The sequence below is a fragment of the Peromyscus leucopus genome, chromosome 9, assembly GCF_004664715.2.
Source record: "Peromyscus leucopus breed LL Stock chromosome 9, UCI_PerLeu_2.1, whole genome shotgun sequence".
NCBI classification, from domain to species: domain Eukaryota; kingdom Metazoa; phylum Chordata; class Mammalia; order Rodentia; family Cricetidae; genus Peromyscus; species Peromyscus leucopus.
In genome coordinates, this window is record NC_051070.1 from 65,504,725 (window position 1) to 65,647,476 (window position 142,752).

Sequence of the window (142,752 nt, forward strand, 5' to 3'; positions counted from 1 at the left end):
TTTCATCACGATGACAATGGACTAACCCGCTGAAACTGTAAGCGAGCCCCCGATTAAATGCTTTCTTTTATGAGAGTTGCCTTGACCATGGTGTCTCTTCACAGCAACAGAACAGTGACTAAGACAGTCACCTTAGTCATTTTGATCTGCACTGCAGTTTTCCGCAGGCCCTAATGTACAAAGATCACACACGGAGGCAGACTTGGTGGCACATGCCTGTACCATCAACACTGCAGAGAAAACCCCGGAGGATGGAGAGTTCAAGGTCAGACTGGGTTACATGTGGAGCCTGGTCTCAAAAACAAACAGAAACAAAACAAACAATAATAATAATAATAAAAAAAAGCAACTTCAGAGCAAACTTTGTGCCTCCTGTTTTTTGTTTTTGTTTTGTTATTGTTGTTGTTATTTTTGTTTTTGGTTGGTTGGTTTTGGGGAACTAAGGATGGAACTATTATGGTTTTATTGTCAACTTGCTACAAACTAGAATCACTGGAGCGTGGCTCCTCAACTGAACAATTGTCCTGATTGCCATGATTGACATGGGAAGAAGGAAAACCATCTTGCCCTTAGCTCACTTGGCCTTCCTTCCTGCTGCCGATTTGCCCTGCCGCCGCCGCCGCCGCCGCCGTTCCCTTCACTGACATCACAACTAGCTTTCCCAAGCTTTCAACTTGGGCTAGGGGCCAGCCAATCCTCAGGAACCTTCCAGGCTCTCTGGCACCAGCCTGGGACTGCTGAGGCACCCTGCCTTGTGGACTGGGCAACTAAAGGTCATCAGGAGGGAGCCTAGTGAGAGACAGCTCCTGTGGGACTTCTCTGGCCACTGAGACACAAAGCCTCAAGACTAAGTAACAACCAGGTTCTCAGCTCTCAAATCTGACTCTGCTGTTTTATTGTTTTAAAGCTGATTAATTTGAATCTGAATATATTATATAAATTCCCATTGGCTCTGTTCCTCTAGGGAACCCTGAGTAACACAGGAGGAACCTGTTATGGTATATTGAACCTGCCTGGCTCCATTTTGAAGGCAGGAGCCATTATGCTGTATTGTTAAAAAATAAGTGTCTATTTACTGTAAGAGCTGACTTGCTTTCTCTTTCCTGGGACCTGACCTTCCCCAACCCATGGCCTTGACCTGTTTTTAAGAATACCCTTACCCTCCCTTACCCTCTTGTTAGGGTCCTTGAGAAGTCTCATAAAAAACCACCAGTCATGTGTGCAATCAACAAGAGCGTTTAATAAAAAATTCCAGCATGCTGGGGTCAAACCATCAGATAAAGTGGCAAAATCAAAATGTCAACCCCAGGAGAAGCTTGCAGGTGCCTTTTAAGCATGGCTAGGAAAATTCCAGCTGTAGTTAAGTGTACTTTGAAGTGATTGGGTATAGACTCTGACTGGTACAGGAGTCATTTTATGATTGGCTCATGACATCTGGTCAGCACCTGTGGTTGCAGTTTCCGGGGTCTGTCTGCTGTGTCTGGGGTCTGTCTGCTGTGTCCAGGGTCTGTTTGACTGAAAAATAGCTAGAATGGTTCCTGCTTGTGGTCAGGTAGGATCCTGATTGGCTACCAGACTAGTCTGTACATGCTTCCTGAGGGTCTGATTGAAGCCAGACATGAGTCAACATAGGATGTTGGGGTAATATGGGGCAGAGGTCTTAGCAAACTGGCCCCTGGGAAAGAAAAAAATCAACTGTCCCTGTTAGGTTTAGTCCTGTTATAAGAGGGGATGGCCATTTTACCTCCCTGATCGCTCCCTAACCACATGGTGACATGGTTTTTTGTTTTTGTTTATTTTGTTTTGTTTTGTTGGATTTCTTTATTGTCTCACTGTCTTTCTTCTGTAAAACCTCTCATGATTTTATTTCTTAAAAGGGCCCAAGAGGTGGATTCGGGGCTGCTCTTTTTAACCTGACTTAGGAGGGAGTTGCTAGCCAGCTCTTGGGAGCACCCTAATTAAAAAAAAAAAAATCAAGCTTACTTCAGACTTGCCTCAAATTGTGGAAGTGGTCTTATTCTCGCCATTGAGATTAACAGTAAGTACCCACCAGAGAAGACTGCTCAGACATGGGTTAAGCCAATAGAAAGTCTTTACGAGTCAGCTGGTGACTACATGGGGTGTTCGGATCCCAGTGTAGCCCTGAGCCTTTCTCAGGATGAGCTTTTAAGTACAAAAACCATGTCCTGGGTTGACATACTTTATTTAACAAGAACAGTTAGCCAGAATCAGAACTACAGAAGCCAAAAAGCAAAGTTAGTTCATTTAGAGAGACTTCCCCAGGACTATGGACTTGGATGGATTAGGCTTTTTAGTTTTGGCAGGTGGTGCTGTCTACGTGATGAGTTTCACAACCTGAATGGCACTTCCATCATGGAGTCAGTTATGTCAAGGTCTTGGTCCTTTTTACAGAACCTGGGACCTGGAAGGTAGGAAATGTGTGCCTTGGGGGCATCACACACACCCAGTACTCATCACACAATTACATGTGAGCACTGCTAATCACCATCCAGCACTGTCCTTGTCGAACACTCTAATCAGTGACCAACGGTGTTATGACACCCTCCATCTTTTTATTCTTTATCTATAATAGCCCATCCATATGAGGTGACTAAGGTGACACCATCTTGCTCTGATTCATTTTGTAATTGCTTAGATAGTTCTCAGCCCTCTCTCTGCTCCCGCAACAGTCATGTCTGCCTTGGCAACACATTTGAGATTTCCATGTCCCTGACCATGGTCCAGATGCTTTAACCAAAATAATTAATATTTATACAAACTTAAACTAAAATAACTGAAGACAGTATAAGCCAAAATTAATTGCCACGTTGTGTCTGAAATAACTACTATGTTCTGTCAAAACAAATGTTACTCTGGCCCTCACTGAACATTGATGTAATTGTGGTTTTTGCCTTTAAAAATGCTGTCCCTCTGAGCTTTGACACCAAAAAACTTTGAGGCATAAGCCCACTCTTAGTTACTCGCCAAAAATGAAAGGACTCATATTTTTAATTGGCTTAATCAGTGGGGTTATCTGTGTCTTTCTCTTGGGGAGTTATTGCACATGGGCTGAGGGTGAAGTGGGACAGGACTAGAGTACATGCCTTACTTGAGGCCCTACATAAAATCCCTAGCACACATACAAAATCTTGAAAAGCCCCAGACCCCTGTACACCATCAGGGGGATTCGAGTTTGGAATGTCTAGAACCTGGTCCCTCAGCGACCATCATGAATTGCCTCTGATTCTGCATCCTCATACTCCATGTGCCTCAACTTGCCTTTTTTTGGTTGGCAGAATCTTCTGAGTCATTTGTTCCCAAAGCAAGACACAGCCCTCCTGCAGTTCTCAAAAAGATTTTTGTGTGGGTAGTGTGTCGTGAAACGATTCCTCATCCATTGTGAATTTCATCATTGAGACACCTATAATAAAAGGTTAGCAACAGAGAAGCGTCCAGATGTATTTATCATTATGTTTTATGTGACACGGAGTCTTTAAAAATGAAGATCCAGACAGGGAACCTACCCATTCTTATGGATGGTGGAGTGGAAATGTGATTGGAGGAGAAAGGTGTGATTTAATGGTAATAAAACAGGAGCTCGGCAAGGCCTGTTTGCTCAAATGTTTCTTGGTGTTTACATGCCTTCTGGGCCAATGGCTTCTTTTCCAGGGGTTCAAAGAGGGGTGCTCCCCTATGAGGCTTCTATGTTCCACCACCGAGCCACACCCCCAGCCCCTGCATCATTTCTCCTGCTGATTTCTTTCTTTTTAAAAATTTTATTTTATGTGCATTGGTATTTTGCCTGCATATATGTGTGTGTGAGAGGTGTCAGATCTTAGAGTAATAGACAGTTGTGGGCTGCCATGTGGGTGCTGAGAATTGAACCTGGGTTTTCTGGAAGAGTAGTCAGTGCTCTTAACCACTGAGCCATCTCTCCAGCCCTCTTCTGCTGATATTTATTTGCATCCTTTCTTTTTTTTAAGATTCATTTTTATTTGTTAAGTGTTCAGTGTTCTGTCTGAATGTGTCCTTGCAGGCCAGAAGAGGGCACCAGATCTCATTACAGGTGGTTGTGAGCCACCATGTGGTTGCTGGGAATTGAATTCAGGACCTTGGAAGAGTAGTCAGTGCTCTTAACCACTGAGCCATCTCTCCAGCCCCTTGCATCCCTTCTTAATACTAGATTTCTTCATGTGTTGTGGAATTGTGCTTTAGTTCAGATACATGAATTCATTTCTTTGTTTATTGAGACAAAGTCTTACTGTAGCCCAGCCAGCCTGCCTTCAGACTTTCAATCTGCGTCAGACTCCTGAGTACTGGGATCTCAGGTGTGGTACACCTGGCTCACCTTCACTCTTTCCACACCCTCATCCATGTGCCTTACATAAGTCCTAATGATCCCCCGTTACCCCTCGACCCAAAGAGAGAACTTGACCTGTATTTAGGTTCCTGCTGGTGACTGTGATGGAGAACCCAGAAATCAGTCATCAGGCTAACTGGCAGTTGGCAAAAAGGAGAGAGAAGGGGGAGGCTGGGAGGGAAGGAAGGAGGCCACTGTCTGAGAGATTGAAGGCTTGTTTTTTTTTCTATTTCTTTTTGTCAGATGTGGAGAAAATAAAGGTTGGGGGTGAAGGGTGTGGTCTTCTCAGTCTCCATTTTCTTCTATCACTGCTGTATTTCGGGGCAGTGCAACAAAGGTGATCTGAAGCTCGGAACAGCTTCTCTCTGTGATCAACCCTACCTCAGGCTACCCTCAACATGCCTGTGGAACCCAACCCTACCTCAGGCTACCCTCAACATGCCTGTGGAACCCAACCCTACCTCAGGCTACCCTCAACATGCCTGTGGAACCCAACCCTACCTCAGGCTACCCTCAACATGCCTGTGGAACCCAACCCTGCCTCAGGCTACCCTCAGCATGCCTGTGGAACCCAACCCTGCCTCAGGCTACCCTCAGCATGCCTGTGGAACCCAACCCTGCCTCAGGCTACCCTCAACATGCCTGTGGAACTGCCTCAGCCTTCCAGTTGGTCTTCTAGTCTGAAGACTTTTTTCCCCCCTCTTCACTATTCTTTCACCCGTGGTCCAGGTCATCAAATACAGTTTCTCCACTCACATCATGATGCTACCTTAACCCGAAGCAGAGATACAGTGAAGTCATGCACCCAATGAGGAACAGAAGGGGTTTGGGATGTTGGTTCCTACCACCTACAGGCAAAAGAGCATGAGTTAATGCATGCCTGTGAGCACCAAAGAGACATATTTCTAAAATGTCACCAGGGGGCTATTGTAAACCTAATCCTGCCTAAAAAAAAATCACAACCTGCCCCAAAGATGACTTTAAGACAAGGAAGTGGATCTGAAATATTCTCTACACCCCTTGTAAAAGTTAATATCTTTTGGGACACATGGATTACTCACTTAGAAATCAGAGACTATTTGATTGATTGAAACATTAGCCAGAAACCTTCAAACATTCGTTTTACAGTTGCCAAATATTTCTTACCCATATGGCACTGATTCGCAATAAATACTTCTTCCCTTCAAGAACTTCCAAAGTAATAGGCAAGATGATTCATTTCAGTAAGATTCAAAATTACGTTATATACTGAGTTGTGCCTCCCCAAAGATAAGCTGAGGTGGTCACCCCCCAGGAATTAGGAATAATAATCTTGGAAATAATCATTATGCATGTACTAGTTGGGACAAGGTCACTGGAGTAGGGTTCAGCCTTAATCCAGTCTAAAAGACAGCAAGAAAAAGGCAGGAAAATCTGGGCGGTGATGGCACACGCCTTTAATCCCAGCACTTGGGAGGCAGAGCCAGGCGGATCTCTGTGAGTTCGAGGCCAGCCTGGTCTCCAAAGCGAGTTTCCAGGGAAGGCACAAAGCTGCACAGAGAAACCCTGTCTCGAAAAACCAAAAAAAAAAAAAAAAAAAAAAGGCAGGAAAACAAAACACCAGCGTACAATAGAGGTGGATCTTGGAGTGAGACAACTTGTAAGTCAAGTAACGCCAAGGACTGATGGCCACAGCCATAAGCAGGAAGAAACAAAGAGGGATTCTTCCTACATAGTTAAGCAGGAAGAAACAAAGAGGGATTCTTCCTACATAGTTAGGTGTAGATGAATTGCTAAACGGTCTTATTAATAAAAAACTCAGAGCCAGAAATTGGAGTTAACGCCTGAGAGAGATCAGGGAACGAGGGAAAGCTACAGCTAACCTCACCTCAACAACTCCACAGCTTCCAAAGTGAGCTACTTCCTGTCTGCCCACACCTATACACCTTTCTGTTCTGTTCTCTCATTTGCTCTCTCAGCCCAGCTCCATCACTTCCTCTTCCTGCCCAGCTCTGTTACTTCCTGTCTGTACAAACCTCCAGACCTCTATGGTTACTGCTGGGATTAAAGGCATGTATCACCACGCCTCCCTCTGTTCCCAGTGTGGCCTTGAACTCACAGAGATCCAGACAGCTCTCTGCCTCCCAAGTGATAGGATTAAAGGGGTGTGTGCTACCATTGCCTGACTTCTATGTTAATATAGTGGCTGGCTTTTTCCTCTGATCCTCAGGTAAATTTTATTGGGAGACACATTATATTGGGAGGAGGGGACAATATATCACCACAGTTAGGTGTGGCAGAGGACATCTTTTTTTTTTTTTTTTTTTTTTCTGAGACAGGATTTCTCTGTGTAGCTTTGCGCCTTTCCTGGAGCGCCTTTCCTGGAACTCACTCTGTAGTCCAGGCTAGCCTCAAACTCACAGACATCCACCTGTCTCTGCCTCCCGAGTACTGGGATTAAAGGCATGCACCACCACTGCCCAGCTGGCAGAGGACATCTTTAATTCAAGCACCTGGGAGACTGAGGCTGGAGGATTGTCAGTTTGAGGACTATATACTGAGATATTGTCTCAAAATAATAATAAAATCAAATAAATACCAGCAAAAAGTTCTCACTATTCTGTTCCAAGAGAATGTGGTGTAGCAGGAATTTTAAAAGTTCTTATTAATAAAATCAAACCCGAGGCAAGTTATAGGGGTCCATGCTGGTAGATCAGAGAGACAGAAGAAGCCACAGCTATCTCACCTTGCCAGATCCTCAGCTGGTCTTGTTTCCTCAGACTGGAAGCCTCTCTGTCCTCATCCAGAATGAATCTCAGCTGAACTGTGTTGCTCCAAAGCCTGAATGCTTAACCAGCCACATGCTTAACCAGCCAAATTCCGCTAGTTTCTGGTCCTCACGCTTTATATATCTTTCTGCTATCTACCACCACTCCCTGGGATTAAAGGTTGGCTTTCTGGGATTAAAGGCTGGCTTTCTGGGATTAAAGGCTGGCTTTCTGGGATTAAAGGCGTGTCACCATATTTGGCTATTTCCAAAGTGGCCTTGAACTCACAGAGATCCAGAGGGATTTCTATCTCTGGAATGCTAGGATTAAAGGTGTGAGTGCCACCATTTTCTAGCCTTTGTATCTAGTGGCTGTCTGTTCTCTGACCCCAGATAAATTTATTAGAATACACAATACCACCACAATGTGGTCTTCTCTCTTTTTGTCTAAAATTAAAGAAAGCTTATAACTAATACAAGAAAAACTATCTTCAATAAGTATATGCAATATACAGTCAAGATTACATTAATGATGTCTAGTCCATTAACATTTGACAGATTCAGATAAAAACTCCATTATATATATATTAACAATGTCCAGTCCAGTAACATCTGATAAACTCAGACCAAAAAATTTTCATTACTTATCTTATTTAAAACAAGTAGTTCCTTTTTAAAAGTAGATTCCATAATCTCCCTTTTTATCTTATGATATCCATATTCTCTCTTTTTTCTTTTCATAATAGATTCAGTAGTCTACCTTTTGTTATTTTTATATCTTCCCCTTTTTCTTTAGTGTAGATTCAATGATCTACCTATTTATCCTATTATTTCTTTATCTTTTTTCTCAGAGTAGATTCGATGATCTATCTCATATCTATATTCTCTTTTTATCTTTTTTCTCAGAGTAGATTCGATGATCTATCTCATATCTATATTCTCTTTTTCTTTTTGCTTTCTAGGGGTGAAGATATCTTTAGGGAATCTTGAAAAGAAAATTTTTGGGTTAATCGTCAAGTTCTGTATCATTTGTCCATTCTCTGCATAAAAGGAAAGTTCAGGGCTTGTTTCAAGTCCTTGTTCGAGTAGTCTGTCAGGCTGTATCATCTCAGCTAGTCCTCTCGAAATTGTCCTGACCAGTTTGTAGTCCAAAGTCGATTTTTCCATGGTGTTAATCGGCTTAATGGCTTTATCATAGTCCATGTGGAATCATCATTGTAGGATCCTGTCATCTTTTTGAAGATTTCAAAGTCACTGTTAGGCATGGTCATGGTTTCCTGCAGACTTTTTTTTTTTTTTTTTTTTTTTTTTTTTTTTTTTTTTGCCTCCTCTGTGGTTTGGAGCAATCACAGTCTGATAAATGTCTGTCTTTCGGAACCATGAACATTCTTCCCTAGAACAGAAAATCTTCACAGCAATTTTTCCCCACCATTTTTCTTGCCAAACTTTTCCAAACTGACCTTTGCCGATGCTTTCTTGTAACACGATGGTCCTGGCAATTCTTCTCTGAACCAGCAGCAGTAAACCCTTTGTCCCAGGTAGCAGCATCACCGCAGTCACCAACACGATGAGAAGGAGCTGGCAACGTGGAGCAGTAGCCACTGCCTCCATGGTCCCACCACTGTTTGTGGTTCAGTCCAGGCCAAAGCTTCTCCCAAGCCTCCTAGGCGGATCCTACTGCCTCTGTCTCCTTCAGCAAATCCTACTGGTGTGCGCCACCACAACCGGCTGAGTGTAGCTTGGGTCTGAGCTGTGGCTCACAAGGCCACAGGCAAACAGCTTTTTCATGAATTCGTAACACGAACGTTGGGCGCCAGATGTAGCAGGAATTTTAAAAGTTCTTATTAATAAAATCAAACCCGAGGCAAGTTATAGGGGTCCATGCTGGTAGATCAGAGAGACAGAAGAAGCCACAGCTATCTCACCTTGCCAGATCCTCAGCTGGTCTTGTTTCCTCAGACTGGAAGCCTCTCTGTCCTCATCCAGAATGAATCTCAGCTGAACTGTGTTGCTCCAAAGCCTGAATGCTTAACCAGCCACATGCTTAACCAGCCAAATTCCGCTAGTTTCTGGTCCTCACGCTTTATATATCTTTCTGCTATCTACCACCACTCCCTGGGATTAAAGGTTGGCTTTCTGGGATTAAAGGCTGGCTTTCTGGGATTAAAGGCTGGCTTTCTGGGATTAAAGGCGTGTCACCATATTTGGCTATTTCCAAAGTGGCCTTGAACTCACAGAGATCCAGAGGGATTTCTATCTCTGGAATGCTAGGATTAAAGGTGTGAGTGCCACCATTTTCTAGCCTTTGTATCTAGTGGCTGTCTGTTCTCTGACCCCAGATAAATTTATTAGAATACACAATACCACCACAATGTGGTCTTCTCAATACCTTGGCTTAGACTTTTTCGCTTCCAGAACTTAGAGTATCCATTTCTATTGTTTTAGGCCTCTAGTTCAGTGATTCTCAACCTATGGGCCACAACTCCTTGGACAAATCTTAAATTTCCAAAAATATTTACATTAGGATTCATAGCACCAGGAAAATCACAGTTATGAAGCAGCAACAAAAATAAATTTATGTTTAGGGGTCACCACAACATGAGGAACTGTAATAAAAGTGTCTCGGTATTAGGAAGGTTGAGAACCACTGCTCTAGCTTATGTGGTCTATTATGTCTGCGTAGCTAGTGTTATATGTAGAGGGCCAGTAAGTCCTTAGTGAATGTATGTTGTTGACATGGGCACAGCCATGTAAGGACCTAAGCTTCAGCTCCATGAGACTGACAAAGCCCTCCCTGGGCAGGGCTCAGAAGGATGGCAAAGCTTCCTCTGGTTAGAGTAAAAATGTTGACAGTGTGAATAGAAAATGTCCACTGTAATCCGCACCCCCCCACAAGATGTCAATGGCCTGAAGACTGCTCCCCTACAGAGATTAGTTAAACCTGCCTTCTTGTTCAGCTGTATGCCATAACCTGCCTCTCTGTTCAACTGTATGTAATGGCCCTTCTTCCTGTGCTCAGCTGTATGCAATAACCTGCCTCTGATCAACACACACTGAGTTTCGAGGGTGTGGTGGTTTGTCTAGGAATGGGCCCCACTGGGTTATATATTTAAATGCTTGGTCATTAGGGAGTAGCACTACTTGAGAGGGATTAGGAGGTGTGACTTTGGAATAGGTGTGACCTTATTGGAGGCAGTGTGTCATTGTCCGAGGGTTTTGAGGTTTCAAGGGCCCAAGCCAGGCCCAGTGGCTTTTTCTCCTCCTGCTGCCTGCTGATCCAGATGTAGATCTCTCAGCTCCTTCTCCAGCACCAAGTCTGCCTTTGTGCCTCTATGCTCCCCACCATGATGATAATGGACTAAACCTCTGAATTAATTAAATTAAATGTTTTCCTTTATATGATTTGCCATGGTCATGGTATCTCTTCACACCAATAGAGCATTGACTCAGATATAGGGTGCTGAGTCTTCTCTATCAGTGAGCCAAGACCACCCAATCTCAGCTCTTTTGTATAGCTATCCTTTATTTATCCCCTTGATGCCCCATGTGGTCGTTTGAAGATAATTGACTTCCATAAGCTCATAGGCAGTGGCACTATTAGGAGACGTGGCTTTGTTGGAGTAGGTGTGGTCTTGTTGGAGGAAGTGTGTCACTGTGGAGGCGGGCTTTTCGGTCTCATCTATGCTCAAGCCACACCCAGTGTCTCAGACCACTTCCTCTTGCTTGTGAGTCAAGACGTAAGAACTCCTAACTCCTTCCCCAGCATCATATCTGCCTGCATGCTGCCTTACTTCCCTCCATGGTGATAATGGACTGAACCTCTGAACCGTAGGCTGCCACCTCAGTTAAATGTTTTCCTTTATAATAGTTGCCGTGGTCATGGTGTCTCTTCACAGCAAAGGAAACCCTAAGACACCTCAATTAGGCCAATCCCCAAAGCTGTGCAGGTCCCAGAAGTTATAAGCGAAATGACATAACGAGAGAAATTATTTCTGTTTTACAGAGAAGCTGTGAAGGGCGTAACCTTCAACACAGTTTTATATAGCGGGACGGCAGGAGGAAAAGGGCGTCATTGACTACATGCCAATCCTGGTCCTCAGACAGCACTTTTTGTTGTTTTTTGAGACAGGATTTCTCTGTTGTAGCCTTGACTATCCTGGAATTCACTCTGTAGACCAGGCTGGCCTTGACTTCACAGAGAACTGCCTGCTTCTGCCTCCCAAGTGCTGGGATTAAAGGTGTGCACCACCACTGCCTGGCTTTTTTTTTTTAATTTTTTTTATTTTATGTGCATTAGTGTGACGGTGTCAGATCCCCTGGAACTGGATTACAGACAGCTGTGAGCTGCCATGTGGGTGCTGAGAATCAAACCCAGGTCCTCTGGAAGAGCAGCCAGTGCTTTTAACCATGGAGCCAATTCTCCAGCTCCTACAGCATCCTTTTTTTTTTTTTTTTTTTTTTTTTTGAGACAGGCTTTCTCTGTGTAGCTTTGGGCCTTTCCTGGAACTCACTTGGTAGCCCAGGCTGGCCTTGAACTCACAGCGATCCGCCTGGCTCTAGAATTGACATAAAAACTAGTATTAAGAATGCTGTAAGCTGCGCCACCACCGCCCAGTTTACAGCATTTTTTTTTTTTTTTTTTTTTTGGTTTTTCGAGACAGGGTTTCTCTGTGTAGCTTTGCGCCTTTCCTGGAACTCACTTGGTAGCCCAGGCTGGCCTCGAACTCACGGAGATTCGCCTGCCTCTGCCTCCCGAGTGCTGGGATTAAAGGCGTGCGCCACCACCGCCCGGCTACAGCATTCTTAATACTAGTTTTTATGTCAATTCTAATTCTACCATAGCCACCCCACATACACACACACATCTCACTGGGGTTTGAACCTATTGCCAGACCTGTACTTGAAGTGGTCCCCCACTTGGCTACACCCCTAGCCTCCAGATTCCATGTTGACTCTTACTTTGAAGCAGTCTTTCTGGAAAACTGTCTGAATTTTAAGCACCTTAGTGTCAACTTTGCCACTAATATGTAGTCAGAACATTGAGGCCAGGCTATTTCACACATTTTATTATTTCAAACAGTAGTATGTGGCAGTTAAATATTAATACTCACTTTACTAAGTCTTTATCATACTATAAAAGCAGTTGCCTAGCTGGGCGGTGGTGGTGCACGCCTTTAATCCAGCACTCGGGAGGCAGAGGCAGGCCGATCTCTGTGAGTTCAAGGCCAGCCTGGTCTACAGAAAAACCAAAAAAAAAAAAAAAAAAAAAAAAAAAAAAAAAAAAAAAAAAAAGCAGTTGCCTTCTTCCTGGAGACTTTAGTGAATAGTAGCTAACTAAAATCTCACTCTAAAACCCAAATTGCTATGATAGCAGCAGTAACTGGCATTAAGAATGTTGTTCGAAGGCTGGAGAGAAGCTCTTTTGCTCTTGTAGAGGACTAAGGTTCAGTTCCCAGCACCTACTTAGTGGTTCTTAATTGTCTGTAACTCCAGTTCTAGGATTCTGATGCCCAGTTCTGGTCTCCTCAGTACCAGGCACCCATGTGATGTACAGACATACCTGCAGATAACACACTCAAAAACTAAAAGAAAAAAAAATGTAATAATTAAGACAGGGTTGCACACTATGTAGTTCTTAGCTGGCCTAAAACTCAGAGAGAGCCGGGCGGTGGTGGCACACGCCTTTAATCACGGCACTGGGGAGGCAGAGCCAGGCAGAGTTCAAGGCCAGCCTGGTCTACAGCGCGAGTTCCAGGATCAGCTCCAAAGCTACACACCTTGTCTCGAGAAACAAACACAAACAAACCTCACAGAGATCCACCTGCCTCTTCCTCCTGAGTGCACTGGGATTAAAGGCCTGGGTCACCATGCCCAGTGCCAAATAAATTAAATAAATAATAAATAAACCTTAAAACAAAACATGCCGTCTGGATCCAGTGAGATGCAGTGTGGGAAACCTGACAAGTTTGATCCTAGTACCCACATGGTGAAGGAGAAAAAATCACTCCAGTAAAATGTCCTCAGATCCACCCTCTCCACCCCGCCCCACCCCCGACACACACCTGAGCTGGTTCATGGGCGTCCACATACAAAGCAAATAAATGAATGCACTACTCTTTTTCTAGAATGTCTGAACGATTGCGCATTATGACGCTTCACAGCAAGGCTTCTAGATTCTACCAAGATTACACTCATTGCTTAGCAATCTCCAGCAGTAAATAAATTTGAAAATTCAGCGCCCAGAAAGGGCTGTTTATATATTCCACTTTCACAATGTAACCTTAAATGTGGGTTCCAAATCAAACTGATCGGCTGCACATATGGCTTCCACCTTGAATCACAGGCGCCTATCAGTTCAAACAAAACAAGGGGAAGAAGGGCGGGGTGAGGACCAAACTGTCTCGGGGATTCTTCATTGAAGACACATCAGACTCATAGGAGTCTTGTATTTTAATTATTTATAATGCTTTTCTCTCTCGCACGTTAGAGTGGGGCATGGCATTATATAAAAAGAACCAAACTTGTCTGGGTCCTAAAGACCCCAGGGGAAGAATTTTACACAGAAGGCCAAGGCACACAGGGCGGCTAAGGATTCATTCCCCTCCCCATGCGCATCCCCATCCCTCACATCACCCAGTCCTGGAGGCCCTCCCACACCTCTAACACTCGCCCCTCTTTTCCACCCAGACCCCACCCCAAATCCCGTGGGCGGGCCCGAGCAGAAGCCCCGCCCCAGCCTCAGGCCCCGCCTCCTTCGGCCGGGAAGCCCCACCCCCTACGGGGAGAGCCCGGCGGCGGGCTAGGGGCGGGGCGGCGGGATGCGGGGCGGGGGCGGGTCCGGGTCGGGCTCCCGGAGGGGCGGAGTTGCGGCGTCGCCCTACGCCTCCGCTCGCAGCAGCGGTGCCTCGGGGGAGGGGGAGCTGGTGGAACAGCGGCGGGGGTCTGGGCGCCGTGCAGAATCGTGGGGAGCGGGACCAGGTCACCGGAGGAACATGGCGCCCTGGACACTCTGGCGCTGCTGCCAGCGCGTGGTGGGCTGGGTTCCGGTGCTCTTCATCACCTTTGTGGTCGTCTGGTCCTACTACGCGTACGTGGTGGAGCTGTGCGTGTGTGAGTACCGGAGGCGCGGGCGGCGGGCCGGGCGGCGGGAGGCAGGCCGAGGCTGCGGCGCCGCGGGCCAGTCGTGGGGTCCGGCCTGCGTTTCCCCGCCGGTGGGCTCCCTGGCCGAGGGTTCTGGCCCCGGTGGGCGCCCTGTCTGTGGGTTCCGGCCCGCGGTTCCCCGCTGGTGAGCTCCCCGTCCGAGGGTTCCGGCCCGCGGCTCGCTGCTCGTGGGGTCCCGAATTCGGGCCTGCGCGCCGCCCACGTCCCCGAGCTTCCGGGTGGCTGCAGTCGCCCTGGGGCTCCTGCCCTTCTATGACGGAATGTTCACAAAGGCTTTTCCTTTGGAACTGGAGAAATCGCCCTTCCTAGGTGGGTTTGTAGGGTCAATTTGGCTTTAGAAACAACAACAAACGACAAAGAAATCTTGTTTCTCCCAGATTGTTTCTCTCCAAACTGCGCGAGAAGCGCGCGGCCTTCGGGCTGGAGAAGGAGGTGTGTCTCCCAGGTCTGCAGTGAGGGCTCAGCCCGGGGACAGGGAGAGCCAGCCTGTCATTTGGGCTGTATTTGACCGTTTTTAAAGTTCATTCCGAATGTCAGGGCTGACCTTATACAAAATGTTGTTTTGAGGCACGAAGAATTGAACGAGAGGTGCATAGCACCATTAGCTTTTTCTTGGCTGTTTGTTTTGAAGGTTTGTATTTCCATACCTTTAGTTTTAGGGCTTTGCTTTATTTTTACTTTTGCTGCTTCCCCTATTTAATTTTTACCATGTAGTTCTTATCTGGTTTCCTGGAATAAAGCAATCGCATCACATTATACTAAAAGGACTTAAGCTATTGGTTCAGATAGGTTGTCTTTAACGTGGAAAGAAATTCTTTGTTATCAAAACAGCCGCATTATCAAATGAAAATCCAGGAGAAAGCAGTCCGCTGGTTTCCCAAAAATGATGTGGTTTTAATTTTCAGACAGCCCTCATTTATCTGAAGGACAGCCATTCTTTTGGGGAAATAAATAAATAAATAAAAGAATGAAAAAAAAAAAAACAAAGATGGTAGACTCTGGACATCAGTTGTGGCTCTGGAGTCGGTCAGTTTTGAATCAAGACTTGTTTAAAGCTTGGGCTCTGGGAGTTGGGGAGGTGGCTCAGAGGTTAAGAGCACCAGCTGCTCTTCCAGAGGTCATGAGTTCAATTCCCAGCAACCACCTGGTGGCTCACATCCCTCTGTAATGCATTCAGGTGCCCTCTTCTGGTCTGCATTGCAGGCATAAATGCAGGCAGAACACTGTATACATAATAAGTAAATCTTAAATAAATTTTAGAAAAAGCTCGGAGTTCTGTACATAGAAAAAGGCCCTGAGGTATTTATTTTTGGTGTTTTGAGACAAGATTTCTCTGTGTAAGTGCTCTGGCTATCCTGGAACTCTCTGTAGACAGACAGGCCTGGAACTCACAGAGATCCAGCTGAAAGAATGAGATATGCTCCCCTTCCTCCACCCTCACCCTCACCCCCACCTCTTCCCCACCCAGGTTTTTAAATGACAACATCCTTAAGAAAAGGACCGCTCCTCAGAATATTTGATTTAGAAGAAACAGTGTGAACCTGCCATCTTAGCTCTTGGAAGACTGAGGTCCAGGCTAGCCTGGGCTACATAGGCCCTGTCTTAGAATAAAACAGCTGGGGCTTTAATTTCAGCACCAAGGAGGCAGGCACAGGCATATCTTTATGAGATTGAGGCCAGCCTGATGTACATAGTGAGTTCCAGGACAGACAGTGATGTAGAAATCCTGTCTCTCAACAAAACAAAAATAATTTATTTTTTTTGTATTATATATAAGGGTGCATATGGGTCAAGGTTCATTTGTGGAGGTCAGAGGTCATCTTTGTGGAGTCAGTTTTCTCCTTCCACCGTTATGTGGGGTCCTGAGATGGAGCTCAGGATATCAGTCCTGCATGTCAGTTACTTTACCTGCTGAGCCGGCTCATTGGCCCGAACAAAACAGTATTTTTTAGTTATCTCTGTAGCTATGCTCAGAATAAATTATGGAATGCCTTTCCAAATTTTACGTTTGTTGAGTGTAATGACCTAGACTCATCCTTTTGAATACCAAAATGTTTGCTAAAATTGTTGAGTCAATTAGAATTGACTAGATTTAAATATTTCTTTTGTTTTTTTGAGAAGGAGGTTTCTCCCTGTAGCTCTGGCTGCCCTGGAACTTGCTCTGTAGGCCTGGAACTCAGAGATTCGCCTGCCTCTGCTGGGATCAGAGGTGCTGCCACCACCGCCACCACCGCCACCACCGCCACCACCGCCTCCACCGCCACCCAGCACTCTTTTTTTTTTTTTTTAAGATTTATTTATTATGTATACTGTGTTCTGTCTGCATGTATGCCTACAGGCCAGAAGAAGGCACCAGATCTCATTACAGATGGCTGTGAGCCACCATGTGGTTGCTGGGAATTGAACTCAGGACCTCTGGAAGAGCAGCCAGTGCTCTTAACCTCTGAGCCATCTCTCCAGCCCTGGCACTCTTATTAGTTAAAATTCCTGAAGGAACACTAAAAATGTAAATTAGGTTCAGATTGCACAGCCTCACTTGAAAATAGTTTTGGGGTTTATTGTTGTTGTTTTTTCAAGACAGGGTTTCTTCTCTGTGTAGTTTTGGTGCCTGTCCTGGAACTCAAGCCCAGGCTGGCCTCGAACTCACAGGGATCCGCCTGCCTCTGCCTCCCGAGTGCTGGGATTAAAGGCGTGCGCTACCACCGCCCGGCCAATTCTTTTATTTTTAAAGTGTGTGTGTGAGTGTGTGTAATCTGACTTTTAGGAATTGGTTCTCAGTTTCTCCCTTGTGGCTTGGAGGTGGTTGAGCTCAGAGAATCAGGCTGGCAGCAAGCCCCTTGACCCACTTCTGCCTCTTCAAATAGAGGGAATGAACGTGAATAGAGGGGTGCCGTGTGTTAATCAGCATAGAGGGAGCGTTTCCTTTCCTCCTTTCTCCCAGTATCTCAGAACATAGTGTGTCTACAGATGGAGGAGACTGAGCCCTGTGGAAGGACATACTTAGAACAACATTGACTGTGAAGTGATTCAGCTAAGCTCCTGCCTTTCAGAGTGGAGAAGTAGAGAACCAGGAATAATACCGAGTTTTAGTTTTAGATTGGAATTCCCTTTTGATTTTCTGTCTTTTTCTTTCCCCAAGCTGATATTTGAGAATGCTGGTTTAGACACCATGGCCTGTCTGCTTGCTTGCTGTGTTGGAGTCCAAGCCCAGAGCCTTCCTTCCATGTGGAACACTATTCATCCAGTCTCAGTTGTTTTCCTAGCTGGATTGTTTTTAAGATATTGCTAGTGTGCCAGTTTTGCTGTTACGCTGCTGAGTGTCAGGATTAGATGTACTGTCTACGAGAAGGAGGCCCCACATCATCATCTCGTGCAGTGTAGATGGTTAGCACCTCATGCTCCTCCTGTAAGCTTAGAAGCAGTGCAGATTTAGGTGTTCCTAGAGTATGGAGCACATCCTCTGAAATACTGAAATAAGAGGTCATCAGTAAAAGCAACTATTTCAGGATAGGTTTCTATAAAATAGAGGTCCAGATCCTGAAAATTAGCATCTTAAAACAAAAAAGCAATTTTTAGTGGTTGGCCCTTTTAAAATTTTGTTCATTTTGATACAAAGGCCTGACTTTGTAGTTCAGGGTGGCCCCAAACTCACTGTAGCCCCCCTGCTTCCCCTGAGTGCTGGGATTATAGGCTGTGTCCCCATGCTCAGCCTGTATTTTGTTCTTTCAAGAGATAACTGGTCTATTTCCTGCAAGTATTTAAAAATCGTTGTTATGATTGTGCTGGATGGTTTCATGTCAGTTTGACACAAGCTAAAGTCATCTGAGAGGAGGGAACCTCAGTTAAGATGCCTCTATAAGATCATACCCCATGCAAGCCTGTAGGGAGTTTTCTTTCCTTTCCTTTTTTGGTTTTCTGAGACAGGGTTTCTCTGTGTGGCCCTGGCTGTGCTGGAACTCACTCTGTAGACTATGCTGGCCTTGAGTGGGGGTAGGGGGTGGGAATGGGGTGTTGGTGGGGTGTTCTTAATTAGTGATTGATGAGGGAGGGCCCAGCCTGTTGTGGGTGGTGTTAACCCTGGGCTGGTGGTCCTGGGTTCTGTAATAAAGCAGGCTGAGCAAGCCATGGGGAGCAAGCCAGTTATCAGCTCCCCTCCATGGCCTCTGTGTCAGCTTCAGCTCATGCATCCAGGCTCCTACCCTGTTTGAATTCTTGTCCTGACTCCCTTCAGCGATGAACTAGGATGTGAAAGTGTAAGACAAATAAACCCTTTCCTCCCCAAGTTGTTTTTCGCATTAGTGTTTCATCATAGCAGTAGTAATCTTAACTAAGACAATGGCCATAATTAATACCAGGTACGCATACTCAATGTACTTTTTTTTTTTGAGGTAGGCTCTCACTATCTAGCTCTGGTTAGCCTGCAACTCTTTATATAGACCAGGCTGAGATCCACCTGCCCCTGCCTCATGAGTGCTGAGATCAAAGATGTGTTGGAGCCTTTCATATCTTGCCCTAACGTTATTCCTTTGCCCCCGCCCCCAGCTCTATTGAATCTTTATTTATTTATTATGTATACAGTGTTCTGCCTGTACGACAGAAGAGGGCACCAGATCTCATTACAGTTGGTTGTGAGCCACCATGTGGTTGCTGGGAATTGAACTCAGGACCTCTGGAAGAGCAGTCGGTACTCTTAACCACTGAGCCATCTCTCCAGCGCTAGATTGAATCTTTTAAAGCCAAAGTCGGGATTATTTGGGCCCTGCTTCACAATCTCCAGCAGCTCTCCAGCTTGCTTAGTGAATTCTGCCGTCCCCATGGCCTACTGTCTTGACTTTGTTTCTTATGCTTTGGACAAATAAACTACCTGTCGGCCCAGGCGTGGTTACCGGAGGACCCTTCTGCATCCTCTTCCTGCTTGGAATGCTGCCCCTCCCTGTGGAGAGGTCTCTGTTTACAGCTCTGCTCAGTCACCTGAGGAGGGCATTTCTGACGTCCCTCTCTACTGTAGATGCCTCCTCCTTCACCACTCTTTAGCCTCAGGCCCCCTGACAGTTGTGCGGCTCACCTGAGCACTGCTTCATGCTGTATCTCTCGAGCCTAAGCGAGGAAAAATACAGCAGGACCGGGAGGGGGCCTTCCAGCCTCACCAGGCTTTTTTTTTTAGACACTGATACAGAGACAGAGGAAATTGGGGTTCCCTCTTTGGGGTTCTTAGTCTCTTCAATAAAAGAATTCAAGAATGAACTCAGGTAGAAGCACATGACAGAATTGATTGTTTCAAGAGAAATTACAGGGCAGGCAGGCTGGAAACCGCAGCGGTCTCCTGGAGGAGGCAGCCGGAGGGCACACAACATGACCCTGAGGAAGGGTCGGGAAGCCGTGATGTTGACGTGAAAGCCCAGACTTAAGGAGAGCATGCGTAGGAAAGAGGTAGAAAGAAGAAAAGTCCCGCTGCTCTGGAGACTTGAGAGAACTCAGTACTTCAGAAAGTCGCAGACTAGGACCCTACTGCGGGCCTGCCACCCTTAAGTTAGGGGCCGGATTCTGACAAAGAATAATCGAGTATCTCATTAGAGAACCACTTCCTTCTGTCTCTTTCGCATGGCTTAACGTGAGTGGGGTGGTCCTTTAGCCAGTGACTGAACCTGCCCAGCTTGAATGTTAGGTCTCCACCCAGGCCGGAAACTCCACTTCTACCTTGGAAGTTGTTTCTATTCTTAACAACATAGCCTCAAGAAAGACAAATACAGGGTCTTACTGTGTAGCCTGCTAGCGTGGAACTCGCTGTGTAGACCAAGCTGGCCTTCAGCTCACAGAGATCACCTCCTGAGCAGTGGGATTAAAGTGAAGGGCACACCCTGATCTTCCCCAAATTTGAAAGCAGTGTCTGTCATTAGTTGGTGGTTAGGGGCACGTGACAACTTTGTTTCCTTTGAGTTGTTGAGCGTCTAAACCTGCTCCAAGTGGTCTGTTTTTAAAATGACATATTCTAGTGAATGGACAGATACATTGGCAGTGGAACAGAATGCCATATTTCGTAAAAGACAATACTTCACATCTAGAAGAGAGTGAAGGCAGCGCCTCAAATCCTGGAGGAAAGGATGGGATAAGCGCTTGAGTATCTGGAAAGAAAATCAGTCCTGAGCCTCACTGTTAAGGATTGATTACACATGGATAAGATCTCACTTTGTGTGTGTGTGTGTGTGTGTGTGTGTGTGTGTGTGTGTGTGTGTGTCCGTCCGTCTGTCTGTCCGTGTGTCTGTCCCCTCAGCGATTGTCTGTCTTGTCTTCTGCAGTGCTGGGCCTGTGGCCTGCTTTGCAGGCACTGTTACTCTCCTTCATGATTCTCCTAGCATCCCTCTCCTCACACTTCTCATTATTCCCCTCTGTCCTCAGAGAGTTCATTTCTGCTGTCATGTTTGAACCTTCAATGAGAGAAAACATTTGTCTTTCTGGTTTGCTTAATTTGCATGATGTGATTATCTCCTTTTCTCCACACAGCAGAACTTCCTTCTTCCTCCTCTTCCTCCTCCACCATCCAGTCAAGGTTGCACATTAAAGATGGGCATGGCAGTCCTTGCCTGCAGTCTCAGCACTCAGGCAGAGACAGGGCTGTGAGTTCAAGGCCAGCTTGCAGGTAGTGCTGCAAGCGCAGTTTGTGAGTTAGGCCGTGAGCACAGACAGGCCAGTCTGCTGCAGAGCAGGTCCGCGGCTCATGAAGCAGAGTCAGTGTGAGCATGTGCAGATCAATAGAAGGGCTCATGCATTACAGCTGTTCCTCTCCAGGGCCTGAAGTGTTCCTCAGTCTGTGTGTCTGACTCTGGCATTTAAAAAAAAACCCAGGCATGATGTAGGGTGTCCTTCCGTTTGGGTTTATCTTTAGTTTCCCCGTGATCAGATCACACTTGAGCAGGAAAGGTGCAGAAGTGATGCTGTGTCATTGTTAATAACTTGGGTCACCACTTGAGAGATGACGTCTGCCCAGTTTTTCGTCTATTAAAGGTGCAGTTTCCCTCTGTAATTGGTGTTCTGGTAGACTCAGTTCCAGTTATACAGATTTGCCTTCGAGGAAGGACCGGCTCTCAGCAGCCGTGGCAAGTGCTGTCCGCCGGCAGCAGCCAACTCCTTCCATGTGACTGGCCTCACCCAAGGTCACAGCCTTCCTGGCACAACCTGCTCGCCCCGCCCAGTGCCTGAGGGAGGCGGGGGCGGGGCTGGTCCCTGCAGAGCGCCTTGCCTCCTCATTGCAGCCTATGCTGCAGTTCAGGCTGCCCCTGGGCCCGGTCCACTTTGCTTCCCCTTTCTGTCCTGTCACGTTTCCCCTAGAAAATGGGCTGCACCTCAGATCTGTCTCAGCACCCGCCTTATGCCCGAGTCAGGGTTTCTATTGCGGCAATGAAGTAACCATCATGTCCAAAAGCAGCAGCTTGGGGAGGAAAGGGTTTATTTGACTTACACATCCACCATAGAAAGAAGTCAGGGCAGGAACTCCTGAGGCAGGAATCCAAGCAGAGGCCAACGAGGAACACTTTCACTGCCTCACTCAGCTCCTACATCAGTCACAACTTAAGAAAATATCCTACAGACTTAGTGCAGGCCAGTCTTACACAGGCAGTTTCCCAGCTGTGGTTCCCTCTTCTCATATTAGTCTAGCTTATGTCAGATTGGCAAGTAATAATAACAATAAAATATAAAAACAGCTAGCACAACATTGAATTCCACAGAACTCAACCTAAGCGCTGAAACTAAACCCTCTATTCCTGGTACTTTCATTGGATTCCTTGTAGCATCCTATGACAATTCTCGCTTGAAAAAAAACAATGGCTCCCAAATGGTGGTTTTTCTTGTTGTTGTTGTTTTTTTTTTTTTTTTTTTTAAGATTTATTTATTTATGTATACAGTGTTCTGCCTGCATGGCAGAAGAGGGCACCAGATCTCATTATAGAATGTTGTGAGCCACCATGTGGTTGCTGGGAATCGAACTCAGGACCTCTGGAAGAACAGCCAGCTCTTAACCTCTGAGCCATCTCTCCAGCCCTTTTTTTTGTTTTTGTTTTTGTTTTTTTGAGACAGGGTTTCTCTGTGTAGCTTTGTGCCTTTCCTGGAACTCACTTTGTAGACCAGGCTGGCCTCGAACTCACAGAGATCCACCTGGCTCTGCCTCCCAAGTGCTAGGATTAAAGGCGTGCACCACCACTGCCTGGCCGGCGATTTTTCTAATGCCATAATTTTGTCTACATTTATTAGCTAGAATTCTATTGGCAGGAATGAATTATCTTCCTATGTATTTGGGGTGTGTGTGTGTGTGTGTGTGTGTGTGTGTGTGTGTGTGTGTGTGTAGACAGAGGATGACTTGTTGGAGTCAGTTCTGGTTTTGCCATGTTGGGTCACAAGTGCCTTTACTCATTACGCCAACTTGCTGGTCCAGCCTCCCTGTTCAGTTGATGCATTTGTTAACATGAGTGCACAGTCCTGAGTCCCATTTTATGAGTTATAGTCTAGTATTTATTTTGTTGCCTAAATTGTCCCAGATTTGGCCAGTAGGAGCCCCATTCCCTGGGTTCTGCACCCTCATTTTGAGTACTTTCTTTCTGCCACCATAGCTTTTAAGGTTCATTTGGTACTTTTCCTGCCATTGGAATTGGCTGTTTCAAAGTGGACCTACTCTGATTTTTAAAAAAAAAAAATATTCAAGCCCTAAAAGAAACTATAAGTGGATAATCTCTAAGGAGACACCAGTGAAAGCCCCCCTCCCCCACACTGTAGCTTAGAATTGCCAAGTCCGATAGGCAAAACTGGAAATAGGTAGACATAACTAGTTCATAGGAAAAAAGGAAAACGGCTTGTAAACATATGATGCTCATGCTCATTTGCAAATGCAGATTGTAAAATTACCCTGCAGCACCAAGAGTTTGAAAACACTCTGACTGAAAAGAGACAGGGTGCAGTGCTTTGCTTAAAGGAGTGTAAAATCCTTCAAAGATTTTTGGGAAAAGCTAAAAATACAACAGGCATGCACTTTTAGTTCAGTAATCCTGCTGTGAGGATTCTGCACGGAACATAAGCTTCCATAAATAAATGGCACACTTACAGGGTTATTTATTGTGTGTTTTAATAACAAGAGATTGGCGGCAACCCAGACGTCCACTCACGGAAGCCTGATAGTAAAACAGAACACCCACATGATGGAAAACTGCAGTGCTTAAAAAAAAAAAGATTGCCGGGCGGTGGTGGCGCACGCCTTTAATCCCAGCACTCGGGAGGCAGAGGCAGGCGGATCTCTGTGAGTTCGAGGCCAGCCTGGGCTACCAAGTGAGTTCCAGGAAAGGCGCAAAGCTACACAGAGAAACCCTGTCTCGAAAAACCAAAAAAAAAAAAAAAAAAAAAAAAAAAAAAAAAAAAAAAGATTATTGCTAATGTGTAGTGATTGCTAGAGTATCTAAGACATTTCATAAGTCATCTGGCCTGGTCTCAAAAAAAGTACCATCCTTTTTTTGTTTTTGTTTTTCGAGACAGACCTCACTTTCCTGGAACTCACTTTGTAGGTCAGGCTGGCCTCAAACTCAGAGATCTGACTTCCTCTGCCTCCATCACCATCCTAGCTGGGTGTATTGGCACAAGCTTTTAATCCCAGCACTCAGGAGGCAGAGGCAGGTGGAGCTCTGTGAGTTCGAGGCCACAGTGAGACCCTCAGAGAGTGTCTACAATGAAACCAGTTTGCTGGAGAATGAGCTTCAGGTAGCCAAACTGGCTACAGATGTACAACTAAGCACTGATAGGAACATTCGCTATTTTCTTCAAAATCTAAGACTAAATGTGGGCTATCAGGAAGTGAGAGGAAGTTTTTAGTAGACGCTGACTGATGACAGATGCTGACAGCTGTTAGAATGAGAGCACATGTGTGCAGAACACTTGAACTCTTGTTTTCCTTTTTATAGTCTTGGCTGGCCTGCCTCTGCCTCCCGAGTGATAGGGTTAAAGGAATGCACCACATCTGGCTTGAATTCTTTCTTATAAGTAAACATTTCTGCCTTTGCCTCCCCCCCCCAGTCTGGAAACATTAAAACTCCCCAGTGTTTATTACAAAGGTTGACCCTGATGGGCTTTTCAGTAGGATTTCTGGTGGTGAGCATGGGCACTATGGCCTCCAAATCTTCTGACTTACAGCAGCAGGCTTGGTTACTTTCAGGGCCAGTAGGACTGCCAAATAGCACTAATCTGGGCCATGTGACCGCCACCCTTGCCATGAAACCAGATGTTCGACCAGCAAAGTGCTGTTTGCCCAGCAGCAGCTCAGTTTCAGGTAATTTGTGTTGGGTTCAGTGATCTCCAGGACTCCAGGGAGACGCCACTCACCTTGATCAGGCCCATGCAGCCTGCTCTAGCTGTCTTGGAAGATGAGCAGATGTGAGTTCCTACCCACACTTCGGTAACACGGGGGGGGGGGGGGGGGGGGGGGGGGGGGGGGGGGGGGGGGGGGGGGGGGGGGGGAAGGAAAACGAGGGCCACGCCGCTCCTTTTTGTTCCTCTTTTGCATCTGAAGTGCTCTCTGCTGACACCCCTGGCCACAGTCACTGTGACGCAGCCGCAACTGTTTCACAGTCTCCATTTCACTCCAGTTTCTTCTTCCTGTCATCAGTAAGACTGATGTGTCGACATCATGGGTCTCCACCAGGGGGTCACATTGGCACGCATACATATGAGGATAAGCCTGCAGCCTCTTCCTCTGCTTCCTGTTGTAAGGGGAAGCGACTCAGAATTTGTGTGCTGATGCCACGAACTCCGTGCTCTCTCCCCTTGTTGGCAGTTTTCCAGCTACAACAGTCCACACGACAAGACTGTAACATGGACTTGTCCAAGGCTTTGGCAGCTTCAAGAATTATACTTGCTGCACCATCATAGATGCAGAGAAATTTCAACCCCCCCCCCCTTTTTTAAAAAAAAATCTATAAAAAAGTTCTTTTTTGCCGCATGGTGGTGGCATACACCTTTAATCCCAGCACCCTAGAGGCAGAGGTGAGCGGATCTCAGTGAGTTCGAGGCCAGCCTGGTCTACTGAGGGAGTTCCAAGGATGGCCAGGACTGCACAGAGAAACCCTGTCTTGAACAAAACAAAACAAAAAAGGAGGTTCTTTTTCACATAGGCTTATTGTGTGTGTGCCATGGTAAGTGTGCAGAGGCCAGAGGACAGCATGGTAGAGTTGGTGCCTCCTTCCGTCATGGTGGACCCAGTGATTGAACTCAGGTGGTCAGGCTCGGCAACAAGCGCTTGTAGCGGATGAGCAATCTGCCTCTCTAGCCCTTTGCCATCTCTTATGTTAACGTGTATTAATGTCCATTAACACCTCCAGCGGCAGTGTCTCCTAAGCCACGGTCATGGGTTTTTCATGAAGCTGGATCTTGAATGCAGCCAAGCCTGCACCGGGCAGCCACCAGGAAAGCTTTGATCTTGGTGTTAGCGGCAGCATTACCGGTCTGGTTGTCTGAAGACTATTGGATGAACATTGTTTAGGTATTCTACTTATTCATGCTTTGAGTCCTTAAGAATTCCAGAATCTCAAGGAAGAAAGCATACAAATGCTAGGGCAAAGCAAATATTTAAGGGAAAAAGTTACGGGACTGGAGAGATGGCACAGCAGTTAATAAGAGTACTTGCTGCTCTTGCAGGGGACCTGGGTTCACTTCCTAGCACCCGCATGGCAGCGCACAACTGTCCGTTACAATAGTTACAGGGGATCTGATGCCTTCCTCCCTCCTTGGTGTGAGGTGTGAATGTGGTGAACATACAAAATGCAGGAAAGTACTCAATGTACATAATAATAAACATTATTTTTAAAATTGTGAACTAAAAAAGTGTAGACTAGAGAAATGGCCCATTGGTTAAGGGTACATACTGAGCTTGCAGAGGACATAGTTCCTAGCATCACATTGGGTAGCTCTCAGGTGCCTGTAACTGCTCAAGAGGAACTGATGTCATCTTCTGGTCTCTGCAGAAGGTCACCTATACACATGCATACCCATATAGATGTAACATATGCATGCACATAGTTTAAAGTAAATTTTTTTTTTTTTTGGACAGGGTCTTTTTAAATAGTCCTAGTTTTCCTGGAATTCACTATTTAGAGTAGGCTGGCCTTAAACTCAAAGAAATCCACCTGCCTCTGCCTCCCAAGTGCTGGGGGGAAAAAGAATAAAAATTTCCCGGGCTGTTGATAGTTCAGTAGGTAAAGGCCCTTGGCCCCTAACCTGCTGATTTGAGTTCAATTCTTGAGACCCACATGATGGAAGGAGAAAACTGACTCCAGCAGATTGTCCTCTACTTCCCCATGTGCACATGGTGCATAAGCTTACATACAAAGTAAATTTAAAAAAGCTTTGGAGGACTGGAGAGATGGCTCAGCGGTTAAGAGCACCACCGGCTGCTCTTCCAGAGGTCCTGAGTTCGATTCCCAGCAACCACATGGTGGCTCATAACCATCTGTAATGAGATCTGGTGCCCTCTTCTGGCCTGCAGGCATACATGCAGACAGAACACTGTACACATAATAAAGAAATAAATCTTAAAAAAAAAGCTTTAGAGACTGTTAAGACCTTGGGGCTGGTGTGTGGAACACTTTTTGACTAAATCTATGACAATTTGAGCCCAGTTTGGAGAGTGCTTGCTAGCATATATAAAACCCTAGGTTTGATCCCCAGGACTCCATAAACTGAATGTGTGTGGTAGTTTCAGTATCTATCCTCAGCTGTATAGAATGTTCAAAGCTAGCTTGGGTCACAGGAGAACCTTGTCTGAAACAACAACAACAACAAAAAACCCAAAAATGGTAGGCGTGGGTCTTAACTGAAAACATGAGTGTAAACTTAGGAGATAGTTTATCTTTAAAAGTGCATGCACAGGCCACACATTGTGGTATAGACCTCCCAACACTAGGTGGGCAGAGGCAGGATGATCTCTGAGTTTAAGACCAGCCTGGTTTACATAGTGAGTTCCAGGATAGTCAAACCCAGACTAGATAGACTCTGTCTCAAACCACAACAAACAAGGCATACACAGGGCTGGAGAAATGGTTCAGCTCTAAGAGTATTGGGGATTCTTCAGAAGGCCCAGGGTCAATTTGCAGTACCCACATGGAGCTTACAACTATCCATACTTCCAACTCAAGAGGATTTTGACTCCTCCTTCTGACCTCCAAAGGTACAAGGCATGCATGTGGTCTATAGACATACATACAGACAAACTACTCATACACACAAAATAATATTTTGGTTTTTTTTTCAAAACAGGGTGGTTTTTCTGTGTAGCTTTGGAACCTGTCCTGGAATTCACCCTGTAGACCAGGCTGGCCTGGAACTCATGGAGATCTGCCTGCCTCTGCCTCCTGAGTGCTGGGGTTAAAACATGTGTGCCACCACAGCCTGGCACAAAATAAATTTGTTTGTTTGTTTGTTTTTCGAGACAGGGTTTCTTCTCGGTGTAGTTTTGGTGCCTGTCCTGGATCTCACTCTGTAGACCAGGTTGGCCTTGAACCTCCCAGTGCTGGGATTAAAGGTGTGCACCACCACTGCCCAGCCACAAAAAAATTTTTTAAGAGTACTAAACTGTAGAAATACATCACAGGTAGAAAAGGGTGTGGCCTGTTGATGTACTAGACTATCATTTACTAGAAAATCCCAACGACTCCTCAAAACCACTAGAACTGAAAAATGAACTTAGCAAAATGACAAGATAGAAGGTTAGTAAAACTCACTAGTATTTTTAGTAATATAATTTCTAATAACATCAAAAATGAAAATTTAGGAGTGAATCTAGCAAATAGATGCACATTTTATATACTGATGGGAAAAAAAAATCTAAAATGGAGATAGCGTAATAATGGAATGTAAGACAGTAGTATAAAGATGTCTGTTTTCCCCAAATTGATTCATAAGATTAACTTAGACAAAGCCAAGGAGGCTTTAAAACATATTTTAGTGTGGGGATGTTTTGTCTGCATGTATGTTTGTGCACCATGTGCATGCAGTGCTTGTGGAGGCCAGAAGAGGGCAGCAGATCCCCTGGAACTGCAGTTATGGGGGGTTGTGAGCTGCCCTGTGGTGCTGGGGATGGAACCTAGGTGCTTTGGAAGAGCAGCCAGTGCTTCTAACCTGAGCCATCTCTACAGCCTCCAAGGAAGCTTCTTGTTTTTGTTTTTTTAAAGAGACAAAAAATGTATATGGAAATGCATACCCAAAAGTAGCCAAACCACTTTTGTGAAGAGTGACTTGGATAGTTGACACCTGTTCCCAGCCAGAATGCTGAGAGCACACTGATGATAATTGCTTTTCTAGTTGGTTATTGTCACCAGTGGTTTGGTTAGGCATTTACCACCTCTTATCTAAATACTTGAAAACGGGCTCACATAGATTTGCAAAAGTAGCAGGATCACTTTCTTCAAATAAAAATAAAACGGTGCATATTACTACAGAGTGTTACACTGTCAAGATGGACACTAGGCCATGTGAGCACTAAACGGCCCAGTTATTTGGGACTTCTACTTAGTAGGCTCGAGAGTAATTTGGTTCCTAAGGAGCATGGTGAGGGTGTTGATAGATGGGTGATATAATCAGTTTTCTACATGTATGCCTGGTCTATAATACATCTGGTTTTAATTGTACACATACTCAACCTTGTGTAAGCATAAATGGTAAATAGTAGATTCTTCTGGGGTCACAATATGTACCCAAAACCAGTTAAGACCAACCTGGCTCTTCACTTACTCATACTCACATACATGAGGAGTACATTTGAATAGAAACTAAGTTCAGTTGTTACTAGGAGGGAGGAAACCTACTGTTGCTCAGAGTTAGGTATGTTTAGCCTGATGCAGGGGGGTTCAGCAGTTGCTACGTGCATTTTTAGGAGAGAAGTGTGTGCACGGGATGTGCAGGTGAAGGAGCTAGGCTGCCAGGTGCATTATTATTACAAGATATGTGTGTGCATAACCAAAACCAAATGCAGTCCTATGCCAAATGATAGTCTGTTTGCCTGCACATATCTATTTGTCCCAAGAGATTTTTCTGCTTTGCCATAGTGATGATGTGAAGTCTGATTTGCTCTAAGAGTGTGTTGTTTTTATCAGTGGCAGCCTTGTGTTTAGACTTCCTTCACACTCCTTCCTATCTTTGTAACTAAGTCTGGCTTTGAACTCCTGCTCCTCCAGCCTTAACTCCCAAGTGTTAAGATTCCAGTAGAGTGCCATCACTTAGGACTCCTGCTCCCTCTCTCGAATGTGTGAGTGGGTACTGAGACTGTCTCACTTGGATGCCGGGGTGGCCTTGACCTCATTAACCTTCCAGGCTCTGGAACATGGAAACATGCTGCCATGCCCAATTTTTAGTGCTACTTGTGATTTCATTAAAAAAGCCACATTGAGTGATTGATCCATACTGCCTAGTCTTGTCTGAGTATGGGTTATCCTCCAGCGGTTGGAATTGCCTACTTCTCAGAATGGTAAAAACTTTGAGAATGTGCTTCTGTGTTTGATGACTAGTCACATTCCATTCTCATTCAGCATTTCTGTACTTCGTGACTTTATTTTCTATAAAGGAACTCTCAGTCTGTCAAATTAAAAACTGCTTTATTATTGGGAAAACACTACTTGTGTGATAGAGAATAATGACTCATTCCCTGTAGGAGTTTATCTGTTCAGACCTGCTTTTGTGGTTCTCATGCCAACTAAATGTTTTAACTTGGGCCGGAGAGATGGCTCACTGGTTAGGAGCACTTGCTGCTCTTCCATAGTACCTGGGTTTGGTTCCCAGCACCCTCATGGTGGCTTACAGCCACCTGTAACTTCAGTTCCAGGGAGTCTAACCACCCTTTCTGGTCTCCATGGGCCCCAGGTACACGTGCAGTACACATAATATTCAAGCAGAACACTCTTACACTAAAAATAAATCTTTTAAAAAATGATTTTACTTGTGTGGGCTTCTGTGTTTCTTACATTTCTTCCTAGGAGTTAGTTTTTAGGTGCTTTTCTCCTTCTGAAATGTCCCCTGAGCCTTAGGTGAGGGGTTGTGTTGTATGTGTATTCACTGGGGATGAGCACCCACAGTTAGGTCTTCTCTGCGTTTTGACCAATTGTGACTTTCTGTAATTTCCATCTGCTGGTTTAAGTTTTTACATTCTGTGTATTTGTACCTGTGTGTCTGTTGGGGAAGGGCGTGTGTGCACATGAGTGCAGGTGCCCTCGGAGGTCAGACGGGGATGTCCTATCCCCTAGAGATGGAACGACAGGCAGTTGTGAGCTGCTAGACATGGATGCCAGGAACTTCAGGTCCTCTGCAAGAGCAGTGTGCACTCTTAACTGCCCAGCCATCTGCACCCCATTTCTTCAATTAGATAACCTTTCAAAAGGGAAAGATAGGGATTTCTGCATATCAGTTTTTACACACACACTCCCTTTTTAAAAAATTTTATGTGCATTGATGTTTTGCCTGCATGTATGTCTGTATGAGGATGTCAGATTCCCTGGAACAGGAGTTACAGACATTTGTGAGCTGCCATATTGGGGCTGGGAATTGAACCTGGGTCCTCTGGAAGGACCCAGTGCTTGTAACTGCTGAGCCATCTCTCCATCCCGCGACACCCTTTTTAAAAATAATATTATTTTTAGTTTTTTCTTCGAATATCTATCTAGGAATGCATACTTACTATACAACCTATAGATAGATCATGTTTGCTTTTTGTTTTTGAGACAGTCTGATATAGTCCAGACTGGCCTTGGAACTCAGAACCTTGCTGTGACTTTGAACATATGATCCTCCTACCTCCATTTCATTGCTGGGTTTGGAACCCAGTTTCATGCTTGGTAGGCCAGCACTGTACCAACTGAGTTACATCTCAATTCTCCTTCTTAGTTTCATTAAAATTATTTTGCATTTATTTATTTATTTGGCTTTTTGTCACAGGGTCTCTCTGTGTACTCCTGGCTGTCCTGGAACCTGCTCTGTAGACCAGGCTGGCCTGGAATTCACAGAGATCTGCCTACCTCTGACACCTGAGTGCTGGGATTAAAGGTGTGTACCACCATGCCTGGCTCCCTTAATTTAAAAATACATATAGATTGATTGTATGAGTATTTTGCCTTCATGTATGTGTACCATGTGCATGCCTGGTTCCCCTGGAGATCAGAAGAGGGTATTGGATCCTCTGGAGCTAGAGTTACAGATGGTTGTGATCCACTGTGGATGCTGGGACTCGATCCTGGGGCTCCTGGAGAACCACTAGTGCTCTTGACCATGAGCCCTGGCATTTACTCCTTTTTTGTGGGTGATGGTGATTGGATTTGTGTGCCATGCACACATCTGGAAGGAGTTGGTTCTTTCACTATGCAGAGCCAGGCTTGGAGGCAAGCATCTTCACCTGTGGAGCCACCTCACCAGCCCTCAATTTTTAAACTTTTATTTGATTTTTTTAATTGGTGTGGCAGGTATAGTACTCAGGAATTTTCATTCAAGTGATGGTATATCCAGGACATTATCTTTTTAATGTAGCTAAGGGAGATGATGAGGCCAGGGGGCTGAGATGTTTGAGCCTTACCTAACATCTCAGATGGGTTGAAAAACCTTATGCTTCTGTAAAGTGTTTTTAAAAGAAAAGTAATGATCAAAAACTTGTTTTAAATCTGATGTTAATCGGACTGTTTCTTTAGTGTTATGCTGGTGGGCAAGTAAAGTAAATTTATTTTTGGTTTGTTAAGAAAGTATCCATATAGTCCCATTCCCCCCCTCCCCAAGACAGGGTTTCTCTGTGTAGCTTTGAAGACCAGGCTGGCCTTGAACTCACAGAGACCCGCATGCCTCTGCCTTCCAAGTGCTGGGATTAAAGGTGTGCGCCACCACTGTCCGGCTAGTCCTGTCTTATCTAGAGATTTTAGTTCAGATTTGATTTTACTTAAGTCTTGCTGGTGTATGTATTATTGAGTCTTAAAATGTGGAATAGATGAGAGATACTGTAGGAGAAGAGGGGGATCGTGAGAGAATGAGATGTGAGTAAATAGCAGTAACAAAAGTGTGGTTTTTATTCTGGACGTGGGGCTCAGGAAGGCTATAGAGAGAAAGGAGAGATCACACTGAGCTCTGAAAGGTGGCTAGGAAGGAACATAGGGCCTGTAAAGTTGTGTTCTGTAACACACTTGTTCAGAATAGTTAGACCAGAAGCGTGAGCAAGACAGAGGACTGGATTATGGTAGGCCTTTAGTTCTGGCTACTGTGAAGACTGGGCTTTATTCTGGAAGTGACGCGGCTGCTGAAGAGTCTTCAGCCATCAGATTTGCTGGCGGTGAGTGTGTTCAGCTGATCTGGGCAGGGGCCTTAAGTGGTGCAGTTGAGGGAGGCAAGGAAAGAGGTGGAGGACTGGAGCAGTGATGGCTTTGAAACAGACTTGGACTCAACTCGACCTAAATGCTCTTGGATCATTCCGACGTTTTCAGGCATTGTAAAATGCCTCCAGTGTACTCAGACGGGTAATAGAAGATGGAGCCTGAAGAGAGAACTCACTGGGCTTGCCTTTGCAGAGGACCTGGGTTCATTCCCCAGGACCCATATTGTAGCTCACACAATCTGTAACTCCAGTTCTAAGGGATCTGCATGGGGGCTGGGGAGAGGCACATGGCTGTGTTTTCACAGCCAGAACTTTACAGACTGAGCTATCTCCCAGGCCCAGAAGAAAATTTTGAGTACAGTTTTCAGAAGGAGGTTGGTAAGGTGTACTGCATTCTAATGAAAGAACAGTCCTTTTCTTACTGTGGGATTAAGGAAAACACTGAAGAGCTCCATCAACACACCTGAAGTTTAAAGAGGTCTAAAAATTTTAAGTAGTTGTATTGTTAATGGTAAAGAATGTTTTTGAAGTTTTATGAAAATGAAATAAGGTAAATATTCAACTTGAAATAAAATTCATGTATAAAGTATATTTTTTTATATTTTTTCTTCTAGTTACAATTTCTGGAAAAGGAGAAAACGGTAAGAGTCTCTTAGTCTCACTTTAAGTAAAGTCACTTGTAACCATGTACATGTATTTAGTGGTGAGTACGTGTGTGTTTGCTTTCCTAAAAGAAAATGTGTATCTTTAACTTTTAAGTCACTAAAAGGAGAGAATGCTGTGTTTCTTCCCAGGTACACAGTATCTTAAATGACTAACTCCGCCATGTTTTGTAAGGCTCCCAGGACTACTCTGTGTAAATTTGTGCATTACTGCCTTGTGTGTTCCTCAGAGCTCTGTCTATTTCAATTCTAGTAGCAGATGTTGTTTTGATTGTTGTTGTTCTTTTGAGGAACCCACCACCCAGCTCCCAAATAAATCATATATGGAGGCTTATCCTTCATTTTAAACACCTGGCCTTAACTTGGCTTCTTACTTGTCAGCTTTCCTTAACTTAAATTATCCCGTCTATCTTTTGCCACTGGGCTTTTCCTGTTTCTTGTTTCTGTAAATCTCACTCTTATTCTGTGGCTGGTTGTGTAGCTGGGTGGCTGGACCCTGGAGTCCTCTTTCTTCTGGCTACTTCTTTTCTCCTCCCAGATTTCTCCTTCTATCTATTCTCTGTGCCTGCCAGCCCCACCTATCCTTTCTCCTGCCTCACTATTGGCCATTCAGTTCTTTATTAGACCACCAGGCGTTTTTGACAGGCACAGTAACACAGCTTCACAGAGTTAAACATATGTAACATAAACAAAAGTAACACCCCTTTTAAATAATACTCCTCAGGCCGGGCGTTGGTGGCGCACGCCTTTAATCCCAGCACTCGGGAGGCAGAGCCAGGCGGATCTCTGTGAGTTCGAGGCCAGCCTGGGCTACCAAGTGAGCTCCAGGAAAGGCGCAAAGCTACACAGAGAAACCCTGTCTTGAAAAAAAAAAAGAAAAAAAAATAATAATACTCCTCAACATTTCCCTCTTTCATCTAAATAAAAAGAAAGGTTTAACTTAAATGTAGTAAACTTTAATGTAGTAAAACTATATACAACAAAAACAGTTAACAAGTAAGATTATATTTACAATATTCTGTCCATTTACATTCAGCAAATTCAGAGAAAGCATTCTACCATTCATCCATCTCAGTGACTATCATGACTAAGGAAAATTGCAACTATAACTGTCTAGTCTTCAACTCCATCAAAGACCCAGAAGGATGCAATATTATCTAACAACAGAGATAACTAACTGCCTAGACAGTCACCCAAAGTTCCTCCACAATGTTGAGGCATCCGTTTCCAGCCTACAGGCCCACAGTATCTGACAGACTTCTCAGTGAAGCAGGAATTTTGAAGAACTATCCTGCCTTGTTTGGCAGAGTTCAACAATTCATTTTCCTGTGTGTCCTGCATGTCCAGTCTGCAGCACATTGTCAGGAGTCAAAGGCAAGGGTAGTTTCTTTGCCTGGTGGCTTACTTTGCCACATTGAAAGCAAACTCCATAAGGAGTTTCTTCAGTATCCATCATCTTCTCTGAAATAAATTAGTGCTGTCAGGAACAGATGTGTCTCTTTATCATGGAAAACTTTATGTTAACAAAACATTTTAAATACCATATTCTGTAGGTCTTTGAAAGGTTTGAAGATCATCTTTCTATCTAAAATATATCTCTATATGATCTGGAAAGCATACCTAACATATCTACAAATTTGATTGTTATAAATGATTAACCTATGTTTCCTGATTTTCCTATATAGTTTCTAATAACAGCTTTCAAAAATTGGAATTTTACCTTATAATTTTTTAAACAAATTTTATATATCCTTAAACAAGAATAGAAACATATATACAATATGTTGTAACAAAAATAACCATAAATTGTTATTAATATATAAAAATTCTTTAAATAAGAATAGAACCGGGGTTGGGGATTTAGCTCAGTGGTAGCAAGCACAAGGCCCTGGGTTTGGTCCTCAGCTCTGGAAAAAAGAAATAGAGCCATATACAGTATAACAAAATTAATTTTAAATTTGTATTAATATACTATATTTTCCTGAATGATAACAAACATCCATAGCCCATCATATAACCATCATACACTTCCCAACTCTTGGGGATGTGGCCTTCATTTTCTCCATACTGCTTCCTGCTGTGGATGAAGCATCTTTAAGAGTCCCAGAGAGAAAATTTTGAGATGATGACCAAGTCCTGGGAAGACCAGCAATAACCTTTCCTGATAGATATCACCTGTCAAGTTTCAGGAGGTCTCACCTGATCAAACCTGATCCATATTATTGCTGAATCACAGCCTCTCACTTCCTGTGGAAACAAAACTCCAAAGCATTTTTTATTTCCATTTGACAAATACATTTTTTGATTTTTTTTTTTTTTTTTTTTTTTTTTTTTTTGGCTTTTTGAGACAGGGTTTCTCTCTGTAGTTTTGGTGCCTGTCCTGGATCTTGCTCTGTAGACCAGGCTGGCCTGGAACTCAGAGATCCGCCTGGCTCTGCCTCCTGAATGCTGGGATGAAAGGCATGCGCCACCACTACCGGGCTTTTTCTCCTTTTCTTAAGCTTACGCACATTGTAAAACATACTGTAACCTGTTTAGAGGTTTTTCCGTCCTGATCTCTTTTACTTTTACTGTATATCTCTAGTCTTTTTTGACCACCCAAGCAAACTTTAGACTGCTAAGGTACACCTGGATCCTTCGAGTATGGCTCTTGGCTGGCTCTACCTGATTCTGGGGTCATGAAAGCCAAGCCTAAAACGCATGTCCTGGTCTGGAGTTAGGTGACCAAAGACTGCATTATACCTTCCTAGCTGTGGGGACTGGGACCCGCCCTGCCTGTAGGTGTTTTTTCACTTAACTTGCCATTTTCATTTAGCCACTGCCTGCTGGCTGAACAGCAGCACCTCTTAAAGAAGTCATGTCCCTTTTCTTTTTCTTTTTTACTTTTCAGGCTTTCTCAGGCCCTATGGGAACTGGTTGTTGGTTGTTTTTGTTCTTGGGGGGGGCACCATCCAGCTCTCTAATAAATCACATACGGAGGCTTATCCTTAATTATAAATGCCTGGCCTTAGCTTGGCTTGTTGCTTGCCACCTTTCCTTAACTTAAATTCTCCTGTCTGCCTTTTGCCTCTGGGCTTTTCCCATTATCTTACTTCTGTAAATCTTACTCTTAGTCCATAGCTGGCTGTGTAGCTGGGTGACTGGCCCCTGGAGTCCTCTTCCTTCTCTGCCTATTTCTTTTTCCTCACAGATTTTTCCTATATATTCTCTTTGCCTGCCAGCTCCACCTATCCTTTCTCCTGCCTTGCCATTGGCCATTCAGCTCTTTATTAAACCATCAGGTGTTTTAATATCACAGTAACACAGGTTCACAGAGTTAAACAAATGCAATATAAACAAAAGTAACACACCTTAAAATAATATTCCCTAGCAGCAGTCTTAACTGGACTGAGGGGAGATCTGCTTTCATAATGCCCAAATCCTAGGGATGATTCCATTGTTCATGTATTTGTTCAAAATAGCATGTTATTACTCACAGATATTTAATCAAATAACCAGACTTTAAATTTGTAACATTAGGTCAAGGGAATACAAGAGTTTATAGTGACCAGTCAAACAATGCCTAGGGGGAAAGAGCTTTTCTAAGAATTTCATTAGAATTAAAGAAAACTTTAGTAATACCATTGAAGTAAAACTTTAAAAATAGAATTAGATTTTAACATACAAGGATTTTTAACATACAGAGGATTCTAAAACAATTGAACAGTTAAGTTATTAATATTTATTCATTTCATTTTAGTTTTATTTTTAAAAGACAGGGTTTCTCTGTGTAGTTCTGGCTTTCCTGGAACTCGCTTTATAGACCAGGCTGGCCTTGAACTCACAGATATCCACCTGCCTTTGCCTCCTGAGTTTGGGGATTAAAGATGTGTGCTATCACACCTGGCTAATAAAAACTTTAAAAATAGTACAGAATGGAAAAAGATGGAAGAGGGAGTACCTTTTCTGTGTTGACTACCCTAATTTGAGAGCTTTACATGTATACATGAATTATTACACTATTTCCCTAAATAATGTATGATTACTGTGTGTCAGTTAAAAGGAAATAGGAATATGTGTGTAGGCCAGAGGTCAGTCTTGGACATCTTCCCTCAGGAACTATCCACCTTGGTTTGTATTATGTTCTCTCTTTTCATCCAGCCTTGTCCAGATGTCTCCTCTTATACCCCATCCTGAATGTCACTGATTGGGCTGGGTTGGCTGGCCAGCCAGTGATCTGCCTGTAACTAATACCCAGAATTAGGATTATATATGCTTGCCTCCAGCACATGGTGTAACTAACTGGAGGCGGAGCCTTTCTGTACCCTTCGCCTGGTCCCAAATTAACACACAGAAGCTTATATTAATTATGAATGTTTGACCAATGGTTCAGGCTTATTACTAGCTAGCTCTTACATATTGTATCACCACATGGCCTGTGGCTTACCAGTTCTTTCACATCTTGCTTCTTGGGTGTCTTGCGGCTTCGACCCCAACTCGATCGATGCTTGTTTATCTCCATCCTCAGTTTGAATGTCCTGCCTAACCTTATTCTGCCTCACCATTGGCCAAACAGCCTTATTTATCAACCAGTGAGAGCAGCACATATTCACAGCATACAGAAAGACGTCCCACAGCACATGGGGGCTGGGGACAGGCACATGGCCCTGTGTTTATTCACAGCGTACAGAAAGACGTCCCACAGCACATGACCCTATGTTTTTGCAGCCAGAACTTTACAGACTGAGCCATCTCCCAGGCCCAGAAGAATTTTTTGAGGATAGTTTTCAGAAAGAGGTTGGTAAGGTGTACTGTATTCTAATGAAGGAACAGTCCTTTTCTTACTGTGGGATTAAGGAAAGCACTAAAGAGCTCCATCAACACACCTGAAGTTTAAAGAGGTCTAAAAATTTTAAGTAGTTGTATTGTTAATGATAAAGAATGTTTTCGAAGTTTTATGAAGATGAAATAAGGTAATTAAATTCAACTTGAAATAAAATTAATGTATAAAGTATATTTTTTCATATTTTTTCTTCTAGTTACTATTTCTGGAAAAGGAGAAACAGGTAAGAGTCTCTTAGCTTCATTTTAAGTAGAGTCTCTTATAACCGTGTACTTTTTATTTAGTGGTGAGTACGTGTGTTTTTGTTTTCCTAAAAGATAATGTGTATCTTTAACTTTTAAGTCACTAAAAGGAGAGAATGCTGTGTTTCTTCCCAGGTACACAGTATCTTAAATGACTAACTTCGCCATGTTTTGTAAGGCTCCCAGGACTACTCTGTAAATTTGTGCATTGCTACCTTGTGTGTTCCTCAGAGCTCTGTCTATTTCAATTCTAGTAGCAGTCTTCACTGGAGTGAGAGGAGATCTGCTTTCTTTTTTTTTTTTTTTTTTTTTTGGTTTTTCGAGACAGGGTTTCTCTGTGTAGCTTTGCGCCTTTCCTGGAACTCACTTGGTAGCCCAGGCTGACCTCGAACTCACAGAGATCCGCCTGCCTCTGCCTCCCGAGTGCTGGGATTAAAGGCGTGCGCCACCACCGCCCCGCTTGAGATCTGCTTTCATAATGCCTAAATCCTAGGGATCGTTCCATTGTTCATGTATTTGTTCAAAACAGCACGTTATTACTCACAGATATTTAATCAAATAACCAGACTTTAAATTTGTAATAGGTCAAGGGAATAAGAGTTTATAGTGACCAGTCAAACAATGCCTAGGGGGGGAAGAGCTTTTCTAAGAATTTCATTAGAATTAAAGAAAACTTTAGTAGTACCATTGAAGTAAAACTTCACCACTAAAATTAAATTTTAACATACTGAATCCCAGAGGATTCTAAAACAGTTGAAAAAATCGAACAATTAACAGTTATTAATATTTTTAATTTTCTCTTATTTTTGGTTTTTCAAGACAGGGTTTCTCTGTGTAGCTCTGGATGTCCTGGACTCACCTTGTAGAGCAGGCTGACCTTGAACTCACAGATATCCACTTGCTTCTGCCTCCCAAGTCCTGGTACTGAAGGCATGTGCCACCACTCGTGGCCTAATATTTAGTCTTATTCCTGGAGATAGTCATGCCTGATTATTTAAAGTTGCCCTTAAGTCTAATTTTCAGTAACAGAAGAGACACATTCAGTGTTGGTAGTCCTGTCTTTCTTCAGTGCAGGATTATTCTACATGTGTTGAAAGTATAGACACCAAATGCAGGGAATTTCTGAAGATTTTGTTTTGTTCATTTTGAGGCAGGGTCTTTCATATAGTTCCAGCTTGCCAGGACGTGCTTTGTATCTTAAACTTCAGATTCTCTGGCCTTTGTCTTCAAATGGTGAAGTTACAGACATATATACCATACTCAGCTTCCAAACACTGGTGTCACGGGCGTGTACCATCTGCTCAGCCTTGACATTATATTTTCAAAGTTCTCTTTTGTACTATTATGTATGTCTTGATTTTTTTTTTAAACCATGTCTTAAAGAATATTTTCTTTTTCCTTTTTGTTAAAGGCTATCTTGAAGTTTTATGACACATTGAGTCACAGGTGATTTTTGAACACAGACTTTGATTTATAGATTCAGATTTTTCTTAGAGCTTTAATTTGTTTGCAGATATTTTACTTTATGTATTGATATTTACATTGTGTGTGTGTACACATGAGCGCATGCACGTGAGTAGATCAGTGGAAGAAGACGACTTTGGGGTTGGTACTCTCCTTCCTCTGCTGAGCCATCCTGCCAGCCCCCTTTTATATGTGACTAGAAGTCTGCCTTTTAACATCACACAACCTGGGTGTGGTGGAACACAATCTCAGCACTTGAGAGGCTGAGACCAAGAGCATTATGAGTTTTAGGCCAGCCTTGTCTACACAGTGAGTTTAGGACCAACCCAAGCTATATATCAAGACCCTGTTGCCTCCAATGGTGGTGCACGCCTTTAATGCCAACACTCAGGAGCAGAGGCAGGTGGATCTCTGAGTTTGAGGCCAGCCTGGGCTACACAGAGAAACCCTGTCTCAGAAAAAAAAAAGGGGGGGTGGGGGGAGAGAGTACAGAAGGGCAGTGCGCGCGCACACACACACACACACACACACACACACACACACACACACACACACACGACCGTATATAGTCCTTAGCCCTCCAGCTCCCCCAAAGAAAAAAACCACAAATCACCTGAATTTGAATTCAGTTAAAAGCACTATTTTCTTTCATTTCTAGTTATTGTGTATTAATTGTATCCTAGGCATTGTGCTAAGAGCTTAATTTTATTTAGCTGGAAATGTGTCTTAAAGCGAACTATTTTGTGTGCATGGAGTGTAGAAATTTCCTGAAGGAATAGTAGATGTTCAAAGAAGAGTTTGTTTATGCTAGTCTTAGTTATAAGTAATTAAGAAGTTTAAAGTACTTTGGTGTTGACATCTGTCTTAAAACTATACTGTATAGACCAGCGGTTCTCACCTTCCTAACAGTGTGGCCCTTTAATACAATTTCTTGTGTCATGGTGACCCCCAGTCATAAAATTATTTTTGTTGCTACTTCATAACTATAATCTTGCTACTGTTATGAATTGTAATGGCAATAGTTTTGGAGGTAGAGACTTGTCGAAAAGGTTGTGGCCCACAGGTTGAGAACCACTGCTATAGATGACTTCTAGCTTGATTGATGTGGGGAAAAATTAATACAGGAAGTACTGGTTCAGTACCACTTGCCAGTGATTGAACAGCCTCAGAGCTGGTGTTAGAGAAGGGACCTAAGCTCCCAAATGTGTTTCCAAAGGAAAACCCAACGAGGTAGTGTTTTCTGAGTCGACGGGATAGACCACAACGTTTGGCCTGGAGGGGACAGACCACAGAGAAACGCAGCTCGCTGAGAAGCCGCCATTTCTAGTGTGGACGGCATATTAGTGGGGATGGAAAGGAAGAGTGCTTGCATACAGAAGGAAGTCGTGATTAGGGTTTCCAATTCAGATGCTGGCAGGGAAGGAAATAGAACTGACTAGTGAATGCTGACTGAGAAAGTGGAGGAGAACAATTGCCCGTGACAGAAGTGAGGAACTTTAGAAATGAAGTTCTGAGAATGGAGAGAACTTTTGAGGAGGAGATGACATTTAATCTGACTTTAGAGATGAGTCGAGTTCAAACTTGTTATCTTCAGAGTGTATATGTGGAACATTTCACACCAAAAAAAAAAAAAAAAAAGAGTTTAGCTCTGGTCAGTGGTTCTCCCTTAGAAAAACTAACCCTAGCTGGGCGGTGGTGGCGCACGCCTTTAATCCCAGCACTCGGGAGGCAGAGCCAGGCGGATCTCTGTGAGTTCGAGGCCAGCCTGGTCTACAGAGCGAGATTCAGGACAGGCACCAAAACTGCATGGAGAAACCCTGTCTCAAAAAACTACAAAAACAAAACAAAACAACAACAAAAACACCTAACCCTACTTGTTTCCAATAGAAAAACTACAGAACATAACAAAAGGCTCAGCATTACATCGGTGAGTTGATAGTTAGAGTCCCAGATGTCAAATATGACACTAATCTACTTGGAAAAGACTATGGTAGAAATTCACAGTGGCTAGCTTTTTCTTGTTAGCCTGTGTTGAACAAGAGAATAAATTTCAGAATACTCTAACCCAGACAGTAATTGAGTTACTACTCAGCTTTATTCATTATTTTTGGTGATAGTAAAAACTTTTTTTACTTTCTGTTTCCAATTCCCCTTGGCTTAATGTTCGTAGTGATGTGTCCTTTTAAGTAATTTTTAAGTCTTTGAGAATTAACATTTAAGGAAAACTGTAAGTTACAGTGAGTGGCCAGCTGTGGGTGCGTGCGCGTTGTTACACTAGCACTCTAACCGTCCTAGCACGAGAGAAGCAGAGGCAGGAGCGTCATGAGTTCCAGGCCAGCTTGGACTACATAGTAAGTTCAAGGCCAGCCTGTCAAAAACTCTCTTCCAAAAATTCAGGCCAGCAGTGGTGGTGCATGACTTTAATCCCAGCATTTTGGAGGCAGAGGCAGATGAATCTCTGAGCTCAAGGTCAGCCTGGTCTACAAAGTAAATTCCAGGATTAGCCAGGGCTGTCACACAGAGAAACTCTCAAAAAACAAACAGAACAAAAATTCAAACCCAGTTGAGGTTGGTGGCACATTCTTTTAACCCCAGCACTCAGAAGGTAGAGTTGGAGGCCAGCCTGGTCTACACAGTGAGTGCAGGCCAGCCTGGGCTGTGTAGAGAGACCCTGTCTCAAGCAAGGAAGAAAGGAACCCAAACCCAGTGTGTAAGCATGTGCAAACGTGTTTTTAGCTCAGATCCTCAGCAATGAATGCAATCAAGGCTCGCCAAATGTAGTTTATAAATAAAGTTTATTTTATAACTTTACATCCTGAAATGCAAGGATAGAATATTTCTTAATGTCTCTTACTGTTGTATCATATAGATAAAGGAGTTTATGTATTTGATATTTAAATGAAGGTTTTTATTAAATCAGGTCTTGTGACCATACTGTTGTAATGTAGTACATTTTCTTGTTTCTACCTGGACTCAATGAAATATTGTTTGTTTTTATTTACCAGGAAAGACCGTTGTTTACCTTGTGGCTTTCCATCTGTTCTTTGTTATGTTTGTATGGTCCTATTGGATGACAATATTCACATCTCCCGCTAGCCCCTCCAAAGAGGTAAATTTTATGTTGTCAAATTGTCAAATGTTTTAACTGATTACGCAATGATATTTCCTGTGTTGCCTATGTTAAAACCTTGCATGATACATTTGTTGTTTCCATTTGTAAAATCTCTTGGTAATGTGAATGTGAGTCATTGGCTTGTTCTCAGCATAGTTTACTGACAGCGTAGTAAATGTTTAATTGTACTAACACTTTTCTGGCATGCTGGATTTTCTTAAAACACTGGAGTAAAAAGTTGAGGATTGGAATTGAGTTAGGGAATTAGGATTGGTTTTTAGAAACTCTTCTATCATATTTTCTCAGCCATGAAAAAATGTGCTATATCTAAATCACATGTGCTATGGAACACAGTTACTCAGGGTTCACCTTGCTGTGACTGCATTTCTCTGCTTGAGGATGCATTTGGAAAATAATACAGGTAAACATTTAAACGCAGTAGGTTTTGCAACTGGTATCTCTCTTGCCTTGACACAGATGAATTCTTCCTTCACTGAAATTTAGAATAGCAAAGGTGATTAAGCCGCTTCTCTAAGCTGGGTATGGTACACTGCCAATAATAGAGCTTTCAGCAGAAAGATTGCAGATCCAAAGCCAGCCTTGGATGCAGTAAGACCTTATCCCCTTGTCTTAAGAGTTTCTATTGCTGTGGAGAGACACCTGGAAGATGGGAGGCCCTGGGAGAACATAGAAAGAAGAGCAACTGAACTGGTACTTGGTAGGAAAATGTTTCTAAAATGAACCCAGCTGGCCTTAGTGGCCCATAATCCCAGCACTGGGAATGCAGAGGAAAGAGGATTGTACATTCAAGGCCAGCCTTGGCTACATAGCTGGTTCCAGGCCAGCCTGAGCTGCATAGCACAACCCTGTCTCAAAAATAAACTAACTCGGGTGTTGGTGGTACACGCCTTTAATGCCAGCACTTGGGAGGCAGAGACAGGCGGATCTCTGTGAGTTCGAGGCCAGCCTGGTCTACGGAGCAAGTTCCAGGACAGGCTCCAAACGCTACACAGAGAAACCCTGTTTCAAAAAAACAAACAAAAAAGAAATAAACTAGAGGACTCCATGATGTTTTTTGTGTATTTTGTTGTTGCTTTGGTTTGGTATTTTTCCTCTTTTTAGGTCGTTTTGATTTTTGGCTGCGGTTTTTTGTTTATTTGTTTGTTTGTTTTAAGAGAGAAAGGAAGAACGTAAAGTTGGTAGGGAGGTAAGGAGGATCTAGGCGTTTGGAAGGGGAAGAATATGACACATTATATGAAAAACTACTCTTAAGCCCCCCGCCCCAATAAAAAAAACAACGTAAAGCCAGAAACACCTCTGAAAGGAGTATCTCGTTGAGGAAAAGAGATTATAGATGAGGTGATGAGCCCTGGTAATTCTGGAGAGAACAGCACAGTTGGTTGGCTTTTTAAAAATGAAAAATGATGGGGCTGGAGAGAGAGCTCAGCAGGTAAGAGCATGGCCTGCTCTCCAAAGGACCCGGGTTCAATTCCCAGCACCCATGACAGATGGTGCCAAAAGCCTATAATTCCAGCTCCAGTACTTCTGGCCTCCGCTAACACCTACACTAACATGCATATGCCCACATGCAGGCATATACCTACATGTAATTAAAAGAAAAAAAGAAAAAAAAAAAAAGAAAAGTGTGTTTGATCTCATTGAAGCATGGGACTCCTTACCAGGGATCTCATTATCACCGGAGCATATCAACCTTTGTCTATCCTTGTAAAAATTAAAAATTTCTCTAGAACTTAACTCTGGCTAGAGAAGCTTCTTTTTGTAGAAGATGGCAGCATTTCCGGCAGACACACAACCGCTCAAAGCTCTGAGAAGAAATGATTTGCTAGTGCTCAGCCCTAAATGGGGCATCTGAATCATGACCTCTAAGCCCAGGGAGCATTGGGATGAACAGGTGAAAAGACAGATTCGAGAGAGCAGGGCGGTGGTGGCGCACGCCTTTATTCCCAACATTTAGGAGGCAGAGGCAGGCAGATCTCTGAGTTCGAAGCCAGCCTGGTCTACAGAGAGAGTTCCAGGACAGCCAGGGCTCCAAAGCTACACAGAGAAACCCTGTCTCAAAAAAAAAAAAAAAAAAAAAAAAAAGAGTGGAGGAAAAGGGGTCTGGGGAGAAGATGGTGGTGGCTCATGCCTTTAATTCCAGCACTTGCAGGCAGAGGTTAGCCTGGCAGCCTGGTCTACAAAGTGAGTTACACAGAGAAACTCTGTCCTGTTGTCGGTGCCCCTCCCCCAAAAAAGAGAGAGACTCTGGCTCAGAAAATAGAAATTGAGGAAAACACTGGCCTCTACACACATGCACATGTATACAGCATTAGCATATATGTGCATATACACACCATGAATACATACATATACCACCATCTGTATAAACATATGCAAGTGAAGAAGAAAACACTTGGCTTATTTGAATTTTGTCTGTATCATTATATAATTTTCTTTTGTCGGATGAGATACTCTGTAGCCCAGGAATTCACTCATGGCAGTCCTTTCAGGCCGCCTTCCAAGTACTAGGATTACAGACATGAGCCACCACACCTAGTTGATAGTAAGTTATAAAAAAGAAAAAAGACTTGGTGTCACCAGCAGTCATCCTACCACTAAGCCACATTCCCCAGTCCCCAGTACTTTTTTACTGAATGAAAAGATGTGTTAAACTATTTTTAATTAAGGATTTTTATTTTATCTGTAAAAGGCAAAGGTGTAAAAATAATGGAATTCCTGCCCTCTCCTGTCATTAGTAGGAAGTACTAATTTTTTTTCCAAGACAGGGTTTCTCTGTATAGCCCCAGCTGTCCTAGAACTCACTCTGTAGCCCAGGCTGGCCCTGAACTCACAGAGATCCGCCTGCCGCTGCCTCCTGAGTGCTGGGATTAAAGGCGTGCGCCACTGCCCAGTTTAACACTTTTAACCTGTGCTGTTTTGTTAGAATGTACATAAAGTTAAGTTGGAAACAAGTTTTGTTTTCATGAAGCAGACAGAGTATTTGGGGATCCTCCCCCTCTTTTAGAGAAGACTTTTTCTCAGCACACGGGCTGAGAACTGTAATTGAGTAGTTCTCTCTCTCTCTCTAGTTCTACTTGTCAAACTCTGAAAAAGAACGTTATGAGAAAGAGTTCAGCCAAGAAAGACAGCAAGACATTCTGAGAAGAGCCGCAAGAGACTTGCCCGTCTACACCACATCCGCTTCGAAAGGTAAGCGAAGTGGGTGAACTCGGCGGAGGAGTGTAAAGGTGTCTCTGGCAGGTTAGATCTGCTTGGCTGGACTGGTCCCTGAACGGCACACCAGACACATGGGGCCCGTTTAGTGTACCTCGTGTGGTGTTTCAGATGTAAATGGATTAATTCGGTTCTTCGAGGGGTTCACTCTAATGTGATCTGGGTTTAGTTTGTCTTGCTGCCTGTTTCCACCTAACAATTAGCCTTCTTAACTAAAGCTTTCAGGTATTGTTCCTAATTCACTATCATCTGAGAATTCTGGTTTGAATTTAGCTATTCTATGTCCTGAATAATAATAAAAAGAAGTCAAGAATGTATGAAAATGGCAAGAAGTAAAGACAGTCGGGAAGAAATTGACCAAAATAAGACTTTGTGAGGCCATGAACTATCAACTGTGTGCTGGCTCATTTGATGTCAACATGGCACAAGCTAGGATCATCGGAGAGGAGGAGCTTCGCTTGAGAAAATGTCTCCAGAAGATGGGGCTGTGGGCCAGCCTGTCGAGCGTTTTCTTAATTTGTGGTTGATGGGGCAGGGCCCAGGCCATTGTGGGTGGGGTCAACCTTGGGCTGGTGGTCCTGGGTTCTATAAGAAAGCAGGCTGAGCAAGCCAGTAAGCAGCACCCCTCCATGGCCTCTGCATCAGCTCCTGCCTCCAGGTTCCTGCCCTGTTTGAGTTCCTGTCCTGGCTTTCTTCACTGATGAGACTATGGATGTGGAAGTGTAAGCCAAATAAACTCTTTCTCCCCAACTTGCTTTGGTCATGGTGTGTCATCACAGCAATAGCGACCCTAATAGGACAGTTCATTTGCCTGGTTCCAACCTGCCTGCTTCCTCTGAGACTGCTCTTCCTAAGAGTCAATTGAGACAGCAGCTTCCTTTCTCTGGGTTTATTTAACTCTGATAGAGAGGAGTCAGAGGTGCTGAGCTGGTCACATTGCTATAGAAAATTGTTTTAATTATAAATAATAGCATCTTAATGGTTTGAGTTCTATACATAAAAACTCACTTAAAAGCACAGTAACCCATGGGGTAGATACTGTAGTCCCATGTATACATGGGAAAGTAAGACACTGTCCTAGGATAATCTTGTCCCAATAGTGAGAACTAGCCCAAGGTGCTGTGAGACCAGTGAAAAGCAGCAGAGAAGTCAGCACAGGTTGGGGGTTATCGAGGGACTTTCTGAAGGAAGCATGGGCCTACGCAGTAGCAACACGGAATTGACTAGGGTGACGTAGCCTAAGTTGTGTAGCTTAGACTGGCCTTGGACTAGATCCCCCTGCTGTGGCCTCTGCAGGGCTCGGATGGAGTCAGGTACAATGCAGGCGTTTGAATGTAATTATAAAGATCCACATGATTAGTCCATTTATAGCATGGTAGCAGACTGCAGGAAAAGCCAACCGTGATGACTCAGAGTTCCTGTACTATGACTCAGGATGGCAGTAGTTTGTCAAATTGAATCCCTAGTGACACAGGTTGAATTACTGTGATCACACAAGGCTGTATGTGAAGAAAACAGAATTTGAATCCAAGTGCTCTTAACTTCAGAACCCAGCGGGCTTCTCAGTGACGTGCACATAAAGGGAGCTTACTTTTGGGGCTGCGTATAAATCTTGACAGGTCTTACATAGTGAGTTCTAGGCTAGCCACAGTTACATAATGAGGACTCTGTCTTTTAATAATAATAAGAAGAAGGTTTTAATTATCTGCAGTATTATGGGGGGGGATTGGGATTTCAAGATTAAAACAGGACAGTGGGTTGGAGAGATGGCTCGGGGTGAGATGATTGCCGTGCTAGCCTGAGTTTGACCCCCTGGCATCCATGTAAAAATCCCAGGGTTGCAGTGAGTGTCTGTAAGCCTGCAGGGTGGGTCAGGCACTTCCTGAGAGCCCCAGCCAAAACAGCTGGCTTCCTGCTTAGTAGATCCTGTGTCAAGACAATAGAGGACAGACTGGTCTCCACATGAGCGTGCACTATACATAAACCATACCACACACACACAGACAACACATGGTAAGAGATCGAATTAGCATATTAAAGTACACGATAGTCTATTGTAAGCTGGGTGTGGTGGCACACACTGTTAATCCCAGCACTCAGGAGGCAGAGCCAGGCAGATCTGTGAGTTCGATGCCAGCCTGGTCTACAAAGTGAGTTCCAGGACAGTCAGGGCTACACAGAGAAACCCTCTCTCAAACAAAACAAAACAAACAACAACAATAAGAACAACAAGAAAAGCAAAACAAACACCATCTAATGTAGACTAAACCCTCCTGTTTTCCTTACTAGTGCTGCGGAAGTCACTTAAACAGTTGCGTTACGTCAGTAGCAGCAGAAGTCAGGGCCTGATGCTGCCAGCAGTGCCCTCTCCAGGGTTCTTTGAGAGGCTTTAAGGTCAAGTCGGCACCTGTGACTTACATCAGAGTTTCGGGATGAGTCCATGTGAAACGGAGTTGATGTTTATTAAGAAAAAGGTTTATGGGGCTTTCGGGATGGGTCAGTGATAGGTTAAGCGTTCTTTCTGCTCCTGTGGAGGCCCTGACTTTGGTTCCCAGTCTCCACAGCATGGGGCTCCAGGGGAAACCAGTGCCCTCTTCCAGCCACCACAGGCACCTGTGCCCACATGCACATACTCCAGTGAACACACACATACAATAATTAAAAATAAAAAATATAGATACACACTAGTGCTAGAGAGGGTTCAGGCTTAGAAAGACTGCTGTGCACACAAGAGTAGGTGTGGGCTTCTTGGGAAGGAGTTACTTTTCTCTGTCTGGGTTTTGAAGTTATGTTGTTAAAAACTTCTAAGAGATTAGGTAAAGGTGTTTTGGTAAACTTTTTTTTTTTAATAAATGAGAGTGTTAGGTGATTTATGAGGTACTTTGTACAGATTTCAGACTGAAAAGATAAAAACAAACTGAGTAAGGTGGCGCACGCCTTTAATCTCAGCCCTCAGGAGTCAGAGGCAGGCGGATCTCTGTGAGTTCGAGGCCAGCCTGGTCTACAGAGTGAGTGCCAAACCTACACAGAGAAACCCCATCTCGGAAAAAAAAAGAGAGAGAGGGAGAGGGAGAGATAAAAAGAGTTCAGAAAGCCAGAGGCACTGTACTGTACACGGCCATATGAGACGAGAGTGTGCACTTTGACGGTGATGTGGTTCATGTAGTTGTTTGTGAGGTTTTCTTCGTTCTTAGCCAGCAAGGATGAGAACCCTCCGTCCCCTGCTCCTGTCCTGTCTCAGGTTCTTCATTTCACCGTGAGAATAATCGTCCACTTCTGGGTCTGTAGAAATAGTAAATGAGATGAGATAGACACTCAAGTGTGCATCTCAGCATGTGATGAAGTTTTTAGCAAATTTCATTTCCAAAAAATGACAGCTAATTCTAAACAGTCCTTTTTATTTTATGTAGAATTTTGAAACAACTGGTTTATAATAGTGATTGTACTTCTATATATTAGATGTTTTTAATGCTGGTCCATATTTTCAGTGGGTTTATGAATTCCTAAGTTTTATAAAATTTGGGCAGTGTATAGTTTTCAAAACAGCAAGGTTTTTTGTTTGTTTTGTTTTGTGTTTGTCTTTTTGACACAGGGTTTCTCTGTGTAGCCCTGGCTGTCCTGGAAGTCACTGTGTAGACCAGGCTGGCTTCCAACTCAGAGGTCTATCTGCCTCTGCCTCCCGAGTGCTGGGAGTAAAGGTTTGTGTGCCACCATGTGGCTTTTTTTTTTTTTTTTAAATTTTTTTAAGACAGTCTAATTATGTAGCTCTGGCTAGCCTAGAACTCACAGAGATCCACCTCCCTCTGTCTCCTGAGTGCTGGGATTAAAGACCTGTGTTACCATACCTAGCTGAGATCACCCAGTTTTGAACTAACACATGTGCCTCTAAAGCAATGTTTCTCAACCTGTGGGTTACAACCCCTTTAGGGGGTCAAATGACCCTTTTACAGGGGTTGCCTAAGACCATCAGAAAACAGTGATTTAAATTATGATTCATAACTAGCAAAATTACAGTTATGAAGTAGCAACAAAAATAATTTTATGGTTGGGGGTCACCATATCATGAGGAATTGTATTAAAGGGTCACAGCATTAGGAAGGTTGAGAACCACTCCCCTAAAGATAAAGAACCATTGATATAAAAACTTGTCTGTTAACTAGGCCTCAGCATGGTTTCTTGCCTGTAATTCTAGTACTCAGGGTATTAAGGCAGATGGATTGAGCAAATTAAAGGCCAGTCAGTTTCTTCTATATTTTTGAGACAGGGTCTTTCTATATAGCCCTGGCTGTCTTGGAACTCACTTTGTAGGCTGGGCTGGCCTTGAACTTAAAGAGATCTGCCTGCCTCTGACTCAGCCTCCAAAAGAGCTAGGGTTAAAGGCAGATCTGGCTGTGTTCTGTTTCTTAACTCTACCTGAGTGTCTTATCCCTTTTCTTTCTGTATTGTCTTTTCAGTTACTACCTCCCTACCCCCTGTGGTGATACAGATTGAACTCAGGGCCTCTCAAAGGCTAGACAAGCACTCTACCACTGGGATATAGCCCCTGCCCTCAGCTGTGATTTTGAACCATGAAGTTCTGACACCACCACATTGTGATCATTCATTGTGTTTCATAGTTTTCTTCTTAACTTGGAATCAATCCTATGCAGTAACCCGCCAAGTGTTGTGCTCTGTGCCAGGGATTAGGTGGAGTTGCAGCTGTACACACAGTTTCATGTCAACATTGCCTTGGCAGCCCTACGTGCCAGGCTCGGCTGCCTGTCTTTAATAAACAAATTAAATTAAAAATCAGAATATTTTCCCCTGAGGTTTATTCCATGTGTCCACATTGGGAAGAGACACAACAAGATCCCAAGTCCATCTTTGAGGTCCTAACATGAGGGTAAAGTTTAAATATGAGACCAAGCAGTCCTGGTCAAGGTGTGGCTCTGCACCTCTCTACAGCTCCATCTCTCTGTAAGGTCCTCTGCCTAGTAAATCCTGGGAGACAAGTTCCTCTTCTGGCTGTCCCAAGACCTCAGCCTTCCTTCTCCCTGCAGGAGATCGCTGGAGAAATTCCCATTTCTTGGCATCCATTGTTTCAGTAGTTTCACAGCCTAAGAAGGGGGCCCAGGTAGCTCTTCAGTGGATCTTCATTTCTGGCACATTTTATCAACACAGAAGCTTCTCACCCCTGTGAATTCAGAGGGATCTGACATTTTGCCCCAGCACATCCTAGGAACCTTGACTTAGGCTTCCTCTTTCACCTGCGTTTATGCCTTTCAGTTAAGTACCTACCCATACAAGCAAAGCCATTCTTGTGTTTCCAGTTGTGGAAGGATACTTGTACTTGAATGAGTTATTATTTGAACCTTCAAACTCATAGAAAACAGATTTCCAGCTGGGCGGTGGTGGTGCACGCCTTTAATCCCAGCACTCAGGAAGCAGAGCCAGGCAGATCTCTGTGAGTTCGAGGCCAGCCTGGTCTACAGAGCGAGATCACAGGCAGCAAAACTACACAGAGAAACCAACCCTGTCTTGAAAACTTAAAAAAGGAAACAGATTTCCATTTAAAGTCTGGTGCCATGGAAGCAGGCGACAGGTTTGCTGTGTTCACCTTTACTTCTAGAAATGGGCAGTATGTATCATATGTAGGAACTCCCAAGTGTTCATTGAACAAATGGAAGAACACCCCATCCACACCCTGCTCTTTCTGTCTTTGGCACTGTCCTTTTCTGGTTGCCCTATACAAGAAACTGAAGTTTCCTTTGATTGCAACTCTTTTTTAGCTTTATCTGCTCATTTGTTAACTACAGTTTTCTTTCTTTCTTTCTCCCTCCATCCCTCTTTTAGACAAGATTTCAATGTGTAGCCCTAGAACTCGAAATGTAGATCATGCTAGCCTTGAACTCACGGTAATCCACCTGTCTCTGCCTTCCAAGTGCTGGGTTAAGTTCTTGCAACACCACATCCAACTCCAACCCATTTTCTTGTAGGGCCTGTTTGATTTCATTCCCATCCCTGTTCCTAAATATGTGCACAGCTGTCACAGGCAGAGTGGAGGGAGGATGGAGAAGCAGGGGACATGAGGTGGTTAGCTTCTTTCTGATCCTGCGCTTGCTACCCACGTAGCCTTGGCATTAGTGGTGCCAGCTTCAGCTTGCTGTCTTTTCCTTAACGGAATATGTGTTTTGTGTGGGAAATTCTTGTTCTGCAGAATTGTGCACTATACAGACATACCATAAAATATTTAGCCATTTCATGTATAAAATTATTCCTAGGGACTTGGCTCAGTAGTTAAGATCACTGGCTGCTCTTCCAGAGGACCCAGGACTTCCTAGCACCCACATGGGAGTTCACAACTGTCTATAATTTGAGTTCCTAGGGATCTGATGCCGTCTTCTGGACTTCAAGACTACCAGGCATGAACAAGTTGCACAGAATGTACATTCATGCAAAGCACTCATTCACAGAAAAGAGATTATTCTTTTATTATTTAAAATAGCTGTAATGAGCATTCATATTTGTTACTTTTTAAAGATTTATTTTTAACTCGGTGTAGGGGTGTGTGTGTGTCTGCATGTAGATATGTATACTGGGGAAGCCAGAGGTCTGGAGCTGGAGTTATAGATGATTGTGAGCCACTCACTTGAGTGCTGGGAAGTGAAGCATGGTCCTCTCTGGAAGAGCAAGTACAAATGTTTATAACCACTGAGCTATCTTTCCAGCCCCAGTATTTATTACTGTTCAAACAAGCCAAGCAGTTTTCTGTCACTGAGTCTATTCCTCAAACTAAAGTCTTTGTTTTCCAAGGTAGTGGGGTTTTTTGTTTGCTTGCTTGTTTGTCTCTCAAATCTCATGTATCCCAGATTGGCCTCAAACTGCCGGTGTAGGTGGTAATGACCTTGAACTCCTGACCCTTCTGCCTCAAGCCTCCCAGGTGCTGGGGTTACAGACTCACACCTCTGTGTCTTGTACATGGGTGGTGGCCTTCAAACCTAGGGCTCTGTGCACTCTGCGTCTGAGCTACACCCTTATCCTCTAACTCTGTTTTCCCAGATGTTTGTGAATTCGACTCCTCCCATGCTCCTTACTGCCCACTGTCGCTGTCTAATGTGCTGTTTATTTTATCAATTCTCTTAGTCCCTAGAACATAGAGTATGTAAGGTTCACAAAGTAGGGATTGTGTTGAGATTACCTGGCACATCATAGGCGATCAGTATCTTTTGGAGCAAGTGAATGTGAACTAGGCAACAGCGAAGCATGTATTAGAATTTTAGTTGGAAGGATGTTTTTGTTGATCCAGATGTGAATTGTCGTTGGTCTAGAGTAGGATGGCAGCAGACAGAAGGCGAATGTCTTGAAGAGTTGTGATAACCTGTTACAGACATTATGCTAGAGTCAGCCAGGCCCTGGGTGTGGGATTCAGTGGGCCTGAGTTCTGCCTAGTTCTGCTGTTCGTCTTGGTGTTTGGCATTCTGCAAGGCACTTACTTGGGATCTGCTTTATTTAGTTTGGAAACTTCTGGGACACTACATTATGAGGCCTCTTTTCTCTTGACATTTTATTTGAGATGCTCTTTGGTGCATTTTGGTATTTTTAAATGAATCACTGTCAGTTTCCAGAGGACATTCCAAAAGTCAAGCTTAATAGATCAGTGGAGCTTGCACACCTTTGAGCGTCTTCTTCTTTTTCCTTTCTAGCTATCCGATATTGTGAAAAGTGTCAGTTGATTAAACCTGACCGGGCTCATCACTGCTCTGCGTGTGACAGGTGAGTGTTACTCAGATTGTTTTCCTTTAACCCAACCCTGGAATTTGGCAACAGAGGAACATTTTACATGCTTCTTCATATTTAGCAAAACCATTTCATCCTTTTCCTATTATTTGCTATGGATATAGAACTCATGTAAATACTTATATAAGCTAGAATATGCTAGAAGAAGACTTTGATAACCTTTTCTCTGCTCATTGAGTAGAATTTTAATTGTAAATATGCTTTTTAGACAGGTGTGGTGGCACATGCCCTTAATCCCAGCATTTGCATGGATCTCTGAGTTCGAGGCCAGCCTGGTCTACATAGTGAGTTCCAGGACAGCCAGTGCTACACAGAGAAACCTTGTCTCGAAAAACCAATATAAAGAGACTATAATGATATTTTCTGGTTTTTATTATCGATGTTGATATTAAAACCAAAAAAAGTCACTGAATTAAATTCTATCATTGTTTTCAGTTGTCATCTGTTCCGTTTTAATCCTTGTTTTCATGTGGGAAGGTGGGATGGTAAAGGACAGATTGTTAGTTTAAAACTCTTGACTAATCCAAGCCTCTTAGACAAGCTGTAAGTTAAGTTTCTGGGTGTTGGGTTTCTCATCTTTACTGGAGATGTGTAGTCTCACTTTCTCCATGTATAAAATAGGACTCTAGAGGGAGGAGGACTTGGTTTAGTTTTGGTGTTCTTATGATGAAGTTAGTAGTGGTCACCACAGGGAAGCTCGATGTGAAAGAATGGAGGAAAGCAACCATCTCAAGCCATGTGGTAGTGTCTGGTGTGTGCACTTGTAAGGATTGATACTCTAGATCTGCACATGCTCACAGTACTAGAGGTCATCTGTTTATCTCCTTAGCTGATGTCTAAGCTGGGCCTTCTAATGGACCAAGAGTCTTCCCAGACCTGAATAATAAGATGTCATTTGGTATGGTGCAGTGAGCCAGATGTGATGAACTGAGGTCACAGTGTAAAAACTGTGACTGTTGACCTGGGAAGGTGCTTAAGGAAGAGGCAGAAGTTACTTGTTGGTTCTCAGTTGTTTCTCAAAGATTTAGTTTTTAGAGGATATTTTAAGTTCAGTAAAACAATGAGAAATTAGAGTCGGGATTTTTCTATATGAATTTTCTTATGCTTGCTTCCTAGATGTGTTCTTAAGATGGATCATCACTGTCCATGGTATGTATGAAAAATATGTATGAAAAACAGTAGAGATTGCCTAAGTCAAGGGGTTGGCGGTTGGATGTTAGAAGCAGGAAACTGAGAATTATTTTCTTTAGTAATCCTTTTTTTTTTTTCTGTTGGTGCTGGTGTTTAAATCCAGGGTCCCTACACATTCTAAGCATGTGCTCTCTATGACTAAAACCATATACCTTGCTCCAATATTCCTATTTTTGAGCTCAATTAAATTACTAATACATACATACATAAATACACACACACACATACATATATATATATGTAAATATGGACATTTTTATTTTTTCCTTTAAAAATATTTTCTACAAGTTTCCGTAGTGTAGTGGTTATCACGTTCGCCTAACACGCGAAAGGTCCCCGGTTCGAAACCGGGCGGAAACAAAAAAAAAAAATATTTTCTGATAAATACTTCAGATGGTGATATGTTAAAAATTAACATTAGAGTTGCAAAAATCTATATAACATTGATTAAAAACATCCATAGTTAAGATACTGTTTGTTTTCTACTTCTCCCTGGACCTATTTCCAAGTCATGATGATATAAGCTCTCTGATCCCTTTTTCCCCCTTTTGACTCCAAGTCACACGTTAATTTACTATCTTAACCATCTCTGTAAGCTCAGTAATGTCTGCTGTATTCCCATTCTGGTACAGCACCGGGATTTTCAGATCTTACAGAGCTGAGCTGTTTCGTGAGACACTCCCTACACCCCTCTCCCACCAGCCCCGAGACCCTGTTTTGCTTTCTGTTTCTGTATATTGTGATTTGTCTTGTTTTACAGTGTTACTTTCTGTATTCTTCTAGGGTGAATAACTGTGTGGGGTTTACTAATTACAAATTCTTCATGCTGTTCTTGCTGTATTCCCTACTATATTGCCTTTTTGTGGCTGCAACAGTTTTAGAGTATTTTATAAAATTTTGGACGGTAAGTGTTTTTTCTGTCTTAAACACATATAAAAGATGTTCAAAGATGTGTATTTGAAAAGAACTTCCTCATGCTTTTTTAAAGTAGATCTGATTAGCTTTTATAATGGCTCAGACAGGACTATACTCTCCTCCATAGGTTGCATGTGTACTTGTAAGTAAGCGTGTAGTACACAGGCCCTGAGGACTGGTGCGCTGTTGGAAGAGCTGCTCTGAAGACTTAGTGCTTCCGCTTGCCTTGATGAGACTCGCTGCCGCTTTGCAGTCAGACTGACGTCTTAGCCCAGACAAGCCCTGCTTCCTGTCTGCATACACTCTTTGCAGAATTAAAAAAAAAAAAAAAAAGATTTATTTTTATTTTCTGAATATGGATGTTTTGCCATGTACCATAGTGTGCCTGGTTCCTGCGGAGACCGGAAGATGGTGTCAGGTCCCCGGGAACTAGAGTTACAGAAGATTGTGAGCCGACATGACATGTGGGTGCTGGGCATTGAACCTGAGTCCTCTGGAAGAGCAGCCAGTCCTCTTAACAGCTGAGGTGTCTCTCCAGCCCCCATCTTTTCAGATTTTTTTAAAAAACAACAAATAGTTAAAAATAGTCAAATGTTTTTATCAACAGGGGACCAGAGTATGGTTTACCTGAGAGGAAGTCGTGTAGAAAGAAGCAGCTCAGTGTGACAGATGATCTCTGAGCTGTAGTACGTGTGAGGAGCAGGCTCATGTCGGTGCATGTAGTATGTGGTGGGTGTCAAAGGGGAAATGACCGTCTAGTATGTCCTGGCTCCTCTGGCAGCACTCACTGCTGGACGCGAGAGCCGTCAGGGAACATGCTTGCTCCCATTTTCCTGGGGATGTTGGCTACCATATACAGATGCTCATCTATTCAGAATACATAATCAAGTTGAAACCTTTTTAATGTGGAAGTGTATAACTTGAGGGGAAAATAACTACCCAAAACATGGAAAGAACACCATCTTAGAAGTGCTGTGGAGAACTGCTGTTTTTCATATTAATGTTTTGACAGTGTTTGATTTTTATATGTGCATGTTCTGTTGATATAATTTAGAAATAACTTTAAAATATATTGAAACTATTCCTTCATTAAAGTCTCTAACTGTCTGGATATTCTTCTCTAGTCTTCCCCTCCAGTGTCACCGTGAGTCCCATTAAATGTGGGTTCAGTCTTGACTGTCACATTGCTGAACCTAATACCCAGGCCTCAGTTGATAATTGTCACGGAGCCGTCATAAAAGTGGACATGTTTCACATCTGCTTCCTGTTCCCTTTCCACTGTTTTTCATTGCTTATCCGCTGTAATGAGAACAAAGTCTACAGCAGTCCATTGGTTGCCAGGCTAGAATAGTGACGTCATCTCATCCCCGGGTCCTTGTTCGTCCTGTCATTTTACCTAGCTGTAGAATCGCAGTGATCCCAAAGGAAAGGGCAGGGGCTTTCTTTGCTTATATATTTGCTATAATCTAAACTCGATGAAGACAAGACATTTGTCTTTTCATTAGCAGAGCATCTAGGGTGTTACCTGGCCCACGATTAGTAAGTATTTAGTAAATGTCTGCTAAATGGTAAAATAACCAAAGTGACGTTAGCTTAGATTACTCTTTCATTTGTGAACTTTGGAGTAATACTGCACAGAATTGACAGATTAAATTAATGTAAACATGTGGTATATAAAAAGCACCCAGTAGATGTCTGTCTGTTCGTCTGTGTTTGAGACAGGGTCTTAAATTAACCAGTCTAGTCTAGGACTCACCGTGTAGCCCAAGCTCATGGCAGTCCTCCTGCCTCAGCCTTTTGCGACGTCATTGTCTGTCAAACCATTCCTGTCGTAACCATGTCTGTCTCCTGGTGCCTTGTTCTACTCTCCTTTCTTACGCACAGTGCCCATTGCCTTAGGAACCACTCTGCGTGTGCGAGACTCTTTACTAACCATTACCAGGAGCCACTGTGCAGCCGCGGTCCAGTACTCCGCTGACCGAGATAGATTTGTCTGTAGAGCCCAGCCTCGGCCACACAGGATAGCAAAGTTTCCAAGTGGAAAGGCAGCCGCAGTGCCTGGGCCCAGCATGCTTGTCTTCAGGGCACTGGCCCTTGCTGCTGTCTTTCCGTGACGCTGACTGAGACTTTCCTTTCCCATCTAGTTTGTATCTTCTAAACAGGTTTGGTTGTCGTTGACGTTTTCTGTGTTTTTAACCAACTCTTTTTCACGTTCCTGACTACTGTCTGGTGTACAGCTGTACAAATGGTCACTCATTGTCTTCTGACACTGTTACTGTCTTCATTTTCTCTTTTAAATTGTGGTTTGGAGGAGGAGATAATTGTGGTATAAAAATAAGTCCACATTTACTCTTTTTAACACCTGGAAAAATGTTTAAAGAGTGTGTGTTTTGTTATCCAGGTCTGGGGAGGCCACAGAGCTAGAGCCCCTTGTGACTGAGAATTACTCAGGCCCCAGAGAGAACAGACACAGTGTAAGGAAGGCTCAGTGAGGTCAAGAGCTGCAGGTGTCTAAAACAGGAGAAACTGCTTTAGGATTAGCCAGTATGAATCATCCCAGTGGATTCTGGGATGACTAGAGCCATGCCTGCTTCCTTGTGGGGGTGGTACCCGGATGGCAGGCTTGGAGTCTGGGCTCTGGGTTGGTTAGCATATGAAAATTGCTCTCCTAGAGGCGAGTGCTTTTCTGCGTACTGGCGAACTTGGGAGGGGTATTATCTCCCCAAGTCAGTGGAGCCCCAAGATCCCAAGGTGTTTACACGGGAATGTAGGGAATCATAGTTTTGTCCAGAGGGTTGTTGTGACTGCAGTTATCAGAGCGACAACTGAGATTGGAGAAGTTGGGTAGCTGCCCAGGGTCATGTGTTTCATAGTATAGAGAACTAGAACTAAAGTCAGACCTGGCGATCCCAGGGTCCAGGTACTTTCCAAGGTCACTTGTTACTTAACAGCTGTGTACAGCGCTGAGTAACAGAGCACAGTTATTTCCAGGAAATACCTTTGTATTTTATGAAGCATTGTAATTTGGGGGACTGGAGAGATGATGGCTCATTGGTTTAGATCACGTGTTGCCCTTACAGAGGACCCAGGCTTGATTCCCAGTCTACATGCTGGCTCATGACCATTTATAGTCATGTATACGGTATATATGTACACAAAAACCCACTTGTATAAAAATAAAATCCTTAAAAATGTATGATTTTAAACTTGCTGCATGTTGGGCATGGTGGTGCACACCTTAATCCCAGCACTCAGGAAGCAGAGGCAGGTGATCTCTGTGAGTCTGAAAGTCTGGTCTATAGAGTTTCAGGACAGATGGAACTACGTAGTGAGGCCTAGTCTCAAAAAGCAAAACAAAATAAAAACAAACAAAAAGCTAAATAAAGTTTCTGCTCAGTGATAGTGTGAGCTTAAGGGCCATGGTCCCTCAGCAGCATCAGCTGGGAGATACAGCCCAGCACTGCCCACTGTCCTGAGAAGGTGCCTACTTACACACTTCCACAGAAATGGGCTTTAGTGTCGACAAGTCAGAGTTAGTGAGTTTATTGAGTAGAAACAAGATACAGTACATGCTTCAGAGCAGTGGTTCTGAACCTAGGATCGTGACCCCTTTCATAGGGGTCACATATCAGATATTTACATTACACTTCGGAACAGTAGCAAAATTAGTTATGAAGTAGCAACGAAATAATCTTATGGTTGGGGTCAGCACAACATGAGGAGCTGTCCCAGCGTTAGGAAGGTGGAGAACCGCTGCTCTAGAGTTAGTGCTGGCGTGCAGAGGAAGAGGTGCAGGAAAGGGCGGTGCACTCTCCAGTCACATTTAAGATACCCTTTAGTGATTATGTGTATGGTTTTGTGGCTAAGTTACATTGTTTGGAAGATATAATCTACAAGATTTCAAGTTGAACAAAGTTGCCAGGCATAGTGGCGCACACCTTTAATCCCAGTACTTGGGAGGAAGAGGCAGGTGGATCGCTGTGAGTCTGAGGCCAGCCTGGTCTACAGAGAGAGTTCCAGGACAACCAGGGCTACACAGGGAAACCCTGTCTTAAAAAGAAATAAAAAAGACGAAACAAAGTTAAAAAACTAGTTTAATTAGTAAAGCAAAACAAAACTGAAACTAGTTTTATTTATTTCTCTTATTTTAAAGAATATGCTTTCCTGAGTTTGAGGCCAGCCTGGTCTCCATAGCAAGTTCTAGTCAATGCTACACAGTAAGACCCTGCCTCTGAAGCCAAACTGAAATTTGAAAGTGGTTTTTTAGGTGTATGTTTTTAGACTTAGGGCTGACAGGAGAGTGCTAAAACACTTCAATTCAAGGTCACAAACCTTGTGTCCTAAATATGCATAGTTTCTAACATCTTTGTTTGAGATGTCTTTAGAAAGACAAGCATTGTCTGTAGGTAGCGTTGATGTTATTAGTTGTATTAAGTTTCTGCACTCTCAGCCAGTAGGAGATGCAGAGTGGACCCCAGGGTTAGGCAGCTGGTTTACCCTCACATATCTGGGATGCTTGAAATGAAGTAGGTTGCATATTAAAGTGAGTGGACAAGATGGGCCCTACTATGAGTGGAAGATGTGAACCAAGACAGAAGGGAATTGATGGGTGTCTGGGGGAACAGCACCTAAGCCAGACTGTCAAGGCCTGTAGGCATTCCTGGAGTTTTTGTGCTATACTAAGGGAACTTTCCTCTGCGTAGCCCTGGCTGTCCTGGAACTCACTCTGTAGACCAGGCTGGCCTTGAACTTAGAGATCTGTCTGTCTGTCTGTCTCTCAAAAGCTGGGATTAAAGGTGTGCACCACCATCACCCAGCTACAAGGGAATTTTTTATAGCTAGATTAGACTAAGAAGGATACTAAGGGGAAGCCCGGGATCCCGGTAGGGCTAAGTAACAAAGGGACTTTAGAGATCTCTAGTGTTAGAAGATGTCTATGTCTCTGTCTGTCTGTTGTCTGTCTGTCTTCAGTAAAATGGGAACAAAAGGGTGAAATGAGGTGACTCCTAAAAGGTTCTGACTGCTGAGCTGAGACTGAGGCAGAGTCAGCACAATGCGGCGTCAGAGGTTACCATTGTTTCCCCGCGGGGAAACAGGTAGTCTCGGTGAGGTGCTGAGTCGTCGGGTTTTTCTGCACTACTAACCAACCGGGAGGTTAAAGGATTGCAGATGTTCATGCCGAAGGGTTTATTTTGTTCTTTTAGACACAAGTGTCTTGTATAGGGATGGGAAAGTGCATGTTTAGAGGGTCTCTGAGATGTGCTTGAAGAGAGAAATGGTTTTGCCTGTTATGTTTGGGGTTGTGTTTTTTTTTTAAAAAAAACTTTTTGGAAAAATGTAGACCATTAGAGGACAGCTTCTTATATTCCTTCCAGGTGCACATAACTGATAAAGCCTAGTTTTCAGGTTAACTTTGTATAAAAGTTGTTTTCTTAATGCATTGTCTCTGTTTGCACAAGCTTTGCCGCAGGAAATCTACAGAGAATTGCCCGAAGGTAAAAACACATCATTGCCATGACATTCTCATCATCTCTTTATAGAGTGAATGTATGTAATTAATATTTCTTTACAAGTTGGCAAGATGGAATAGTCACTGTGTTTCAAAAGTACAGTGGTCACTCTGAGGGAAAAAATAAATATTGGAATAATGCGGGGCTAGTGGGGAAATGTTCAGTGGTAAAGTTTTAGAGTCTCTAGGTTCACTCTCCAACACACACACACACACACACACGCACACACACGCGCGCACGCACACACACGCGCGCACGCACACACACGCGCGCGCACGCACACACACGCGCGCACGCACACACACGCGCACACACACACGCGAGCGCTAGCAGCCTTTCAGTTAGTCTGTCAAAGCCTGTGTGTAGTGTGTGGGATTATATGTGTGTGGTGTATGCACATGAGTGTGGGTGTTCACGGATGTAGGAGGCCAGAGCAGGATGTTGGGTGTCTTCCTCTGCCACATCACCTTAGTGCCTGAAGACAGGGCCTCTCACTGGCCAGCAAGCTTTCCTGCTCAGCCTAGCTCCACCCCTTACAGGGATATGTAGCCATTCCCACAGTTAATGTGAGTCCTGGAGATTTCAACTCGAGCCTTTGGGCTTCCAGAGCAAATGCCTTTATCCACTAAGCCATCTTCCTAACCCCTGTGAAACTCTTTTTGTTTTAAATTTAAAAACTTAAATTATAGTTGTATGTCTGACACACGCGCATGCATGCATGCATGCATTCGGGCACACGAGGAGGTGAGAGGTTAATCTGGAAGCCAGTTCTCCTTCTACCGTGGCTTCTAGGGATGGAACTCGGGTTGTTGGGCTTGAGCAACAAGCACTGTTGTCCCTCTGAGCCACCTTGCTGGGCCTTTGGTTAGAAACTTAAAAAAAATGGGGGGGGGCGGTATGCGCATGCACACATGTATGTGTGTGCTCATGCATGCTCTTGCTCTTGTGTGTTCGCACAGAGGCATCAGATCCCCTTGAGCTGGAGTTGTAAGTGGTTGTGAGCCACCTGAGGTGGTGTTCTTAAACAAGGATCTCTCCAGTCTGTTGTGTGCGGGTCCCCTCCTCCTTTGAGACAGTCTTTCTGTGTAATCCTGGCCGTTCTGGAACTCACTCTGTAGACGTAGCTGCCTCCCAAGTGCTGGGATTAAAGGTGCATGTCACCACGCCTGGCCCACTAAACGTTTTTTAAAATTCAATAGGGCAGCCTGTTCTGGAAAACTAGGAGACTTGGCTGTATAGTTTTTGAGACAGTCTCCTGTGATCCAAGATGACTGCAGCTTACTGTGCAGTCAGAGATGACCTTGAACTCCTGATTCTCCTGCCTCCACTTCGAGTCCTGAAGTTATGAGATGTACTACCATGCTCAGTTTTTAGTCATGCTAGGGACTGAACCTAGGACTTCATGCATACTAGGCAAGCAGTTTTCTGACTGAACTACATCCCCAGCCCCTTCCGGGTTTTATTTTAAGAGCAAGTATTTAAAGACTTCCCCCTATTAATAGCCCTATTTCTGTAAGAAGGAATGACAGAAACTGTTCATTCTTTAATACCTTACGGCATCTTTTATCAAATGGCAGTTGCTTACACAGATTTCTAAGGAAAAGAAACAAGGATGAGGAGGTGGGCTTCAGCATCTGAGGACATGGATACCTTGGAGGAAAGATGCACGAAGTAAAAGTGAACTACCTCACATTCCACTTGTTTGTAGAGCCTGTGTAGTTAAGTGGCTGTTTTTATACAAATGGAAGTGCCCTTGTTCCTCTGGATGTTGAGGAAAATCTGAATATATACATAAGGTATGAAAGGAAATTGCTAGGGAGAATAGTCCACCTTTTCATTTTATGGCTGAATTGCTGAGATTGTTAGATGTTTAAGGAAAACTTTTTAAAATGTTTGTATTATTTATTATTCTCTCATGTGTATGGGTGAGTGTGTGTTTGCATTTATATCTGTGCACCACATGCATGGCTGGGACCCACAAGTCAGAAGAGGGTGTTGGATCCCCTAGGACTGGAGTCACAGACAGTGGTAGGCTGCCTTGTGGGTGCTGGGAAGAACAGTCAGTGCTCTTAATCCCGAGCCATCTCTCCAGCTCGTAAGGACCGTTTTTAAATGACTTGGGACTGTTTATGTGGGTTCAACTTGCTGTGAGATTGTGGCTTCAGAATACATGGTCTCATTTAGTTCATTACTCTTCATATATGACTTTTTTTTGTTTGTTTTTGGTGGATTCAATCTTTAGGAAGAACCAGATTACAAGTTGCATTTTAGAGGTTGAATATCCTCATAATTAACCTTTCTTTCTTCTTTCCTCAGAACGAGCTGAGAGAGTCACGTGCAAAATTCCATGTCCTTTTCCTTTTCTTTGTGTCTGCGATGTTCTTCGTGAGTGTGCTCTCACTGTTCAGCTACCATTGCTGGCTAGTTGGGAAAAACAGAACAACAATAGGTAAATGAGTCTAAGTCTCTTCAAGATGACCACAGATGAACATGAATGTGTAGAAAGACTGCGGGAGGCAGTGAAGAGATGAGGAAATAATCGTGTATTTAAACTGCACTGTTGGGTACAGTGGGTGTGTAAGATAGACTCCTGTTGAAGAGGATTGTGGGAGTGATTATGTGTAGCAGGATTTGAGTAATGTATTATATAGCAAAATTTATAGTTTATAAACTTAGACATAAGAGCTAATACCTGTCTTTATATAGTATCTTTCCAAAACTAATCTCTGAATGATAGATTTTCATAAAGTTTATGCTCAGACTCAAACCATTTTAAATCCTTCAGTTTACCTTCTTGTTAAGACAAGGCATACTTCATGTGTATTCTTGACACACGCACGCACGCACGCACGCACACCCCTGCACAATTTGATGGGTATATGTTCTAAGGGTTAGTGTTTATGACATGCCTTTTTATTTCCCTTTTTGTGTTCGTTGCCAGTGAATTTTAGTGCATAGTATTATTGTTACCAGCTTTTTTCTTTTCCCTTTTCTCTAATTTAAAATGAAAATGCAGGCCTGGAGAGGTGGCTTGTTAGGTTGGTAAGGGTGCTTGCTGCCAAGCCTGGTGAGCTGAGCTCAGTCTCCTGAGCCCACATGGTGTGAGGAGAGAGAACCTTCTTCCACATTGTCCTCTGCCTGCCACATGTGTTCAGCCGTGTGGATATGTAGACACACTGAATAAGTGGATAAGTGCAAAGGAAGTAAACATAAAAAAACAAAAGCAAATACAGAGGAATAATTAAATAAGGTGTGTCGTCGGTTGTTTCTACTCTTTACTCTTTTACTCTTTGGGGAGCCCACCACCCAGCTCCCAATAAATCACACAGGGAGACTTTTCCCTTCTTATGAATGCCCAGCCTTAGCTTGGCTTGTTTCTAGACAACTTTTTGTAAGTTAACCCATCTATTTTTTGCCTCTGGGCTTTTACCTTTTCCTATTCCTGTGTATCCTTCTTTCTTTCTTCGTGGCTGGCTGTGTATGTGGGTGGTTGGCCCCTGATTTCCTCTTCTCTTCCTTTTTTTGCTCCATCTTCTCCAAGATTTCTCCTCCTATTTATTCTCTCTGCCTGCCAGCCCCACCTATCCTTTCTCCTGCCTCGCTATTGGCCGTTCATCTCTTTATCAGACCGTCCTGTATTTTAGACAGGTAAAGTAACACAGCTTCACAGAGTTAAACAAATGCAACATAAAAGAATACAATACATCTTTGCATCATTAAACATATTCCACAGCATGAACGAATGTAACACATCTTAAAATAATACTCCACAACGAAGTTGTTCAAGGGTAGGAGGACTGGGCATTGTGGCATATGCCCTTTTCCCCAGCGCTCAGGAGGCTAAGGCAGGGTCACAGGTGTGAGGCTAGCTTAGGGGGACCCAGCAAGACACGCTCGAGGCCCTGCTCACCCTGAGCTGCTCTCGTGCCAGCCTCGCAGCCTCGTTAATTCTTCTCTAGTAGCTTGAAGTCCACCTGCCATCCACAGCCTGTGTATGTTCCAGAATTGGAAGGAAACAATTTTTAATATAGAAACAGGAAGAGATTCGAGGGCACATTGTAGTTACTCTATTTGAATCGTATCGTCTTATTTATTATTGGGCTGTGTGAATGATGTGGCTTCCAGTATGAGGATTTCTCTTTTTCCTTGCCCAGCTCACCCGCCACTGTTGAGCACCTCAGGTCCATTATGCTTTACTTTTCCATATAAATAAAATTCTTTATGTCTATTAAGTAGTTTATTCTCTTTACAGAAGTGTTCTTACCCTAGAACTGACAACAACCTGATTTGTTTGCAAAGCCCTACCCTAAAGACCTCTTACCAGAACAACAGACTTTACACAGAAAACCAGAATTCACAACTGTTTCAGGGGTCCAGTGCCTTCTCTAGCCTCTCAGCACTAGGCACACATGTGGTGTGCATACATACATTCAGACAAAACACTCATTCATATTAAATAATAAAATTAAGGAATTCATTTCAAAATTGATAACTGGTAGTGGTAGGTCCATTTTCCCAGCTGGTACTGACCACCTTGGTCTAAGGAGCAACCAGTTGTAGATGGGATGCGAACACCTTCGTCTGTTTCTCACATAGCTTTTTACCTGTGTGTGGAGTCTGAGCCTGTGTGCAGGAGAACGATGGAGTACCTCAGCTGGATCAGCCTAAAGGAAGCAGAGTCAGGATTTGATTTTGCATTGTGTCTTCAGAGATCTTAGTCCATGTTCACCTTCTCTGCTCTGTGCTGTGGGCACAGGCCAGACCCAGACATAGACCATGTCTCTAGTGACCAGCTCGTGGGCACAGGCCAGACCCAGACATAGACCATGTCTCTAGTGACCAGCCTGTGGGCACAGGCCAGACCCAGACATAGACCATGTCTCTAGTGACCAGCCCGTGGGCACAGGCCAGACCCAGACATAGCCCGTGTCTCCAGTGACCAGCCCGTGAGCACAGGCCAGACCCAGACATAGACCATGGTTCTAGGTGCTCTGCTATTATCCTTAAATCACTTCTTCCTATTATTATTCCCAGTGAAACCAGTTTATGTCATGACTTGTCATGGGTACAAAATTACACAAATAAGCAAGATTTCAGAGAGTATCATTAATTACAATAATCCTGTATAATGTAGTCTGATATTTTGTACCGTGTAGTTCAGCCAGTTAGACGATTCTGTGGCCATGCTTTGAAAAACATGTTACCTTTGCATACCACTTCTTTACTGCCTCAACCCCACACCCTGGCCTCCAGCTAGTTCTCCACTACTAGGGAGAACTACTACTATGGGCCAGCCTGTTCTTCCTGTGGGGTCACTGGATTATGCTGGGCCACCTCTGCCCATTTCCCTAACTCGCCTACCTGGATTTCACTGAGTTCCAGTGTCCCAGCTAAACCATTATCTTTAAACATGGAAGTCCATCCATGTCCTTTTGGTTTTGGTCAGTGTTTGCCATGATCACACAAGGACCTTTCAATCACATGAAACTGAAAAGCCTCTGAAAATGAAATTTTAATGTCCTCTTCATTTCTCTGTCTCTCTGTGACAGGGTTTTATATAGCATAAGCTGGTCTCAGATTCTTGTGTATCTAGAGCTGGCAGTGGTGGGGCACACCTTTAATCCCAGCATTCGGGTAGACTGTGGCAGATCTCTGAGTTAAAGGCTGGGCTGGTCTCCATAGGGAGACTCTGGGAGGAAAACAGAGTTTTCTGACTGTCTGCCCTCTCAATGCCAGGTTTTACCTGAGTGTTCTGCCTCTCCCCAGTCCTTCTTCCCTCTCTGCACTCCCCTCTACTCACTGCACGCCTGTCGTAGAGTCCTCCCTTGCCAGTCCTCCTCACAGGGCTTCTCTTCTGCTCCGATTCCACACACCAGTCGGTTCTAGAGCCTCTGTCTTCAGGGTGCTCCCCCCTCTTGTGCCCCCGGGTGTCTTCCCATGATTCCTTCACTAATCTATGGGCTGGGCTTTTCAGCTGTCCGCTCCTGCTGTGTCTTGTGGTTGCTTACATCTGGAGGAAACCATAACTCCCTAGAGTGTCACACTTCAGGTTGAAGATCCTAGACCATAGCCAGTTAACAGACAGAGGTGGCGGATCTCTGTGAGTTTAAGGCCAGCCTCATCTACACAGTGAGTTCAAGTCTATGTCAGAAACAAAAGGATAAGATGATCCCATACCTCACAAAGGGTGGAAACAGTGGTGGTAAGGTCAGTCAGCTTCCTCAGCTTCTTTCCTTATTAATCTAGGTCTTCTGAAGGGGTGTTAGGGGTTGGTTTTTGAGATAGCCAGGTTAGTTTGTAGCCCCTGGCTGTCCTGGAACTCGCTTTGTAGCCCAGGCTGGCCTCTCCTGGCCCTGATTGTCACCATTCTATTCTGATTTGTGAGTCCTTCAGAGGAAAATAGTCAGGGGCCACAAGCAAGTTCCCATCTTCTCACCTTTCTAGGCTTCTATACACATCTCCCTTCCCACCTGTGAGTGGTGGCCTTCCTCCAACTTCTGAGGAAGGGTGTAGCTTTGCTCTGCAAGACTCATCTTAGAACTCTTGAGACTCTTGCTCTAAGTTGCCTTCGTTTTTATTTGCTTTCTCATGCTGTCTGTCTGGCTCCATCCTTCCAGCTTGTAAGATGCTGAAGTGCTTTGTATTTAAAAACAAAGGAGTACAACTCTTGTTGTGACGCCTGTCTTTGCTTGGACCTCACTCTGTCACTCCACACGGAAGCTTGAAGCTGGGTCTGTAATCCCTCTCCGCTGCCTCACTATACAAGCATGAGGAATGCCAACTGCTCCTGACATCTTCATCTCCCTGACCCCCACCCCCCAGGACACAGTCTGTCCTGCAGAGTTAACTGTCCTTCTGTATTCCTAGGACACAGGACTTCTAGTGCTTAGCACATGTAGGTTTTCTAGACTGTAGATTAGTAGACATTCTAATTTTTTGTCTGGGTGACAGCACCACATTGTTAGGAATATATAGGAAGTTCATCAAGAAAGAGTGAACAAGTTCCGGTATCTGAAAAATGGATTGAAATACAATAAATGAAGTAGAATATTTTTAGTAAAGACCGGGGACTTAGCTCAGTGGGAGAGCACTTGATAGCATGGTCAGGGGGCAATACCTAGCACCACAAAAAGGGAATAAGTCAGAAGTGTAATGTTCAAGGTTTTTTTCCAAAAGCAGTATATGGTTGGGCATTGTAGCCCACACCTTTAATCTCACTGCCTGGGAGGCAGAGGCAGGTGGATCTCTGTGAGTTCTAGGACAGCCAAAGCTACACAGAGAAACGCTGTCTTAAAATAAGTAAATAAAAGTAATATTAGATAATTATTTGGCTCCGTCATTTTAGAGGGTTGAAATAAAAATACACTTTCTCCAGTAAGTCAAAAATTCATCTTTTTTAAAGTAGAGTTTAATTGACATAATTGTGTGTATGCTGAGGTGACATTTTAGTACACGTCTATAATGTAACAGTCAAATCAGGATAATTAGGACATCTGTCATCTCAGATGATTATCACTCCTTGTTACCTTTTGTTATAATTATGTTATGCTCATAGCTGTCCATGTCAAAACCATAAGCAAGAAAATTAATATTTTCCACCCCTTTATGATTTTTAAGTAGATAAGATTTATTCACGTGTGTATACATACTTGTGTTTGTTTCCTTTTTAAACAGAGTCTTTCCGTGCACCTATGTTTTCTTACGGAATAGATGGAAATGGTTTTTCTCTTGGGTGTAGTAAAAATTGGAGACAAGTCTTTGGTGATGAAAAGAAATACTGGCTAGTTCCAGTATTTTCAAGGTAAGTTGCAGAATGTAGGAATCAGTGGTAGCTTCTTCCTCTGGCTAAATAATTTAAGATCCAGAGATTTTTTTTTAAGGGCTTTAAAATGAAAACTCAAAATATCTTGAGCATACATGAAAACATATATTCTCTTTTTTAAAAATTGGATACGGTAAGATTATCTATACAGCAAGAGTACACATTTGAATGGGAAGAAGGTAAATACAAATGGCTCAAGAGCTCTTCAAAATGAAAATCAATTGCTTTTGGGAACATAAAGAGTATTTCATAGATCATGACACAGAAGTGTTGTGTGTGCTGTCCCCCCACCCCTTTTCTGTTTTTTTGTTTTGTTTTGTTTTGTTTTGTTTTGTTTTGTTTTGTTTTTGATTTTTTGAGACAGGCTTTCTCTGTGTAGCTTTGCGCCTTTCCTGGAACTCACTTGGTAGCCCAGGCTGGCCTCAAACTCACAGAGATCCCCCTGGCTCTGCCTCCCGAGTGCTGGGATTAAAGGCGTGCGCCACCACCGCCCGGCCCCTTTTCTGTTTTTTAAAGATAGAGTCTCACTGTGTAGCCCTGGCCGGCATAGAACTTACAGTGTAGACCACACTGGCCTTGACCTCGCAGAGATCCGCCTGTCTCTCCTCAGGAGGGTTGGCACTAAAGGTGTGTGCCATCACATCCAGCTTATCTTTATCTTCTAAAGAAGACTGGATGCTGATGCAGTTCTACCTCAGGTATAAATAATACACATGCTAGATAAGTCATACATCCAGCTAGTCTGGCCATCTCTACAGCGGTCACCACAGAGAAGGAAAACTATTGGGAAGGGATCGCCAAGTTTGTCAGATCTGTAGGTGTGTTGGATGGAGGCTCACACTAGAATCCCAGGATTTAGAGAGCTGAGGCAGGAGGATCATCGTGAGTTTGAAGTCAGTCTGGGTTGTATTGTCATATAGTCAGAACCTATCTCTAAAGGGGTTATGGGAATTGTAGGGCCTTTTCCTTAATGAAATTGCCATTTTCTGTCTAAAATGGCTTGCTTTCATTTCTTTTATCTGTCTGTCTGTCATCCATCTATCTATCACCTATCTATCTGTCTATCTATCTGTCTGTCTGTCTATTTATTTTTGCTGCACTGTCTCCCAGCTTGCCTTATTTTCTGCTGACCAGGGTATAGTCATCTTATTTTTTCTGCTCCAGATGTCTTCCCTGGATAATTTTTTTTTGGGCCGGGGGGGAGAAGTTGAGACAGGGTTTCTCTGTGTCGCTTTGTGCCTTTCCTGGAACTCACTTTGTAGACCAGGCTGGTCCTCGAACTCACAGAGATCCGCCTGCCTCTGCCTCCTGAGTGCTGGGATTAAAGGCGTGCGCCACCACCGCCAGCTTCCCTGGATAATTTTAAGAGTGTTCATCACTCCTTTCACAAAATTTATTGTGATTAAAATTTAGTGTAGCTTTTTTCAGGTTTCTTTTGTTTGGGATTAGTGAAAGTTAGGGGTTTTTTGTTGTTGGTTTTTCTTTTAGTTTGTGTTTTGTTTTTTTGAGGCAAGGTCTCATAGCCCAGGCCTTGAACTCCTGAGCCTTGGGATCACAGATGTGCACCAGCACCCCCAGCTGGCTGAGTCTGTCTGTGTCTTCTCATCAGTTGGGAACTGCTAAGCATCACCTCTTCTGTGACCTCCCCTGGGCCACTCCCCCTGTGCCTGCATGAGGCACTTGCTTCCCACAGCTTTGAGATAGTTGGCTGTTGTCTGTGCGTGCCTTTTCCTGTAGACCCTGGGCTCCTAACTGGGAGCCACCCTCTGCAGCCCCGTTTTCAGATCTTCTGTCTGATGTTGAGGTGAACAGTGCTGCTTCCTGGCTTTTCTCTCACCTGGTACTTACCAGGCTTCTTGGATCTGTGAATGTGCTATTCCCATCAGATAGGAATAGTTTTTACCCGAGGTAGCTTTAGTTATTTTGTTACAGCTTATTTGTTGGGTTTTGTTTGTTTGGGGCTCTTACCTGTTCTCCTTCTCCCGCCTCTCCCCACCAGCATTTCTGGCTCGGCTCTCCAGAAATTTTTATGTTTTGAGCGTTTAATACTGTGGTTGTGCTGTGTGTGGTCCCTCTCATCTTTTCCTCTTGTCCTTAATTGTTACAAGTGCAGTCAGCCCTTTTGGGGTATCTCGTCTGCTGGTGAGCCCCATCTAGTGGTTAGTTTGAGAGGATGTGTCTCTCAGCTCTGTAAGTTAGATTTGGTTCTTTCTTATAAAGTTTTTCTGTTTTTGTTATATCCATTTGTCTTTCAAATTCATGGATGTGTTTAATATATAATCGCAGTTTGGAAGCTGCTAATTTTCACTTTGTTTGCTGTTGGTTGTTTTTTGTTCTTAGTTCTGATCACATTGTCAGTAACTTCTGATTTAACATGATGGTTTTATCAGTGTCTAGATTTTATTGTCTCTTTGTAGCTGGTGAGTTTGGTTTGGGCACACTGTTAGTTTCTTTAGGCTTCACAGTAGTCTTTTTGAGGTTTGTTTTAAGCCTTGTCAGGTTGGCTCAATAGTAGCATTTTCTTGAAGTTAGCTAAGCCTAGCACTACTGTAGATGGAGTCTCAATGGAGAGAGGTTTCCCTGCTGGCTGGTCAGCTGTGAACACTGTCCAGTGTCACAGGGCTTGAAGCGGTTCACTGCAAGCTTTCTCCCTGTTTTTTTCTCACTCTGCCTGTACAGGATAGTATCTGTCAGAAGCTGTGGGAACAGTTCTATGCATAGTTCTGTAGTGATTTCTCCTCTGTCTTTTAGGTTCAAGCCATCTCAGCTTCCCAAAGCTTCCTCCCTCTCTGTTGCCTTGATGCAGTGAGCCTGCCTTGCTTGCATTCCCCCATCCCTAGGCCCTAGCGGATGCCTGAGCTTGTTGTACTTTAAAAAAGAATTGTCTTAAGTTTATGCATATGCGAGTTTTGCCTGCATGTATATATGTGCACTACGTGTATGCCTGGTGCCAGGGAAGATCAAAAGTGGGCTTCCAGTCTCCTGAGACTGGAATTATAGGTGGTTAGGAGCCGCCATGTGGCTGTTGGGAAAGAAGCCTGGGTCTTCTAAAGAGCAGCAAGTGTTCTTACCTGCTGGGCCAACTCTCTAGCCCCTTAATACTTGTTTGACTAGTACACTGTCCTATACTGTCTGTTTTGAAGTCAGTTGTTTGTGTGCTGGTCTGTGTCTGATTGTTTATGGTGACATGTCAAATTTACAGCCACTCTGTCTTGGCCAGAGGTGCCTCTGCTGTACACAGTTGTGATGGGTCAAGAGTGTGAGAGCAGCCGGGCGTTGGTGGCGCACGCCTTTAAGCCCAGCACTCGGGAGGCAGAGCCAGGCGGATCTCTGTGAGTTCGAGGCCAGCCTGGGCTACCAAGTGAGCTCCAGGAAAGGCGCAAAGCTACACAGAGAAACCCTGTCTCGAAAAACCAAAAAAAAAAAAAAAAAAAAGAGTGTGAGAGCAGCCGGACTTGCTGTGGTTCTTTGGACAGCCATAAGCCCGAAGGTGGACTTTGTCTTTTTGTTCACTGTACTTCTTTCCAAGGTGTTCGGAGCTCTTTGGTTGGCTGATTGGTTTTGTAGTGCCTGAGAACCCGCCATTGGAGGGCCTTCTGTGAGAGGCTGCTTGTGAGCTCAGCACTGAGATGCATCTGTAGCACCAGCTCTTCTGGCAGTGCTGTTGACTGAGTTCATGGAACTTAACTTTGCAATTTCAGGTTGAGTGTGGATAATGTTTTCAGTGATCATGATGCTGTTAGGTACCCAGATAATTGAATAGCTGTCTGCGTTAAGGGCTAACAGGGCATCGTGATCCTAATCATCATAGAGGACATTGTTTCTAAGTACATGTGAGTTAGATAAAAGGCTGTCTTCAGTGGAGACAGTAACTTCCAAAATTAGACTTGATATCTGACTTGATAAATTTTAGTAATTTAGTTCTACCAGGCCTCTGAAAGACAAATGTTAAACTTGACCATTGTTATTAAATTAGTATGCAAATAATTACTGTTTCTCATCATACAGCTTGGGTGATGGCTGCAGTTTTCCAACTCGCCTTGTGGGGATGGATCCCGAACAAGCTTCTGTTGCAAACCAGAGTGACTATGCCAGAAGGTATGTTTCTTGTTCCTAAGTTTTTCAGTAGTCATTATAAAATAGTCTGATGCCTATTGTACATGAATGATTCATACACAAACAGTAGCACTCCAGGAAACAGACAGAAAAAGGAAAATTCTATTTACATTCTCTTTTAATGGAGGACTGATCGGTGTTAGGTGCCTAATCTTACACACTTTTTACATGTAAACCAGAAAACCAGAGTAGCGGAGCGAATCAGTAGTTAGATCAGGACAGGTACATGCAGCTTCATGTCTAGGGAAACTGTCGAGCAAGTAAATATGCTGTCTTCATCTTCTAGAAAGTAAAATTCCCTTTCAGTACTTCATATTGGCTTATACTAAATTGTATTTTTTAAAGAAAATTTAAAAGCCAGTCCTTATTCTAATAACTATTAATTTCAATAACTAGGTTTTAATTACAATGTCAGAATAGTTAATGATAATTTGAAAGTACAAATATTTTCTTATTTGTCTTAAAGGAAATTTCGTAACATAGTTTCATACCAGGAAAACTGATTCATAAATTCATATTTCTGTCAACACAAAACAATGAAAGGTAGCCAGGTGTGGTGGTGCACGCCTTTAATGCCAACACTCGGGAGACAGAGACAAGCAGATCTCTATGCATTTGAGGTCTGCCTAGTCTTAGTCTACAAAGTAAGTTCCAGGACAGCCAGGGCTGTTACAGAGCAGCCCTGTCTTGGGAAAAAGCAATGAAGTCAGAAATAAAGGAAGGTGGGACAAGCCCCACACCGCACCGGAGGCCTCCAGCCCTTCAGCTTTAGCGTTCACTCCGCTTCTAAACAAGCCATGCAGGCAATCTGTTTCCTTCCCTGAGGGTGGAGAGCGTGTGTGGCACCCAGCGCAGTGGCTGGCCCGTAAGAAATGCCTGCAAACCTCTCTCTCTTTTCCTCCTTTCCTCCTCCATTCCCTTCCTCCCTGGCTCTCTCAGTTAGAAAAATAAGTCTACGATCAATCACTGAATCATTTTTTCCCCTTAGATCTAAACTGCAGAGGTAGAGAGCAGAGAACTTGGGAGATGACAGGTAACTTTTGTACTGGCCACAGACAGCTCTTCACCTGGCCTTATGCTACTCCAGCTCCCATTAACAAGTGTTGAAAGCCCTTTCCCACTGGCCCCTCAGCTGTTCCCTAGTCTAACTGGTTTCTTTGGCAGTGTTGGAATACACACTTCTGGGCCCAGAGAGTCATTTGACTGGGGGGCAGGCGGGGGTTGTGGGCATATTTTTTTTCTTGGAGATAGCCTTTTCAGAGTGCTAAGATCTCATGAGTGTCCTCACATATTTCAGAGAAGGAATACTAATTTGCTGCTTATTAATTATTAAGCATCCTTAATTGAGCATTAAACTATACACTGAACTGTCTGCTCCTTTTTTCAGTATCAGCTCAAATCAACCTTTTCCTATCAAACCACTTAGTGAATCAAAAAACCGTTTGTTGGACAGTGAGTCTCAGTGGCTAGAGAACGGAGCTGAAGAAGGAGTCACCAGACCAGGTAATGATTCTCACCCCTCAGATGAAAGTCACCAGACTCAACAGGACCGTATGAAGCCAAAATGGTGTGATATTTGAGACAATCAATATGGAAGATGATTCTCACCCCTTCAGATGAAAGTCACCAGATTCAACAGGACCGTATAAAGCCAAAATGGTGTGATATTTGAGACAATCAATATGGAAGACTGTCTGTAAAACTCCTACATATGAGGTGTCCGTGCTTGTGGATGGACCTGTGAGGAAAGGGACAGGGCACAGTGGCCGAGTCGTACTCTGCCCTCTGTTTCTTCACCCACGAATGGATAGTTGGCATTGGCTAATCCAAATAATATTTTAAGAACGTTTTGTAGTGTTCTGGTATATATTTAATTGAAAACAATTTTTGAAAGCATTGTACTCAACTGGGTATGGTGGCACACACCTGTAATTCTAGCTCTTGGGAAGCTGAGGCAGGAGGATCAACAAGTACTCTGCAAGCCTAGGCTTCTTGTGAAACCTCCCTCCCTTGGGGGTGTAGTGACTTCGTCCTCTTTAAAGGGTGGCATGGACGAGGCCTTTGCCTTTCTTTTCTTTTTCTTTTCTTTTTTTTTTTTTATGTTATTGTTGTTTTGTTTTGTTTTGTTTTTTCGAAACAGGGTTTCTCTGTGTAGCTTTGTGCCTTTCCTGGAACTCGCTTTGGAGACCAGGCTGGCCTCAAACTCACAGAGATCCGCCTGCCTCTGCCTCCTGAGTGCTGGGATTAAAGGTGTGCACCACCACCGCCCGGCGTGAGGCCTTTGCCTTTCTAAATGACAGTCTGTGAACTGCAGTTCACAGACACGGCTGCTGAGGCGAAGGGGATTGCTGCAGAACTGGGTTCACAGTGTCACCTGACTGACCACTTAATCAGCATCCCCAGCCCAAATCCTTTCTCTGCTCTCTCAGGGGCTGCTTGATTCTAACAGTAAGATGACTGTCAGGAATCTGTGTGACTATAGGAAAACAGATCAGTTGATAGTAACTCCAGGAAGTGCCCAGGGAACGCTCTGATGGGGAGGGGGGGGGGCGCTTGAGCTTCTTTTCCCTTACCAGTCATGGTAGCACACCTTATATTCCAGTACTTGGGAGCTGAGGCTGAAAGATTTCTATGAATCTGGGGCCATCCTGGACCATAGAGTGAGACCTTGGGTCAAAAAAATCATAAGTAAGTGAAGGGAATCTGTTAATAAGTGTCTTCGGGTCTTTAAGATTATTTGGCTCCTGGTAAGGATGTGTTTCATGCACTTGCTGCTTAACTTCTAAGCCCAGTGGCCATGTCCACAGATGAACCTGACAAAACCTAACACGCTCTCTAACGCGCTCTGCTCATGCCTGCCTTCTACACGGAGGCGAATTGTTGGCATTTTAAACCTATTAATATTCACATCACTTGTTTTTAGTGTAATTAACTTCTCCCTTTAGCCAGAAACTTACTTCTTCTTGTGTCTTCTAATTAATTGTATGTTCACAGGTACAAATAACCATGTTGCAGTGGCAATAGAAAGTAATTGAGTACTACTTGTTCCTAACTAACCATTGATGAGTGCAAGGTAAGACAGCACGGGGTATTTCCTTCAGCAAAGTGTAGTTTATTTGCATATTTCACCTCATTTTTCCAACTATGTACCCCAATTAAGCCGTTCTGTCCTACAACTGCAATCCGACTTCTGCCCGAAAATCGTTTTCCTTACTACTTCTAACACAATGGTACTAACCATTTGCTGGTAGATTAATGAAGAAACTAATTGAAAATGTTTAAGATGTACATGTAAGGCTGGGCGGTGGTGGTGCACACCTTTAATCCCAGCACTCGGGAGGCAGAGGCAGGCGGATCTCTGTGAGTTTGTTCCAGGAACTCCAGAGCAAGTTCCAGGACAGGCTCCAAAGCTACACAGAGAAGCCCTGTCTCAAACAAACAAACAAAGATGTACATGTAAGCATGGAAGCAGTACCTTACTGGTTAGTTTAACGAACAAAGGATGTTTATTATTGAAGTTTGATCAATTGAAGATTGACTAAAGGCAGACAAAGGGTTTCCAGGGTCATTAATGTTAGTTCTGTAAGACACAGTAACACAGCATTGTCTCAAACCTATGACCTAGTATCCCCTTTTCTTCCTGGCTACTGTTATTTTCCCAGAAGATCTCATCTGGGACCTTGCCAAGTGGAGTACCTGCATCCTCCACTCCAGGCTTATCATGAGGTCAGGTCTTTGCAGAGGACCTGGAGCCTACGCATTTAGAGGCAGGGCCCAAGACCTAGGACAAAATGAGTCCCAGGCTCCAGAGGCAGCGGTTCTAAGCCTTCGTCAGGCCGAATAGGCCGCACTGTGAAGAACTAGCTACAGGATCTGCATCTGTGGACACTGCCCCATTCAACCACTCGGTACTTCTCATGTAGTCGGAGAACTCCCAGCTGAAGTTTCTGTAGCAGTAGGTGGATGCGAGAGGCTGACTCTCGGATGGTGTCCAAGTGGGCAGACAGGGTGCCGAGGGCAGGCTGAAAGCTCAGTGATCCCTCCTTCCCTCTTTGCAAAAGTCTGTGGTATTGTAGAATTCAAGAGTTTGGTTTCTAACTTGTTAGTCCTTAGGCCATTTACTAAATAGCTAAGGAAATAGAAAAATTGGCTTCCAACTAATAATTCAATTATTTCTGTTTTTGTAGGTATATAAAAACACATTTTGGACTATTTTCAGTTTTATTTGCAAGAAAATGATGGATGGAATGAAGTAATGGAAGTATAACAGAAGATATATTTTTAAACGGAAGCATTTGTACAGTTTGCTGGCTCCACAGAAGCACTACAGAGCAGAAAGATGCCTTAATTTCTAGTGTCCATTCGTGCAGCATTGCCTCAGCTCAAAAGTGACTAATTTTCCTTTGGAAATAACACCTGTCTTGAGATACTATCCTCACATGTTAACATGGCATTTGTATTTCTTAACACCTGAGTTAAAACAATAGAGTTATTCCTTAATATCCACTTAGATTTTCACTCCAAAAACAAACTAAAAAGTTGTCTTCGGTGAAGTCAATCTGGGGCAGATGGTGGCTAAAAATGATATCCAAATCATTGATTCTTGTGCTGTATAAGGGAAAGGAAATACTGCTTTTTTAATTAGATGTTTACTAATTTATAATTACTGTTTTATACTTTTCAACACTTTAATAAAGATTTTTTTATTATTGGCTATGAAATAGCACTCAGAAGGATTCAGATACCTAAATATAATCATTTAGAACATTGAAGATGTTGATATAATTCAAAGGTTTAGTTAGAAGCATTATAATACAAGCCAAGTGGCACATGCCTGTAATCCCAGCCCTCAGGAGGCTGAGGCAGGATTGCTGTGAGTTTGAATCTTGCAGGTTTCATAGGGTCCGTATCCAAAGAGCAGAGTAAAAGAAGCATTACAGCCATGTGGTATAGTATGTGCCCAAGGCTCAAAGGACACATGGTAGTAAAAGAAATGTTCTGTACTCTCTGCTTTTTAATTACTATTTGTTGAATTTTCAGGGGAATTCATATGGCATGGAAGCACAGAGGTTCACGTGCTAGGCCAAGATCCAACACAGTATGAATAGGTGAAAGTAGCTAAGAAAAGAGAGAATGGTAGAAGGAATATTTTAAACAGTGAAACAGATTCTTAGCCCTAAAAGTATGTGTGCTACAAAATGCTATGAATAGATTTTCAGTTTAGATTGTGTCTAAAAATCACTGTGGTACTTTCCAGTAACCTTTTAACAGCTTAAACAGTGACTGAAAATGCACTCCAGATGAAGTGAAATAAATAAAACAAATTCCGGTCTTGGGCTGGAGAAATGTTTCAGTAGATAAAGGCCCTTGCTCCCAAACCTACAACCTGAGATCAGCCACATGCTGGGAGGAGAGAACCAACTCCCACATGTCTTCTGACATTCACATGTGCACTGTGGTGCACACAGACACTATGTTTTAAATTCTCAGTCTCTGATTCATATGTGAAATCTTAAGCCTGACTCCCTAGCAGCGGCCTGACGGCTTTAGCAGGAACGGTTGTACCTAGGAGACTAGTCCAGTGTTCTATAGAAAGACAGTGTGTGTGGAAATGCTGCTCTCGGTTTACACTGTTTATCAGAGAAATACACCCAACATGATAGCTTGCAACAGACAGCAGAGAGAAGCCTCACTCAGATGTGCAGGTATCGGGGCTGTACGGTGTCTGTACACACAGTGGGATTGCAGCGGAAAGGGCATCCTGAGGGGACTGAGCTACAGGACTCCCAGGATCCCCCAATGTTGAAGTTTGCAAATAACCTTGCTTTTCCTTTTCCCACCAAGTATCTCTGGACTCCCCTGTCTATCAAACATTATAAAGATAGTGCTGTGATTCCCTGATCCTGTGTAAATCAAGACTCCTACTGTTCCAACTTTGCAGTTTGGGGAATTGATTGAATTCTCATTGACTGCACTAATTCTGAATCTCAAGTAACTTCCCCCTTTGGACCAGAGGAGTAAGTTAGCTTTGAAGTGTGGTTTAAAATGATATGTAGTATGAATTCCTCTTTGTTTCAACTCTTTATTGTTAATATTTTTGATTCTTAAAAAACAGAGTGAATTAAGAGATACAAATTACTGCTAGGCATGCTGATCCACGCTACCAATCTCAACACTTGGGAGCCTGAGGCAAAAAGGTCAAGTTCATTCTCAGCTTTGTAGTGAGTTCAGAAGTAGCCTGTGCTACATGAGATCCTGTGTCAAAAAAGTCAGGAGAGAAAAGAAGATCAATTCCCAACCAAAAATGCAACCTCAGTCTGGTAGTTTGCATGCTGCTTTCAGCAGAATCCTGATCCTTCTGTCTGAGTTTAGATCAGAGGATTTGCATGCACCTGGCACAATGTGCCCCTTTAACATACTATTATGTAGAAGTATCATCTTTCCGAGTTCTTATCAGTTGATTATTAGCAGAGTAAACTATTTTTAGTTTTCGGTTTTGTAGCCTTTATAGCCAACATTTTGCCACAATCTAAAATATTTACCTAGCTTTTGTTGTTGTTTTTGTTTTGTTTTGTTTTAATGCTGGGGAATCAAACCCAGGGCCTTGTGCATACTAGGAAAGTCCTCTACCACTGGTCCAGGCTGAATCTGTTCATACATAACAGTGGCTATTTATTAGGGGGTAGCAAGTGGTATGGGAATCGGGGAAGGCTGGCTCTTCAGTATTTCAACTGGCATTGAGTCTGCTGTCAGCTGGGGAGACCAGGTCAAAAATTAAGCTTTGCCAAAATTTCAAACACTTGAACATTCGTGAAGAAAATGAAGTTGAATTTCAGGTCTTGCCCTTGCCATTAAAAACATTAGACAGGAGACTTGGTTTATCTGGGTACAGAGGTACTGGCCTGCTCAGTACCTGCGGCACCTGACCATTGTCACTGTGCCAACCAAAGCAGCTGCAGTATACCAGCTATTGAAACGAACATGTTTACAAAGTTGAGTTTTCTCTTCACATAAGAATGATTTTTTAAAAACTTTTTACATAGTGGTTATGATTCAATGTGTTATGAGCATAACAGGTTAGCTTAAACATATGGTGTTTACTTGAATTTTAATTCTTAACAGAAAGCAAATTTTGACTGTTTACAGGAATGCTTGAGATGAGTCATGAGATCTCCTGTTCTCTCTGAATCAAATTTATATTAAGGGCTTAGTGTTAGAGCCTGTGTATTTGGGGCATTGAATAGGCAGTAACTCAAAAATATGCTTAGCTTACATCTCGTTCTACAAACTAGTACTTCTAGCTGTGGATAAGTATTTTTAACTAATCTGATATTAAATCATATTTTTGCATTTCAGTCAAACTAATAAGAACATATGTAAAAGTACAGATAAGATATAAATCTGAAATTCATATTTCATATGATCTAAGCTGTATTTTTAAATTTAAAGTTCAATAGAGATTCAGAAAGGTCCATATTTTTCTAATGACTTCACTCTGTTATTTTCTTGGGCTATGTAAAGCAAGGAATCGTATTTGTATTAAGGGGCTAAGAAAGCTGTTAGTTTATTATATTTGTACATGATTATAGACAAGCCTATGCCCATTTAAAAGAAAAGATGGATACTATTTAAGGTGATATTTAATATGCTTTTCTATAAACAAGTTTGAAATATAGTTTACCTTAGTTGTCTTTACCTATCAAGTAGCTTAGCCATGTATTTATTTCTTATTTGTGTGAACCTGGACCATGACTCCTTGCTCTGTATTTTGAATGGCCTAACCTACATTAATATGTGCACATTTTACAACTTTTTTTCAGAAATCATAATTACTTTATTAATAAACAGATAAAGATAATTGCCTTGTTTGGGAATGGTTTGTTGCCATTTTAAAGTGATATTTGCCAAATGAGGAAATAATTTCATTTTGATCAGTGTGAAAATCTGTTAAAAGTATTGTTTAGTTTAGTGGTTCTCAACCTTCCTAATGCTTCAGCCCTTTAATTCAGTTCCTCATGTTTTGGTGACCCCAATCATAAAATTGCATTTGTTGCTACTTTGTAACTGTAACTTTGTTGTTATGAATTATAATGTAAATATCTGAGATGCAGGATATCTGATTTGTGACCCCTGTGAAAGGATCATTTGACCCCCAAAGGGGTCGAGACCCATGGGTTGAGGACCACTGGTTTAAGAGCTTAGTAATTTCTGAAAACAGCCTCTAAGACAGGCAACTTAAATTGTGGTTTAGTTTATTCAGAACCTTACGAGTTTAATTAGGCTTTTCTGGGCAGACAGTTTGTTTCACACAGCACTTTAGGATCTGCCACTGCCAGATGTGTAAAATGGTTGAACTGTGGTTGTTAAATTACGGATAATAGATGTTATCTTGACCATTAAAATCTCAAGAGCATGTGTAAGAGCCAATAGAGAGGCTCACAGAGATGAACACCTTTTCCTCTGGTTGAGTGAGTACACGGTTTGAGGCCAGTCTTGGTGGTATGCACCTATAATCCCAACACAGGAGGCAGAGGCAGGAGGATGTCTATGAGTTGAAGCTAGTCTGGTCTACATAAAGTTCCAGGCAAGCCAGGGATACATAGTTGAGACTCTGTCTCACAACAACAGAATAACACCATTAGGTGGTGTTCCAAAATACACAAGGATAGCAACTAATAGCTCTGAGGCCACAGGATTTTGTGGGTATTCAGCAGTTCTGTGATGTTAACTTCCACGAGGTTAACTGTCTTTGACCTAGTGTCCATGACTAACAGGGTGTTTTGTTTTTTAAGCTTTTTTTTGGTGTGGGGGGGGGCTGCTCTTACAGGAAAGGGGCTATTAGTGCCTGGATTCTATGGCGCTCTAGTTAAAGGCAGTTGTGAGCCACCCAACATTCCCCTGAAGAGTGGGAAGCACTTCTAAGCACTGAGCCAACTATCCAGCTCCCTAATAGCGTTGGAGTGATGTTTCACCCCAGGCTGCATTTCAACTCCATTACCTTTCCAAGTGCCTGGCCTCCATCACAGGCTGACACCCTTGGTACCACCTCAGCACCTAGTTTCTATTACGTTTTTTATTTTGCTATGCTGATTACATGGCTCCAATCAACTGTAAATTCTTGAAGTTTTATTTTCCTCTAATAGCTTCCCACAAAATAAACACTAAAAATCAGATAGGAACTGTAATGAGCTTCATATCTGCTAGTTTTACTTTTCTGTGGTGGTTCCTCAATTTCTCTAGATTAACCAGGGGGCTAGAGAGAGAGCTCAGTGGTTAAGAGTATATACTACTTTTCCAGGGGACCAGAATTCAGTTCCCAATACCTATAAGGGTGACTAACTCCAGCTCTGGGGGATCTAACACCTGGCCTTGTCAGGCACCTATACTCGTGTGCATATACCTGCATACAGGCACACACATACACATAATTAAATATCTTCTAAAAGGATCAGAGTTTAGTGTTTTATTGACCTTAGTTTCAGGAGACCAGTTTGGTTTGGCAGTGGCCATCAAATTTTTCAGTGCTCACATTCTTTGACTCATTTTACCCTTAGGGGTCATACTTTGTATAAGAATATTCATTATATTTATCTGGCAGTGGATTTTCCATAATCACAAAGATAGTTTTCCCAGGGTGAGGCTTATCTTTTGTACTCCAGAGATGCTGACCCCTTTGATTTTCCCAAATGTAGGAAACTCAGCTGCATAATTTGTAGTAGTGGGGGGACTGTATTCCTGCTCTCCCTTGGGGGAAAAAAGGATCCATTTCAGTACTGTTTGAGGCAACAGAAGACTGAGGTACCCTGTGTCTTGACTCCACTCCTGTTTCCACGTGCAGTGGAGTTTCCAAAGACATGCATGACTCAAGAGAGCTGCTTCCAGAGAGGGGAGCTTGGAGTTGATAGCCACCACCACTTCAGTGTTTATCTTTTCCTACTTTCCTACCATGTGCCTACATTGGTTTTCAAACAGAAAACTTGTGGTAGATAGTCTGCATCAGTGATGAAAAGATGTTGGATGCTAGACCACTGTGGACCCACTCGAGGGTGGTCTGCCTCATTCTACAGGGCTTGCAGTTATTTTAAAACTACTGGGCCAGTGAGACAGCTCTGCAGATAGCGGCTGTTGCCTTCAGCCTGAAGTCCCGGGTTTGGTTCCAGGAAGCCAACGTGCAAAGTAGCCAGTGCATGTACATGCGCACATACGACTGTAATAAAAGTAAAGCTATTCCAAGAAAAGAGCTAAATTGTCATGCTGGTGATCAAAAGGAAACACTGAGTTTGCATGAAGACTTAAGAAGTAGCACTAATTAAATGGAGGCCTGAGATGCAGCCTGGAATTGATATAGGAATGAGCAGAGGAAACTAGTTGTTTGGAGGCCTTTTTACAAAACAGTAAATGAGGGGGACCTGTGTCTATTCCATTGCACTTCCAGAGACACCATGAAACCATGTAAAGGTTTCCTATAACTAGTCACAAAATTTGGAGCACCCCAGGGTGTGAGCGTGCTGGGTAGGCCTTTAATTCCAGCATTCTGGATGTAGATACAGGAGGATACCTATGAGTTTGAGGCCAGCCTGGTCTACATAGTTGACAGGGCTTCATAGACCCTGTCTCAAAAAACAAAAATTGAAGTGCATTCATGGGAAAGATCTTGAAGATGAAGTGAAAATAAAAATTTAAAGAAGTTTCATACATGATCACCCAATGGCAGGATTTATAGGCTCCTTGCCATCTGTTTATTGAGCACCTGAGCAAGCGTGAGTGGTGGCATTAGAAACCCAGCAGCTGTCTTCTAGGCAGTGGGTATACAAGTGGGCACCTATAAGGACCTGGGTTCTCTGGCAAAGGTAGGTCTAAGATGGTGAGATGGTAGGTAGCCAGTGAGAGAATCAAGACTGCAGTGGGCCCTGGAAGGTCATTGGCAGAGTAAGAAATGGCTCGTTAGAAAGTACACACCAACACCAACAAAAAATTGGCTTTAGGCTTTAGACTTCATTTGGTCACTGTAAGTAATGGCCATGTATTTGGAAGATTATCAACTGAGTGAACCTGGATTTAGAATGAACTAGCTACTAGCAGCTTTCCCTCAGCCGTGTGTGTGTGTGTGTGTGTGTGTGTGTGTGTGTGTGTGTGTGTGTGTGCGCGCGCGCGCGCGCTCGCCTATTCTGGCCCTAGAACCTGGTAAGCAAGCACCTCCAGCCCGTCCCTCAACCTTTTTCATTTTTGGCTTTTCAAGACAGGGTTTCTCTGTGTAGTCCTGGTTATTCTGGAACTCACTATAAACCAGGCTGGGCTTGAACTCAGAGATCAGCCTGCCTCTGCCTCTGCCTCCTGAGTGCTAGGATCAAAGGTGTGCATCACCACCTTCCAGGTTCAGTCTTTTCAACTGAATTCGGTGCCTGCATCATGTAGCCCTTCCAAAGTGTAGAGATGTTGATATGTGCTGGAAGTACAGTTTGAAAAACTTACTTCCTATATTCCCAGCACTGTGGGAAGATAATTTGTGGGTCAGCCTGGGCTACATGATGAACCTGTAACAGGTCCCCAGACATTAGCACAATGTCATACACCATGACAGAAGTACCATTTGGGCCTTGGAACCCAGCACAGAGGCAGCAACACCTGCCAAAAATGAAAACAAAGACCTAATCCATCGAAGCCCAGAGTTCTGGGCAAGTCCCTAAATGTACCATGCTTGTTTTTTGGCTTCTGTAGTTCTGCTTCTGGCTAACTGTTTTTGTTAACTGAAGTGTCAACCCAGGTGTGGTTTGGGTAGGGGGGGCACCCAGTGTAGTCACCAGCTGGCTAATAAAGTTTCTACTGGCTTGAATCTGTGTCTGAGTTGTCTTCTCTAGTGGATACCTCACAACAAGCCCTTGTGGAAACCCTGTGGACCACACCCCTGCCGGGTTTTGCTGTTTTTGAGAGGGTCTCTCTGTAGCTCTGGCTGGGTTGGAGCTCTGTAGCCCAGACAGGCACTTGGTCACCTGCCTGCTCTGCCTCCTGAGTGCTGGTTCAAGGCATCCACCACCACAGCCAACAAAATCCCCTACTTTCAGGTGGGGTATGGAGCTCAGTTGGTAGAGTCCTTGCATAACAGTTGACACCCCAAATTCAGTCACCAGCACAATCAAGTTTTATACTCTCGAGATGGAAAGTTTGTAAATGTGATCTCCACATCACTTCTTGGCCGCATTCATACCAGTTTCGTCTCACAGATTGGAGACGAGGGCAGAAGTAGTCAAGTGGAATGACTCCTTATAAAATCTGTGTATTCGAACTGTTGCTTCATGTGTGTGTTACCCTATGACTAACTCCAGGCCCTTTGTTTAAAGATCTAGTTTTGCTACATGTGTAGGAACGTGCCTTTAATCCCAGCCCTTGCGAGGCAGAGGCCAGTAGATCTCTAGAGTTCAAGGCTGTTCTACTCTAAGTAGGGAGACCCATCTCTAAAACAACCCCGCCCCCATTTTATAGTAGGGCAGGGAGCCAATGCCTGTAATTCCAGCACTTGGAGATAGGCAGGCCTACTGCAAATTTGAGGTCAGCAAAAAAGGGCAATAGATCAGAAATTATGCACCTGTAGCAAGGTTAGAGCCCCAAATATTCTTTCTTTTGGCTTCCCGCGGCTGGGTTTTACTGAATACACCAGCAAAGATTTTTCTCCCTCTCCCTCCTGAGTGTGAGGAATACAGGTGTGAGCCAAATGCCTAGGTAGAGCCCCAAATACTCTACATGAAACAACTATTAATCATGTTTGTTTTAATAAGATTCTGGTCGAAGGGATCACACTGTTATATAAATTACATTTTTTTTTTTTCAGTTCCAGGACCAGGTAAGGACAGAGCAGTCTGGTATCCATAAACGTACAGGTGATGGCTCCAGGTTAGGACCATTTCTTCGTGACGTTGAGATGGTCTAGCTGGTCGGCAACGTATCTGTGCGGGGGGAACTTGGAAGTGGCGGCCGCCTTGATGGCCTCAAAGGCCTGGGCCCTGCGCTCCGCGGCGTGGCGGTACTCCTGCTCCGCTGTCATATAGGGCATGCTCAGCCAGTAGTGGTTCTCGGCCTCCACCTCCAGGCGACGGATCATGTTCTCCTTCATCCGGAAGGACACGTTCCGCGGCCGCCGGTGCTTCCCGATCCACTGATGGCCCGGAATGCGGCCACGCAGGAGGACAGCGGTGAAGAACATGGCGTCTCCTGGGAAAGGACACGAAAGCCGGGGGTCGCTGACACCCGGAGGCGGCTGGCGAGCAGCGAGCGTGCACGCTGGCTCCCACGTCCCGCGCGCACCGGGCGGATGCCAAGCACGCTCTGCCCCCGCCGGAAGTGGAGGACCGGGTGCCGGGCCGATGCCAGAGCACGCTCTGCCCCCGCCGGAAGTGGGGGACCAGGTGCCCACCACACCTCAGGGGACGATGGGCCTCCCAGAGAACCCCCCCTGGCCCACGAACTCGCGACGATCTCACCTCGCAGTCCCTCAGACACTGACCCACGCGAGGACGCCCGCGCGCATTTCTTCCGGGGCTTGCTGGGGCCCCGGTGCGAGACTTCCGCTCTCGCGAGAGACGTCTTCTGCGCGCCTGCGCGGAGCGGGCGGCTCGTACTGGACGGTAGGATTCAAATGAGTGGCGCGCTCGAGGGTGAGCGTGGAGGTCGGCGCTCGGCCCAGCTCCTCTCGGCATGAACCCTATCCAGAGTTTCCACTGTAAGCTGCGGGGTCTGGCCGCCGTGCTGGACGGCGAGACGGCCCGGCTGCTGCGAGCGCTGGACGGCGAGGACAGCGGTGAGTGGGCGCGGTTCTCCGTGGGCCGGGGCACCCGGGAGCGGGGGCGAGGCTGACTGTGCTTTCCAGGCATCCTGTGTGCCTTGGGTGCTTGTCAACAGCGTCCACCTTCGTCTGATCGAAAATGCACTAAGGCCTGTGCTCTGCATGTGTGAGTTGACGCCGACATCTGCATTTTCTCCAGTCATATCGTATTTCCAGTACAAATACTCGGTACTGCTGTGTTTTGTTTTTAATAAATAAAACTCACCACCATTCTTACTCGTATTAGAGATTTAAAAAAATAATAATAATTGCATGGCCGGGAATAGTGGCACACGCCTTGAATCCCAGCCAGCACTCAAGAGGTAGAAGCAGGTGGATTTCTGTGAGTTCTAGGCCAGCCTGCTCCCCATAGGGAGCTCCAGACTGACCGGTCTTTTTTTTTTTTTTAATCGTTGCAAAAGTGGTTCAGATTTTGAGATTATTTACTTAAAATGTCATAATTATAATGTATCTTAAGTAATATTGCATCCTGTAGACACAGATTCCTCTCCATTTGGAAATGTTTTTGTGACTATAAAAGTAACATGCACGGTTGGAAATTTCAGATACAGAACACTAACAAGAATATACGTATTTTCTATTTAACGCAAAAGAGACATCACTTACTGTTTTAGCAATGTTTCTACCATTTTTATTTTAGGGGGTTAAAATGTGCTTTATTTGTTTATGTTTTTGAGCTAATGCTGCATAATAGACTAAAATGCATTAGTATTTTCGACTATATGAAGATTGCTTTTCACAGTTTGCTAGTCTATATTCTTACCAAAACATTACCTCTGCATAAGCTTCATTTGCTTTTACAATAAAAACTTGTAATAATTCTTTAATTATTATGTAAAAAGTATGCAAAAGATGATTGCCAGCAGTTTCACTTTTTATAACGGTGCAGGCTAATTTTATGTCAGCTTGACACAGGCTAGAGTCATCTGAGAGGAGGGCACCCCAGTTGAGAAAATGCCTTTGTAAGACTGGGCTGTAGGGCATTTTCTTAATTAGTGATTGATGGGGGAGGACCCAGCCTGTTGTGGGTGGTGTTTTCCCTGGGTTGGTGGTCCTGGGTCCTGTAATAAAGCAGGCTGAGCAAGCCATGTGGAGCAAGCCAGTAAGCAGCTCCCCTCCATGGCCTCTGTGTCAGCTCATACATCCAGGCTCCTAGGCCGTGTGAGTTCCTTCCACTCCCTTCAGTGATGAACTATGATGTGAAAGTATAAGCCGAATAAACCCTTTCCTCCCCCAAGTTGCTTTTGGTCACGGTGTTCCATTGCAGCAATAGAAACCCTAACTAAGACAATGACTGTAGTGCTAGATGATTGAATGGACTTATAAATTATCTTTGAGACAATCTGCATACAGTAAAACTCATAAGAATGCATTTCATTGGTTCTTAGTATAGTCAGTTGTGCAACTGTTAGTACAGAAGGTTTAGATTTTGATAACTTTCTGAAACTTTGTTACAGAAGCCTTGCTTCTGTCTTTACAGGTGTTTTTTAACTCCAGTAAACCCCAAACCCAAACTGATTCATTAAAATAGCTGCCCGGGTGGTGGTGGCACATGAAAAATTTAGTGTAATTCCTTAGACATAGCATGGTCTATAGAGTGAGTTCTAGGACAGCCAGGGCTACAGAGAAACCCTGTCTTGAAAAACAACAACAACAAAATAAATACATAAATAAAGAAATGAAAAACCTTTAATGAACGACAGCATACACAAAGTAAATAAATCTCCAGGCATGGCAGCCCATGTCTTTGATTCAGAATTGAGAGGCAAAAGCAGATGGATCTGTGAGTTCAAGGCCAGACCAGGCTCTGATCAACACAGCAAGGGCTATACAGTGAGTCCTTATCTCACCAAGTAAATACACCTAACCGACAAATAGCTTACAATTGATACAGTGGAATAAGACCCACTCTACAGTGGATGAACATGGGGAATGATGCTAACGATGGGACTACACGCTATAGGGTTCCTTTTACAGGAACAGGCAGGTCCACTCACACGGAAAGGAGACATAAGGTTGCCTGGAGCCAGTATGATGGACAGTGATAGGATTACGGGGGAACAACTGTTTACTGGCATGAGAGCTTCTTTCTTTCTTTCTTTCTTCTTCTTTTTTTTTTTTTTTTTTTTTTGAGACAGGGTTTCTCTGTGTAGTTTTGGTACCTGTCCTGGATCTTACTCTGTAGCCCAGGCTGACCTTGAACTGACAGAGATCCTCCTGGCTCTGCCTCTCGAGTGCTGGGATTAAAGGCATGAGCCGCTGCTGCCCGGCTCCCAGCAGGATTTTTATGTCTAAGGAATAAATTTTTCATTTTCCTCATGCTTATTTGTGGGAGCCCACAAAGGTTTTCTAGTGAGATCTGAGCTTGCTTTACACAACCGGGCTGCATTAGGGGGTAGCTGACCACGTGCATGGTCACCAGGTGTTTGGGATGGCTGTGCTGGGGGAGGTCTTTTGTCTCATTTCTTGACATAACTTTAAAAAGCACTTTAGTAAAGAGACAGAAGGGGCCAGTGGATTAGGATCCAGGCCCTCCCGAACTATCCTGTGTTTCTAACTCTGTGTGTGTGTGTGTGTGTGTGTGTGTGTGTGTGTGTGTGTGTGTCCGTGTGTGTGTGTGTGTGTGTGTGTGTGTGTGTGTCCGTGTGTGTCCGTCTGTCCGTGTGTGTCTGTGTCCTTCTATCTACAAATTTCTCACTTCTCTACCTTGGGGAGAGAAGAGGGAGCAGGTCTCTCTCACTTACTGAACTTTTTTCCTCCCTTTAAGACTTAGAAGATTCACCAATGAGAATTTTATATGACCTTCACACAGAAGTTCAGACTCTAAAGGTACTTATTTATCTCATTTTTTCCATGGTGGGTAATTTTTCTGTGGCTTAAGTTGTTATGGGTCTGGGTCGCTCAGAGATCCACCAGTAAGACAACGATTAAGATTTTAATAAGAGGCGTTTTATTTACTGGCACCTGACTGATTGGCCCCAGGACTGCACCTGAGAGTACTCCCAAGCTGCAGCCTTTAGCGATATCAACCCAGGGCTTATCAAGGCAAAAACCAAAGATGACAGGTATTCTGTCTGCGTGTAGGCAGGGGCTTACTTTAACATATTTGTCTTGCAGGTGTCCTAGTCGTCTTTTTGAGCAGAGTTAGCAAGGTTGATTACAAAAGCAGAAATGGCAGTCAGTCTTGTGACCTATTATCTCAACGGAAAGGCAGATTTACAAGACTAGTCAATTTTAAGAGTAATCTTCAGTGTCTGGGGAAAGAGGGAGGTGGGCAATTAGGGTACAGCCTGTAGAGTCTAGGGGCTTCCGTGTTAGAGGCTGTTTGTGTTTTGGTCTTTCAAGCATAGTAAGTCTAAACTGTACACCGTCACAAAGTCACTTAGATCATGTGTACTGTATTTGCTTCCCTCCTGAAAGGATGATGTTAACACTCTTCTTGGTGAAGCAAGATTGGAGAGTCAAGAAAGCACACATTTCATAAAGGCAACAAAAATACTGATGAAAAAAAATTCAACAGACATCATGAAACTGAGAGAGTTTTTCCAGAAGTATGGCTATCAAGCACGTGACAAGGAAGATTCAGGTTTGATTGACTTGCATTTCTTAGCATCTCCGTAGGGAAGAAGGCCTTGAGTTCTGTCTGTCAGGTCATTGAGTGAGCAGTCAGCACTTCATGCTGGTCAGCGGTCCACCGGAAAGTGGTCCTTGTGGGTCTTGAATTTGAGGAACCTCTCGGACAATAGCAAATCTGGGCTACATAGTAAGACGTGCAGCAAGACATAAAACTGCCCTTGCTCTCCATTCCACAGTGCTGAATAGAAGTGTCTTTGAGCTGTTAAAATGAAAAAGGGTGCCTCGTTAGCTCTGCCAGTAAGTAGCTGGAGAATCACTGGGTACTCCCTTAGATTCCTCCTCTGCAGAACAAGGTGCTTGCGCTATATAAATTGACAACTTTTTTAGTTGCAAACGCCTGTAATCCTAGGAGCCAAGGGAAAGGGTCACCAGTTGAAAACTTGTTACTGCTCAGAGCCTAATAACTGCCCTTGCTTCTTAGTGTAAGGTTGGGTATTTAATGTATGTACTTCCTGAGGGTGCATAAAGAGTGAGCGTTGTGCAGCCCTTTGGAGGCCAAGGCACACAGATCGCCAGATGGAGCCAGCTGCTGTGCCGTTGCCCACTGTTAATGCTGCTGCTGCTGCTGCTGCCATTCTGCCCATATCTCTAGTATTCATCAGTGTCTTGATCTTTTATGAAGATGGTCTTTGTATGTATGGAAAGCATTAATGAAATCAAACAAGTAATAACATATGTGTGGTAAGTATGTTAGTCAACGTGCTGTACTAGAATTCAGTTTGCTTTTGAAGTTAGAAAGTGTGTGATATAATTTGTTTTCCTCCTAAAGTAATCATAGATTCAAATACTCCTCTCCTTTTCTTTTGTACTTGGGCACCTACAAGTCAAGTGTATGGTTGGCAAGACAGCTCTGGGTAGAGGCACTTGTCACCTAACCTGACAACCTGCATTTGGTCCCCAGGACCCACAAGGAGAGAATAGTCATTGCCACATGTACCCTGTGGCACACACACAAAATGAACAAAATGTAATTGAAAATTTTTACAAAATTAAAAGTATAAAATCATATTGTTTCAGTTTGTGTTAAATCTAGAACAAAGCTGATTATACACTAATTCCCTAATAATACTTTCAGAAAACACTAAGACTGATCAATAAATCTATTGAAGAAGTAGGAAATTGGATTTTATTTGTGGGTGTTGGTTTTTCAGAGCATTTCCATTTCTCTAAAGTGTCTAGATGGAATACAAGCAGGTAGGTTGTATATATCAAACTTACAGAAGAGACGGTTGAAATGAAAGCTTCAAAGGGTCAAGATTTCACCGACATGGAACATTTGGGGTGGGCTAGTCTGTGTTCTTTTAATAATCAAGAGATATCCTGTCTTAGTGTTTGACCAGAATTTACCTCTTTGACTTTTCCTCCCAGCATGTGAGCACAAAGTCAGCGACTCGGCCTCAGAGTTGGCTGTGTGTGAAGACGCTCAGAAGCCCGCTGCAGAGGACGAGCCGTCTGATCCGTGTGTTCCGAGCACTTCTGTCTCTGAAAAGCCCCTACGCAGCCCACAGCTTTCAGACTTTGGACTGGAGCGGTACATAGTCTCCCGAGTCCCACCAAACCCTCCCCAGACAGCTGACAGCCTTAAAGAAGAATGCATATCGGAAACCCCTCCTGCCAGAGAATCTTCTGTCACAGTGCTAAAGACTCCCAGGTGTGCTCTGAAGATGGATGATTTTGAGTGTGTAACTCCTAAATTAGAACACTTTGGTATATCTGAATACACTATGTGTTTAAATGAAGATTATACCATGGGACTTAGAAATATGAAGAACATGAAAAGGTAAGCAACTTGAAATTTTTTTTATTTTTTTGTTTTTGTTTTTTTGAGGCAGGGTTTCTCTGTGTATCTCTGGCTGTCCTGGAACTTACTCTGTAGACCAGGCTGGCCTCTAACTCACAGAGATCCACCTTCCTTCCTGTCCCTTAGTTTTGGAATTAAAGACATGTGCCACCACCTCCCTGCTAACAACTTGAAATTTTTTAAAGATTTATTTTTGATTACATGTGTGGCTATGTGCTGGTGAGTACAGGTGCCCTCAGAGGCCAGAGATGTTGGCTCTCCCTTGGAACTGGAGGTACATGCAGTTGTGAGCTGTCTGATGTGAGTGCTGGGAACCGAACTCCGGCCCTAGAAGAGCCATACGTGATACTGCTGAGCCAGCTCTCCGGCCCCTTGAAAATATTTTTGTTAATTCTTTGAAAACTTTGTACAATGTTTTTGATTATACTCCCCCCAATTCCTTTAGCATCTACTGTCCCCCAATTCATGTCTTTTTTTTTTTTTTTTAAATAACCCATGGAGTCTGATTTGTGCTGCCCATATACTGCCGGGCCACAGTCTACCTTCTAGGACCAGACCCTTAAAGGAAACAGACTCCCTCTCCCAGCAGAGGATAGTTGCCTGTAGCTCCTTTGCTAAGGGTGGGACTTGATGACCTTCCTCCTCCTCCATGTTGGGATTTTGTAGTTTAACCTTGTGCATTCTGTCAAAACTGTTGTGAGTTCCTCTGTTCAACTGCCTGTCTTGCAGGAGAACACTGTTTGAATGCAGTCATCTACTGCCTCTAGCTCTTAGAATCTTTCCACCTCTTCTTCTAAGATGATCCCTGAGTCTTGGGATGCCATCCCATTTAGGGCTGAGCACTCCGTATAGTCTTTTAACCTCCCCATGTTGACTGTTATGGATCTCTGTGTTAACGGTCATCTGCAAAAAGGAGCTTCTCCAAGCTGGACATGGTGGTGCACGTCTTTAATTCCAGCACTCAGGAGGCAGAGGTAGGCTTATCTGTCAAGAGTTCAAAGCCATCCTGGTCTATATAGTGAGTTCCAGGATGACTGGGGCTATGTAGAAAGAACCTGTCTCAAAGAACAAAACAAAAATAAACAAATGAAGCTTCTTTGATAAAGATTTAGAGAGATATAGTAATCAGGCTGGGTGAGGTGGTTCATTCCTTAAATCCCAGTACTCAGGAGGCAGATCTCTGATTTTGAGGCCAGCCTGGTCTACATAGCAAGCTCCAGGACAACCAGGGCTACATGGAACTTGTCTTAAGAAAGGGCTGGGGGTGTGGGTACACTGATCTGTGAGCAAGCAGTGTAATTAAGCTGTCCATGTATCAGAATTAATAGTAGTAGTTTCTCCTCCCAAGACCCATTTAGCCATGGGTTCTTGTCCCCAGTAACAGTATTAGGTGTGGGTTCTCTCTTGTGGATCAGTCCATAATTGCAATTCGAAAGTGATTATTTCTGAAACTCCAGTGGGCATATTGTCATTTGTAATGTGTGGAAGTCTATGGGACCTCCCTGAAAGGTAACCCCTTCCAGGCACTGTGCTTTTTAATCTGATAGTCTGTGGTGTCTCCGGAATGGCACCATTGTTCCGGTTATAGTTTAAACTCTTCCATATGTGTCTGTTTTCGGAAGCTTCTACAGTAGTGGGTCTCCATGACTTTTTCAAAGATTTTTAGTGTTAGTTGTCTGTCTGTCCTGTCCTCATCCCCCACCCCACTTATTCTTTTTACTCCCCCCACCTCCAGACACCCCCCCCACACACACACACACCATACACAAACACACACCTGGGGCTGCATGCATTCCACATACAAGAGAAGATGTGATGTTTGTCTTTCAGAGTCTGGGTTACCACATTCAAAATGATTGTTCACAGCTCCATCCATTTACCTGTCGTGATTGCATTTTTCTTATCAACTGAATAATACTCGATTGTGTAAATGTACCGCATTTTCATTCTCTGTTGTCAGTTGATGAGCATGTTAGCTCCTTCCATTTCCTGTAAAGCAGCAGTTGAGCAGGTATCTCTATAGTAGGATATAGACTCCTTTAGGTACATGCCCAAGAATGGCATAGCTGAATCATATGGAGGATCTATTTCTAGCTTTATGAGGAACCTCCACACTGATTTCCATAGTGGTTGCACCTGTTTAAACTCTCACCCGCAGTAAAACAGTGTGCTCCCCTTCCTGACATCCATGCCAGCAAAAGCTTGGGGTTTTGTGTTTGGTTGAGTTTTTGTTGTCAATTTTGTTGGTTGAGTCAGGGTCTCTTTGTGTAGTTCTGGAAGGCCTGAAGTTCACAAAGATTCCCCTGCCTCTGCCTTCTGAGTGCTGAGATTAAAGTTGTATGCCACCACTCCTGAAGTCACTTTTTTCATTTATTTATTTTTAAATCTTAGCCTTTGTGACTGGGGTAAGATGAGCTGCCCCTGATGTCTGTGCTGGGAACTGAACTGGGGTCTTCCGGAAGGGCAGGAAACACTGAGCTGTAGCTAGAGTTTTCCTGCCTTGACCACAGTCAGGACAAATCTTTATCACCCGCCAGTCCCACAGCCGCTCAGACCCAACCAAGTAAACACAGAGACTGATATTGCTTACAAACTGTATGGCCATGGCAGGCTTCTTGCTAACTGTTCTTATAGCTTAAATTAATCCATTTCCATAAATCTATACCTTGCCACGTGGCTGGTGGCTTACCGGTGTCTTCACATGCTGCTGGTCATGGCGGCAGCTGGCAGTGTCTCTCTGCCTCAGCCTTCCGCTTCCCAGAATTCTCCTCTCTCCTTGTCCCACCTACTTCCTGCCTGGCCACTGGCCAATCAGTGTTTTATTTATTGACCAATCAGAGCAATTTGACATACAGACCATTCCACAGCACTGAGCCATCTCTCCAGCCCACTTTTAGAAAGATTTCAGCTATTTCCTATTTTATCAGTAATTTCATCCATGAAGTGTAAGCTGTTGATGTCCTAAGGAGTGATAGAATCCACAGCATGCAATGTTCCCTCATGTGTATTTGTGTAATTGGGCAAGTCAATCTCTGGGTAGCCCTGACTATCCTGGAACTTGCTCTGTAGACCAGGCTGGCCCAGACTCACAGAGATTCACCTGCCTCTGCCTCCAGAGTGCTGGGATTAATGTTGTGTACCACCACTGCCTGGCTAGGGCAAGTCAATCTTAATAAAATGACAGATTCAGTCTTCTTACTCTAAAATAATGAGATTTTTTTATTTTTAATTTTATTTTGTGTGTTTGGGTGTTTTATCTGAATATATATCTGTGACCTCATTCATGCCTGGTGAAGGAGGGTGTCAGAGCTCCTGGGACTGGAGTTAGGAATTAAATCCTGGTCTTCTAGAAGAGCAGCCAGTGCTCTTAACCACTGAACCATCTCTCCAGCCTCCCCCTGTCACCCAACTTGTTACTGGGCTTGAATAATTTTGCTTTCTATCAGATAGGCTAATAAAAACAAATCCTGCCACACTAGGTTATTAATGAAGTCTTGCTGATTTACTGCATTTGCATCCTAGGTAAATCCCACAGCTTTCCTCTAAGTTAGAGGTAGTTAATCCACTCCAGGACGATCAAGCAAGTTGTCTGTCAAGTGCTAGGATTGCATGTATGTGCCGCCACACCTTGCTTTACAGATTTGTATATTTAAAATAAATATGTATACTACTTAAATATTTAAAGTAAACGATAGGTATATCCAATATATTTTTCAATTATTTTAATGATTCTTCCATTGGTCTTTATTTCATAAACCAAAAATGAACTACCCCAGCCTGAAATATTGTAAGATGAAGTTTTTCTGCAAAGGTTGAATGTTAACTCTCGTGACTTTACAGTTCCCCTCTGAATAGTGCCAGTGGAGAGGCCGTAGGGACAGGGCCTGTGACCAGTGAGAATTCTTTAGCCATTCCTGGTTCCATAATCGAGCAGCTGGAAAAAACTGGTGAGTTTAAAAAATTAGCTTCTCCTTTGTACTCGTTCCTCGTTAACTTTGTACAAAATGATTCTCTAATTTTAGATTATTAACCTTAGGTAGTTTACTACATCTTTTGTTTTTGTTTGTTTTTAAACGTGCACATTTGTCTGTGTGAGGGTGTTGGATTCCTTGGAACTGAAGTTACAGACAGTTGTGAGCTGCCATGTAGGTGCTGGGAATTGAACCTGGGTCCTCTGAAAGAGCAGCCAGTGCTCTTTAACTGCTGAGCCCTCTCTCCATCCCCCCCTTACTGCATCTTTTTAATTGGTGGTACTGGGTCTTATTTAGTACCATTCAACTTAAGTTCAGCTTGATTTCATGGGGGAGAGTGATACATTTTTTCTGATAATTTTTTTCTTTCAACTATATTTCATGTGTATGTTTGATTGCCTTCACATATGTCTGTGCCCCACACGTGTGTTCCTAGTACCCTTGGAGTCCAGAAGAGGGCATTGGAGCTGCTGGAACGAGTTACAGGTAGTTGTGAGCCGCCATATGGATGCTGGGAATGAGACCTGGTTCTTCTGCAAGAGCAGCCAGTGCTCTTAATTGCTGAGCCCAGCAATAATAAGTTTTCCGTCCAACTCCAATAAGTTTTCAGCATTATTTCTGATTATGTGCAGTATGTGTCAGGTTTTTGTTCTCCACAGTTTAACCTACTCTGGTTGGAAGTGTCCATGTGGGTTGTGTGGAGGCCAGAGGTTGAATAGAGTGTCTCCCTGATTGTTTACCACCTTAGCTTTCTTATTGAAGCTGGAGCCCACATTGATTTGACTATGCTGACTGGCCAGTGAGCTTCAGGGGTGAGCCTGCCATTCCCCATCACTGGAGTTACTACTACATAGTGCCATGGCCCCCAAAAGGAGGAGCGCTATTAGAGGTGTGGCCTTGTTGGAGGAAGTGTGTCACTGTAGAGGTGGGCTTTGAGGTCCATATATGCTCAAGCCCAGGCCAGTGAGACTGTCTACTTCCTGTTGCCTGCATATCAACAGGTAGCAGCAGCTCCTCCTCCAGCACCTTATCTCCCTGCACGCTGCCCTGCCCCCACCACGAGATAATGGACTAAACCTCTGAAACTGTAAGCCTGTATGTGTTTTCCTTAACAAGAGTGGCGTGGTCACCGCAGTAGAGCTCCTGACTGAGACAGAGCTGGAGACCTGAACTCAGGCCCTCATGCTTGCAGATCAGGCCCATCTCCCCAGGGTCATGGTCACTTGAAACAGATATGGGGAGGCACACTTGGGATCCCATCACTAGGGAGGAAAAGGCTAAGTTTGCGGCCAGCCTGGGCTACTTTGAGATTGTCTCAGAAACAGCTCCACCCTCCAAAATATATATTCAACGTTTTTTCTTTAATTTTTAAAAAAATCACGTATAGGGGACTCAATGTTTAAGAGCACTGGCTGCTCTTCCAGAGGACCCAGTTCAATTCCCAGCAATCACATGGCAACTCACACCTGTCTGTAACACCAGTTCGAGGGCTTCTGACCCCCTCACGCAGACATAAATGCAGGCAAAACACTAGCGAACAAAAAAATTTTTAAAAATCATTTTTATTTTATGTATATGAGTATTTTACCTACATTTATGTCCGTACACTCACGTGTGCCTGGTGCCTGTGGCGGTCACAAGAGGCCATTAGATCCCCTGGACCTAGACTACAGGTGACTGGGAGCCGCCATGTGGGTGCTGGGGAACTGAATTCAAGTCCTCTGGAGGAGCAGCCAGTGCTCTCAGACATGGAATCATCTCTCCAGCCGTCCTTTATTTAACTTTTGCAAATCTGTGAGTTCTTTTCACCGAATTGGCAAATGTTTAACACTGTCTTTATCTTTCCAAAGTCTTGCACTTAGTTTTAGAAAAAATATGCTAATTTCATGACATGTTATTAATAAGCACTGTTGGTACAAGCAATTTTAAAAATGTATCTGGCTTGTACTCGTGGTAACTTACAGCCCACTCTATAAGGAAGAGCAGGACTATATTAAAGAAATGTTTAGAGAAAGACAACAGCTCGTGTCTGTATCATGGGAAAGCACTGGGGGGAGCAGGAGCGGAAGAGCTGCCTACCAAGATCTGCTTTTATTTTTTTGAAATGTGGATGGGTGTTTTGTCTGCATGTGTGTCTGTGCATCATGTACATACATGTCTAGTACCTTCAGAGGCTAGCTAGGAGAGGATGTCGGATCCCTTGGGACTGGAGTTACAGATGGTTGTAAGCTGCCATGTAGGCGTTGGAAATTGAACAGTAGTTCTCTGGATGAGAAGCCAGTGTCCCAACCACTGAGCTTTCTCTTCAGCTCCCAAGAATCTTTTTTTTTTTAATTAATTTTTTTTTTTTTTTAATGAAATTAGGTCTGGAGAGGTGACTCAGCAGGGAAGAACATTAGCTGCTCTTGCAGGGACCTGGTTTGATTTCTGACAACCATGATTCCTAGCTCACAACCATCTGTGACTCAAATTCCAGGGTCTCCAATGTCCTTTTCTGACCTCCACAGGCACAGATATGCACATTCATGCAGACAAAACGACCATATACATAAAAGTGAATAAATCAGTAGAGTGTGAGCTTTTTTAAAAGTATGGTTGAGGAGATAGTTCAATTAGTAAAGTGTTTGCCACACAGACATGAAGACTGACTTAGGTTTGCGTTCCCAGAACTTGTATAAAGTCCAGACACGGTGCATCTCAGGCTCGGTGAGAGACTATCTCAAAAAAAAAAGATCTCAGCACTTGGGAGACAGACAGGTGGAGCTCTGCATTTAAGGCTAGCCTGGTCTCCAGAGTGCATCCCAGGACAGCTGTGGGACACAGAGAAAGCCTGTCTGGAAGCCCAACAACAAAAAGATGGGGTGCAACCGAGAAAGACCCTTGGTGTCTGCCTCTAGCCGCAGTCAAGTGTACCCAATGAAGCACACTTGTGCACACACCACACTCACAAGCGTTACACACCACACCACTCGCCGAAAAAAGAGGAAGGAGAATGAATATATAGTTGAAGACAGTGTCTCACCTTGAGTCTTGAACTCAGCAGTCCTCTGCCTCAACCCCTGAGTTCTGGGATTACAGGTTTGAACCACCATGTCCAGTTAAAATACCTTTTTTAAAAGATTTATTTATTTTCATTTTATGTATATGAGTGCTTTGCCTGCTTGAGTATCTGTGCACCATGTGTGTAGTGCCCACAAAGGGCAGAAGGCGGCACTGGAATCCTGGAACTCATGCTACAGATTGTTGTGAGCTGCATGTGAGTGCTCAGAACTAACCTAGGACCTCTGCAAGAGCAGCAAAGTGCTCTTAACCACCGAGTCTGGCTTCACCCTTTCGGGTCCTCCTCACCTACTTTCTGTAGTAGTGGGGATTGAACCCGGGGCTTCGTGCGTGCCGGGCAAGCACTCCACCAATTGAAGTGTACTATGCCCAGCCATTACAGTTTGCTTGTTTGTTTTTTGCTGCTGTTGTTGTGTGTTTTTTCATTTGTTTTTTTGTTGTTGTTGTTTGTGTTTTTTGGTTTTGGTTTTTCAAGGCAAGGTTTATCTGTGTAGCGTTGGCTATCCTGGAACTCACTCTGTAGACCAGACTGGCCTTGAACTCAGAGAGATCCGCCTGCCTCTGCCTCCCAAGTGCTGGGATTAAAGGTGTGCACCGCCCAGCACTTGTTTATATATATGTGTGTATCTTTTTTTAAATTTTTATTTGTTATTGGTGTGTGTATGTGTATGATGTTTGTATATGAGTATGGGTATGTGCTTGTCATAGTGTGTATGGAAGTCCAAGGAAAACTTTTGAGAGTCACTGTGTCATATGGGCATTGAGCACTAGTCATAAGGTTGATGTGACAAGTGATTTTATCTGCTGAGCCATTTCAATGGCCTGTTTACACAGTTTTTAATAGATTGATTTATAGTTATCTTTGTAACTATTTTCATGATTTTTTTAAAAATTATTTTGACAGTAGGGACTGAACCCAGGGCCTTAGCAAACATTCTGACAACTGAGTTAGATCCCCAATAGTTGGTCGCTATTATATGTTACCTGTTACAGCAGAATTCATTACTTTGTACTATTCTTATACCATGCAACTTTTACTAATATTAATGATAAGTATATATGTGAATTTAACAGTTTTGGTTTTTCTTGTCCAGCCAAACCACACTCCATACTTAGATTTTTAGAACAATAGTAACAAAATATACAGGCTAAATTGACAATTAACATGGCTCAGTGGTTAGGAGCACATACTACTTTTCTAGAGTACCTGGATTCAGTTCCTAGCACCCACATCAGGCACTCACAACCACCTCTACCTCCAGCTCCAGGGATAGCTGACTGCACGCGCGCGCGCACACACACACACACACACACACACACATATAATTTACAAAAGTTGGATACTTACTTCAACTTAATTTTCATGCCTATTTTATGTCTTCTAGATGCTGAATATACAAATTCACCATTGCCACCTAAATTCTGCACTCCAGGTTTGAAAATTCCGTCTACAGTGGACAGTGGAGCTTTGGTAAAGTTCTACTAAAGTTAAAAACTGTCATCTTCCTCCTTAGGACTCAGACATGACTTCTGGACTCAGTGTCCATAACAGACGAGATCAGTGAAGCTCTTAGGAATACATGTGCAGTACATTCTAGGGAATAGTTAGGCACCATCAATTAGGACCCGTAGATTTTTCCGTATCATGTCAAAATCTATCCAAGGGGAATTGAGACAGATTTATAGAATAATAATATAGACAGGAGTACAGAAATGTAACCGCTAGTGAGAAAGTGAGCACATCTAAGAGCTGATGCCAAGTGTCTGTCAGTCTAAATAATGGATGACCAAACAAAAAGAATATTTTCAAGAAATTTGATGTCCTTGAAGATAAATGATTATATACACACATCTATTTTAAGAAAAAAGAATGGGCCGGGTGGTGCTGGTGCTGGTGCTGCACACCTTTAATCCCAGCACTCAGGAGGCAGAGACAGGTGGATCTCTAAGTTCGAGGCCAGCCTGGTCTACAGAGCAAGTTTCAGGACAGGCTCCAAACCTACACAGAGAAACCCTGTTTTGAAACCTCCTCCCCCACCCCACCCCCAAAAAAAGAAAGAAAAAAGAATGAGTAGAAACAGATCAGAGTGGTTTTCCCTAGATAACAGATTTTTAGGTAATTTAATGTCTCCCTGGCTCAGTTTTTCCTGCTAACTTACTTAACATAATCAAAACCTTCCTGGTGAGACAGCTTCCTTAGTCAGGTGGGACAGCTGAGACAGGTGGGACAAGACTTGATGATCGGGCTGCTGTCATTTTTAGTGTTCCGTGTGGCAGCCACTAATCAGGCAGTGTTTAAGCACCTACACTGTAGCTTGGTGCACCCGAGCTGTGACTAGTAATACGAGACAGGGCATCTGTAGACAGGTTCTTCTTAACAGGCTGGCTGCCTGCAGGTACTTGCTGTTTTCAGTCCATGTACATCTTTTGTTGTGTGTGTGTTTGCTCTGTTTAAGAACTAGGGTGTCTTGTCGCTCAGAGTGGCCTTGACCTTGCTTTATAGTTGAGAATTGACTGTGACCACCTCCTCCTCATGCTCTGCCTGCACCACCACGCCCACTTGTGTTTCTGTCCCTGTGGAAGGCACTCTACTGCTGTGGTATTCCTCACCATTCTTTCTTTATTAACGTGAGACATAGTGTGAGTTAAGTGCATGCTGAGCATCTCTTAGATGTATGTACGCAGACAGTGTATAGGAAGATTCTATTCTGAGCTGGGCTTTGATGTCTGGCCCAGACTAGCCTCTCCTCCTTTTGTTCTCTTCTCTACCCTTAGCACCTAAATTCTGCACTGACTCAGACACTGCTACCCACTTGAGCTCGCAAAGACCTCAGTTTGGTACTGCCTGAGATGGGATGGGATGGGATCTGGGGTTCAGCCACTGTTCTTTTGAGTTCTCCCTCAAAGCCTGTATTAGTAGTGAAGATGAGACTTTGTCTTCTATGTACGATTTTCTTGATTTGGGTAGAACTCAGTCAGGAAAGTGGGATCATTTGGGGCCTGCTTTAGTAGACTCCAATAGAGCTAATTAAATAAAAATTTATTTACAACACTACTTACTTACAATAATTCAGTGATTTATTTTTATTCTGCAGGTATATAAAAATTATCCAAAACCAAATAGTTCATCAAGTGATTTGGAAGTGAAAGACTGTGATCCATTAATTTTAAATTCAGATGAATGCTATGAGAATTTTGCAGACCCCCCTTCTACAATTACTTCCTGTGAAAATATCAGGACACCTTCTCCTCCAGCAGTTACTGCAATTCCAGAAGACATTCTCCAGGTTATTGCCAGGCTATTTTCTTCTAATATTTTCAAAATTATATATTTGTGTTAGAGAACTGAAATTGCATATAAACTGTCATATTTACCATCAAGCCAATATGTGACTTTGGGTATTGAGAATATCCTTAAGGTTTTCCTGCACCAGATACCAGTTCCTAAGTTGGTTTTAGTGATGTTACGCAGGAGGTGTTTTCTCTCTAAATTTGTGTTCTACAGTGTGTTGTTTCTGTTAGTTTTTACCTGTGCTTGCCACTTTGGTTATTCGTTGTTCCACTGAAAGTGAGTGCCCTTCCCCCTATTCACTCTAGCCTCAGGGTGTCATTAATAACTCAAACTGATTGACGTGGCATTAAAATAGCTGACTCTGTAGTATGGCATCACCAACTAGTAGATACTACTGACCGCTCTGACCCTGAACAATCCAGTTAAAGTGTTGGCCATCAGTACTTAGTGCAAAGAATCTAAGTGACTCTTCTAGAGCTGTCCTGCCTCATGGGGAGCCATGAGAACAATAAACTGAGAAAATACCTAAATGCTAGTAGAACTGACTCACCCTGCAAGATCAACAAAGGATCTGTTCAATTTTTGTCTTTTTAAAGAATATTTATTGCACTTTTAATTGTGTATATAATACATGTGTGTCTATGGGATATATATACCTACCTATGAGTGTAGGTGTCTGAGTAGCCAGAAGAGGGTGTCAGATGCAGAGTTACAGGCAATTGTGAGCTGCCCAAAATGTGAGCTGGGAACCGAACTTTGGTCCTCTGTAAGAGCAGTACATGCTCTTACTGCTGTCTCCAGTCCCTCCTCCTGACTGCCTGCTTTCTTAGGAGATAAACTAAACAGAATGTCTGTCTTTGTGAGGGTGTATGTGGAGAGTTAGCATTTCCTGTTGTGGGTTTCTTTATGAGAAGGTAAGGAGACCTCATCTTTGGTGGTTGTTTGCTTTTCTTATAGTGCTGTGGGCAAAACACTGGGATTATGTATGATATAGACACACTCTACCTTTTATTACATGCCCAGGGACACCTTATAGTCAGCATCTGCTTCTAGTTTCTTTCTTTTAATGTGTTAATTATATAAAGTAATGGATTTCATTTTTTTTTTTTCCCCTTTTTGCTTTTTGAGACAGGGTTTCTCTGTGTGTAGTCCTGGCTGTCCTGGATCTCGCTCTGTAGACCAGGCTGGCCTTGACTCACAGAGATCCGCCTGCTTCTGCCTCCCAAGTGCTGGGATTAAAGGCATGCACCACCACCGCCCAGCTTACATGATAACATTTTCATACATGTGCATAACCTGTTTATGTCACAGATGCACAAACATCCATTACCTTCTCTGTTAAGAGAGTGTGTCCTCAAATAAGTTTCCTTAGGGCTGTTTAGGAGTGGCTATACCACTGAAGACAATGTCTCGCCCTCCTCCTTAAATGTCTAGACACATAGAGGGGAGAGGCAGGGAGGGCCTGTGAGCCTCTCCCTCCATGATGGGTGCTCATTTGCTCAGTCTTGTGGAGACGCAGTGCACATGCGTATAGCCCTGTGTCCCTTCTCTTCAGTGTGTAGACTTCCTGTCTACACCATCAGACTCAACACGGCTCTCAGGCATTGACTCTAGTACACGTGTATTTAGAGTTTAGACATCCTACTTCATGAGAAATTCATGTTGCTTTCTTTGCTGTTCAGTGTCTGTATGGACTGCTGATATTTTAAGTATTTTAAATAACCTTTATCTAATTGTTCATGGCTCTTTTAGAGTGTTTAGAACACCTTCCAGATTTTTCATTGTTTTTGTTTTAGATGTTAACAAAGCACAACTCAAACCTAGCTACTCCATTGGAAGTTAAAACAATGCCATCCAGGAAAGGCTTCCTCAAGTACGGGGGGCAGAGCATCCGAGGTGCTGCCAACAAGGAAAACTGGTGACGCCACTGCAGGACGTGCCTGTGTTACCTGAGGCATTTGAAAACTAGGGTGAGAACACTAGTGCTGGTTTCTCTTTTCATTTGCCTTGCCAGTGTGGGTTAACAGCCTGGTTCCACCTGAGCCTGGAGCTGGCCCTTGAATCTCACATTCCCAGGTTAGCAAGTCGGTGGGGTGATGCATCTGTTCCGAACTTCCCTTTGTAAAAAATTTTATTATTCTTGAAACAGGCTCTTAACTGTATAACCTTGGCTGGCCTGGAACTTGCTACATAGACCAGGCTGGCCTCAAATCACACATCTGCCTGCCTGCCTTGGCACATGCCACCAGCCTCTCTTCTTTTAAAGATTTCTTGTGTGTGCACGTGTGTGTGTGTGTGTGTGTGTGTGTGTGTGTGTGTGTGTGTGTGTGTAAGTATAAAATACTTAGTTACCATATTGCCTTCTGTCCTGACGTCTCTTAATTGTCCTTACTTGGTTTTATTTGTTTCTGTTTATAGGAATTCTAGTGTGGATACATCCAATAAAGAAGCTGGACAGCAACGGGAAAGTGAGCTGGACTTAAGTTTTCTCAAATCTTCTATTAGAAAATTTAGCTGGTTAACACAGAGAGACCAGTGAGATGGAAGGAGGGCTCACTGCTGTGTCTGCCTTCTTTTCTCCCAGTTTTCCAGTTTTATTTCATTCTTACATTAATGTTTCTGTTCCGCCACACTGTGTTGGCCTCTCTAGCTTGGCCACCCAGCAGATCCGAACTTCATTCTTTCTGGACACCTGAGCCGGGAGCCTTGGGAACATCTTGATTCTAGAACTATCTAATATCCTTCTAGGCCCAAGATCCTTCTGATCCAAGAACAGCTAGAAAGTAGTTCTCTTAAGTTCCTGACAGTGCTTTTGGGAAGTTTTGCAATGCAGCCAGTAGGGGAATGAGGAGCTAGTGTTCTAGAGAGACCAGCTGAAATTCTGAGAAGAAATAATTGGCAAATACCATAGGTACTTAATGGGCTTAGGGAATTTTCCTTTTTGGTTTTTTTTTTTTTCTAACCCCCATGACAGGGTTTCTCTGTGTAGCCCTGGCCGTCCTGTGTCCCGGAACTCACTCTGTAGACCAGGCTGGCCTTGAACTCAGAGATCCCTCTGCCTCAGCCTCCCAAGTGCTGCGATTAAAGGAATGTGCCACCACTGCCCAGCAGCTTTAGGAAATTTTGTGTGGCATAAGGATTATTCTAATTATGCACTGAAAATGCAGTGGAAGAATTCCAGGGTAATCAAGATGTTCCCAAGGCTCCTGACTCAGGGTAGGTATTTGTATAAATTTGTTACATAATAAAAGGATTTTCAGAGTAAAACTCCTGCCCACCTTTTGTGTGCTGCTGACTGAAATCTCTTCAGCCCTTTTCACTACATGGCATTTGTGGCCGTGAGTCCACATAACTGAGAGACTGCTGAGGGGGTGAAGAGTGGCTGGGGAGAAGGCTGAAAACTCCGTGGCTAAGAGTGCTTGTTGCTTCCAGGTACCCAGGTGGTAGTTCACAACCATCCCTAACTCCAGTTCCAGGGCATCTGATGCCCTCTTCTGACTTCATGGGCACCAAGCACACACAGATGCGATACACATACTACATGCAAGCAAAACACACAAAATACAATGAGTAAATCTAATAAAATTTTTAAAGAAAAGTGGGAAGAGGAGAGTGTTCTAGCAAAGGTTTAAAGAGGCTAGTGACGCAGGAAGAAGTATTTTAGGCAGAGCGATCGTTTGTTTCAGTGCTGCTGAGAATCTGGAGGCTTGATAGGTTTGTCAAAGTTGATGTTCATTTTTACGTGATGTTTGGGATAGACTGATGAAAACGGGGGTGGGAGGCGGGGGACAGAGAGCAGGTTTGGGCAGCTCCTTGGCGTTTTTGCTAAACACAACTAATAAATGGATGGGGCTAGAAGGGAGAGACAAGATAGGTTTTTTTTCAAGGTTAGTGGTAGACTTTGGGCTTAAGCTCTGCTTCTTTTGACCTTGGCCCCTCAGATTATATGAATTTGTTCCCCTGAGCTTCACCCTCAGCACTTCCCTACTCTCCATAGTTTCTTACTTGGAATGATGCTTCTCGTTCCTCAAGCTGCACACGCTGTGGTCTTTCCAGGGTGTTTTCCCACTGTTCTTTTTAAATGAGATCTGAGATCTTTACTGTGGCCTAGGTGATTGCTCTCCTGCAATGGGTGCCTTAGCCACGCCAGTTTTCAGCTCCCTGCCTTGGGTCTTACACTTTTCTGCCAACTCTTCATTCTCTTCTGTCTTCAAGCAGTTGACAGTTGACATTGTTTGCCTCCTTCTCTACACTTAAAAACTTATAGCTCACTGGGCAGTGGTGGCACACACCTTTAGTTCCAGCACTCAGGAGGCAGAGGCAGATGGATCTCTGAGTTCAGGCTAACCTGATCTACAGAGCGAGTTCCAAGATAGCCAGGGCTCCACAGAGAAATCCTGTCTCGAAAACCCAGGAAAAGAACAAACAGCATAGCAAACTCTGGCGCAGTGCTGGGGGATATGTGCAGAGGCACACCTGGAGCCACGTGGAGTGAGTCTACCTGGACAGAGCCCACACAGGCCCTAGCAAGACAGGCAATTCCTCCATTGTGAGCTGGAGGCCAGCTAGCTATGCTGGGGACTTCCCATATAAATGATCATAAACAGCTGTGCTTTACGCTGCTTGGAGTTGGTTGTAAACAATGGAGACGGTTGGTTCCAGATGCCAGTCCAGCTCTTGAATGCTGTATTGTCTGTCACACTAAGTAGAACTTGTACTGTATATCCGAGTGTAAACTCATGTTCACCTCCCACATGGGCTGCCTGTTGGACCCTTGCCTTCTGTGGCCTTCGCCCTTGTTTCACGCTTGCTTAACTAGTGATCACATCAGTTACTGAGTTTTATTGTCATTTTGATTCTAAATGCTGTTTAGTAGCCTATGTAATTCTTAAATTGGAGGTAGGTAATTAGCATTTCAGAAGAGGAAACTGAGGCATTATTTTCCTTGTGTCCTATTTTACACGTTTTTGCAAAGCTCCGATGGTCTCTAAAATCTGGTAAGTTCTCTCAGTTCTCACCTTGGCTGCATAATCTGGTATTTCTACCTCCGATTATTGTCAAAACTACATAAAAAGTTGGTGGGAACCCTGGGGTGTGGTGCCGTGCCTGTGCCTGCCTAACATGTGAAGGACCCTGTTTTGATTCCCAGCACCACAAAAGGTGCATTTGGCTCTTCTGTTTACTGAGTCCTTTATCTGGAGTAGAACCTCACATTCTTAGGAGATGGACAGACTCACGCCATCTCCAGAATTGTACCACGTGGTTTCAGCAGTTACCTTTTCATGACACTTCTCTTTTCATCCTTACATGATTTGAGGTTCTGTCTCTGATCTTTAAGTCACCTGCAGTCACTGCTGGAAAGTGACTGCAGTGAATCAGAAACAAGAAACAGTGTAAGTTTTCTGCCAGTTTCTGACTACTACCTGAAGTCCACCTCATTCATATTCAAATTTTAGTTGAGTACAACCAGACCTATAAGCACAATAGCAGGATGGTGAGGAGTTCAAGGCCATCCCGATCTACAAAGAGTTCACCACGACTACAGCAAGACACCATCTCAAAAAATGTTTTTATTTAAGTTACTGTACATGAAGTTTCCTTGGAAGTGGTTAAAGCAGCTGAGTAGGGTCAGGACATCAGAATAACCTAAGGTGCAGAGCAGAGGGGCAGGCATGTTTCCCTCTATGGAAAACAGCTGACCCTGGGCTGTGTGCCAAGTTCTGAGTCACCTGGCTAGGCAAGCCAGGCAGTGGTAACACATGCTTGATCCCAGCACTCAGGAGGCAGAGGCAGATCCATGAGTTCAGGGCCAGGCTGGTCTACAGGGCAAGTTCCAGGATAGCCAGGGATATGTAGAGAAACCCTGTCTTGAGAAACCAAACCCCAAATGTCTCCCACAGCACCTTTCCAGGGTAATGACTGTAACATTCCCAGGTGACTTGCTTATTAAAGTGACTTGTGTTTAGTATTAATAATGCTTTGTGCTGGGTGTAGTCCCCCATGTTTTTGATCCCAGGATAGAAAGCAGAAGCGGGTCAGATCTTTGAATTCTAGGCCAGCCTGGTCTACAAAGGGAGACCTTATCTCAAAAACAAGGGCTACAGAGAGCACTTGTTATTTCTGCAGAGGAGTTTGGTTCCCAGCATCCACATGCAGACACACAGCTAGTTGACCGTAGTGCCGGTTCCAGGGGTCTGACACTACCCTCTGACCTCTAAATGGACCATGCATCCACATGACAGACATGCAGGCAAACACTCAAACACATCAAATAAAAATTGTATGTTCAGATGCTCTTTGGGCAGGTGGGATGGATCAGTGGGTAAAGGTGCCTGCTACCAAGTCTGACAACAACCTGAGTGTGATCTGTGAGACTCAATGGTGGAAGCAGAGAACCAATTCCCAAGAGTTGCCCTGACTCACACTCCCCTTCCTCCAAATAAACAAATGTAGTTTATCTTGATCTTAGGTTTTAGCTTACTGCCCCCCTAGGAATTTCCTCATTTGGGGGGAAAAAATAATCTAATTTTTGTCTTCCAAGAATGGTTACCTGATCAAAATTAATCCTAATAGGATAAATACTTTTAGAAGCTTATTTTCTTGCCAGCCCTAGGAAATCATAGCCATTGGCAAGTGTTTAAGGCAACAAACCAGACAGGCCATCGTTCTGCTACTCTTAACCACTTAAGATTGGAGTTTGTATTTGTGTTTGAATTCAATAAAGCAGGGTCAGGGTCAGTTAATCCAAATGCCTGTCTTGAACTCAAGAGGCACAGCCTTACCAAGTGGATCGAAGTCAGTCACCGCACCTCAGCTATGGAGGTTTGGGATGGTGCTTGGCAGTATGCTCTGCAGTATCTGGGACAGCTAAGCCGTCCCGCATAAGCTAGAAATCGGTAGGACAAGTCCAGTTCTTCATGTCAGTCACTATTTAACTCTCCCCCCTCCTGACTCGCCCTTCACACACATGTGCCAGGGTGCGCATTTACACATCTGATACTGAAACCAAGGTACCCAGTCAGTGACCTACCCACTCAGCCCCCTCACCTGCTGCTCTACAGGCACTCACTCATCTAGAGCTTTCACAGTTGCCCAGCACTTCACAGAACATGCTTCCTTCCAGCTCTCCCTCCATTCTCAGCTTTCCCAGGTAAGCCTCACTGGAGCCTAGGCTCTGACTCATTTCCTCTCTTTACTACATGCATGCTTGGTGCCGAGGTCAAGAGAGAGGGTCAGAACCCCTAGGACTAAAGTTACAGAGTTGTGAGCCATCATGCAGATAATGAATGGGACTAGGACCTGGGTCCTCTGCAAGAGCAGCAAGTGCTCTTCACCTGAGCTGTCTCTCCAGCTCTTACCACCTATTTTATCTTGTGTCACCAACGTGAGCCAAACATAAGATGGTTTCTTCAACTTGTCTTATTCACACAGGCCTACAGTCTAAAGCCACAAACATATACTGCACCATTTGATACAACCCCATGGCTTTCTTGTTCTGCCTCTTTAGGGCTTAAAATGTCCTCTGCTGCTTAGTAAAAATCCATGTGGTGAGACTCTGTTCCCAGATCTCCATTAACTTTCACACCTGGGCTAATTGCACACGTATTTCACAATAGTTTTATATAGAATGCTAAGAGCACTTTTCTTCATATTTTACAGAAGGGCTTAAAACATACAGACTTTAATATACCAAAGTACATCCAACTCTAATTCCTAAATAAATGTGTTACAATTTGCTTAGAATTTAAAGGCTTAATGGCAAGGTTCAAGGGAGGAAAAGATTAAGTAAGTTTATTTTACAAACTGGCTTAAAAATAACTTCAAGAAAGTCAATAGAATTTAATACGGTCTCATCCGTCCTGAAGGAGGTGCCCGGTTTGGAGGCGTGATGGCTATGTCCAGATAATCCCCTATTTGGAACTTCTGTGACTGCAGGGTCATGGAGTCATCAGTGCCCTTCCTTCCAGACATGGTGCTGCCAATCTCCTTAACTCTGTAGGAAAGGAAGTCAACTGTTAACAGACTAGAAATGCATCAAGGGAACAGTATGCACTAGAGAACATGAAATGATCTCCACACAACAAATTTACAGAATTTAAGTACTACATTCAAACTAAGCCAGATCTGACTCTAAAGCCATGGACACCACCACTGCCACTCAAGAGGGCCGCTAAAGGGATTCTCCCAAAGCCAGGCATGGCGGCATATTCCTATAATTCCAACACTAAAGCCTGAAACAGACTGATAGCTTTTTTTTTTTTTTTGGGGGGGGGGAGGCAGCGGTGCGACTTTGCAAACTGCAGATATCAGAAATTAAAGTAACAAGTCACCTACCGATATCCAGGTCTTTTAAGATCCATAAAAACAATTGCAAAATTGAAGTGTGTGCCCTTCTTTCTCGCTTCTGGGTAGACTTCCTTTACTAAACTAGTCAGTTCTTTCAAGGTTGCATCCATCCTAAATTTTTTGAAAGGGTAATATGATTAATAAACGTTAGTATAACAAAGACATAAAAACAAGTTGTATTCCGGGGCCTCACACTATATGATTTATTGGCAAGATGGCCTGGCAAGGAAAAGGACATTTGTCACACAATCCTGGCAACCTGTGTCAACCCAAGCAAAGGTCAGAAGGAGAGAACCAACTCCACAGTTGTCCTCTGACCTCTTCTAGCATTTCATGGAATGTGAGCAAACAACTAATAATTTAAAAAATTATTTGCCTCTGAATATTTCCTGTGGTGGCTTCAATGCTAAAAATATCAATAAATTAATCTTGTTACAAGTTTAAGGAAAGTCCCACATAACCTCTTCTGAAGCTACATAACATCATCTGGCTCAGTGATGTACTTACCTACAAGAAACAGTCCAAGTTATTCAACTATACAAACTAACTGTTTTAATTTCTAAAATACATAACCTCTCATACATTACAGCCCCTAAAACTGGAATGCACCTTAGAATCAATGTGCTGAGATAGAATCTTCATAAGGATATGCAATTTGTTCTCTCACAGAATCTTGATAGAGGCAGGCAAGATGGCTTAGCAGGTAAAGAAAGGTGTGCGGCCAAGCCTGATGACCTGAATTTGATCCATGGGACCCGCAGGATGGAAGGAGAAAAGCAACTCCCGCCACTTGTGCTCTGACCTCCACACATGAGCCATGACACTCCCATACGCCACAAGTACACACAGAAGTGTAATGCAAAGTTGCTGGCAGTGACATGGTTCAGTAGGTAAAGGCACTTGCTGCACAAGCCTGTTGTCCTGAGTTCAAGCCCCAGAATTCTCAAGTAAATGTGGAGAGAACATATTCCAAAAGACGCCCTCAGACCTCTACAAGTGCACAACACAACACAAAATAATAAAGTCATTTTTTAATGATGGAATCCTAAAGCCAAGGACATGAAATTTTAAGACAAATATGGGCTCCTTTTACAACATAAGCCATTATTAACTTAAAATACTTATCTGAACAAAAAAATAGTAGTAGATGGGGGGCAGAAGGGAGGTTGGGGAGGGAATGGGAGGAGAGGAGAGCGGGGAAACTGGTTAGGATGTAAAATAATTAAATTTAATTAAATGCACTTATCTGAACTCAGAGCTAAGGATAGTCCTTTGAGCTAATATATACACAATCTAGAACAAAATAACTGAAAACATGAACATCTTAGCAACGTTTAACAACCTGGTTCCCATTTATATTGTTTCTGCCCATAAAAATGAGAAAAGTGAAATGCAAGTCTAAACTTAAAACAGCATTTTGTGCTAAGTCCTAAAACAAACAACAGCCGGCAGAACATTAGACGCTTAAGAATGAGAACACTGAAAAAAAAAAAGAACAGCAGAACATTAGACACTTGAGAATGAGAACACTCATACAACAACAACAACAACAAAAACCAGCAGAACATTAGACACTTGAGAATGAGAACACTGATGTAATAGTATCAAGGAAGAGAACCACAGAACCCACTGCATTTTCACTGTGAACTTTACAAATCCACACCACCATAAAGTACTTGGGGTGTAAATACCCAGGATGACCACATTCTCAATATTCCCATACTAGAACTCAGTCTTCCAGAACATGCCTTCTGCTAACCTGATTTAAAAAAAAATTACCACCACTCATTTAGCTGCCCAATCGATCGCCCTAGTTTAAACCTTTCCAAGTCTTCCCTTCTTCATCTTGTTACACACATTCTGGTTATCTCTAGCTCTTAAACACAGATAAAAACTCATTTCCCTCCTTGTTCAGCTGTGCTGAGTTCTTTTCTAAAGTTTCCAGGCTTTTTTGTCTTTGTGGTTTTCTGACTAAGCCTTCATGCACAGAGTCAAGCAACTTACTTTTGAGCTATCCCTCAGCTCCCATCTATAAACTGCTGTGGAGTGGCACCTGTTGTCACCTCTAGAGGAGGGTCTCTGCATGCACAGGACAGCACAGCATGCCAATGCCTGATACCTGCTAAGTTCCAACCTGTTAGGCTAATAAGTGACTTGTAGGTGTCATAGTCACCAAGAAAGACAGTCCTTGTATTATCATAAAGATACACGTTAGATCAGCGAAGGCTCCCCCAAGCTGGCATTCCTGCCCACTGGGAACAGACAAAGCAGTGGTACAAACACACTTAAGCAGAACAAATAAGTAACCAAGCCCACAACCACAGGGAAAGATATTTCTACAAACAGGCTGGAAGGTCTACCCTGTCTTTTGCCATGGGAATATTCCAGACCAAAGGCCATTTTATAAATTGCAGGAAGAATGTATATGCATTACTTTTCTAGAATGCAATGATTATAGCCCAATTCTTACCAATTAAAAAATAATCGGTGCTATTAACATTACTGTGGGCCTCTCTAAGCATGTATGCAATACAGAAAGAGGGATTTTGGAAAAGATTAACTTTTTGTTTTATGTGTATGAGTATTCGACTTGCATATATGTTATGTGCACCTTGCATATATGTTATGTGCACCATGTGTGTGCCTAGTGTCTGTCTGTCTATGTGGGCCAGATGAGTGCACTGGATCACCCTATACCTGGAGTTACAGGCTATTATGAGCTCACCAACATGTGTGCTGGGAGCTGAACTCTGGCCCCCTGTAAGAACTATTATCCTCTCAGCTCTCTCTCCAGGGCCTAAAAAACTTTTTTCTTTTCTTCTTTTTTTGGGGGTGGGAGGTGGGGGAGGTTTCAAGACAGGGTTTCTCTGTGTAACAGCCCTGGCTGTCCTGCTGTCTTGGAACTCGCTCTGTAGACCAGGCTAGCCTCAAACTCAGAGATCCGCCTGCCTCTGCCTCTCAAGTGCTGGGATTAAAGGTGTGTGCCACCACCACTCGGCCTAAAACGAAAAAAAAAATTTTTTTTGAAAGATATTGTGGGGATTGGGAGGAGGGGTACTGAAGAGCTGGCTCAGCAGTTAAGAGCACTGGATGCTCTTGCAAAGACCCTGTTTCAATTCCCAGCACTGACATGGCAGCTTACAACCATCTATAACTCCAGTCCCAGGGATCCAACACCCACTTCTGACCTCAGTGGGCACCAGGCATTCATGTGGTGCACACACGTACATGCAGGCAAAACAGCCATACACATAAAAAAATAAAAAATTGAAAGATATCATACTGAAACTATGACATAAAAATATATAGTTCATGCTAAGTATATTTCAAATAAAATCTTATTTTCTCAGAAGAAATGTAGTTCACTGTGCAGTCAAATGAGTTGTAAAACTTCAGATAAAAAGACTCACGCTGTTACCTTCTTAATTGTGCAGCGGCATTTTACAGTCAGAATTCATATCCTATGCCACAGTTAACTCGGAAAATTTAAATTTTGCCTCCAGTGACCTTCAATGCTGGTATAAACTCTGTGGTGAGATAACTAATTTTCTTTTGTTTTGAGGCGATTTTTTTTTAAAAAAATTAAATAGCGCCGGACAGTGGTGGCGCACGCCTGTAATCCCAGCACTCAGAGGCAGAGCCAGGTGGATCTCTGTGAGTTCGAGACCAGCTTGGACTACTGAGCTAGTCCAGGACAGGCTCCAAAGCTACCGAGAAACCCTGTCTGGGGGGTGGGGGTGGGTTTTGTATTAAATAAGCTTTAACAATCTGGGTAGGCCTGAATTTATCAGCCGAAAGTCCTATAAGGATACACTGCAGGATGTGCACAGGTTCTAGGTAAACACTACATTCATTTTTTTTTTTAAAGTAAAAAACCTGAGTATTCCAAGATTTTTATATCCACGTGGTTCTGGAACAATCTCTACAGATAGAGAGGTAACCCTCTCTGAAAAGCTGAGCTCACTATATGGAAAGGCAGCACATTATATCCTGAGAATGTAAGGAAAGTACTAGCAAATTGGAAATCATCTTTGTTGGGAGACACATGGAATTTTAATATTTGAAAAGTGGTTTACATTAAGCCATTACTGAATAGTTCTTCCCTATAAGTCCAATCACTACCCATTATTTTTGGGGGTGTTTGAGACAGAGTCTCTGTGTAGCCCTGGCTGTCCTCGAACTCAGATCCACCTGTACTAAGAAATTACTGCTTGATTAACAGGTGCAGAGTTTCCAGTTGTGAAGTGTGTGAAAAGATTTTAGGAGCAGATGTTGCACAACTTTCAAAAGTTAAAGTGGCAAATGTCGTGTTATATTTTACAACAAAAAATATATTAAAATTAGCTTTTACTGCTTTTCAAAAGCCATTACGATGTTAGCCCGACACAATACGAAGGACAAGCTTGTGTGGTCCCAGCTGAGCGGGCAGCAAGGCAGTAACGCGGAGATAAAACATTCGACAAAACCTTTGAACAGCCGTCTTCACTGAACCACCACCAAATGCTTTTACACCAAGCGCCAGTGCAGAAAGGACTGGGGTTTGCTGGTGCTTTTTAATTCCTGGTTCTGCGCTCGCTCCTCGGAGGCGTCAGATTGCCGATGCTCTGAGAACGCCACGCAACAGCCAAGCAACCCCCGACCAACTACCGTCGTCCCACTCCCGCCTTTTAAACCACCTACGTGTTTTTGTGCCCGGTGGCCGTATGCTGAGAGCAACGCCGGTCAGTTCCTTCCAACCTAACGTTTCGCCACCGCGGGCGAGCCCGCTTCCCTCCCGCAGCAGAGCCCGGTCCCCCAGGGCGCAGCCCGCCAGGCCCCAGCCCCGCGCGGCTCACCAGGTGTAGATCTGCAGCTCGCTCGAGGGCACGTTCCCGCGGGAGAACTCGTCCATTCGGTGGTGGCGGCCGTTGTTGGTGGTGAAGACCCGCAGCAGGAGCGGGCAGGTCTGCGGAGAGGCGGGGAGTCAGCCGCGGCCGCGCCGTTTGGCCCTTCCCGCCCACCCGTCCGCAGGCCGCGTCCGCCCGTCCACCCGCCCGCCTGCCCGCCCGCCGCCTCTGCCCCGCAGCGGCCCGCGGCCCGCACCTTCTCGCGGTCGATCGGCTTCTCCGGCTCCTTCTTAATCTCCTCCTGGGTAACGCGCGATTCCACCGCCATCTTCCTCCTTCGGCCCGGGAGACGCTCGCCCTGACCTCCGACCCCTGCGGCGAGCATGAGCTAGTCGTCTCTCGCGAGGAAAGGCACGAGGTTTTATAGCGGGCGAGTGGCGGGGCGGGGCGTCGGTCGGCGCAGGCGCACTTCCCTGTGTGGGGGGGGGGAGCCTGGGCGCGCCTGCGTGGTGCTCTGGGGAGGGGGGCAGGACACACGCATGCGCGGTGGGCTACGCACGGTCTCTGGAAAAGTTGATTGTGTGTTAGCTGTTTTCTTTACGTGTAGGTTCACAGCCCAGGTAAGCTTTTAGTTTTGTTTTGGTTTTGTTTTTTCGAGACAGGGTTTCCCTGTGTAGTTTTGGAGCCTGTCCTGCATCTCGCTCTGTAGCCCAGGCTGGCCTCGAACTCACAGAGATCTGCCTGGCTCTGCCTCCCAAGTGCTGGAATTAAAGGCGTCCACCAACCACCCCATCCCGGCAGCCCAGGTAAGCTTCTCGTGGCGTCTTCATACGTAAAGATGAAAATGTGTAGCGAACACGAGAAGCTTAAGAACTTTCAGGTGATATATAAAGAATATGAGCAAGGTAGTGATGTTGGTGATAAAGGGGAAGGGACCCCTAAAGTAGACAGGTACTGCGGAGCCAGCAGAGTATGATGCCTTTTCTGTAGGAGGTGGTGAAACTGTCTTATCTGTACTAGGGAAGTGAACAAATTGGGCTCTTCTCATGTCACACAAAATTCAAGTGAACTAGATAGGGGGGGAATGGAGGCGCGCGCTCAGAGGTCTCCTTTAACCCCAGCACACGAGGGGCAGAGGCAAGTGAATCTCTGTGGGTTCGAGGTCAGCCTGACCTGTACAGTGAGCACCAGGACAGCTCTGTAGAGAGACCATGTCCCAAGACAAAACAAAACAAAACAAAACAAAAAACCCAAAAAACAAAACAGTGAATGAAAGACCTAAATGAAGTGCAAAACCAGGAGCTTTTGCGGGCGGGGTGGGGGTGGGGGTGGGGGGATAACCTAGACTATCTTCTGGATCTGTGACCAGCCGGGAAAGATGAATTGATAAAACCTTCACAATATGCTATACAGATAAAAATGCAAACCACATAGCACCAGAGGTATTTGTGAGCCAGATGATCGTGACAGCCGCTATCCCAAGTATGAAGGAGCCGAACAAACTGAACCCCACTGAAAAATGAGTTTTAGAAAAAGCTGGGCAGTTGCTTTGAAAATCAAATCTAATGTGACAGCAAGCACATTCGGGTATGAAGCTCATTATTAATCCAGAGCATTTGTTAAAGCTGTAGCGGCCGCTTTTAATGGACTGGCTTTTAAAACAAATTGGGTGTGCTATATTGGCAAAAGTTAGATACTAACAATAGCGCTGTTGGACTGGGCACTTCTACACTGTGGTGGGAAGGCAGGCTGGTTTGTATTACTCAGGGTTATTTGATGGTCATCACTCATCCTAACAAACCCTTCTTGGTGTTTAGACTCTAGAGAAAATCTTTGCCCGAGTGTATCCAGAGACATTGTAAGAGTGCTCTTCACTTGCTGTTCTTACAGAGGAACAGATAGGTTCCCAGCACCCACCTGGCTATCTGTAACTCCAGTCCCAGAGGCTCTGATTATCTCTTCTGGATTTCTCAGGCACTACATGCATGTGGTACACAGACATGAGCCATCAAAACGCCCATACACATAAAATAAAATACACCTTTAAAAAGGATGTAGGGGCTGGAGAGATGGCTCAGAGGTTAAGAGCACTGACTGCTCCTCCAGAGGTCCTGAGTTCAATTCCTAGCAACCACATGGTGGCTCACAACCATCTATAATGGGATCTGGTGTATGTGCAGGCATACATTCAGGCAGAATACTGTATATATAATAAATAAGTCTTAAAAATAAATAAATCTTAAAACAGATGTAGAATGTTCTTAACTTCAGGCAGACGCTGCTCCAGTAGAGAGCATCAGCCAGGTCTTACATCTCTATGTAGGACCTCCTTCCCCAATCAGATGAGTTCGTAGCAGTTAACAGACCCACGGCAGAGTGGGACAATAGGATTATCTTGCTAAATCTCAGCCTAATTTCCCCATCTAGTACCTTCACTAATCTGCTAAATTCAGAGACCATTCCCCTCGTAGAGACATCTCTAATAGAAGGACTTTCCTTGGTTCTGGGGTTGTTTGCAGGATTCCCACCATATTCCACCTTCCTCCACTGTGAGTGGCCAGTTTTATGAAGGGACATGATCACCTAAAATCCATCTCAGGATGTCTCGTCTCTCCATCAAATCTGGAAAGAGTTTTCATTATGTAAAACGGTAGCCTTAGGGGGCTTTGTGTGGGGTGGGGCTTTTTGTTTTTGTTTGCTTGTTTTTGATCATTTATCACTATGTAGACCAGGCTGGCCCTGAAATACACAGAGAGAACTGCTACCTCTGATCCACCAGATGACTTAATGAAAAGCAGCTTTATGAGGTAGTCCCAGTTCTCTTGGGAAGTAGAGGAAGGAAGATCAGCAGTGTAGCTTGAGTTATCTCCAGTCCCGCCCAGGCCCGCAGCCACTCAGACCCAAATAAACACACAGATGCTTATATTATTTATACTGTTTGGAATAATGGCTCAGGCTTTTTGTTATCTAGTTTTTATATCTTAAATTAACCCATTTTTATTAATCTATAAGTTGCATTTGGCTCATGGCTTACTGATACTTTACACCTTGCTTCTCATGGCAGCGTCTCCTCACTCAGCCTTCCACTTCCCAGAATTCTCCTCTCTTCTTATCCCACCTCTACTATATTTCCTGCCTGGCTACTGGCCAATCAGCATTTTATTTATCAATCAATCAGAGCAACACATTTACAGCATACAGAAAGACATCCCCAGCACTTTATGAGGTAGTCCCAGTTCTCTTGGGAAGTAGAGACAGGAAGATCAGGAGTTCAAGGACACCCTTGAAAATTCAAGGCCACCCTGAATTAAATGAGATACACACACACACACACACACACACACACACACACACACACACACATACATATGGTGGCACTGCCTATAATTCCAGCACTTGGGAGACAGAGACTAAAGGATAATTATGAGTTCAATGTCATCTTTAGCTTAAATAGTGAGTTTGAGGCCAGCCTGGACTACATAAAACCAGCAGGAACAGTCTATGTCTATCAATAGCATAGTATTTCGTTCAATTATCATACACTATATTCTAGTCCATCATCTTAACCACTCGGCCATGACTACCATACACCATATTCTATAAAAACGTTTAAACAAAGCATGGGGGAACAAGCCCGTAATGCCAGCACTAAACGGCTGAAGCAGGAGGATTATAAATTCAGAGCTAGCCTGAGCTACACAGCCAGGTCAAAGCCAGGCCAAACTACACAGGGATAGTGTCTCAAAAATAAACACCGCTGGACTGGGAGATAGTGTAGCGGCAGAGTGCTCACCTAGCCCCTCTAGCACCTAGGCGGCCCTGAGTTCAAACCCAGCACCAGCACTGTACTAGTCGGGGCTCTCTGGAGCCACAGAACTTATAGAATGAATGAATGAATCAATCATTCAATCAATCAATCTCTCTGTGTATGACTCTCTGCCTCCCAAATGCTGGGATTAAAGGTATGTGCCACCACCACCTGGCTGGATACTTGTACTTTTGAGGGACATTTACAATCTAAACCACAACACCACTTACTTTATAACATTTTTCGTTTGATGAAAGTTTATTTCTTTTGTTTGTTTGTTTTTGTTTGTTTGGGTGTTTGTTTATTTGTTTGCTTGCTTGTTTGTTTGAAGTAGGTAGGGTTTCTCTACGTAGCCTTGGCTGTCCTGGAACTCACTGTGTAGACCAGGTTAGCCTTGAACTCACAGAGGTCCAACTGCCTCTACCGCCCAAGTGCCAAGATTAAGGTGTGCACTACCATGTATGATTTAAGATTATTGTTTTAACGGTATATTTAAGCTGTGAGTAGTAGCACATGCCTGGAATACCAGCAGTTAGGAGGCTAATGCAGAAAGATTGCTATGAGTTTAAGGCCAGCCTAGACTACATAGTGAGTTTAAGGCCAGCCTGAGCTAAGAGTGAACCTGTCCAAAAAGGAGGAGGAATGGTGGCCAGCTCAGTGAGTGAAGGGTCCTGCAAGCAAGTCTGCCAGCCTAAGTTCAAGATCATCCCTAGGACCCACAGGGTAGGAGAGAGAATTAGCTCCCACAGTTGTACCACACACACACATACACACACACACACACACACACACACACACACACACACATACACACAATGTAATTGGAAAAAGAGGGAATAAAAGCATTTTTATATTGTTTATACCTTTCTGTATCAAACACTATACTATTAACAAAATAGTTTCACAAACAATAGAAAACGCCTATGAAAGCAGGGCATGGTGGGGTGGTGAATGCCTTTAATCACAGTACTCAGGAGGCAGAGGCAGAAGGGTCTCTGAGTTCGAGGCCAGCCTGGTCTACAGAGTGAGTCCCAGGACAGCCAGGACTGTTACACAGAGAAAACCTGGCGGGGGGGGGGGGGGGGGGGGGGGGGGGACGGGAGTAGTGAATGAAAATGAAAAATACTGAAAAAAAAAAACCCACAACAACAAAACCACACCTGTGAATTGATAAAAAGAAAAAAGCAGCCAAAAGCCTAGGATACTGCTCAGTTGTCGAGTGCTCATGGAACATGCTCAAGGCCCTGGACGTAGCTGTATGTGCCTTTCTGCATCCATTCTCAGCACTGGGAAGTGGAGGAGGGAGATCAAGCATTCAAGTCATCTTGGACAACATGGTGAATTTGAGGCTAGCCTGGGATACATGAGCCACTGCCTCAGAATACAGGAGGGAGGGAGGACTGACTATTCCAAGGGACAAGAGCCAAATGACCTTACTAAATGTGAACAGCGGGTCAACATGTGAAGACACCCAACAGCTTAGCCCTTCCTCGGCTGTCCTGGATCTCACTCTGTAGACCAGGCTGGCCTCGAACTCACAGAGATCAATTTGGCTCTGCTTCCCCAGCACTGGGATTAAAGGTGTGGGCCACCACCTCCCCTGGGGGACTTTTGTATGTTTTGAAACAAGGTGTTACCATGTCACCTCAGGTGGCCTAGAAGTTTTTTTTTTTTCAGAGCCAAGGACCGAACCCAGGGCCTTGTGCTTGCTAGGCAAGCACTCTACCACTGAGCTAAATCCCCGACCCCAGGTGGCCTAGAACTTGGAGTGACCATCTGAAAGTCTGCAGGTGCACACCACTACTGTGGCAGCCATGCAAACTCAGACCACCACAAGGTCACATTTCACCCTGCTAGGCTGGCCAGAATGTGGACGTGTGATGGGCAGCCCCGTATCAAGGCTACGACAAGGGGGATTCTTACAGACAGTGCTCATCCAGTTTGGAAGGTTGAGTGTAGAAAAACTAGTCATATATATACCCTAAGACCCCACTATTCCATCCTTATGTTTACCCCAGAAGAAACTCACCACGAATTTAGGGTGGCATCTTGGCTAGTGTTCTAACATCTCTTGTGTGATCATTGGAAGCTGTTTTAGGAGTATATTCTTTTTTTGTTTTTGTTTATTTTGGAGACAGGGTTTCTGGGTGTACCCTTGGCTGCACTGGGATTTCGTATATTATTATAGGACCAGCCTTAATAATATTCTTCCCAGGGTGCTCAGAAGAGACGCTACCAATGGCACAGAAATGAATCTAGATACACGGAGCTCTTTCGTCAACTCGTTTAATCGTCTGCCACCATCATTCTGCCCAGTTCTCTCAGACCCATCTATATCTTTCCTAAGACAGCAACATGTTTACAATACAACATAAGAATTGCAAGGTCTCCACCAGAAGCTTCCTGACAACTTCATTTGCAGCCCCAAAAGAGGGCAGAGAATAAGGGTGGAGTCAGATAGTCGCTGGAATAAGTCAGAGAAGGAATTTACGTGCTAGGAATCTATCCTTACTGTGTGGAGGTGAAGACATTACGAGTCTACCATAATGTGCTCAAACTACAAATTCACAGCGGATTGGGTCAAGACATCTATAAGTCACTAAAATAAAACTGCCACTGTTTTTCTCCAGTTTTCTGACAGGGCAGGGGAGAAGTACTGATCGCTAGTCTGCCTCAGAGCTTCAAGTACCCGGTGAGAGGAAACCCCTTTGATCTAAGAAGTTGCTCTGGGGCAGTGGAAAAAGCGGGGAAGATCTCAACTTGATTTGCACAAGAAGCAAAGCTATGCATCTAGGGGCCAGGCACCGGCCTGGGAGCCAGGTTGTCTCCAAAGGACATTTGACCTAGTTCAGGGGCTCTTCGGGCACCTAGCAAGTGGTCTGGTAGCTGTTCTGTTCCTCTCTTGCCTTTTAATGCTTTGGGGCTGGCCCTGTCTTTGGATGTGGCTAAAAGGAAATATTTGCAAAAGGCAGATATGCAATTCACACGCTAAAAAAGGAGTCAAGAGCTCAGAGCCAGAAAGTTCTGCCTATGTGACTTTATCCGAATACTTTGAGCATCTGTGCCCGAGAGGGAGGTATACACACACACCTGGGAGAATTATGAGCACAAGGAATTCATAGCAAGACACAGCTGAATATTAAAACTGTATAACACCAAATATTCTGTGATAAATGGCTTCCCATTTGACAGACCCTTGGCCGGTCAAAGTATAGCTTATTATATACAGCTGGACTTTCTATTTCATACCCTTGTGGCTCGTGACACTGGGACTCACTCTGTAGACCAGGCTGGCCTCAAACTCACAGAGATTTGCGTGCCTCTGCCCCCAAAGCCACTGGGATTGAGGCGTGCGGCACCATCACCCAGTTTAGGAAAATATTCTTAAACTGGAATAACACCAAAGATGAAAGTAAATGAGAAACACTTTACTCTTTCAAGAGATAGAGGAAAGCAAGTATAGGATAGATAGAGGAGGGGATAGCCTATGTATATCTCCAAAGTAGGAGATCTCATCTGACATTGCTTGGGGAAAGCAAGAAAATGATGATGTTCAGAGTAGTGTTGTCTGAGGGTGAGTTCAACTGTTCTGTGTGCGCAGGCCGGCATGGCTTCCACAGTGCTAGAATGTGCTTTGTATGTTAGACAAGGGTGTGTGTGGGTTTCCATTAATCTCTGTGATTCAGATCACTGTCAGAATTTTGTTTTGTTTTGTTTTTCAAATGTGCTTAAAATAAGATCCAGCAGGCAGGCAGTATTGATTTTTTTTTTTTTGGTTTTCAAGACAGGGCTTCTCTGTGTAGCTTTGCACCTTTCCTGGATCTCACTCTGTAGACCAGGCTGGCCTGGAACTCACAAAGATCCGCCTGCCTCTGCCTCCCGAGTGCTGGGATTAAAGGAGTGCACCACCACCGCCCGGCCAGTGTTGATTTTTTAAATGATATTTGAATTCCCTCCCCTGTTATATGATTCTGATAGTAAGTCTTTTCTGAAATGTTCATAATGGAAACCTGCAGACACATGAGGGCACTGTTACCAATCAGTTAAAAAGGACAATTCTGTAGCTATGAAAATGAAGACACTCAAAGCCTTTGGTGGTGATATGGGGGAGAGTTCACTTCCTAGACATCAGTTTTCTTTGGGGTACTTTTCCAAATAACCCAGTGCTCACCAAAATGGCATTTCCTAATACCCTGAGGCAGTAAATGTGCAGTGTTCCTCAGGGAATTGGGATCGGTCTGTAAGGGTGCAGCTGAGCAAGCTTGGTGACTTGAGTTCAATACCTGAAACCCACAGTGGAAAAAAAGAGGATGGAATGCCCCAAGTTGTCCCCTGACCTCCACACACGTGAGCATGCGCCCATACAACAAACTATTTTAAAGAAAACTAGGATCACTTGTCAGCATCCACCAATCCATTCCTCAGCCTTGTAGGAGCAGCTCTAAACACAAAAACCTTTAGGTGATGCGTCCTTTCTCTGTATTATTTGTTTATTTAGAATTTATACAAGCAAGTATTATGCTCCTGGATATGTATTCAAAGGAACTAAAGCAGGGGCTCCGACAGACACTTCATCAGTGTGCACAGCAGCATTAACCACAAGAGTCAATCTACAAAGTCCCTAAATAAGGCACATTCACAGAGGAAAAGACACACATAGACTGTCGGGGGTGGCACTTTAATCCCAGGAAGCAGAGGCAGGAGGATCTCTGAGTTTGAGGCCAACCTGGTCTACAGAGCTAGTTACAGGACAGCCAGGACTACACAGAGAAACCCTGCACAAAGAAATAAAGAATAAAAAGGAAGGAAGAAAAGACACACTGCAGGGTATTTAGTTTTTAAAGGGAACAGTATCCTGGTACTTGCTATCACTGATGAGCTCTGAAAACATGGTAAGTGAAGCAAGCAGGACATAGGATAAACAGGATTTTACTCACATGGGCACTTAGAATAGTCAGATTCATAATACAGAGAGTAGAATAAAGGTTACCAAGGGCGAAGGTTGGGTCCAGTGGGGCATTATTGCTTAATGAGTACAGAGTTTGCGTTTGAGATGATGAAAACCTCTGGCTATGGATTGTAGTGTTGGATGTACCACACTGTGAATCTACTTGAGGACACTGAAGGACATACCTCAAAAGGATTAAAATAATAAAGTGAATTTTATAGAAACATTATCATAATTTTTAAATTAGAAAGGGAACATCGGAGTTACATGGATATAACTCACTAAACTCTGTACTTCCTTTTTGTGCCCCCCCCTTTTTTATATGGCCTCAGCAGCAGGAACGAGGAGAAGGCAGATTATCCTAATTAAAATCAGAATACGCAGTGGGAGGTTTCTCCAGTGCCCTACAGCCAGCCACCGCAATTTCACACTGTTAAGATTTAAGAGAATGGATGCTTTCTGACGACAGAGAGCAAGGCTTTATGAGCACTAGGCAGAATGTGTTTCCGTCGAGATGAATGGAATGCATTATCCATAGAGGTTCTGATTTAGAAAAGTTTGGGGTTATGCCTTTGTAGCTCCCTGGGGGATTATTGGAAGCTTCTCGAGTTCTAAAAATGACACTCTTCCAGGTACAAATGTGGGGAACAGAATGTGCAGAATTTATAAAAGCACAGCGTTGTGGGATTCTGTCTCAAAGGGGCACAGGTGAGCAACCTCAGCAGAGCACCTGCCTGTTACCAAGAGGGAAAAAAGCATATTTCTTTCCTCCAGAGCATTGGTTCTCAACCTGTGGGTTATGACCCTTTGGGGTTGAAAGACCTTTTCACAGGGATCACATCTCACATATTCTGCATATCAAATATTTACATTATGATTTATGACGGTAGCAAACTTGTAGTTATTAAGTAGCAAAAATAATTTTATGAGCGGGCAGTGGTGGTGGTGCACACCTTTAATCCCAGTGCTCAGGGAGGCAGAGCCAGGCAGATCTCTGAGTTCGAGACCAGCCTGATCTATGGAGCGAGATCCAGGACAGGCACCAAAACTACACAGAGAAACCCTGTCTGGAAAAACCAAAATAATAATAATAATAATAATAATAATAATAATAATAATAATTTTATGGTTTAGAGTCAGCACAACATGAGAAACTGTATTAAATGGTCGTCGCATTAGGACTGTGAGTGATGCTGCCACAAACCATCCCGATGCTCCTAATGGCCTTACTGAGCTACTCTCACAGGCCTTACAACAGAAAGGTAGGGTTTTTAAATCCAAAGTCCACTCCATCAAAAAACTTTGAAGCATTCCAGTTGTGGTGACTATTCTTGGTTGTCAACTTGACCACATTTGGAATTATCTAAAACCCAAAAGCAGGTAAGCACAACTGTGAGGGGCTTTTTTTTTTTTTTTCTTCCTTAGCTGTCCTGGAACTTGTAGACCAGGCTGGCCTTGAACTACAGAGATCCACCTGCTTCTGCCTTCCAAGTGCTGGGACTAAAGTCATGGGCCACCACTGCCCAGCTCTGTGAGGAGTTTTTGCTTAATCATTTGAAGTAGGATCATCCATTGCTAATCCAGATCTTTGAGGTGGGAAGACACACCTTTATTCCAGATCTTTTGAGATGGGAAGATCCACTCTATTCTGGGCCACACCTTCTGCTGGAAGCCTGTATAAGGACATGGAAGAAGGAAGCTTGCGCTCCTTGCCTGCTCGCTCTCGCCTGGCTATCCAGTCTGTTCCTTCACTGGCATTAAAGCCTCCTTCTTCAGGGTTCTGTCGTACCGAAGACCAGCTGAGATACCTGCCCTCATGGACTGAACGACTACTGGACCCTTGGACCTTCCATTCATAGGCAGCCGTTGTTGGATTGGCTGGACCACAGCCTGCAAGCCACTCTAGTCAGTCCCCTTTCTGTATGTATTTATAGAGCTATTCATCCTGTAAGTTCTGTTACTCTAGAGAACCCTGACTAATACACTATTGCAATTTAGAATGAAGAGCCAGTTTCCATGCTAAGGTCCTACTGACCCTGCCATCTCCCTAGGTCTTCCCCCTCAGTCCAAGACAATCACCCCTGCTGCCTCCTCAGTCTGAAGCCGTCCCCCCCAGGTTCCTGCCCCATCTACAGCATGCATTCACCCTGGGACAAAAGTCATGTCCTCTGAAGAGCACTTCCTAGATTCTTTTTTGAGCCACAAAGGCTCTTCAGGCTGCTTCAAACTCAGTGAAGCTGTCCTTGAACTCCAGATCCTCCTGCCTCTGCCCACCGGGGCGTGGACTTTGGAAACCCATTTCTCCAGACAGCTTCTCAGGTTGTTGTGAGATCTTTTTGCAACAATGTGTCCAGTAACAATCTCTTTTGCAGAAGATGTTAACCCAAAGGAACAGAATAAAGCTGGTTCAAAGAATTGGAAGTCTCTCACTTCATCCCCAACCTTAAGCATTTGGATGGTTCAGCTTTACACTCCTGGGGGCTGGAACAAAAGCACGGAGGTTAAGAGTACTTGCTGCTTTTGCAGAAGGTTTGGGTACCCAGCACCCACATCAGGCAGCTCACAACTACCTGTCACTCTAGTTTGGGAGAATTGAACATTCTCTTCTAGCCTTAAAGTCACCCATATACATTCAGCATACACATAAGGTAAAATGTAAATAATTGAAAATAATTAAATAATTATCCCTTAAAAAGACACTCCTTTCTCAAGAATTTGCTGTGTTAAGCAATATGTTTGCTGGAATCCACTCCCATTCTACTTAGTATATTCTAGACTTTTATTCTCACTCTTAATAAATCTATACTTTCATTATTAAAAGAAAAATAATCTGCAGTACCAACATATTTATCAGAAGCAAGTTGCACAGGGCAGTGATGAAAGTTTAATTTAAAGCCAAAAGCATGAGCTTTGGCTGGACAAATGGCAGCTGCCAACAATTCTAGCACTTGAAGGACAGAGGGTCAAGAGTTCAAAGCCAGCCTAAGTGCACACTCAGCAAGATTCTGTTTAGAAATTGGAGAATTTCTAAATTTCTAAAATCTAATTTAGAAATAAAGAAGTTAGATTTTTTTTCAAAATTTTCATTTAATGAATGACATATATATGACCAAACACACAGTTACACACACACCAGAAAAAACAGCGGGAAGAATGCATGCCATCCAGGGTACACAACCCCAGGCCTGGGCTTCTTCCTCAGCAGTTATTCTGTCTAAGGCTTCACTTGACAATCAGAAAAAAATGACTGAAAATTGTCTTAGGGCATTTTTAGAAATGCTTTTCTGTTTTTGGCTTCAGAAGTATTTACACTACATAAAAGTACAGAGTACCCAGAACTGACAGTGAACTTCCTTCCGTGGGTCCACGTGCTATCAACTGCTCCCACATTACTTCCATACCATTGTTCTAGATAAAACAATGTCAAAATATCATTACATCGTCTGAAACAAGTCATGTGTTTTTGGAGTTTTTGTTGTCATTTTTTTTTTTTTTTTTTTTTTTTTTTGGTTTTTCGAGACAGGGTTTCTCTGTGTAGCTTTGCGCCTTTTCTGGGACTCACTTGGTAGCCCAGGCTGGCCTCGAACTCACAGAGATCCGCCTGGCTCTGCCTCCCGAGTGCTGGGATTAAAGGCGTGCGCCACCACCGCCTGGCTTGTTGTCATTTTTTTTTTTGTGTGTGTTTTTTCTTTCTTCTTTTTTTTTTTTTCTTTTTTTCCTTTTTCTTTTTTGAGACAGCTTCTCACTATGTATTCCTGGCTGGCCAGGAATTTATACAGATTTTCTTGCCTTTGGCTCCACCTTGCCTGGGCACATGAACGCTTTAACTAGGTTTTTTGTTTTTGAGACAGGTCTTGCTATGTAGCTTCAGCCTCACCTCCCAGATGCTGGGGTTCCAGATGTGTGCTGCCTCTCCTCACCCTGCTCTCAGAACAGCGACGCTTTCATTAACCTCTAGGCTGCCTGAGAAGATTTGGGTCACAAATTGAGGACAGCGTGCGGACAGAGAACACCTCTGTTCACCTTAGTTATCCTCCGTGGGAGCTCCCTGGTACTAGAGGCACAGTCTCTTTCCCCAAGAGGAGCCCAGCCAGCTCACCTCCCGCGGGGGCCCTCCTCTGCCATGGATGGGGACATTGACACCTCTGAGGAGCTGGAAGAGCTCAGCGGCCACCTTCGCCCTTTACCGTCATACTCGGGGGCTGCCTCTGGAAGTCTGCTGGCCCACATTATTGTTTTTGCTTTTGTTTTTCCCAGAGTACTTTGTTGTTGTTAATGCCCCCACCGTATTTATTTATGTGCATGTGTGCATCAGTGCATGCTTGTGTGTGCCATGGTGTGCACGTGGAAGTCAGAGAACAGCTTTACGGAGGAGAGAGAGAAAGAGAGAGAGAGAGAGAGAGAGAGAGAGAGAGAGAGAGAGAGAGAGAGAGAGAGAGAGAGAGAGAGGAGTTTTTGCCTTCTATCAGTTCTGAGGGTCAAACTCAAATCATCAGGTGTATTACTTTTCTATTACTGTGATAAAACACCATGACCAAGGCAACCTCTAGAAGAAAGAGTTGATTTGGGGTTATGGTCCAGACGGGTTCCAGGGTTCCCGTCATGGCAGGGAAACATGGTAGCATGGAGGCAGGAGAAGCAGCTGAGGGCTCACATCTTGGACCACAAGAAAGAAGCAGAAGACGGAACTCAAAATGACTTTGAGTCTTCAAACTCTCAAAGCTTAGCTGCAATGACACACTCCCTCCAACAAGACACCTCCTAAGCCTTCACATATATTACCATCAACTTTGGCTCAAGTATTTAAATGTGGGAGACATCATACTGGGAGACATCTCATTCAAGTCACCACACCAGGCTTAGAGGCAAGTGACTTTCTTTACCTGCTCAGCCATCTTGCCAGCCTTCTTAGAGATTATTTTTGTCTACTGTTGCTAAACAAAACAGCCTTCCTATCTTAGTTAGGGTTTCTATTGCCTGCCATGACCATTTATGTTATAAAAAAAAAAAAAGCATTTAATTGGGGTGGCTTGCTTACAGCTTCAAAAGGTTCAGTCCATTATCATCATGATGGGGAGCATGGTGGCATGCAGGCAACTTGGTGCTAGAGAAGTAGCTGAGAGCCCTACATTTTATAGGCAACAGGAAGTCAGCTGAGACATTGGATGTAGATGTAACCAACCATCTTATTAAATAAGAAACACAGAACCAATGTAAAAGAGAAAGCCAAGAGATCAGAGCTCAGAGATAAAATCTCACCCTTCCTCCTGTGGTGGTCTTAGCTTCCCGAAAGAGAGCTATTTCCCTGTGTGTAAGTCGGCTCATAGTCATTCTGCCTTCTCATTGGTTGTAAACCCAAACACGTGACTGCCTCGTCACTGTCTGTATGTAAAGCCCCCCAGGTCTTAAAGGCATATGTCTCCAATGCTGGCTGTATCCCTGAACACACAGAGATCTATGGGATTAAAGGTGTGCGCCACCACCACCACACTCTGTCTATGGGTCTAATAGCTCTGACCCCCGGGCAACTTTATTTATTAACATACAATCAAAATCACATTTCAGTACAATTAGAATACCACCACAATTGGGCAGTATCCTGAGCATAGGAAACCTCAAAGCACACCTCCACAGTGACACACTTCCTCCAACAAGGCCACACCCACTCCAACAAAGCCACACCTCTAATAGTACCACTTCCGACGAGATTATGGGAGCCAATTACATTCAAACTACCACACTTCCTCTGTGGAGAATGGGAGGGATAATTACTTTATTTTTCATCAGAAAATCTAGAATGTTTCTGACTATTATGCAACCGCCGACAGAGCCCTCCTCACCATTTTTTTAAAAATGTGTTTCACATTGTTTGTCCTGAGGAATTCCATACCTGGATCCCAGGGCTCTCTAAGGTTGATCACAGGCTGTGGGTGGACAGTAGGGGCTGAGGGTTCTCTGCAGTCTTGGCCATTCACACACTGTGGACATTTCCACACTACTTACCAACAGGGGTGTAGTTTCAACAATCCAGTTTTAAGAGACTCTTGTCAAGGAGGTGGGAGGTGATAGAAAAATATATAAAGAATGCATCCCAGGGCCAGCGAGGGCCAGCATCCCCCAGGCCAGTGAGGGCCAGTGAGGGCCAGCGAGGGCCAGCATCCCCCAGGCCAGCGAGGGCCAGTGAGGGCCAGCAAGGGCCAGCGAGGGCCAGCATCCCCCAGGCCAGCAAGGGCCAGCGAGAGCCAGTGAGGGCCAGCATCCTCCGGGCCAGCAAGGGCCAGCATGCACTCTGTAGTGCTTCTGCCTGCTGCACCAGTTCAGTATGACTGTCACTGTAGTGACAGACAGCGTTTTGGCTAATGTCCTAGTTCACATTTCCTCAAAGCTGGGCAGTTGTTGGAGAGGATGACCAGCTTGGCTTGGCCCTGTATGATCATCCTCAAGTCCATTCACATTGCAGCATGTACTTTGCATTTTTCATAACTCCAGAGATTTTTCCATCTTCTTTGCAGCCACCATCTTCCTGCCCCAACCAAGAGCAGCTGCCAAGATGTCCAGAGAACAAGAAAGGAAGGAAGGAAATTAGTTTATTTTTTTTAATGTTTTTAGTCTTTAAGAATTTCATATAGTATATTTACCATATTCTTTCCCCCTCAACCCCTATAAAATTTCTCTCTCTCTCTCTCTCTCTCTCTCTCTCTCTCTCTCTCTCTCTCTCTCTCTCTCTCTCCCCCCTTTTGTTTGTTTGTTTGTTTGTTTGTTTGAGACAGGGTTTCCCTGTGTAACACCTCTGGCTGTCCTGGAACTCACTGTAGACAAGGCTGGCCTCAAACTCACAGAGAGAATCACTTACTTCTGCCTCCCAAGTGCTGGGATTAAAGGCATGTGCCACCACCACCACCTGGCTTTCAGATTTATTTCTTATATCATAATTGTCATTTTTACTACTATGATAATTGGATAAATGATTAAATAATATAAAGGTCATTTGAATACTAGCACCACAACTCTATCACAATCAATCTGATAAAACAGATGGCTTCTGAGGGATTAACAGGTAGGTAGTGTATACAGTATAGATATGATTGCCAAATGGATGGCCCATGCTGTAGTTGCGTGAATGTGATTAGTCCTGAAATGGCCCCTTTAATATCTTTGGACCATGGTAAATAATGGGTCACTGAAGCTTCGGTAGGTGAAATCATGGCTATTGGAGAGACTGCCATGTACACACACACAGACAAACACACACATCATAATCACACAGACTGAGATATCCACCTTTAAATTGTCAGTATATGCATATTAACATTATACATTTAGTAACATATCTATCATACAGAAAATTGTAGGGTGCACTCACCTGTTTTGTTGGAACCTCCAGCTCACCCTACATGATCTGGAAAGCCCCATTCCTGTCTCTCTCTCCTCAAGCCCTCCCCTTTCAGAGAGCCTCCACCAAAGAAAAGGCACCAAAAAGCCCAGTTCCAAATTCCTGGTGACTATTGCAACTTCCTCTCCTGTTGCTGGCAGCAGCCAAAGCGTCCGCCTAAGCGCTCAGCTTTTGACCATACTTGGCCACAAACCCAGTTTGTTGTGGACACATCATCACCCCTCACCTACAGGGTATAAAATCTCCCTGCTTTAGTTCAGGCGTGTGGCTTCTCTGGCCTCTGTCTCTGGGACCAGGAGTTGCTTTGCTCAAATAAACCTGTTTTCATACTTTTTCAATTCAGCTTGTTCTGGCTTACTGTGTCAGCAGAGAAACCTAAGTGTGCCTTAGGGGTGGGGTGAGCAGAAAGCCTATTATCACCTACTTATTAAACAGACAATTGTTATTTTATAATAGTACTTATATTAAATAAGATTGATTTTTCTCTGCATTTTTATTAAAAGACACATTTACTATACAAAATTCTGTGAGAAAATCAAGATAATAGAATTAAAATTTAAGTTGTTTATAACATTTTTAGGTTGTTATAGCTACTGAGAACATTTTGGTGTTTTTCATTCATTTTATGAGGATTGATAGATACAGAAAAATAATATAAATGAATTCATGTATATTTTTTCATTTCAGTTAATTAAAATCCAATTAATTGATGGATTTTTAAATTTTTTTTACTTTTTGAAATTAAACTATAATTATATAATTTCTCTCCTTCCCTTCCCTCCCTCCCGCCCCTCCCATGTATATCCCCTTGCTCTATCTCAAATCCGTGACCTCTTTTTCTTTCATTGTTATTGTCTTAATTGCTAATGCATAAATATATAGATGTAACCTGTGAAGTCTGTACAGTGTTACTTGTAGGTGTATGATTTCAAGGGCTGACGACTTGTAGTGGATAACAAATAGGAGGGTCCTTCCCTCAGGAAGGCTATTTCTTCCAGTCTCAGAATTCCCTACTTGCTTGTAACTCTTTGTCTAAGGCTGGGACACTGAGATTCCCCCCTTTCATACTAGATGTCTCCTGGTATCATCCTGGTTTTGAGACTCCATGGCTGTAGCTTCCATAGCATTTCTAGGAGATGCAATCTCACAGCAGACTTCCCATTTTTCTGGCTCTTACAATCTTTCTGCTTCCTCTTCCTCGATGTTCCTTGAGCCTCAGGTGCAGTAGTTCCGTTAGAAATGTATCAGTTGGATCCAGGAACCCCATTGGTCACTTGTTCTCTGAATTTTGATCAGTTACGATTTCCTGTCATAGTCTCTGTTGCGAAGAGAAGTTTCTTTGGTGAGGGCTGAGAGCTACACTTATCTGAGGGTATAAGGATAAATCTTTAAGATGCACTTGGGAATTATGCTGGGTTAGTGAACTTAATAAAGATCCTTCAAGATCTATGACCTCACCAGCCCTCGGTAGTTGGCTAGGTTAATTCGTTTTTTGGTTTTGGGTTTTTGTTTTGTTTGTTTGTTTGGTTGGTTGGTTGGTTTTTCTTGAGACAGGGTTTCTTTGTGTAGTTTTGGAGCCTGTCCTAGAACTCGCTCTGTAGACCAGGCTGGCCTCCAAATCACAGAGATCCGCCTGGCTCTGCCTCCCAAGTTCTGGGATTAAAGGTATGCACCACCACCAACCAGCCTAGTTAATTGATTTTTTGAGACAGGGTCTTATTCTGTAACCCAGGCTGGCCTGGAGCTCACTATCTCGGTTTGCCTCATACTTACAGTAATCTTCCTGCCTCAGCCTCCTGGGTGCTGGGATTACATGCATGAGTCACCATGTTTGGCTATATACTTATAGCTGTATAATTTGCTGTGTAAATATAGATTGATAATTCAACATTTGCATGGTAATTTTAACATATATCATTATTACTATTATTGTGTTGTATGTATGTTATTGTGTGAGCACAAGTGTACACATACCACAATTCATGTAGAGGTCAAAAAATAACTTATGGCAGCCAGTTTTCTCCATCCACTGTGATTTTCGGGATCAAACCCAGGTTGTCAGGCTTGTGCTGCAGACTGCCTGCCTTGCTTGGCAATTTTTTAAATGTGTATATGTGTCTGTGTGTGGGTGTGTGACCGTGAGTGCTGAGGATCACAAAGGCATTGGAGCCCCTGGAGCTGGAATGACTGGCTGTGTGAGCTGCCTCACTTGGTTGCTGGGGACCAAACTCAGGTCCTCTGCTAGAGCAATAAGCACTCTTCCCAGCCCAGCAATCCTGTGGAAAGAACAAATTTCATTATGACATTCCACCTAAAGAAGTACAAGCCTGAGCCTTTAAAATATAATACACAACACACATCTTTGCGTGTCCTTCTGCCTTCTGGAGCAGAGTGGTTTGTAAATCTGTAGTATTCTGCTTCCAGTCCACACCACCCGCCTGGGATTCTTCAGTTGCCTGAGTTCAAACAACCTTATGTGGATTTCAGTTTGTAAGTAGGACCCATGGCTGAAGGTTCCTTATATTCCAAATCTTCAAGTAGAAGTTTACAGTTCCCTGTGTCAGAATCACCTGGGATTCAAAATAAACATGCAGATCTGCTGTGGGATGTTCTGTATGTCCTGTGGGAGCCCATTCTTGGGTTCCTCGTGGCTTTACCCAGCAGGTCCGCATAGAGGATGATTAGGACCACGGGCCTGAGTGCAGGTGTCTGAGATGGTCTGCACTTGGCTGTGCTGGGGGATGGTCTGTATGTCAAGTTGCTCTGATTGGTCAATAAATAAAACACTGATTGGTCTGTGGCTAGGCAGGAAGTATAGGTGGGACTAACAAAGAGAAATAAAAGAACAGGAAGGCAGAAGGAGACTGCCTGCCAGCCGCCTGCCAGGACAAGCAGCATGTGAAAATGCCGGTAAGCCACGAGCCGCATGGCAGGATATAGATTTGTGGAAATGGATTAATTTAAGCTATAACAACAGTTAGCAAGAAGCCTGCCACGGCCATACAGTTTGTAAGCAATATAAGTTTCTGTGTTTACTTGGTTGGGTCTGAGCGGCTGTGGGACTGGCGGGAGACAAAGATTTGCCCTGACTGTGGGCAAGGCAGGAAAACTCAAGCTACACAGATCCCTACCTTACTGGATGAGTAGGTCATAGGTTTGGTGCCCAGGAAATTCTCAATTGAAATGACCCCTTTGGGTAAGTCCTATGAGCATTCAACTTTGAGAACCACTGGCCTTATTGGTTCAACATAGTGAATTTCCTCCTTGAGGTGCCATTTTAGGAAAGGACTGAGGGGTAAACCCCTGATTTCTGTGCTCCTCACTGACACCTCAATTATAAGGTCTCAACTTAATGGGAGCGAGGGCAGGGAGAGCCAGAAGGTGTCACCCACTCTTGAGTATCTTTGCACAAGGCACTTTAATCTGCAGAACACCTTGATTTTCTCCGTTCAAAGCCATAAGGATAAAAATAAGGACCTTGCAGGGCTTCGGTGGAAGCTGGCTAATTAATGATATGCACATTCAAATGTTTAGGGCTTTCTGGTAATTACCATGGAAAAACATCCAAAACTGAAATAAGATAAAATACATGGGTGCATGGAAATCTCTAATCTGGTGTCTGATTTGCCTCATACTTCTGTTGGGTAGGGCTTTTACATCCTGAAACCCTTCCGGTAGACACTTGCATTCAAATTTCATGAGTTAAAAAGAAGAATGTAGTGGCCACAATGAGAAATTGTTGTGAGGGCAGAACATTATCATGTAAGGAGTGTCTCTGAATGTCAATGATCCAGCCACTGGCTGACCACAAAACCACAGAGAACGACTGTCCCAAGAGCCAAGAGACAAAGTGCCGGGTACCATTTAGTCACACACATACTGAGACATGGGGAGGTGAAGAGCAGGACACATGGGCGTCTCATAAGGGCAGATGTTAAAATGTCTGTAACTGACTTTTAATCTGCAGTCAGCTTGCATGATGTTGCAAGTGTGCCAATCAGTTTCAAAGTGAATTCTAAGAATGTCTGGCTACCAGCATGTCTGCAGCATGAAAGGAATGAATTACAGTTCCTCACAATTACGTGTCTCAAATGCCATTCTGCTAAGGGAAAGGAGGAGGGGTGGAAAAGCTTCCTAAGGTGGTGTGATGTCATCCCTGTGACATCCTGGGAAAGGCAAAGCTGTGGGGTTGGAAGATGGGCCAGTGATTGCAAGGAGCTGAAAGGTGAGGAATGCGTGGTTACCCATCTCTGTGGGGCCAAGCTGTATGAGTTTTTGTCAAAACTCAGAACTATATGTTAAAAAGAGTGAATTTTGCCATATGCAAATTATCTTTCAAAACCTTTAAAAACTCTTTCCTGCACACAATCCACTGTGAGGCAAATAGGAGTATTTAGACTCGGGCTTGTTTGGACACTGTGTGGCTTAGGAGTCGGGAAGGCTACGATGTAATAGCTCACTGGTTAGGAACAGTTTGCAGAGGAGCTGAGTTTGGTTTTCAGCATCCATGTCACAACCTCCTGTAACTCCAGTTCCAGCAGATTCCACACAGCCTCAGGCCACAGAGGGCACACACAGGCAGCACAAACACACACACACACACACACACGTAAAAATGAAATAAATCTTACCGAAGGTAGGAAGGAAGGAAGGAAGGAAGGAAGGAAGGAAGGAAGGAAAGAAAGAAAGAAACAGAAAAAGAGAACCAAAGCCATGAGGCGATGACGATGACACATGCCTTTAATTCCAGCACTGAGGCAGAGGCAGATGGATCTCTGTGAGTTCGAGGCCAGCCTGGTCAACAGAGCAAGTTCCAGGACAGCTAGGGTTACACAGAGAAACCCCGTCTTGAAAAGCAAAAGGACAACAAAAAGAAAGAAAGAATTACATAGAAAGATTTGTGAAGCCACTTAGCACTCCACGGAGAGGGTGAGGGGAGGAATCTTATAACATGATTCCAGAAAGTGGAGAAAAATAAAAATCAGTCTGGTTGGTTAGAGTGGGAAGTCCCTACACAGAGTTTAGCTAGTGACTGAGTGAATGTTTACGTTTCTCTTTCTCTCTTCACTAGGCATCAGTTTGCCTACATGTAAGCTTAAAGAGAGCCTGCCTGGTTAGCCTCCCAGTGAGAAACGTTGTTCTTTTCTTTTTTGTTTGTTTGTTTTTTCGAGACAGGGTTTCTCTGTGTAGTTTGGTGCCTGTCCTGAATCTCACTCTGTAGACCAGGCTGGTCTCAAACTCGCAGAGATCCAAGTGCCTTGCCTCCTGAGTGCTGGGATTAAAGGCGTGCACCACCACTGCCCAGCTAGAAAAGTTTTTCAAATGGCACTTTTCTTTAAAACTAACCTTTAAGAATCCATCTACAAGGCAGAGGCAGGCGGATCTCTGTGAGTTCGAGGCCAGCCTGGGCTACCAAGTGAGTTCCAGGAAAGGCGCAAAGCTACACAAGAGAAACCCTGTCTCGGAAAAAAAAAAAAAAAGAATCCATCTACAGGGGGCTGGAGAGATGGCTCAGCGGTTAAAAGCACTGGCTGCTCTTCCAAAGGTCCTGAGTTCAATTCCCAGCAACCACATGGTGGCTCACAACCATCTATAATGAGATCTGATGCCCTCTTCTGGCCTGCAGGCATACATGCAGGCAGAAACACTGTATATGTAATAAATAAATAAATCTTTAAAAAAAAAAAAAAAAGAATCCATCTACAGATATTGGTGAGTGGTTAATGGCTTGCACATTGGAATATTCAGGGGCAACAGTAGGGTGCCTGCAAATCACCTTAAAATACATCCAAACATTAATAAAATGGATGGATGGACAGATGGAAGGTTAAGTAGATAGATGTGTGTGATAAAATAAGTATTTGTGTACCACATAATGACATTTTAGACAATAATGGCCCATAAATACAATGGGAGACCATGACATTATAAGGGAACTGAAGAACTTCTGACAGCTTGTGACAATGTAGCTGGTTAATGCCATGGCCCTCACATGTCCCTGTACACAGTATGTCCCCAGCAGCACTGTTGATGTCTTGTGTTCATTTACTATCTCCTGTCACACCTAGGGGCGGATGTGACTGGCCTGTGCTTCTAGGTGTGTGCAAGGGGACTCCAGGAAGTCTGCACAATGAGGAATTCATCCAACTACTGCATTTCTCAGAATTTGTCCCTACAGTGAGGTGGCCTGTGACTGTATGTCAAAGTATCAGCGTAGAACCGTGATCTGTGGGTCTCCAATTGATGTGCAAGCACAGAGTGACGTCTGCACCACTGGAAACTCCTCCAGATGTCTGTTGTCAGCTAGAAGCCTCGAGGCAGACGTTCTGGGGCAGCAGCACAGCCTGTGTTTTAAATTTTCTCTGGGTGATTCTCTTACTAGCCGGGATGAAAGAACTACTGTCGTACTTTCATGATGGACAGCACTGAACAGCTGTCTGCTGGCAGACGGGTGTTCATCATACAATTCTTTCATGTTTCCAACTTGGGATGGTTGACTGTCTTAAGATGCTGGCACACAGAGAACCGAGTCCAGGCGTGCTCAGCCGGCACTGTCAGGAAGTAGAACCTTCCACAGGTGATGATGGCCTGGCCTTCTATTGCCCCTGTCCCTGTGAGCAACTAGACGTTTCTGACAAGCACACAGAATTTCACAAATGGGCTTTTATCTGATAGAATAGCAGGTTGTTATTTGGTGGTACAAACTGCAGAAATGGGATCCCACTGGAAATTAAAGATCTCTAAGTATTAACTGATTAACTGAGAAAGTTTCCAAAAGCAATGAGAAATTTTCCTTATTTGCAAGAACAAGAATTCAGAAGTCTGCAGCCTTTGCATTTAGAGTCTGGCTTGAGGTCAGGAGGTCAGTCTGCTGGAATGTTGTGTCTGCCACAAAGTTACGGGCACGGCAACTCTAAGGACAGAGAGCTAGGACTTCTCTGATCTACAAAATGGGCTTTACCAGCTGATTGGTGCTTGCTTTGCTAATAGAGATCTGTCTAAAGCAGTGGTTCTCAACCTGTGGGTCTCAACCCCTCTGGGGGTCAAATGACCCTTTCACATGGATGTATATCAGATATCCTGAATATCAGATATTCACAGTATTATTCACAATAGTAGCAAAATTACAGTTATGAAGTAGCAATGAAAATAATTTTATGGTTGGGGGGTCACCACAACCTAGGTGTATTAAAGGCTCACAGCATTAGGAAGTTTGAGAGCCACTGGTAAAGCCTGGTTTTGGAACTTGATGGTAGAGTGTATGCTTAACATACACAAGACTCTTGATTCTATTTCTAGGGGACACACACACACACACACACACAGACTTAATATCTCAATCTCAGTGTGAATCTTAAGTTGGGTTAAGATGCCCTTTTATTATGCACACTTCAAAACTCTTTCTTTGGTAGCTCCCGTTGCCTGCCAGTATGAACCAGGAATGGAATGGATCGAGTTCTCTGCACTCAATCATAACATCAGGGCAAGAGATTATTTCACACCCAGATATTTTGGGAACGTTCATGTGGTTATTTGACCAGAAATTCTACTTTCAAAATTCCTAGGTAAGTGTTTTCTGGAGCAGCACAAGGCTTTTGGCCTGTGGTTTCTAGCTAGGATTCCTTATAGATGATTTTGTTACCTTAGTCACTTTCCCACTGTGACAAAACATGGTGACCAAGGCAACTTCTAAAAGAAAGTGTTTCACTGGCTTAGAGTTTCAGAGGTTTAGAGTGAACATGGGAGAGATCCCATCTTGACTGGCAAGCAGGAGGCAGAGAGAATACTGGGATTGCTGAGGGCATTTTGAAACCCCAAAGCTCAGTGGTACAACGTCTCCAACAAAGCCACACCTCCCAATCCTTCCCAAACATCCCCACTGACTGGGGGCACCATGCATTCAAACAGACGGGCCCGTGGGGGCCATTCTCATTCACACTACCGCACCACGCCTCTCCTTTTCACTGGATTATGAAAAGTGTTTACAGATTTTGGTAAAAGTTCATTCCCTGTGGAAGGAAAGGGAGCAACCTAGTGCATATTGCGATTGCTCCTGACAAGTACTGTTTTAGCGCAGGCTATCCCTGTGTGGAACTGCCAAGGTTGCTGTTAACTATCAACTTGACAGAGGTTAGAATCACCCGGGAGATGGGCCTCTGGACTTGCCTAAGGGTCATTATCTTGGTAACATTCATTGAAGTGGCACAACCCATACACTGTGGGTGGAATCATTCATTCCCTGGGCAGGGGACTGTGGGCTGTATCAGAGTGGAGCAAGCACTGAGCTCTTGGGAGGCTGAGGTAGGCAGACCTCTGTGAGTTCAAGACCAGCTATTGGTATTGTATTCCCCCAAATATTGTGCATGCTAATAAACTTATCTGGGGTCAGAGACAGAACAGCCACAATATTAAACATAAAGGATAGGCAGTGGTAGCACACGCCTTTAATCCTAGCATTCCAGAGGCAGAGATCCATGTGTTCAAGGATACAGCCAAGCATGGTGACTCACGCCTTTAATCTCAGAAAGCGAGCCTTTAATCTCAGGGAGTGGTGGCAGAAAGCAGAAAGGTATATAAGGCGTGAAGACCAGAAACTAGAAGCATTTGGCTGGTTAAGCATTTGGCCTGGTTAAGCATTCAGGCTTTTGAGCAGCAATTCAGCTGAGACCCATTCTGGATGACGACTCAGAGGCCTCCAGTCTGAGCAAGCAAGACCAGCTGAGGATCCGTTGAGGTGAGGTAGCTGTGGCTTGTTCTGGCTCTGATCTACCAGCATTGACCCCAATAACTGGTTTGATTTTATTAATAAGAACTTTTAAGATTCATGATACACCAGCTGGCTTTACATAGCAGATTTCAGGCCAGCCAGAGCTGCATAGTAAGACCCTGGGAGAGGGAGAGAGAGAGAGAGAGAGAGAGAGAGAGAGAGAGAATGTTAGCCAAGCACTACCAAATGATGTGCATTTCACATCGTGTGCCAGCTGCTTCAAGCTGCTGCCTTTGCTTTTTTGCAGTGGTGGACAGTAAACCGGAACTATGAGCTAAAATAAACCCTCTGACTTTCAGTTGCTTTGGCCAGAGGATTTTATCACAAAAGGGAAAGAAACTAAAACAGTGTCAACACGAGTCCAGGTTATTTGTTTTATTGCCTGCCCTATTGCCCATCCACTCTGCCTGCCTGCCTGCCTTCCTTCCTTCATTCATTCATTTATTTATTTATTTATTTATTTATTTATTTATTTATTTATTTATTTATTTATTTATTCTCTTTTGCTGTGGAAGTCTGATTGTGTTACTGAAGCTGGTTCTGAACTCTGGGCTCTAGAGACACTCTTTCTCAGTCACTGGAGACACAGGGGCCCCGCTGAGAGAGTCTTCCTCTCAAGTGGATAGAACCCAAGTGGGTTTGCAAATTGGTGAAAATTACATCTTTATTTTATCTTAACTTCTCATTAAAATTGACTTTCTTCCAGGTGTAAATATAGAGCGTATCTTGGTCACACTGGCAGTTCCAGTGACTGTACTGCCTACAGAAAGTCTAGGGAGTCTCACGTGACATTACAACTCTCACCATCATTTCTAGAATGCCATGGATACCTGTTGCTACTGCAGAACACCAGACATGTCATGCCTGCCCTCAGAGCCTAATACATGTACCTGTGTGCACGCACATTCGCATAACCAGATCATATGGTCTTTCAGTAAAACTGGCTCCTTTTCATTCAATTTAAAATTTTTTCTTTTCTCCTTTTTTTTTTTTTTTTGACAAGAGCCTAGGCTAGTATTGGAATATATGCAGCCCAGGCAGGCCTTTTGTGGCCATTCTCTTGCCTCAGCTTCCCAAGTGCTGAAATTACAGGTATGTGTCATCACACTGGCTAAAATTTTTCTCATATTATTATTATTATTATTATTATTATTTCTATGTTATTGTTATTCAGTGCTAGGGGTTGAGCCTACGACTTTACACATGACTGGCAAGCCCTCTACTGCTATTTTGCCTCGTTTGGAAAGCACTGCGAACCGAGTCCACAGACTCTGCAGGCTGTTAAAGGAGCTCAAGGCTCAAAAAAGGGTCCAGACTGAGACTCCCCTAAGGTTTCCTCGGGAGCGGGGACATGCTGGAAGCCACTCCTGGGTCCTGGCCAGTCAGACTTTGCATTTTTCTGAAGTCAAGGGGCTGAGGGGAGGGGGTTGCTGAGAACAGCTTGGTAGGAAACAACAACACTTACTGGAGGAAGTCAGGCCAGAAGAGGAGGCATCTGGTCCAGTCCTCTTCTGTCACCTCCTCTGTGTTCCCCAAACTTCCCATCTGGGTCTGGTGACTTGCTAATATT

At 43.9% G+C, this 142,752-nt stretch overlaps 4 protein-coding genes and 2 non-coding genes across 10 annotated transcripts; 4 read left to right on the top strand and 2 right to left on the bottom strand.

The window, feature by feature from the left end:
- Positions 1-13,963: 13,963 nt before the first annotated feature.
- On the top strand, positions 13,964-81,355 carry Zdhhc20 (zinc finger DHHC-type palmitoyltransferase 20). Of its 5 annotated transcripts, XM_028870397.2 has the most exons (15): positions 13,966-14,216; positions 33,246-33,272; positions 38,312-38,338; positions 42,827-42,930; positions 46,023-46,143; positions 53,850-53,919; positions 55,060-55,092; positions 55,918-56,038; positions 61,509-61,544; positions 63,876-64,008; positions 69,234-69,360; positions 73,390-73,479; positions 74,885-75,000; positions 76,492-76,570; positions 77,685-81,355. In XM_028870397.2, exons 1-14 carry the CDS (start codon positions 14,099-14,101, stop codon positions 76,530-76,532), a joined length of 1,164 nt encoding a protein of 387 aa, XP_028726230.1. In that variant the 5' UTR covers positions 13,966-14,098; the 3' UTR covers positions 76,533-76,570; positions 77,685-81,355. The 5 variants fall into 5 exon arrangements, with proteins under 5 accessions (XP_028726234.1, XP_028726232.1, XP_028726230.1 ...); XM_028870401.2 differs by lacking the exons at positions 76,492-76,570; positions 77,685-81,355 and adding an exon at positions 74,486-74,530 and having other exon boundaries at positions 13,964-14,216; positions 74,885-74,976; XM_028870399.2 differs by lacking the exon at positions 76,492-76,570 and having other exon boundaries at positions 13,965-14,216.
- Trnav-aac lies at positions 55,422-55,494 on the top strand. Its single transcript has one exon. It is a non-coding gene; the product is annotated as a tRNA-Val (tRNA).
- Positions 81,356-83,080: 1,725 nt separating the features above from the next.
- Positions 83,081-83,245, top strand: LOC114693905. The gene has a single exon (XR_003734619.1). It is a non-coding gene; the product is annotated as a U1 spliceosomal RNA (small nuclear RNA).
- A 2,997-nt stretch (positions 83,246-86,242) lies between these two features.
- Mrpl57 (mitochondrial ribosomal protein L57) lies at positions 86,243-87,080 on the bottom strand. The gene is made up of 2 exons (XM_028870404.2): positions 86,973-87,080; positions 86,243-86,703 (listed from the first exon to the last, which is right to left on the bottom strand). Exon 2 carries the CDS (start codon positions 86,693-86,695, stop codon positions 86,387-86,389), a length of 309 nt encoding a protein of 102 aa, XP_028726237.1. The 5' UTR covers positions 86,696-86,703; positions 86,973-87,080; the 3' UTR covers positions 86,243-86,386.
- A 1-nt stretch (position 87,081) lies between these two features.
- On the top strand, positions 87,082-106,361 carry Ska3 (spindle and kinetochore associated complex subunit 3). Its single transcript, XM_028870402.2, has 9 exons — positions 87,082-87,289; positions 90,102-90,163; positions 90,755-90,920; positions 92,339-92,750; positions 96,612-96,718; positions 101,188-101,273; positions 102,898-103,089; positions 104,891-105,064; positions 105,513-106,361. Exons 1-8 carry the CDS (start codon positions 87,187-87,189, stop codon positions 105,014-105,016), a joined length of 1,254 nt encoding a protein of 417 aa, XP_028726235.1. The 5' UTR covers positions 87,082-87,186; the 3' UTR covers positions 105,017-105,064; positions 105,513-106,361.
- A 2,283-nt stretch (positions 106,362-108,644) lies between these two features.
- Positions 108,645-116,676, bottom strand: Sap18 (Sin3A associated protein 18). The gene is made up of 4 exons (XM_028870405.2): positions 116,523-116,676; positions 116,276-116,385; positions 111,429-111,551; positions 108,645-111,087 (listed from the first exon to the last, which is right to left on the bottom strand). The coding sequence occupies exons 1-4, from the start codon at positions 116,649-116,651 to the stop codon at positions 110,934-110,936; spliced, it is 516 nt and encodes a 171-aa protein (XP_028726238.1). The 5' UTR covers positions 116,652-116,676; the 3' UTR covers positions 108,645-110,933.
- Between the last annotated feature and the right edge of the window lie 26,076 nt (positions 116,677-142,752).

What these genes read in the sequence shown, in the direction of transcription:
- Ska3 (XM_028870402.2), top strand. Translation starts at nt 87,187, where the DNA reads ATGAACCCTATCCAGAGTTTCCACTGTAAGCTGCGGGGTCTGGCCGCC. An exon ending in CAGAAGTTCAGACTCTAAAG is followed by an intron (nt 90,164 to 90,754) that starts GTACTTATTTAT and finishes CCCTCCTGAAAG; the next exon opens with GATGATGTTAACACTCTTCT. An exon ending in AATATGAAGAACATGAAAAG is followed by an intron (nt 92,751 to 96,611) that starts GTAAGCAACTTG and finishes GTGACTTTACAG; the next exon opens with TTCCCCTCTGAATAGTGCCA.
- Mrpl57 (XM_028870404.2), bottom strand. Translation starts at nt 86,695, where the DNA reads ATGTTCTTCACCGCTGTCCTCCTGCGTGGCCGCATTCCGGGCCATCAG.
- Sap18 (XM_028870405.2), bottom strand. Translation starts at nt 116,651, where the DNA reads ATGCTCGCCGCAGGGGTCGGAGGTCAGGGCGAGCGTCTCCCGGGCCGA. An exon ending in AGCCGATCGACCGCGAGAAG is followed by an intron (nt 116,386 to 116,522) that starts GTGCGGGCCGCG and finishes GCCTCTCCGCAG; the next exon opens with ACCTGCCCGCTCCTGCTGCG. An exon ending in CTTAAAAGACCTGGATATCG is followed by an intron (nt 111,088 to 111,428) that starts GTAGGTGACTTG and finishes CCTTTCCTACAG; the next exon opens with AGTTAAGGAGATTGGCAGCA.
- Zdhhc20 (XM_028870397.2), top strand. Translation starts at nt 14,099, where the DNA reads ATGGCGCCCTGGACACTCTGGCGCTGCTGCCAGCGCGTGGTGGGCTGG. An exon ending in ATTTTATAAAATTTTGGACG is followed by an intron (nt 56,039 to 61,508) that starts GTAAGTGTTTTT and finishes TGTTTGCACAAG; the next exon opens with CTTTGCCGCAGGAAATCTAC. An exon ending in AGAAGGAGTCACCAGACCAG is followed by an intron (nt 75,001 to 76,491) that starts GTAATGATTCTC and finishes GTATGTTCACAG; the next exon opens with GTACAAATAACCATGTTGCA.